Below are 144,179 nucleotides of genomic sequence, written 5' to 3' on the forward strand. Positions count from 1 at the left end.
AACTAATTAAACCTAACTAACCTAAGGACATCACACACATCCATGCCCGAGGCAGGATTCGAACCTGCAACCGTAGCGGTCGCTCGGTTCCAGACTGTATCGCCCAGAACCGCACGGCCACTCCGGTCGGCATTTGTTGTTGTGTTCTTGCGTGTATTCCAGGAGGGGAAACACAAAACTAATCAAATTTTACTTTTCAGAGACTTTGCTTGCTTTTTGATATAACGTATTTATGTAAACCATGAATTCCCCGTCCCCTCCACCCCCCACCCCCGCGCCTCAGCCGCAGATGGCCAATAATATGCATCTACCACAAGCTTTTCAGTTTCAGAACCAACAAATCGCCACCTTACTGACAACGGTACAACAACTAGTGGCTGCATAAGCTGCGTTGGCTGCATAACCACAACCAGCAAACCAACCAAAGTTCGGCCAATTTAAGGAAACAGAGGAGGAATGGATTGAATACTTCACTCAGTTCCAAGCACATTGTCAATTTCATCGTGTTCAAGGTACTGTAAAGTTGCAATACTTCCTTTCGGTTACGGGGTCCCCAGTGTTCAGGTTAATTCAAAAGCTATTCCCAACCGCGCCTCCCGACGAATTCGTCTATAACCTAGTTTCAAATAGTTCTAATGGCTCTAAGCATTATGGGACTTAACATCTGAGGTCATCAGTCCCCTAGACTTAGAACTACTTAAACCTAACTAACTTAAGGACATCACACACATCCATGCCCGAGGCAGGATTCGAACCTGCGACCGTAGCATCAGCGCGGTTCCGGACTGAAGCTTCTAGAACCGCTCGGGCACAGCGGCCGGCTATGACCTAGTAATCGCTCCCTTATCTCAATATTATGACCAGCATGTCCACGTAGCTGCATGTAGGAATCAGTTCATTCGCTTGCAGAAAAAGTAGGAACAGAAGTAGCGCCAGTGATACATAATTAACGGGCTGGACTAGGAAGTGCAAATTAAAGTGTAGTTGTGGTAACTTTTACAGTGATTTAATGATACGTGATACATTAACATTCAATATCTGAGAAACAAGAATACGAAAACAGATCTTAAAGTGCTCTGATACATCACTTTCCCAAGTACTGCAAATGTTAGAGCAATATGATTGGGGTGCCACAGTGGCCGATAAGTTTCCCCAGGACGCGATTTGTCTGGTCGAGTCGCCCCTTGTTCGCGACCGCCCCAAGCAGCCACAACAACGAGCGCGAACACAGCCGTGCGTACAGACACGTAGAGATGTAAACAGGCGTGTGAATGTAGTGAAGTCTTGCCCTAGATGTTTTGCTCACTATAATATACAGGACTTCCCATCACGTAACGCAAGGTGTTACATGTTGAAACGTCCCCTTAGAAAAATTATTACAAGACTGTGCTTAAACTGAAACACAATATTTTTTAGCGCAACGCAATCTGACTTTCAAAAATCCCTACGAAAGAATGGCCCTGACTAACAATAACCTATACGTTTCACAAATCACTTACCTCACAAAAATCTTCGTTACTCAAGCTACTGCAATACAGCGAGCGCCACTACTGCCAGCTAAATAAAAGATTCAAACTACTGAAGGCACTAACTACTGATAGGCATAGTTAGCAAATGAAAGATTTTAATAGAGAACAAACAATGTATTTACCTCACTAGTCATAATATATATAGCAGTTCATGACACCAATTCTTACAAATTTAAAAACTCCGCCATCTCTCTCCCCACGTCCACGACTGCTGGCGGCTCACCTGCAACTGCGCAACGCTACGCGCTGTTAGCATCCAGCTGCCGCTGCCCGACACTACAATGGCAGACAACAATGCAAACTAGCCACAGACTGCGCATAGCACAGCCAGTGATTTTTCATACAGAGCGCTACGTGGCGTTACCAATAAGAAAATGTAAACAGCCTACTTACATAGCCCCCATGCTCCCCAAAAAAAAATTTACAAATTGTTTTGGGCCGTGGCCAATACAGATTTGAAAAATTTTTTCATAATTACAATAATAAAGATATCAAATGCACACACTTATCGATACAATGTTGGTCAAAAGCTAAAATTTTCTCACAGTCCATAAAGACAGTCCTGATCATTCATCAAAGTAAAATTGCAGTGTTTTTCTCAAAGTCTGAGTAGTAAAAGAAAATGCACTTGGAAGTAGTGGATTTCTAAGCAGTCTTGAAGAAGTAGTGTTGTCCTTCCAACGAAAGACAGTGCTGACTCTTGACATGCAGACAGGTAATGGGCCACAACAGAGTCAGTCGACATTGAAGACTATCGGTAGGTAGGTCATCACAGAGCAGACCCACTGTAGTCCTGGTAGAGATTACTATTGGGGTGGGCCACCAGAGGTGCAGACCCACTGCAGTCCTTGTAGAAATAATGGTATTGGTTGATCATCAAAGGTGTAGACCCACTGTAGTCCTTGTAGAGATGGCCAGCAGCCATCTGTTTGACTGTGCAGGCGCACAATCACCATTGAAGAGTCTTGCGGATAATATAGCAAGTCCATAACCACCACTTGTGCACTCAGAAAAATTGTTTTTGAAATGTCCTTAGAACCAGCAATGCTGTTATCCAGTCCCTTACTGAATTATTAACACACGTGCAAACACTATCAGTCCCTACTTCTCACATATTGTCCATATACTATGACCAACAGAAACGTGTGCAGTGAAATGTAATTTACAAGTTACTTAATTTGATGAACTGGTGTCAATTACAATTTTATAACATAAGAATACAGTAACAAAGGTACAAAATATATCTTTAAAGAACATAACAATACAGATAACATTCGCAGTAGTACAGGCTTTACAAAAGAATCGAAATAGCAAATACATCAGTGTTACGAAAATTACGACATAAGCATTAGAAAAAAAACAGAATAAATAATGTGTAAACATCTTTACGAAGTAAATAACATGTTATTAATGCAAATTATATTTGAGGATAACAGTATTCCTCATCATAGTGAATGTAGCTTAGTATTATAAGAGAAAAAATTCTATGAAACAGTACACAGAGACAGGAAGAAAACAAATACACAAGGGTACACAAACACATAGAGGGACAACACAAAGAAAGGACAGGGTTTGTTTTACTGAGCTCAGATACTAAACTAAGGGACGAGGCAATGCAGCAGCACAAAACAATTAACACAAACAGCAATGATAAAAAAATTGGAAATTGGCAAAAAAAGGCAGCAATATTACAACTAATATAAGGCAATGCGCAGCAAACAAGAAAAATAAATCAGTAATAAAATTGGCTTAACCTAGTAATACAAAGTGACATTCAGTAGCACTATGAATGGCAAACAGCCGCAGCAAATGCTATAACTTATACCTAAAAATGACAAAGCTCAAGCAGAAAAAATGTTACACTAAAGACAAGAATGCAGATAAGGACAATGTCTATTCACATCTTAATGTCTCTGCAATTAAAGTGGTGCACCACAAAAACTTATTGTAAAAAAATATTACCATGTACTTGGAAAGACAATTCTGTATGCAATTTCTGTGAAGGGAAATGTCTTTTTGTGCTACTTCGTTTTTTTAAGTACATCATAAAGTTATTATTTACTGGATCTGTAGGCATAAAATATTTATATTAGTACATCCATAAAATTTATTTTAACCAATGCTTCAGTGCAGTTAGAAACTAGATATTAAACAAAATGAGTAAATAAATGCATAAAGCAAGCCACATGGCATTTCTCTCAACTAGCAGGGCAATAGCCATGAAATGTTTCTCGTCGTTTCATTAGGCATTTTAGTAAATATCATAAATTAAGATCTCCACAGTGTAATCATGTTTTCAAGTTTGAGGGTGTCGTATTTACGATGCTTTCTACAAAGGAATCTCAATACCGAGGATAATGACCTCTTTTTTTTTCTCCACCTGTGCCTCTGACAGGCACACACTAATGGCTTTCTTTTGTCAGGTGGTTGTCGCGCAGCTGGGTGCCCACGACACATTACATGCAGGTGGTCACTTAACTGTCTTATCAAAATATTTACGACACCAATTTCCGCTACAGTGGCAGTCTCATATAAAAAAATTCACAGGTCAAGAATTTGCGTTACAAATATGTAGAAACAAAATCCTTTAAATAGAATAGTGTCCAAAAAATTTTCGCCAGCATAGTGATACATTCACGCATATACACTCATTGCATAACTCTTGAAGTACGATTCTCGGTTTCCAACATCCTTTTTCACAAATCAGAGTCCCTAATCACTACTCATTATTTCTTACCTTATCACACATATATAATATTCGTCGACACTTCTTCAATATTTCATCATAACAGATACGTAGCTTAACCAAATAACTCATATAGCATCAGCTTAAACATACCTCAGCAGCATAATTCACATCGTCATCGTAATAATAACATCATAACACCTCAGTCAACTCTCAAAATCGTAGTAGCTTCCTCCAATAATTTGAAAAGCTAAAAAAAAATTCTCTGCTCATGTCAAAAGTGTCATCTACCTCAAACGTACTTTAAAAATCATGATCCGATACCAAATATGTCATTCAAAGCTCTCATAGTATCACAATGGTTCCGAAAAAATATGAACTGTTCACAAAGTACAGACAAAATACAATTTCGTAAGTGTGAAGTTATCCAACGGTGTAATTACGTAAACATCTGTCACTGATGTAGTAAAATAAATCTTTGTCTCTCTCAGTTAAATAACCAGATAGCTGTGTAATTTATGTGTTAGAGAAATATGGTACCGATGTGTAAAGTTGTACAAACAAATACCATATTAGCTAGGGCTCCTTGTGCTTGCCAAACACATGGTACACAAAGTAGGCGTGTACCCCCCTGAGGATTAATGTAATTATATCCTCAGGTGTTACAGATTACAGCAATGGAATGAAATGTATCACGGAAAACTTTCTTTGTAATTCAAATATGTTGAAAAATAAATAGTTTAATGCGTGTCCTGTAGCGCTAAATGTGCGTCTTGCTGTAAGACAATCTCTGTGGAAGTGTCGTAGTTATTGTCCTCCGAAAGCTAAGTTCTGCAGAAGTCAATGTACTTACCTCATGATAAACAAAATTGAAATGCTTTGCGTATAGATATCTTAGTTATTACGCTTATTGCCGTGATGAAGTAAGTACTGTACTGTACGTATTGTTGTGCTACAGAAAAGGCTGTCTCATTGTAGCTATACCACAAACGTTACTACTAAAACATGTTTTACTTTCCAGAAAAATTCAGAAAAACTGTGCAGATATAAAACAGATACACCGCAAAAGCAACATTGTAAATTGTCACTCATTAGTAGCGTCGTGATAAAATCGTGTAGCTGTCACATAAACTAACCACTGTATCATCTGGTATCTCACAGAAAGTACTTTAAATCCAGAATGTATTTTCAAGTAAACCAAAATGTTGCATTAAAATCTCATTAGCAATACTGGTAAATGTTCTAAGTATGTGAGCCTTATAGTCATTACGTAATCGTGCAACTAACAAGCAAGAATGTACACACGAAATAACACAGTGATGTCTGTTCACTATAACAATGCACTCGTAAATACTGTCTAAATATGTTCCGTAGGTTCTAGACTGGATAGTGAACTTCAAAACATTGTTGCATGTTAACAGTTTCTAAGTGTGACAAAGCATACTAGAAATGTGAAGTGAAATGTTTTATGGCAAAGGCAAAGTTAAAAAGCAGATTATCTTTCAATAAATGGTTTTACATGTGAAATGTGGTGTAAACCTTTACTCTTCCTAGTACGCAGAGTTTCAACTTCAACGCAATTATCATGTGGTATACGTCGGATTCTGTAAGGTCCATTGTAAACTAGAAAGAATTTGTGACTCAAGTGTTTCTTCTTATGTGACATTGGATGAGCTTTAATGAGAACTTTCTGACCAATATATAATTTCTTTGCATTTGCTTTACCGTGTAATTTTTTCCTTTTGTCTGCAGCAGAATTTATATTTTTAATAGCCAAATCAATTATGTCTTTGTGTCGAAGTTTACGTGTATTCGGAAAAGGTACAAGCTCTCTGATTCTGTTTGGTGGTTCTTTATTCTTCAGTACAAGAACAGGTGGTAAAGCAGTGGAGTCATGAGGCATTTCATTCAGCACGTTTTGAAATAAGTGTAAATATCTGTCCCAATGCTGATGCTTTCTGTGACAATAAAGTCTGCAAAGCTTATTGATTTCTTTCATAATCCGTTCAGACGGGTTACAATGTGGTGAGTACAATGAAATAAAAACAGATTTGATTTTATGGTTACGAAGCATGCGTGACCAAACAGGAGATCTGAATTGCGGTCCGTTATCTGAAATTACTTTACTAACGTGTTCAACTTCACGTAAGAAATTTCTAACAAAGGTGTTGGATACAGACCGTCCAGTGGCTTTACATAATGGAGTGAAAGAAACAAATTTTGAAGTAAGTTCAACAGCGACTAGAACATACGAAAATCCATTAGATGTTCTGACAAGCGGTCCCAAGAGATCAACAGCAGCAAATTCTTTTAATTTAGAAGGAATGATAGGAAACAATGGAGCACGATGAGAGACAGTAGATGGTTTCGCCTTTTGACAAAGATTACAAATAGACAAGACTCTTCGAATTCTCTTTTCCATATTGTTAAAATAACAAGTCGTTCGAAGAATATGATAACATTTTCGTGGACCAAAATGTGCATAGCTGAAATGAATGTACCAAAGGAGCTTATTAACGAAATCGTCTGGAATGAAAAGTACCCATAGCTTGTCATCAACAGTGCATCGTTTGAACAGTATGTTGTTTCTAACCAGATAATAATGCCGAATCTGTGTGTGTGTCTTTTCATGCCATTTACTTTTGATGTCTTTCCAAATTGGATCTTTATCTTGTTCATGAGCAATGTCCTTTAAAGATGTGGTGATGAAGTTTTCAAAGGCGACTTTCTGGATGTAAAGAATACTGAAATTTCTCTCGAGGTTGCTTTCTGTGTTACTTTTCTCAAGCCCAGCCGGTGCGCGTGACAGTGCGTCCGCAACAATGTTCTCCTTGCCGGGAATGTAGACTATTGTGAAGTGTAATTCTTGCAGAAACAATGCCCAACGTTTTAACCTGTCATGATTTAATTTTGAAGACATAAGAAATTGTAATGCACGATGGTCACTGTATACTTTTACGTGCTTACCATAAAGAAAGAAACGGAATTTGTTAAATGCCCAAACGATAGCTAAAGCTTCTAATTCAGTAACGGAATAATTTTTTTCAGATTTTGTTAGCACTCGGCTAGAAAAAGCAATGGTTTTCTGAACAGTAATGTTATTTTCTGTGGCTTCTTGAAATAAATGGGCACCAAGACCGACTTTAGAAGAATCTGTGCTAAGGCAAAAATCTTGTGAGAGATCTGGATGAGCTAGTATTGGCGCGTTAAGTAACGATTCTTTCAAAGAATTGAATTCCAACTGTGCTTGTTCGTCCCAGTTCCAAATAGTATTTTTTTCCAGTGAGAGAACAAAGTTTTGGTGTAACTAGAATTTGCATATTCAGAAAACGACGGTAAAAATTTACGAGACCTAGAAAACTGCGGACTTGTTTTTTTTGTGGATGGAACTGGAATGGCTCTGATTGCTTCTAACTTTTCAGGATCCGGCTGGATGCCTTCAGAAGAAATAATATGTCCCAAAAACTTCACTTTTGTCCTACCGAATTCAGACTTTTCCAAGTTAACTGTAATTCCAGATTCTGCAAAAATATGTAACACGCTGTTGAGGATGCGATTATGTTGTTCCCATGAGGCTTGTGCTATCAGAATATCATCCACATATAAGGTGATGACGTTTTAAGAGCTCAGCTAACATGGAATTTAGCCCGCGAATGAATGCTGCCGAGGAAATGTTCAAACCAAAAGGAAGTTTCCGAAACTGATAACAAACGCCGAAACAAAGGAAAGCTGTGTATTTTCTACATTCTGGATGAAGTTCGATCTGATAAAATCTGAGATCAATGGAAGACAACACTTTTACACCATTAAAATTTTGAAGAAGTTCTTCCAACGTTTGCGGCCTGTCTGTTTCAGGAATAATGATAGTATTGATTTGTCTCGAATCTAAGACAAGCCTGATCGATCCTTTTTTTCTTCTCAACAACATGTAATGGATTGTTGTATGAGCTTACTGCAGGCTCAATAATGCCGTCGTCAAGCATGGATTGTATTTCTGTTCTAACACGGTCCCTATAATGTGCTGGAATTACGTATGGTCTAACACAAAATTTAGTATGCTCACGAACACGAAATTGGTATTTAAATCCCTTGATTGTTCCTGTTTTGTGAGTAAAAACTGTGGAATGTGCTTGTAAAATCTCAAAAATGTCTTGCCTATCAGTGTCATTACAATTCTCAATTGTTTTGAATTTTATTCTGAATTAACTCATTAGTTTCAATTGTGCCGTCGATATCATCCCTGTCAGTACTTGCAGAGCGACTGTTAGTGTCTAGTTCCGTAGAAAATTCCAAACTGTTGTCTAACAGAAGGTAAAGCCGATTAATTTCCTCGTCATGTTTTGAGAGCCAACCTTCAAATTTCAAAGCTATTGACTTACCTTCTTTCTCTAAACTTATTTCAGCATCGTGAAAGTTTAAGATAGCTTTGTTTTCATTCAAAAAGTCTACTCCCAGTATAATTTCCGTCGACAATAATGGAACAATAAGAAAATTCATAGAGAAGCTGTGGCTTTGACAAAAGAATTCTAAGTTGGTTCGTTGGCGTACATCTACACTTTTTCCAATGACTGCACCTTGTAATTTAATCTTGCATAACGGAAGTGTGGGGCAATCTTTCGATTTGCTGCATTTACTGAAAGCTGTTTCACTAATTACTGAAATGGGACTGCCTGAGTCAAGTACTGCCGTAAATTTTACGTCATTTACTGTAATGTGAATCACAGGATATGCAATGTTGTTATGTTTTACGTCCTGTTCCTGGGGTAAGATGTCCCTAATGTCTTCCATTTTTACGTAATTACTAGCTACAGCAGCTGCGTCGTCAGTTTCATGCGTACGTTTTGTGGCTGCCAGCGGTATGAGTCATTGCCTATTGTGTCTTTGTTGGCGCGAGTCGTTAATGGGATTAGGAGACCTAACTTCTACAAATTCACCTTGTCGAGAGGGCCCTGCTCTGTTTGAATCCCGCCAGTTCTGCTGCAATTCAGGTCTGTCGTTACGATCATATCGTCTGTCGTCATGTCGGTAGATTCCATAGTTTCTTTCTTGTCGGTCACGTGGTGGAGAATTTCTCCCTGAATCGTAACTGCGCGCTAGACCGTTGCGTCTTAAGTTATTCCGTCTCCCTTGATAATAATTATTTTGGTTTCCATATTGTCTGTTTCTCTGATTGTCTCTGTGATAGTCATTACCGCGGAGAGGTGATCTTTCCCTGTAATAATTACTACTCTGCCAACGGTTGTCATACGGGTGGTGTCCGTTTTGGTCACGATTTACGTTGTACGAATAGCCTTGTCGTGTATTATTTCTGTCATCGCGGAATTGTGACAGGTGTGACCTGTAATTGTTGTGTTCCTGTTTTCGCGTTCCGCTATTGTCAGTGTCAATTTCCAGTTCTTGTAACAGTCCCTGAAAAGCTTCAATGTCGTCTTTGCATCGCCCTGCTAAAATAATCTGTCGTAAATGTTCAGGTAATTTTATTAAGCAAATGCGGATGAGTTCTGAGGGGCTGTATGGGTTTGAAAGATACTGATTCTTATGTAACATGTCTTCAAAATATTTGACAAGACTGGAAAATTCAGATTGTTCGAAATGTTTCATCATTATGATGCTATGTTTTACTTGGTCTTGTGTGGCTTGGGACCAATATGCTGAGAGGAAGGCATGGTACAATTCTCCTTCACTGTGGCAATCGTGAATGACCGATCGCATTCTTACAGCTGGTTCATTCTCTAAATAGCCACACATAAATTCTAATCTGTGCTCTAGTGACCAGTTGGGAGGAAAACAATGAAAGAATTGATGGAGCCACGCTTGTGGATGAATGTCGTTGCCAGAATTCTTAAATGTTTTGAATTTACATGTAGTAATGAACAGCTTATAGTCAAAATCATCGTGTCGGCGGGTAGCATATTGGTCATTGTTACGTCGTTTCGGCGGTTCCATCTCAAAATTCGGTGCACCTTGCCAATTTCTTTCACAATTTCCGAAATGCCCTGTGTTATTATTTTGTGCCTTTCCCGTATTTCTAAGTCCCTCTTCACGTGTTGGAGCGCGAGTGCCCTCTGAAATACGTAATTCTTGTATTACCTGTGTCAACTGATCTTGTACTTCCCGGATTTCTCTTTGGTGTTGCGTATTAATTTGATTCTGATTTTGTTTGAATTTCCTAATTTGTTCGAACTCTTCTGTGTCATTAAAGACTACCGGTTTTGTGTCATTCAGATTATCATCTACCTTCGTAGATAAATTAGTGAACTGATCCGAAAGTTTGGCTACTTTATCCGACAGTGAAATTATTTCCTCTGTGTGTCTTTCTGAACCAATTTTCAGAGTATCTACTGTGTCCTTTAAGTTCGCTTGAGTTTTTGCAAGTTGCGTAACCGAATCGGTAGATGCAACTGAGTCAATTTTAGCTTGCAAGGTCTCATGATTTTCATGAACAATAGTTTGCAGTTCTTTTATGGCTGCTTCGTGATTCTGTAATGCATTTTCATGCCGCGAAAAAATAGGTTGGAAATGCTCACAAATTTGTGTTTTTACGTCATTACAGACTTTTTGACATTTCGATTCGATGTTATGTAACTCATTAGTTAAATCTTCACGTGTTTGTTCAAGTGTGGTGTCTAACTTTTGAAGCTTTTGTTCCATTGTGTCTAACTTTTGAAGATTCTGTCCCATTTGTTTCTGATTTTGTTCAAGCGTTGTGTCTAACTTTTGAAGATTTTGTTCCATTGTGTCTAACTTTTGAAGCTTTTGTTGTGTTTGTCTCTGATTTTGTTCCATGGTGTCTAACCTTTGAAGATTTTGTCCCATTTGTTTCTGATTTTGTTCAAGCGTAGTGTCTAACTTTTGTAGCCTTTGTCCCATTTGTTGCATTAACTGTAATAACAGTGCACTGGTGTCTGAAACATGTTCCTCAGTGCTTTTCGGCAGTGCATTTGAACCGGCAATATTCGCATTTTGAAAAGCATAAAATGTGTCTTGATTTATTTGAGAAAACGGTGAGGACGCAAAATCTGAATCTACAGTATTTGCAAGATTGTGTCCTGTCATTTTGGAATCCTGAGGCGAGCTGTTGCCGACCGATCGATCGATAATCCTTCCCTGTTCACAAATTTTTTCACTGCCTACACCATTATTTGCAGCCCACTCCATTTCCCTATGCGCTATTACCAAATTACTTCTTTGAACGTTAGTGAATTCATTACATGGTGACGCTAACACACTGCTTTCGTCTTCACTGTCATTTCTCAGTTTACTTTGGAGCCTAGTGTTACGTTTTTCACACGCCATTATTGTCACAATTTTTCACACGACAACCCAGAAAAACACAATTTGAAGAGCAAAAATAAGAGAACACATTAACATAGCACTGAAAATAATATCTAGTTAATTGTAAGCGCAGCTGCGAAATACTTGGTGCAAATCTACATGCATGCCACAACTGTTTTACTGTACAACAATGAAAGACTGCAACTACAAAGGAAATTCTCTCTATGATTACACGCTAGCAATAAACAAAGGCTACACTAACTACACAAACTACAAGAAAAAATCTGAAGATTCCAGGTTCGAATCCTGGCAGGGTCGCCATATGAAACGTCCCCTTAGAAAAATTATTACAAGACTGTGCTTAAACTGAAACACAATATTTTTTTAGCGCAACGCAATCTGACTTTCAAAAATCCCTACGAAAGAATGGCCCTGACTAACAATAACCTATACGTTTCACAAATCACTTACCTCACAAAAATCTTCGTTACTCAAGCTACTGCAATACAGCGAGCGCCACTACTGCCAGCTAAATAAAAGATTCAAACTACTGAATGCACTAACTACTGATAGGCATAGTTAGCAAATGAAAGATTTTAATAGAGAACAAACAATGTATTTACCTCACTAGTCATAATATATATAGAAGTTCATGACACCAATTCTTACAAATTTAAAAACTCCGCCATCTCTCTCCCCACGTCCACGACTGCTGGCGGCTCACCTCCAACTGCGCAACGCTACGCGCTGTTAGCATCCAGCTGCCGCTGCCCGACACTACAATGGCAGACAACAATGCAAACTAGCCACAGACTGCGCATAGCACAGCCAGTGATTTTTCATACAGAGCGCTACGTGGCGTTACCAGTAAGAAAATGTAAACAGCCAACTTACAATGTGTGGAAAAAAAAGGCCATGTCCAAGCAGTTTGTTTGCAACGGCAGAAAAACGCCGATTTTGCCCGCTCCCAGGAAAAACAGGCTCGTCCACATGCAGCGAACGCTGTGTTTTCAAAACGTGCAACACGTTCTGACAAAAGTAAGATTAAGATTGTGCCTCTTTCTCGCCCTAGTACTGTACAACGACGTTCTACCAAACTCTTTGTCTTATTACGAATTGCCGGGCGTCGTGTTAACCTTCAGTTAGCCACCGGTGCCTCAGTAGCCATGCTTAATCGTGCCACGTACGAACAGACAGGTTAACCACGCCTTTCTAAAACTAGTAAGCTCCTCACTGCTGAGAACGAACAGGAAATTCCAGTGCTTGGACAGTGTAGTTTGCCTTCCACTTACAAATCTCACACTTGGACATTGAATTTTACTGTGTTGATATCAAGGGTCAGTGAGAACATATTCGGGTGAGATGTCTTTGATTTGTTTGGACTTTGCATCCAAGACAATGTACTTTCAGTGTCTCCTTTTGAAATAAAACACAGCGTAGCTAGTTTGCTTAAAGAATTTCCTAAACTATTTTCAGGAGTGAGGAAAGTGAATAACTTTGTAGCGCATGTTACATTGAAATATAATGCACAGCCTACGTTTTTCCGGGCCAGCCCCGTTCCATTTGTTTTAAGAGACAAAGTAGCCAGTGAATCAAAGGAATTGTAAGGTAATGGTGTAATTGCTGCCATTCAAGGCAGTCAATGGGCAAGTCCGCCCGTTTTGTTGCATAAGCCTTCTGATCGCATTCGTATTTGTTCTGACATCAAGTCGACAGTCAACCCACAGAGAGTAGTCGACAATTACCTGCTACCTCATCCTGAGGAACTCTTGGGCAGGCTTGGTGCAGAACGTTACTTTTCTAAGAAATTTGCGTGATGAGATTTTCACTCTGCAGTGGAGTGTGAGCTGATATGAAACTTCCTGGCAGATTAAAACTGTGTGCATCCTGCTGCCATATCGATAAGAAGGTCTCTGAGTTTCTGGAATCTTTTCCCGTGCACTGCAGAAAAATTTGACAGGCCAGGGAAGCAGCCCCCATTTCAAGATTTACACTCGCACGTCTAGGCCTCGTATGTAGAACTCAGCTGTGCACCGGTATTTTTCACGTCGGAATAACCCTGCAGTTCAGCAGGGTGTGATTTTAATTCAACGTGATATTGGAGAATCGCGTGTGTTTATTCCCCAAGTGTTGAAAAATGATGTGTTGCGACTGCTCCACCAGCGAAATTGGGCAATTGTTCGCGCTAAACAATTGGCGCGCCGGCACTGTACTTGGCAGGATATGAACGCCCACATTGAACAGATGACGTAACAGTGTCGCTCATGCGCGGGAAACCAATCCGCTCTGCCACAGACATTCTTAGCTTGGCCTAATATTCAATCCTCATGGCAACGAGTCCACATAGACTTTGCAGAACCATGTTGGAATACTCGTTGGTTCATAGTGGTAGACTATTTTAGCAAATGCCCATTTGCTTTGCCTATAAACTCTGGCGTTGTTTGCATAGAAGGTTTGCCAGAAGTACTTGTGGGCGAGCAACGGACCACAGTTCACTTCGCGTGATTTTTAACAGTTTTGTGAACAAAATGGCATTCGTTATCTAACAAGTGCTCCGTTTCACTCTCTGTCCAACGGAGAAGCAGAACTCTTCGTGCGCACTTTTAAACGATGGCGAAGCTTCGCATCACCCACATACTGGAACAGGCGCTGCAGCTCTTTCTCGCCCCCTATCGCTCCCACCCACGAGACTGACCATCAGCGGCGCAACTTCCCATGGCCGCCGCCATCGGACACTGCTACACCTGCTACTCCAACAGTAGCATCCGGCACCGCCCATGGTCCGCAAGTGTGGTTTTTCGCCGCGCGATCTTTTCAGGGTTTATGGCAACCGTGGGCGCTGGAAAAGAGGCATGATCCAAGAATGCATTGGCTCTTGCTGCCACCAGAACCAAATTCGTGCGTGTCATTTGCCCCGTGGTCCTGCTGCCTTTGTTCCTCCAGATTCACGGGCTCACGGGACCGCCCGCTGGTGCCACCAGGGCACCTCAGGACGAGCGGATGGGCGATGCGCCCTCGCCCTCCCCGACCGATGGACGTGGACCCGTCGTCGCCATCTACATCTACATCTACATGATTACTCTGCAATTCACATTTAAGTGCTAGGCGGAGGGTTCATAGAACCACAATCATACTATCTCTCTATCACTCCACTCCCGAACAGCGCGCGGGAAAAACAAACACCTAAACCTTTCTGTTCGAGCTCTGATTTCTCTTATTTTATTTTGATGATCATTCCTACCTATGTAGGTTGGGCTCAACAACAAAATATTTTCGCATTCGGAAGAGAAAGTTGGTGACTGAAATTTCGTAAATAGATCTCGCCCCGACGAAAAACGTCTTTGCTTTAATGACTTCCATCCCAACTCGCGTATCATATCTGCCACACTCTCTCCCCTATTACGTGAATACAAAACGAGCTGCCCTTTTTTGCACCCTTTCGATGTCCTCCGTCAATCCCACCTTGTAAGGATCCCACACCGCGCAGCAATATTCTAACAGAGGACGAACGAGTGTAGTGTAATCTGTCTCTTTAGTGGACTTGTTGCATCTTCTAAACGCAACCTTTGGGTCGCCTTCCCCACAATATTATCTACGTGGTCTTTCCAACTGAAGTTGTTCGTAATTTTTACAACCAGGTCCTTAGTTGAATTGATAGCCTTGAGAATTGTACTATTTATCGAGTAATCGAATTCCAACGGACTTTTTTTTGGAACTCATGTGGATACACTTTTAGTTATTTAGCGTCAACTGCCACCTGACACACCATACAGCAATCTTTTCTAAATCGCTTTGCAACTGATACTGGCCTTCGGATGACCTTACTAGACGGTAAATTACAGCAACATCTGCGAACAACCTAAGAGAACTGCTCAGATTGTCACCCAGGTCGTTTATATAGATCACCCCAGGACACCCTCAGGCCTGGACCTGTGTCCAGGCAACAGTTTTCCAGCGAATGTCCCTGTTGCCTCAAGCCAGATGGCGGGGTACGGTCGGGAGTGCGGCATTCCGGAGAGGGAGGGGGGGGGGGGAGGAATGTGTTGGCGTAAACTGTCGCCAGCACACTAGTCGGTAAAGATTTAGCGTGAACGCTGATAGTAGGCACTGGATCAAGCGCGCTTGTCACGAGATAGGCCCGAAACACATGGACAAGCAATAGGCCGCCAACGCCCTCTCGAGAGCATGTATTTAGGTCGCCTCAGCTGACAGGAGAACCTCAGTCAATGGCTCAGACTCACTCATCTACTTTGGCGTCTGTTAGTTCACTCGCAGAGTGGGTTTAGTTCATCAGAAGCTATGACAGTACTTAACGACCGGATCAGTGTCTATAGTGGGTCTAGTTTATCTCAACCAGGTTGTATTTTACACCAGTCTGCAAGAGGACCATTACTGATGAGCTTGTACCGTAACACATGCACTCTATCCAGTTAAGTAAATTTTCGGTTCAGCCAATAATAACTGTATTAATCCACATGTGCATCTGTCTTGTAGAAAGAGGGTACCGGCCACCCATAACAACATCCTATCCCTCTACAGATTCTGCTGCCACTGACGTCAGCTTTATTATTTTGTAAGTTCGTAGGCCGAGTGACGTTGAGGAAACCAGTTTGGTTACGTCATGTCCACTTCCACCTTCATTTTTGCAGAGTGTAATGCATATTATATACTATCTAATGTTACACTACTGGTCATTAAAATTGCTACACGACGAAGATGACGTGCTACAGACGCGAAATTTAACCGACAGGAAGAGGATGCTGTGATATGCAAATAATTATCTTTACAGAGTATTCACACAAGGTTGGTGCCAGTGGCGACACCTACAACGTGCTGATATGAGGAAAGTTTCCAACCGATTTCTCATACACAAACAGCAGTTGACCGGCGTTGCCTGGTGAAACGTTGTTGTGATGCCTCGTGTAAGGAGGAGAAATGCGTACCATCACGTTTCCGACTTTGATAAAGGTCGGATTGTAGCCTATCACGATTGCGGTTTATCGTATATCGACATTGCATCTCTCATTGGTCGAGATCCAATGACTGTTAGCAGAATACCGAATCGGTGGCTTCAGGAGGATAATACGGAATGTCGTGCTGGATCCCAACGGCCTCGTATCACTAGCAGTCGAGATGACAGGCATCTTATCCGCATGGCTGTAACGGATCGTGCAACCACGTCTCGATCCCTGAGTCAACACATGGGGTCGTTTGCAAGACAACAACCATCTGTACGAACAGTTCGACGACGTTTGCAGCAGCATGGACTTTCAGCTCGGAGACCATGGCTGCGGTTACCCTTGACGCTGCATCACAGACAAGAGCGCCTGCGACGGTGTACTCAGTGACGAACCTGGGTGCACGAATGGCAAAAGGTCATTTTTTCGGATGAATCCAGGTTCTGTTTACAGCTTCATGATGGTCGCATCCGTGTTTGGCGAAATCGCGATGAACGCACATTGGAAGCGTCTATTCGCATCGCCATACTGGCGTATCACCCGGCGTGATGGTATGGGGTGCCATTGGTTACACGTTTCGGTCACCTCTTGTTCTCATTGACGGCACTTCGAACAGTGGACGCTACATTTCAGATGTGTTACGACCCGTGCTCTTCCCTTCGTTTGATCCCTGTGAAACCCTACATTTCAGCAGGATAATGCACGACCGCATGTTGTAGGTCCTGTAAGGGCCTTTCTGCGTACAGAAAATTTTCGACTGCTGCTCTGGCCAGCACATTTTCCAGATCTCTCACCAACTGAAAACGTCTGTTCAATGGTGGCCGAGCAACTTGCTCGTCACAATATGCCAGTCACTGCTTTTGATGAAGTGTGGTATCGTATTGAAGCTGCATGGTCAAATGCACCTGTACACGCCATCCAAGCTCTGTCTGACTCAATGCCCAGGCATATCAAGGCCGTTATTACGGCCAGAGGTGGTTGTTCTGGGTACTGATTTCTCATGATCTAGGCACCGAAATTGCGTTTAAATGTAATCACGTGTCAGTTCTAGTATAATATATTTGTCCAATGAATACCCGTTTATCATCTGCATTTCTTCTTGGTGTAGCAATTTTAATGGCCAGTAGTGTATTTAATATCTGTATTGTATACATCGGGTGGGGGGGGGGGGGGAGGGGGAGACGAATAACCGAGAAAGTGTAATATCTCGCGTAAAAAAGCTGCTGTGTAGTCAGTACCAGGCAGAGGCAATCAGTGCACATATTGCTGTCAGTGCCGACATTATCCCACGACTTATTCTCGAAAAAATTAATTTGATAAGGAGACTCCCATCTTGTAGTTGGAAAAAAAGGAAGCATTGTTGAAGAACGAAAATATTGTATTAAACGGTTCGAAGATTTTGTAATCACTTTCATATTAGACGTTGTTACGTATTTCGTCGTTTCAACAATAGTAATAACCTATACGATACTGGTGATAATTGGAAACCAAATCCTTATTATTTTAGATAGAAATTCTAATCATTCACTTTACTATTCATGCCACGTGTTTTGACAAATTAATGTGGTATTTCAAATAAAACCCTAATACTCCACGATCAGTCGAAAGATAACGAAACTAAGTTTTCAGCAAGTGATACTAAGCAAAGACACAAAAGCATTATACTATACTCTTATTCACTACAATGGTATTAAAAGCACTTCATTTTTTTTAAGTATTTGTTGTCTTATGAAAAGTAGGACACACTGATGTAACACGTGTGAATGCTAGGAGTGTAACTTACGACGAACAATGAAATTGCATAATAATAATATTTGTTCAATTTGGGAAAAAAGAAATCACCACCTCGCTGGATAAAACATTACGGCGAAAGGTGTCCATTACAATCAATTATCTTCCATATATTCTGTTTCTGCGTAGCGTCGTCTCGCGAGCAGTCTTTGCTATTATATCTGTGGCACATTTATCGACTTCCGTATATTCAAGGTGCTTCGGTCCACAAGTGCATCTCGCTGAGGTCTTTGAGGCGGCAGTGAATTAGGGACGAGTGTGGTCGCACCACGTGGCCTGCTGGCTTGGAAGGACAAGATGGCGTTCTGCTTCTGTCTATTCCGTTGGGTGAGTTCTGGAGTGAAAACGTGTGTTGTCTGTGAATGATCTGGTGTGTACTGACTGAGGCTGCTTTTAAATGTATTGAGAAAGACAGAAAGCGATAAGTAAAAGCAGCTTATAGTTTGAATTCATGAAATATCACTGAGAATCGAATGTAATATTTTCTATACGTAGACTCCAAGATACAAGGTAATGCGTTTCTTTCTTTTTTACGACTTGACGGGCTATATTGGAAGTGTAGTTGCTTAGGCACTTTAACGAATGAGTAGCAGAGTGGTACCTGTGATTACGATCAGTGTGCTTGTGGGTCAGATTGCTCTCTATTTACGTGCTCCGTCTGATTCGTGACCCGATTTAACAAAGCGATGTTTCATTCACCTAATAAGGGGCGTGTGCCTGTATTTTATTCACCAAGTAAGTGGTGTGTCTTAAGTGATTCTTAAATGTACATTGAAGATCTGATTATTGTATGGGTATGCTAGGAGCAGCACGTGTTAAATGTAACTTGAATGGGTGTGATCAACGTAACCTTTTGTATGCTTGAAGTATGATAATAATCTAAGTCGATACAAATCCGTATTACTCATATATTCAGTTAAATGAAATGCAATGTTGTGAGATAAGACATTAGTGACAGTAAGGTACTGTACATATGCCTGTGCAGAAGTGATTAAGCTACATATCTCAATGCTTACTTCAGTCAAGGTTTCACTCAACCTCAATTTGGTCATTAAGAGTATCTGAAATAAGCCATTATTTGCATTAGTAAGTTGTTTTCAGGTCAAGCAAGGAAGTTAAATTATTGTTGGTTGCAATGCCTGTGTTTTTACAGCGTCTTCACAATGTCATTCGCAATTGCAGGCACGTCTGAAGGAATGACGGTGTGAAGATGCAGATACTGTATAAACACAAACACATCAATAATTTATCTGTGCTCCGACGGGCTATGATGATATTTTCTCTCTCCTCGCCCAAGAATGTGCTAGCTAAGTGTTGTGGACTCCGTGACATGTGGGAGTCTGGATCGCTTCTGGAGGCATTCTCGAATAGACAAAGTGGCTAAGGTGACCGCTCACAATAAGCGGGAAACCCAGGTTCGAGGTCCGGTCCGGCACAAATTTTCATGTGTCGCTAATAACTAACGTCAATCCGAATTCCCAAAAAGCATATCCATTTTGGACAATAGGCTCTCTATTGCACCTGATCCATATTAACGACATAGGAGACAATCTGAGTTTGTGTCGTAGATTGTTTGCAGATGACGTTGTCATTTACCGTCTTGTAAAGTCATCAGATGATCAAAACGACTTGCAGAATGATTTAGATAAGATATCTGTATGGTTCGAAAAGTGGCAATTGACCCTGAATAAGGAAAAGCGTGACGTTATTCACATGAGTACTAAAAGAAATCAGCTAAATTTCGATTTCGCGATAAGTCACACAAATCTGAAGGCTGTAAATTCAACTAAATACTTAGGGTTTACAATTACAAATAACCGAAATTGGAACTATCACATAGATAATATTGTGGGTAGAGCAAACCAAAAACTACGATTCATTGGCAGAGAACTTAGGTGCAACATGTCTACTAAAGAGACTGCTTACACCAAGCTTGTCCGCCATATTCTGGAGTATTGCTGTTGCGGTGTGGGATCCGAATCAGGTGGGACTGACGGATGACATCGAAAAAGTACAAAGAAGGGCAGCTCGTTTTGAATTATCGCGAAGTAGGGGGAGAGTGTCAGACTTGATACGTAAATTGGAGTGGCAATCATTAAAACAAAGGCGTTTTTCGTTGCGACGTGATCTTCTCATGAAATTTCAGTCACCAGTTTTCTCTTCCGATTGCGAAAACATTCTGTTGGCCCCCACCTACATAGGGAGAAATGATTATCACAATAAAATAAGAGAAATCAGGGCTCGCACAGAAAAATTTAAGTGCTCGTTTTTCCCGCGTGCCGTTCGAGAGTCGAACGATGGAGAGACAGTTTGAAGGTGGTTCATTGAACCATCTGCCAGGCACTTTATAGTGAATAACAGAGTAATCACGTAGTTATAGATGTAGATGTAGAAGGTAAGTTAGTCTCGAAAGCTTCGTTATTGTGGTATGTGACAGCGTTACATTACTAAGTCACAATCAGTGCTATAATTTTCGTTGCATTAGATATGAATGTCTGTGACGACTCATTACTGAAGGTGGTCAGATTTCGTAATAATATTACTCCCTGTGGGCTTTATTCGCTTTGCACAGATGGTATCTTTAATCAGAGCAATTTCAAGTGGAGCTTTAATGTCCACTGCTGTTAACAAAGTACACATTCAATTTAACGGGCATGGATATTAATCAAAGAAATTACTCGTTGCTACGTGTTATTTGTAACTGAATCTCTCAATTTAATAATCTAATCCTTCATCAAATATTTGGGCTATCCATATAAGGTGGGGGGAGGAGGAGGGGGAGGAGCTGAAAATGTAAATTCAGATGTAATAGATCTTTCGTACTGCAATGCAAAAGTTGCGACAGTGAGAATGTCCAGTCTGAATTCGTATCCGCTTGAGTTACTACTCTGGTAAAGGTCGTAAAACTAATTGGAGTGCTAGATTGTGTAAGCTTTCAGACTGTGAGCAGAAAGTAATTGACAGCTTGAGAAACGAGCGACAGTGGATGGATGCTGCAGTCATGCCGACTCGCAGAGTGGGCAGAGAGCAAAGCCGTGCTGGGAGGGACGCGAATCAAGCGATTAAATGGCCAGAGACAGAGCAGAGCGCGCGCTTCGCGACGGCACTCGCGGCTCAAAGCGGCCGCCGCAGATGAAAGACCACGACGACGATCAGGCGGCGCACAAAGCCAGCCGGCGCAGCACGGCGGGGTACTGCGCAGCAGAGCGCAGGTGCTCCCGCCTATTTCGCCCTCTCAGCTTTGTGCTTTTCCTGAGCTACGATATCTCTCAGATATAACTGCCGCCTTAACTCTCGACAGATCTCGGCAGAAGAATGCCAAAATTATTTCGAGCCAGTCAGGCTGATTCACTACTCCTTGACTTTCGGAAAATACCTCGTACCAGGGCAACACTTACTGATTAATGGATACGGGGTAAGAAGAGGAGGCAGGACGCAGCACGTTATCTTCTATTGAGAGAAGAGTTGTAAATCTACCTCAGGCTGCTGTAGACCATCATAAATAAGAATATTCCACGGTAGTTTTCCTAGTAGCTTTGATCAGTTACAGTCGTACTGCATTACCTGTATGTTAGCTGTGTTGCGTACCTATTGGGCGTTACCTCATAATGATCTTTCTTTACGTCTGGGATCAGTGTCTTACTAGACTCCCCTAAAAATCGAAAGTTGTGAATCATCTAGTAACTGAGTGAGGATATACAAAGGAACGTCTTGTTCTAATAGTTTTCCTCCTGTGTGTCACTTACAACTAAAGCGTATTGCTATCAAAATTGAAATTATCAAAGTTCAGCTCAGGTTTTATTCGGTAATTGTTGATCTGTAATGTGTAAAAGAGTAATGTTACAGTATATGTATATCAAGTATCACTGCAATACTTCGTCGAACTTATATCAAATATTTTTTCTATTATTCGTAAATAACTTTCGTATTTATGAATAACTAGGAAGCTCTGGCCTTTGATCATGACGCAGAATGTTCTACTAGCATAAAAACAACAATAATTATGTACATTTTTTTATCTTTGTGCATTTAAACTGCACGTGCATGAAAATTAATTGCTTTGGTTGGGTAAAAGCGCAGTAGCTACGTGATCAAATAACTTTTATTGCTTGTAGAGTACAATTTATATTCTGTACGGATATAAAATACACAGTGGACTGACACTGACTGATGTCCTGTTCTAATTACGTGCAAAACAAAGAACCACACCAACAAAACAAGAGAGGTAGTCGGCTTCCAATTTCTCTCTTACACATTCATGTAGGTTTCTTTCCATGCCAATGCTACCAGGACTACGAGTAACATACAAAGAAAACGTAAGTAGGAAGAAAATAAGCGAAAGTAACTAATAAAACAAAAGAGATAAATGTATTATGTCGTTTACTGTAAATTTCTTTAATTGCGGATAACTTTGTACTTCTTCGAATTTTACCTACGCTGAGTGGATAACAGCCTGCGCTGCAGCCATCTGTAATCAACTCTCTAGTGTTTAGCGACTCGACAAAAAACATCGCTCCTTCACATTTATTATTACTGATAGCTAATGTATTTATATTGAAACTAAATTACAGCTGAATGTTTACTTACTGGAATGTGTCAGCTTTCCTAATTGGATACATCATTTCGCCCTGAGGGGATTCATTTCTCCTACTTTCCACTCAGAGTGGCATATGAACATGACACGCTCAGGGAATCCTAAATCACCATTCTATGTACTTACTGGAGAAAACGGCATGTCCTGCATCTGCTGGGGACGATGGGACTCATTTGTAGTCTCTCTGATTTTCAGAAGAAGACTGTACACTCAGCGTCCATTATTTCTCCCGTCCCAATCCGGCTGCCATTGATCAAGTGTTCAGTCGCGAAAATCCAACTCTTTACTTATTTTGAACCTGTAGTTCTTTGTCCGTCGTCTATGTTGTCCCGGCGCAATCAATGTGCAAGATATCGCACTATGATGTCAGTGGGACATATTCCCAGAGTGATGAGAAGAGCCTGTGCTAGTGTAGTACTGTATGACCCGTCATCCTTAGGAGAACCCCTCGTTGTGTACGTTTTAGGGTGGCTCTGCGTCGTATCAGGCGAAACCAGTAAGACTAAACACTTCCTGAAAAGCCCACAATTGGTCACTATTGGATTGTGGTACTGTTCAGGACCCTCCACGGGTAAGTTGGCAGCGCCAGCGGTGCCGAGTTTGTGCATGATTGTGGCAGCCTATAGGCAGATCGTATGTACATAAGCCGAGAAGTTTCTTCTCCCGTCGAGGAAAACTCCTGAATACCCGCACAGTGTGAAACATTTCCAGTATTCTCTAGTGGTCAGATTAACTTTTACTATGAATTTAACAAATGTGTTGGTGCCGAACACAACAAAAATACATCGGCCGACTCTGAAAGGATAGGGACTGACAAACCCTAATTGACAACATACTGTTGGACGTAATGCTCTGTTACCTGACCTGACCTTCAGTGCAGTAATCAGTACACTGTGCTCCAAAAACGTGAATTCTGCCTGATTAAGTTTCCAGCCCAACCAGGCTTCGGGAATTTTGATACAACAACAAATAATGGTAAGCTAATTCTGGTACAAGTCTATTGTTGAGGCCCAGTGGTCCCAAAATAAGTAGTTGTACTTTCTTAATTACATAGAAACTATCAAAGATGGCGCTAATCAGAATTCACGGAGCTTGCTGAGATAAGCGTGTGCAGATACCAGTGGTAGAAAGGCCACACACGAAACGTCGTTCACGTAAGAGCTAATGTTGTATAAAAGCGACAGCTCAGCTAATCTACAGGATGTTTATAAATGAATATCGGGGTTTCAACGCTTTATAATATTCATTACATTAAACTTACAGTTGTAAATGATATGTCAAATACAAGAGCAACTCAACAGTTGTGTTTGGACCAGTGCGCATGGGCAGCGCGCATTGTTTCCGCTGCAGTCCGCTAGACAGCGGTAGTAGCGAAGATAGCGACAAGTCAACAGAAAGCGTTTTGTGTTTTGCAGTTTGCAAAGGCCGAATCTGTAGTTACTGTACAATGTGTGTTACAGCTGAAGTTCGGTTGTGATCCTCCAAGTGACAATAACATTCGTAGATGGTATCATCAATTTGAAGGTACTGACTGCCTTTGCAAAGGGAAGAGCACAAGATGACCAGGAATTAGTGAAGAGACTGCTGAGGGATTGAACCTACTGTAACTGGCACTTCTTGCCTTGATACACTAGAGCAATGGCTCTTCCCTCAGTTGGAAGAAGATGAGCCAGAGAACCTCATTTTCCAATAAGATAGCGAAGTACGCGATTGTTTGAAATTCACCGTACCCAAGTGCTGGATAGGCCACAAAAGACCCAATGATGGGGCTTGCTTTGCATGGCCTCCACGTTCACCCAACTTAACGCCATGCGATGTTTTGCTTTGGGGCTTCATCAAGGATTGTATGTACGTGCTTCCGCTACCAGCAGACCTTCCTGAATTAAGAAACCGGATTGAAGCAGCTGTTGCTACAATCACTGAACACACACTTATCAACGTTTGGGAAGAACTCCTCTATAGACTTGATGTGAGATGTGTAATAAATGGTGCTCACGTTGAACATAGTTTGAGTTGCTCTTTCATTTGACATATCATTTATAACTGTAAGCTTAATATAATAAATATCATAAAGCGTTAAAACCGCGATATTCATTTGTAAACACCCTGTATATTGGGTACATGCTCTTGTAGTTGAGACGCTTGGTCTGGCAGACGCTTCAATATAGACGCCACTCCGCGGAATCCCGCTTACAAAGTTTCAAGAACCAGTTCTGAGGAATCTACGCATACACTATCGTCTCTATATATTACCCCCATACGGCTGCCGAAGGCAATATTATACTAATTACACCATTCACAGATGCATTTAAGCAAGCATATCACATGCGAATTGATCAGAAATGAGCTCTGATAATTGATACAATGGGGAGTAACCTGTCCTGAGCAGAACACATCTGTACGTAAGCCTGAGCCTCATTTACAATATATTATTAAAACGGTATCCCGGAACCCGGTACCAGTTGCAGCAACAAAAATTCCATTTTCTATATTTCGCACAGGTATTGACCGAACTTAAAATACTGTCGTAATCTGCACATTAAGAGGTTTAATTTTACTTTAAAAGTTTAATACTTACGACTGGTATTACAGTTTGAAACTGTTTGTTTGTCTTCGACCAGCTTAACTAACGGTGCGCAAATACCCAGACTTCATTCACCCTTTATTTGAGAAGGAGATCACTTAGCAACTTCCAACGAACTTTAAACAAAATTTCAAGCCTTTTACAAAACATTTCCTTGCTAACACCCCCCTCTCTCCCTTCACAAAACGATGAAAAGAGATAAGTTTATCACTTACTACATTTTCGATCTTCATGCAGTCAGATTTCAGCATCAGGCATGATGTTTCAATTTATTACATCTTACTACTAGATCTATTCGCAACACAATTTACAGACAGTATTCACTTATATTACTGAACGTACCTGCAAAGTATGTCATTTTACGATACAATGGTCAGGAGATGTGAATTGAGGTCCCGGTGGAGGTTCGAGTCCACCCTCGGGGATGGGTGTGTGTGTTTGTCCTTAGGATAATTTAGGTTAAGTAGTGCGTAAGCTTAGGGACTGAAGACCTTAGCAGCTAAGTCCCATAAGATTTCACACACACACACAGATATGAACTGATAATCATTTAGATGCCTGACAAACTAGCTTCTACCTGAAATGATGCGCAATAAAACTACAACAGCAGACATGACGTTTTAATATATTACTTCTTTATTAATAACTCTATCCGCAACATACTTTTGATGCAGTATTTACGAAAAAAATGGTTCAAATGGCTCTGAGCACTATGGGACTTAATATCTGAGGTCATCAGTCCCCTAGAACTTAGAACTACTTAAACTTAACTAACCTAAGGACATCACATACATCCATGCCCGTTGCAGGATTCGAACCTGCGGCCGTAGCAATCGCGCAGTTCCGGACTGAAGCGCCTAGAACCGCTCGTCCACCGTGGCCGGCACAGTATTTACGCGTTCCACTGAATGTACCTGCAAAATTATATTACTGTATGACACACAGTTCGGGAGATATGTCATCAATATTGAGATGCGTGAAAAATTAGTTTTTACTTAATTCGGGGCGTAAATTATCCTGTTTATATTCATCCAGTGTTTCATAATGAGAGTACTTAGTGAACTTCCGAGAAGCTGTAAGCACAAGTTCACACCTTTCCTAAATTTCTATTCGCTTATATTTTTAAAGGCAAATATTTAACATATTAACTAATTTGTAAAATAGTCATATGTTTGATGCTGTTTTGTGAATGGGAGTTAAGATCTTTACTTGTACCATTATAGTTGGTGGTGACCTCAGTCTGTCCTCAATATGTTGGTGAATCTACATCTACATCGGTGGCAGGTATAAAACATCATCCAAAATTGTTCTAAATGTTTCAGCCGAAAGTTATTCTCAGTAATTGATTCAAGAGTCTATTCAGTATGTAAATGGTTGCGGTAACATATTAGACATCTTAAAGAAAAACAACGCTGTGATAAGAGAGAGTGTCCTCATGGACACAGGGATTCGTGATTACAAGGTCGTTTTAGTGAGTCTGAACACCGTAAAATCCAAATACACCAAAAATATACGCAAAGTATACCTGTTTCTAAAAAAGCAGGTAAAATTTGCTTGACGCCTTTCTAAAAAAAATTATTCGTTTATTCCAAACTAACTGTGCAAGCGAAGACCGGCTGCGGCTTAAATTCAAGGAAATAATATTAACACCTATTAAGAATTTCGAAGCAAGTAAATTAATAAGAGACGAACAGATCTTTCATGGTGCACGAAACATGTCGGGATACTGTTACAGAAGCAACGAGAGTCAGCAGCTCGTGGTCTAGTGGCTAGCATTGCTGCTATGCATCACGTGGTCACGGGTTCGATTCCCGCCCGAGGACTGGATGTTTCTGTTGTCCTCCTCCTCCTCCTCATTATTCGTGACAGTGGCTAGATTGGACTGTGTAAAAATTGGACAGTGTATCAATTGGGACTTTGTAAGGGCTCTGATAACCGCACAGTTGAGCGCCTCACAAACCAAACAACAACATCATCAGAGGCAATGAGAAAACATTCCAGATTTAAATGTACATAAAATCTTTATGATTGGCGTTATCTCCGCGCGAGAATGTTAAAAAACTCGCTCGACGCGCATGAGCTGTAGCTTACGTAGTTTTTGTAGGCCAATTTGAGGTAGACCACAACTTCCCGCATCGTGTTCGTCTCAACTTGCTACCTCAATATGCTACCTCAAAACAGCCTGCAAAAACTACGTAAGCTACAGCGCCCACGCGTGGAGCGAGTTTTTCAACATTCTCACGCTGTCTTCGCACAAACCATTAGTTCTAGGGAATTAGTTGTAGGAAATTTAATATAGATTAATTTTGTACTGCGATTTCAGTGGAGGTTGCGGTTTTAGAGTTATTCAAGAAAAACGTACAAAAGTAATGTTAAATGTGCTCTATCCCGGAAACCAATAGGAATAGAGCATACGTCCAATGAGGTTTTTTTTCGGAATCGCTAATACTATCACCCCTCAAAACATGTACCTTTCCCTGTATACAGGCAGATAAAAATTTGCCTGACATCTTCCTAGGAAACAGTCTCTATTCCTTCCAAAGTAGCGATCTATATAACTGAGGAGCCATTGCATTCATACTAACAAGCATCTGGCTAGTTTATATGGCTGACTTAAAGTACATAAAGCTGGTATTCCCGTACGCCCAGTGGTGCCACCCTTCGCTGCTCCTTGTCAGTTATTACTGAAGGAACTAGATCACATCATTACAAAGAAAATCAATTTTAATCCTAAGTTTGGCATAAAAAATTCCACAGCTTTCGTGGGCAAAAAATACGCAAATCCCACACATTTCTAAACTAGTATCGTTTGGCCACAAATGTTTCTACTGAGGAATGTGTAAACATATTAACAGATCTTTTGAACAAATCCTGTAGAATAACATGACATAGTCTCTCCAACTGGCCTGTGTGTAAAAGTAAATTGTTTCTAGTTTCAGAACACATATTACAGGCAGTCTAATGACTTAGCTGTAGGTTCTCTTCTCAGTTCGAAAGCTTCTATTCTCTTCTTGTCTAAGCTGTTTATCGTCCACGTTTCACTTCCATACATGACTGCACTCCATACAAATTCTTTGAGAAACGACTTCCTGCACTTGAATCAATACCCGATGTTAGCAAATTTCTCTTCTTAAGAAATGCTTTCCTTGCAATTGCTAGTCTACATTTTATATCCTCTCTACTTCGACCATCATCAGTTATTTTGCTCCCCAAATAGCAAAACTCCTTTACTACTTTAAGTGTCTCATTTCCTAATCTAATTCCCTCAGCATCACCCGACTTAATTCGACTACATTCCAATCTCCTCGTTTTGCTTTTGTTGATGTTCGTCTTCTATCCTCCTTTCAAGACACTGTCCATTCCCTTCAACTGCTCTTCTAAGTCCTTTGCCGTCTCTGACAGAAATACAATGTCATCGGCGAACCTCAAAGTTTTTATTTCTTCTCCCTGGATTTTAATACCTACTCCAAATTTTTCTCATGTTCCCTTTACTGCTTGCTCAATATACATATTGAATAACATCGGAGAGAGGCTACAACCCTGTCTCACTCCCTTCCCAACCACTGCTACCCTTCCATGTCCCTTGACTCTTATAACTGCCATCTGGTTTCTGTACAAATTGTAAATAGCCTTTCGCTCCCTGTATTTTACCCCTGCCACCTTTAGAATTTGAAAGAGAGTATTCCAGTCAACATTGTCAAAAGCTTTCTCTGAGTCTACAAATGCTAGAAACGTAGGTTTGTCATTCCTTAATCTAGCGTCTAAGATAAATCGTAGGGTCAGTATTGCCTCACGTGTTCCAGCATTTCGGCGGAATCCAAACTGAACATCCCCCGAGGTCGGCTTCTACTAGTTTTTCCATTCCTCTGTAAAGAATATGCGTTAGTATTTTGCAGCTGTGACTTCTTAAACTGATAGTTCGGTAATTTTCACATCTGTCAACACCTGCTTTCTTTGCGATTGCAATTAATATATTCTTCTTGAAGTCTGAGGGTATTTTGCCTGTCTCATACATCTTGCTCAACAGATGGTAGAGTTTTGTCAGGACTGGCTCTCCCAAGGCCGTCAATAGTTCTAATGGAATGTTGTCTACCCCGGGGGCCTTGCTTCGACTCAGGTCTTTCAGTGCTCTGTCAAACTCTTCATGCAGTATCGTATCTCCCATGTTATCCTCATCTACATCCTCTTCCATTGTCCTCAAATACATCGCCCTTGTATAGACCCTCTATATCCTTCTTCCACCTTTTTGCTTTTCCTTCTTTGCTTAGAACTGGGTTTCCATATGAGCTCTTGATATTCATACAAGTGTTCTCTTTTCTCCAAAGGCCTCTTTAATTTTCCTGTAGGCAGTATCTATCTTACCCCTAGTGAGATAAGCCTCTACATCCTTACATTTGTCCTCTAGCCATCACTGCTTAGCCTTTTTCACTTCCAGTCGATCTCATTTTTGAGACGTTTGTATTCCTTTTTGCCTGCTTCATTTACTGCATTTTTATATTTTATCCAGTGATCAATTAAATTTAATATTTCTTCTTTTACCCAAGGATTTCTACTAGCCCTCGCCTTTTTACCTACTTGATCATCTGCTGCCTTCACTACTTCATCCCTCAGAGCTACCCGTTCTTCTTCTACTGTATTTCTTTCCCCCATTCCTGTCAATTGTTCCCTTATGCTCTCCCTGAAACTCTGTACAACCTCTGGTTTAGTCAGTTTATCCAGGTCCCATCTCCTTAAATTCCCACCTTTTTGCAGTTTCTTCAGTTTTAATCTACAGTTCATAACCAACAGATTGTGCTCAGAGTCCACATCTGCCCCTGGAAATGTCCTACAGTTAAAAACCTGGTTCCTAAATCTCTGTCTTACCATTATATAATCTATCTGATACCTCCTAGTATCTCCAGGATTCTTCCATGTATACAACCTTCTTTTATGATTCTTGAATCAAGTGTTAACTTTAATTAAGTTATGCTCTGTGCAAAATTCTACCAGACAGCTCCCTCTTTCATTTCTGTCCCCCAATCCATGTTCACCTACTATGTTTCCTTTTCTCCCTTTTCCCCGCGCTCGAATTCCAGTCCCCTGTGACTATTAAATGTTCGTCTCCCTTCACTACCTGAATAATTTCTTTTATCTCATCATACATTTCTTCAATTTCTTCGTCATCTGCAGAGCTAGTTGGCATATAAACTTGTACTACTGTATTAGGCATGGGCTTCGTGTCTATCTTGGCACAATAATACGTTCACTATGCTGTTTGTAGTAGCTTACCCGCACTCCTATTTTTTATTCATTATTAAACCTACTCCTGCATTACCCCTACTTGATTTTGTATTTATAACCTGTACTCACCTGACCAGAAGTCTTGTACCTCCTGCCACCGAACTTCACTAATTCCCACTGTATCTACAGGGTGTTTCAAAAATGACCGGTATATTCGAAACGGCAATACAATCTAAACGAGCAGCGATAGAAATACACCGGTTGTTGCAATATGCTTGGGACAACAGTACATTTTCAGGCAGACAAACTTTCGAAATTACAGTAGTTACAATTGTCAACAACAGATGGCACTGCGGTCTGGAAAACTCTATAGTACGATATTTTCCACATATCCACCATGCGTAGCAATAATATGGCGTAGTCTCAAACCTTTGACAACGTGTCTGGCGGAATGGCTTCACATGCAGATGAGATGTACTGCTTCAGCTGTTCAATTGTTTCTGGATTCTGGCGGTACACCTGGTCTTTCAAGTGTCCTCACAGAAAGAGGTCACAGGGGTTCATGTCTGGCGAATAGGGAGGCCAATCTACGCCGCCTTCTGTATGTTTCGGATAGCCCAAAGCAATCACACGATCATCGAAATATTCATTCAGGAAATTAAAGACGTCAGCCGTGCGATGTGGCCTGGCACCATCTTGCATAAACCACGAGGTGTTCGCAGTGTCGTCTAAGGCAGTTCGTACCGCCGCAAATTCACGAAGAATGTACAGATAGCGTCATGCAGTAATCGTTTCGGATCTGAGAAATGGGCCAATGATTCCTTTGGAAGAAATGGCAGCCCAGACCAGTACTTTTTGAGGATGCAGGGACGATGGGACTGCAACATGGGGCTTTTCGGTTCCCCATATGCGCCAGTTCTGTTTATTGACGAAGCCGTCCAGGTAAAAATAAGCTTCGTCAGTAAACCAAATGCTGCCCACATGCATATCGCCGTCATCAATCCTGTGCACTATATCGTTAGCGAATGTCTCTCGTGCAGCAATGGTAGCGGCGCTGAGGGGTTGCCGCGTTTGAATTTTGTATGGATAGAGGTGTAAACTCAGGCGCATGAGACGATACGTGAACGTTGGCGTCATTTGGACTGCAGCTGCAACACGGCGAACGGAAACCCGAGGCCTCTGTTGGATCACCTGCTGCACTAGCTGCGTGTTGCCCTCTGTGGTTGCCATACGCGGTCGCCCTACCTTTCCAGCACGTTCATCCGTCACGTTCCCAGTCCGTTGAAATTTTTCAAACAGATTCTTTATTGTATCGCTTTTCGGTCCTTTGGTTACATTAAACCTCCGTTGAAAACTTCGTCTTGTTGCAACAACACTGTGTTCTAGGCGGTGGAATTCCAACACCAGAAAAATCCTCTGTTATAAGGAATAAACCATGTTGTCCACAGCACACTTGCACATTGTGAACAGCACACGCTTACAGCAGAAAGACGACGTACAGAATGGCGCACCCACAGACTGCGTTGTCTTCTATGTCTTTCACATCACTTGCAGCGCCATCTGTTGTTGAAAATTGTAACTACTGTAATTTCGAAAGTTTGTCCGCCTGAAAATGTACTGTTGTCCCAAGCATATTGCAACAAACGGTGTATTTCTATCGCTGCTCGTTTAGTTTTTATTGCCGTTTCAAATATACCGGTCATTTTTGAAACAACCTGTAACTTTAACCTATCCATTTCTTTTTTAAATTTTCTAACCTACCTGCCCGATTAAGGGATCTGACATTCCACGCTCCGATCCGTAGAACGCCAGTTTTCTTTCTCCTGATAACGACGTCGTCTTGAGTAGTCCCCGCCCGGAGATCCGAATGGGGGACTATTTTACCTCCGGAATATTTTACCCAAGAGGACGCCATCATCATTTAACCATACAGTAAAGCTGCATGCCCTCGGGAAATACTATGGCTGTAGTTTCCCCTTGCTTTCAGCCGTTTGCAGTTTCAGAACAGCAAGGCCGTTTTGGTTAGTGTTACAAGGCCAGATCAGTCAATCATCCAGACTGTTGCCCCTGCAACTACTGAAATGGCTGCTGCCCCTCTTCAGGAACCACATGTTTGTCTGGCCTCTCAACAAATACCCCTCCGTTGTGGATGCACCTACGGTACCGCTGTCTGTATCGTTGAGGCACGCAAGCCTCCCCACCAACGGCAAGGTCCATGGTTCATGGGGGGGGCTCAGTACTGTATTGTCTTAACTTCTCATGGACAATTTCGAACAAAATTTTCTACAGAAAGATCCACTTCAAAATTAAGTCTTGGTTCAGATATGATGATGATACGGACTGGTACCACCAGACAGTTGGATACTACAACATTTAAACTTCAAACATACCAAAATTCAGTTCAGGATGGAGAGGGAAGGTTATTATATAAATTCCCTGGGCCTTAATACAGATAATAGCACAAAGAGACACTTCTTTAGCCTTTACAGGTAAGTCAAAGCTACAGATACAGAGATCCCTGCAAGCTCCCTGCAGCCACAAACAAGCAGCTTTCCATTCAATGGTGAATCGCCTCATATCTGTTCCTTTATTTGAATCTGCCTTTCAAGAAGTACTACAGCTCTGATTTATAGTGTACTACAAAGAAATAAAATGCCTAAAACTAAACCACCTCTGTATGCTCGCCAACAGAATCAGTAATTACAAAAGCTGGTGCATTAACCCACTTCCCTGCAAAATTTCAAATAACGTCTGTAAAAAGTTGAAGTCTCGCAATTATATACCTACATATGAAAATTCATATCCACTATCAAAGGCATATAGCAACCCTTGACACAGAATGGTATATATAAAAACACATGCAACAACTTTTGGAAAGTATCGGTCAGTCATGCAGATCCGTCACAATCAGGAAATCTGAACATAGGAGTAACTGGAGACTAAAGAAGAAAGATTCAACTGTTGCCGATAATCTGATGCAAAATGTCAAGCCTTACATTCCGGAAAAAGACATAGAAATACTGGAAATAAACAAACATATGACAAAAAATATCTTCTTTGTGCTAAATCATCAGACTCAACTTCCTTTTTCCTCTCTTTTAAAATAAGTTCTAGTCACAAATAATAAATTCGTCATCATTCATCATCATTATCATATAAGACTGATTATGCCTTTCATAGGCCTCTTACAAAATTCCTCCACGATCCCCTATTCAGTGCTAACATTGGTGTCTCTTCTGATGGTAAACCTATCACTTCAAAATCATTCTTAGCCGAAGGTACCTTCTCCTTGGTCTGCCGCGACTCCTCCTACACTCTACTGCTGAACCCATGAGTCTCTTGGGTAACCTTGCTTCTCCCATGCGTGTAACATGACCCTACGATCTAAGCCTGTTCGCCCTGACTGCTACATCTATAGAGTTCATTCCCAGTTTTTCATTGATTTCCTCATTGTGGACACCCTCCTGCCATTGTTCCCATCTACTAGTACGTGCAATCATCCTAGCTACTTTCATATCCGTAACCTCAACCTTGTCGATAATGTAACCTGAATCCATCCAGCTTTCGCCCCCATACAACAAAGTTGGTCGAAAGATTGAACGGTGCACAGATAACTTAGTCTTGGTACTGACTTCCTTCTTGCAGAAGAGAGTACATCGTAGCTGAGCGCTCACTGCATTAGCTTCCAGTTCTTTCACTATGTTGCCATCCTGTGAGAATATGCATCCTAAGTACTTGAAACCGTCTACCTGTTCTAACTTTGTTCCTCCTATTTGGCACTCAATCCGTTTATATTTCTTTCCCATTGACATTACTTTTGTTTTGGAGATGCTAATCTTCATACCATGGTTCTTACATTTCTGATCTAGCTCTGAAATATTACTTTACAAATTTTCAATCAAATCTGCCATCACAACAAAGTCATCCGCATATGCAAAACTGCTTATTTTGTGTTCACATATCTTAATCTCACCAAGCCAGTCTATTGTTTTCAACATATGATCCATAAATAATATGAACAACAGTGGAGACAGGTTGCAGCCTTGTCTTACGTAACCCTGAAACTACTCTGAACCATGAACTCAATTTACTGTCAACTCTAACTGCTGCCTGACTATCCATGTAAAGACCCTTAATTTGTTTGCAAAAGTTTGCCTCCTATTCCATAATCTCGTAGAACAGACAATAACTTCCTCCTAGGAACCCGGTCATATGCCTTTTCTAGATCTATAAAGGATAGACACAATTCCCAGTTCCACTCATAACACTTCTCCATTATTTGCCGTAAGCTAAAGATCTGATCCTGACAACCTCTAAGAGGCCTAAACACACCGATTGTCATGCAATTGGTCCTCAACTAATACTCGCACTTTTCTTTCAACAATACCTGAGAAGATTTTACCCACAACGCTGATGAGATACCTCTGTAGTTGTTACAATCTTTCCTGTTTCCATGTTTAAAGATTGGTGTGATTACTGCTTTTGTCCAGTCTGATGGAACCTGTCCCGACTCCCAGGCCATTTCAATTATCCTGTGTAGCCATTAAAACCTGACATTCCACTGTCTTTGATGAGTTCCGACTTAATTTCATCCACTCCAGCTGTTTTATTGCACTGCGATCTATTGACTATTTTCTCCACTTCCTCAAATGTGATCCTATTTCCATCATCATTCCTATCCCATTCTACCTCGAAATCTGAAACATTACTGATCGTATTTTCACCTACGTTGAGTAACTCTTCAAAATATTCCCTCCATATGCCCAAGGCATCCACTGGATTCACCAGCAGTTTTCCTGACCTGTCCAAAATACTTGTCATTTCCTTCTTACCTCCCTTTCGAAGACTGCTAATTACACTCCAGAATGGTTTTCCAGCAGCTTGACCCATAGTCTCCAACATGTTTCCAAAGTCTTCCCAAGATTTCTTCTTGGATGCTGCAATTATCTGTTTGGCTTTGTTTCTGTCTTCAACATAACTTTCTTTGTCTACCTGAGTTCTAGTATGCAGCCATTTTTGATATGCCTTTTTTTCCTTTTACAGGCTGCCTTGACTGTGTCATTCCACCAAGCTGTTTGCTTCATACTACTTTTACTCACTAGTGTTCCAAGACATTCTTTAGCCACTTCTAGTACTGTGTCCCTGTACCTTGTCCAGTCATTTTTCAATGACTGTAATTGACTACATTCAACTAACTGGTACCTTCCTGAGATCACTGTTATGTACCTGTGCCTGATTTCCTTATCCTGAAGTTTCTCCACTATTATCCTCCTACATATGGACCTGACCTCCTGCACTTTCGACCTCACAATTCCAATTTCACTGCAGATTAAATAATGATCAGTGTCATCAAAGAATCCCCTGAATACACATGTGTCCCTCACAGCTTTCCTGAATTCCTAATGTGTTATTATATAGTCAATGACAGATCTGGTTCCCCTGCCTCCTCAAGTATACCGGTGAATGTTCTTATGTTTAAAAAAGGAGTTTGTGATTATGAAGCCCATACTGGCACAGAAATCCAAGAATTGTTTCCCATTCCTTTTGGCCTCCATATCCTCTCCGAATTTATCCATAACCTTTTCATACCCTTCTGTTCGATTTCCAATCCTGGCATTAAAATCACCCATGAGCAGAACATTGTCCTTGTCCTTTACTCTAACAACTACATCACTGAGTTCCTCATAAAAACTATCCATCTTATCTTGATCTGTCCCTTCACAATGCGAATATACTGACACAATCCTAATTTTCTTGCTAGACACTGTCAAATCTATCCACATCAGTCGCTCGTTTGCATACCTTATTGCAACTGCGCTGGGTTCCATATCGTTCCTGATGTAAAGCTCTACGCCCCATTGTGCTATTCCGCTATTCCTGCTTTGACTCCTGACAGGTAGACCTTGTATTCTCCCACTTCCTCTTCTTTCTCACCCCTTACCCGAATGTCAATAACAGGTAAAACGTCCAACCCCATCTTACTTGCAGCCTCTGCCAGCTCTACCTTCTTCCCAGAGTAGCCCCCATTGATATTATTATCTCATTAATCTCATTACCATTTGTTTGCCAAGTTGTATCTTAGGAGTCCCTGCTTTTTCAGTTAGAGGTGGGACTACGTCGCCTCCAAAGGTCCGAGGCATCATATTTAAAGTACCGGGGAAGCAGGTTGCTAGCCTTACTTGCCTCGAGACCCATTGGGTTTTACTCCTAACGGTTGAGGGACTAACCGGTGGGTTTGGTAGTCTTTGCCGTATGAGCACAAAGGTGACCACGACTCAGAATATGTCCGAGATGCCCAGCCTTATTCGAAAGTAACTGGTATCCCGACTGTCGGGACCACTTACTTGACCACTCATACGTTGCCCGTGGTTCATGAACTAGGACATGACAACAGGAACAATAATAAATTGAAAGTGTAAATTCAGAATTAATTTTCATCAGTTGTCAAATGTGCATCTCCAAAGAAAACATTGTTTCCTGTGTTAATTAATGTAATTAATTCTGTGTTAGAAAAATGTAATAATTTCCTAAGGCAATAACCTAAATGTCATCATTCTTGTAATTTCTGTGTAAATAATATCTGTGTAAGTCGCACGTCATTGTACCTGTGTTTCCGACATTCAATTGTCACCTGAAAATGGCCTAAGTAGTCGAAAGCTGGTTAGTGACCAATTAAAAATAATTTTGGAGGTCATCAGGAAGTGTCTTTTATTTAATGTTACAGTCATGTTCTCCCATGCGCCGACAGGAAATTCGATTAATTTCAATTACCAGTAATTATCAGATATGTCACACTTAGAACTTTGACAGTAAGCTCACTTGTGCTGCCTAGTCAGTTTCAGCTAGCACAGCTGATGGGCATAAATGTGACTTTGTCAAAATCTTTCAAATGGCTCTGAGCACTATGGGACTTAACTTCTGAGGTCATCAGTCCCCTAGACCTAGAACTACTTAAACCTAACTATCCTAAGGACATCACACACATCCATGCCCGAGGCAGGATTCGAACCTGCGACCGCAGCGGTCGCGCGGTTCCAGACTGTAGCGCCTAGAACCGCTCGGCCACACCGGCCGGCGCGACTGTGTTATTTTGCTTTCAGACTAGCATAACCCCTTCATTCCATCTACTTCATGGTCTACAACGTTTATATAAAGTCTATCACTTATCTTATTTCTGATATTCCTCATTACTTTTGGTTTTCTTTGTTGACCTTCAATCGATATTCTGTATTTACAATAAAGTACATGTCATTCAACAGGTCTTGTAATTTTTCTTCACTTTCAGTGAGAACAGCAACGTCATCAGCGAATTTTGTCACTAATATCCTTTCACCCTGAATTTTACTCTCACTCCTGAACCTTTCTCCTATTCTCGTCATTTCTTCTTCCATGAGTAAATTGAAGAGGAGGGACGACAGATTATACCTCCGTCTTACACTCTCTCTAAACCAAGCAATTCGTTCTTGGTCTTCATTTCTTATTTCCTGTAGCGGTTCTTGTACATATTGTGCGAGTGTATTACCCGTCTTTCTACAATTACAATTTTCCTGGGATTTTCCATTATCTTGCACCACTTTACATTGACGAACCCTTTTTATAGATCTACAATCTACTAACGTGTTTGAATTTTCTTAAATCCAGCTTTCGTTATGAGGCGCAATGTCAGAACTGCCTCTGTTGTGCTTTACCTTCTCTAAGGCTAAAACGATCTTCCTCTTATAAATTCTCATCTTTTTTCCATTCTTCCTCTTACTAAACAAAATTATTTTCTAACATTTCTTAATATTGTGCGGACCGCAACGTCGACGACATTGGTGATGAGCAGAGACTCAGGCGATAGAGTTGAAGTGACCAAGCAGCGTGAACGAATCCAGCGACGATGTCATGTTCTGCACATGGTGTGGCCGCCGCGGCTCCGCCGACGACTGTGGCGCCATCTTTAGTGAAAGCCTTAACTGAAGGATCGGTCACTGTTCGATGGAAAGTTCCAATTTGGTAGTTGCTGCATGTCATGTTAGGTACTATCCGAGCAGGACGACAGGAAAGATGTTTACAACAGACTGCTCCATTCATTTTCTCCAAATACACTCCTGGAAATTGAAATAAGAACACCGTGAATTCATTGTCCCAGGAAGAGGAAACTTTATTGACACATTCCTGGGGTCAGATACATCACATGATCACGCTGACAGAACCACACGCACATAGGCACAGGCAACAGAGCATGCACAATGTCGGCACTAGTACAGTGTATATCCACCTTTCGCAGCAATGCAGGCTGCTATTCTCCCATGGAGACGATCGTAGAGATGCTGGATGTAGTCCTGTGGAACGGCTTGCCATGCCATTTCCACCTGGCGCCTCAGTTGGACCAGCGTTCGTGCTAGACGTGCAGACCGCGTAAGACGACGCTTCATCCAGTCCCAAACATGCTCAATGGGGGACAGATCCGGAGATCTTGCTGGCCAGGGTAGTTGACTTACACCTTCTAGAGCACGTTGGGTGGCACGGGATACATGAGGACGTGCATTGTCCTGTTGGAACAGCGAGTTCCCTTGCCGGTCTAGGAATGGTAGAACGATGGGTTCGATGACGGTTTGGATGTACCGTGCACTATTCAGTGTCCCCTCGACGATCACCAGAGGTGTATGGCCAGTGTATGATATCGCTCCCCACACCATGATGTCGGATGTTGGCCCTGTGTGCCTCGGTCGTATGCAGTCCTGATTGTGGCGCTCACCTGCACGGCGCCAAACACGCATACGACCATCATTGGCACCAAGGCAGAAGCGACTCTCATCGCTGAAGACGACACGTCTCCATTCGTCCCTCCATTCACGCCTGTCGCGACACCACTGGAGGCGGGCTGCACGATGTTGGGGCGTGAGCGGAAGACGGCCTAACGGTGTGCGGGACCGTAGCCCAGCTTCATGGAGACGGTTGCGAATGGTCCTCGCCGATACCCCAGGAGCAACAGTGTCCCTAATTTGCTGGGAAGTGGCGGTGCGGTCCCCTACGGCACTGCGTAGGATCCTACGGTCTTGGCGTGTATCCGTGCGTCGCTGCGGTCCGGTCCCAGGTCGACGGGCACGTGCACCTTCCGCCGACCACTGGCGACAACATCGATGTACTGTGGAGACCTCACGCCCCACGTGTTGAGCAATTCGGCGGTACGTCCACCCGACCTCCCGCATGCCCACTATACGCCCTCGCTCAAAGTCCGTCAACTGCACATACGGTTCACGTCCACGCTGTCGCGGCATGCTACCAGTGTTAAAGACTGCGATGGAGCTCCGTATGGCACGGCAAACTGGCTGACACTGACGGCGGCGGTGCACAAATGCTGCGCAGCTAGCGCCATTCGACGGCCAACACCGCGGTTCCTGGTGTGTCCGCTGTGCTGTGCGTGTGATCATTGCTTGTACAGCCCTCTCGCAGTGTCCGGAGCAAGTATGGTGGGTCTGACACACCGGTGTCAATGTGTTCTTTTTTCCATTTCCATGAGTGTACTACGCCTCTTGGTGCTTGTCAAGGAAGATAGACTGCTACCCAACTCCTGGTTGCGTGTATACCCTACACCATTGCCACCAGAAATTACGCTTGCATCACTGGTCCCCAATATTTGTGTGACCATTACCTCTGACGTTAGCTAGTACGCCCCGCCCCTCCCCTCCCCTCCCCTCTTCCCGACACTGTGCCACAATACAATCAATTGCGCCTTGTCCCTTCGCCCCCCCCCCCCCCCTCCTCACAGGCCCCTCGAAGTGGTCTGTCTCCCGCTACTATCATTAGCGCCTAAGAAAACTTTAGAATGTAAAGCAATGAACACTTGCCTTTTTAAAGTAACGTAAGAGAAATGATATATAGTTTTTATAGGTGTTTCGTTAAACTGCAATCCAATGAGACAATTGGTACTACTTATTTCTAACAATCTCTTTTATAAACTGATGACGCAGTTCTCAGTGCATCGAAAGTGCTATCCACTGCTTCTCATCAGAAAATAAAGCTAAGTATAACTACTCACAGTGACGGTAGACTTTCATTAGAAAGCATGCTTCCTCTCCACCACTGTTCTTACTCGCAACACATACTTTACCCACACACTGCCTCCCCACCCCGATTTAAAATCAAGCAAACTAAAATATTGGCACAATATTTACGCCTGTTGTCTGTACATCACTTGACTACTGGTATCGTTATGAATTCGCAAAAACTGGAAGACTTTGGGCTGCCAATGCCTTGCGTTTGACCACTGGCACTAATAATAATAATAATAATAATAATAAATATTATTATTATTATTATTATTATTATTATTATTATTACAATGACACAACGTAGGCTACAGTAGCGTAGTAACAGTTACACAGATACTATTGTGTTGTCAATTCATTTGTTTATTGTGGTGAAGCGAATAATGAAGCAATTTCTGATATGTTGCAGGAGCTACGTGCAATTCGGAGAGCGCATTTTCAGGAGATATTTCAGAATATGTGATAATCTACACGTCTCAGTTCCACTGTCAGAGGTGCATGGTTCAAAGTGTTCACACTCACGTTCAGAAGAAAAACAGAACATCTTCAACGACTAGAGATACGAAGTTAGTTTTCGCAGGACATGTAATGTGGTATGTTCTGCAGAAATGATTAGCATTCCAGTGACTTCGGTTCAACATGTGTCCTGTTGCCTAGTAGGCACAAGGTACGCCATTACCTCTGATAATTTCTTCCAAGCGTGATGGCATCGACGCGTATAAGGCACGAATAGCCATCCATACTGCTCCCAAAGCTCATCTGCGGTGGAATTGAGATACAGCGCTGCCCCCGTCGGTTAGCTATATCCCACACATTTTTGATTGGTGATCAGTCTGGCGATCTGGCGGTCCAGGCCAAAAGGCTGACAACCTGTGACACCAAGAAGGCACGTGTTCATGCAACAATATGTGGTCGTGCGATGTCTTGCTGGAAAATGGCGGCTGGGGTGTTGTACAGAAAGAGTCGCAGAATGTCTTTCAGACGTGTCACACTGGTCACACTGCCCTGGACACTAACCAACTGTGATTTGTGAACGTACCCAGTAGCGCCCCATTCATAAGTCCCTGAGTTGGCGCTGGGTATGTCTTGTGCGAAAGCACTCACTGGGATGCCACTCCGCCTGTCTGCTGGGACCAAAATGTGGCCATCATTTTCAGTCCGAATACTCTATCTGATGCCGTTGCTGTCCCCAGTGATGTCGTTCCATACATAGCTGCCATCTAGCATGTTTCTGCACATTTGTCAAAGGTAGGTGGAGAAGTGGACGACGCACGTAACCCATGCCGTAACAAACGGCGACGGACATTCAACCCTGACAGTGTACGATGTGTTACACGGTTCCACTGCTGTGTCAGAGCCGAGGAGGACGCAGATCTGTCCTGCAATGGCATTTGGATGAGATATCGGTCTCTTCGAGAGCAAATTGGGTGGTGCGACCTTCCATGCTGCATGGGCAGCTCTACGTGTACACGCCATCCAAGCTCTGTTTGACTCAATGCCCAGGCGTACCAAGGCCGTTATTACGGCCAGAGGTGGTTGTTCTGGGTACTGATTTCTCAGGATCTATGCACCCAAATTGGTGAAAATGTAATCACATGTCAGTTCTAGTATAATATATTTGTCCAATAAATACCCTTTTATTATGTGCATTTCTTCTAGGAGTAGCAGTATTAATGGCCAGTAGTGTATTTGAAAAATAATGTAATTATTGTATCTTACATAATCAGCATTTCAGCGTTATAAAGTACTGATAATAGGAATGATCTATTAAAAATGTTTGTTTTTGACTGAAATGCAATTTTGTTTTCACCCGTCAGAAAATTACATTATACCATCAGGGCTCATAGAGACTCAGACTGTAGTTTTTCGCTCGCTCTATCTACGAGTGTAACAGGAAAGCAAATGACTATTGATGGTACAGGGTACCCTCCGCCACGCGCCGTACGGTGGCTTGCGGAGTAACTACGTAGATGTAGAGGTAGGTGTAGATTTAGGATGGGAACCACTGCTCTCAGTTCATTCATCAGAGGCGTAACCACTAAAAAGATACCCAGAAAACAGAGAGACTCATCTGGAACTATGTGACTGCACGACTGTGTCTGTAACCTTGAACTTATTTTGAAATAAAAGTCCCATATAAAATTCGTCAAATAATCTGAACAATTAGAGTGCTTCGTGTCATCGTATTAATTGTCATCCGATTCGAAGTACGTAACGCGGAAGATCCGTAGCAAGGAGCAGGTGAGACGCGTGGCCTGCCCGCGGCTGGCTCATTCCTCTTTGATGAGCGGCCCTCCGCCACAGCAGCCGGCCGCGGGCCGCCGCCTGCTTTCACTGTGGGCCCTCCGCTTTAAGCAGAGCCTGCCGGCTGCTCGCGGACAAGCGCCGCCCCGCTGTATTCTCGCCTCGCACGCTGACGGCGCCTCACGTCCGACACCTCCAAAACTGTTTACTCGCTCCCGCATCATATCTCTCACGGAGGAGCTTCTCAAGTGTGAAGCGCTGCGCCCTAGACGTCGGCGCAGTTGGATCTTCTTTTTCCACTAATATCTGTTACGAAAGGATTCTGTTCTCTTTCGCTACAGCGATACCGAGCGAGTTAGCACACTGGACTCGCATACGGGAGGACGACGGTTCAAACCCGCGTCCGGCCTTCCTGATTGAGGGTTTCCGTGATTTCCCTAAATGACTTCAGGCAGATGCCGGAATGGTTCATTTGAAAGGGCACGGCCGATTACCTTCCCCATCCTTCCCTAATAAGAGCTTATGCTCCGTCTCTAAGGACCTCGTTGTCAAAGGGACGTTAAAGACTGGTCTCCTACTTCTACTCTCCCTCCCACATCAATAGCCTGCAGTCTTCTATTCCTTCTGTTCCTCCACCTAAGGGATTAGGCGCATGTCTGTCACAGCTTCACAATGAAATACGTTATATTTCCGGTGACTTGAATCGTAAGCGCGCAATGAGCGCAACTTCCCATTCCGCGGTATTCCTAAAGAGTAATATGTTGGGCGCTTCTATGAAGTATACTTAGGAAATGAGCATAGCCTACTGCGCATGTTCTCAACGTCAAACCGGGCTAGTCACGTGATTTTGGGACGACGCTGCTCTTCTAGAATTTTCGGTAATAGCGAAACCTGAACCTTACACGCATTCGCCTTGCTTAATTCACGTTTCAGATTCGGCAACAGTTATGGTGTAGTATTGTCGCTGCTAGGATGTAAAGAGAAGCACGTGAGGGGGATTAGTTACTTTTCGTAGGTATGTACAACAAATATATAATTGTAAATGCCATCTTGATATGAAGTATATTACATGTTGAAAAATATCAAGACACGAAATCATAATGTATTGTAGAGCTAATTCCTACCAGAATGAGATTTTCGCTCTGCAGCGGAGTGTACGCTGATACGAAACTTTCTGGCAGATTAAAACTGTGTGCCGGACCGAGACTCGAACTCGGGACCTTTGCCTTTCGCGGGCAATTGCTCTACCATCTGAGCTACCCAAGCACGACTCACACCGCGTCTCACAGCATTACTTCTGCCAGTACCTCGCCTCCTACCTTCCAATGCCAACGAAAGGCAAAGGTCCCGAGTTCGAGTCTCAGTCTGGCACACAGTTTTAATCTGCCAGGAAGTTTCATATCAGCGCACACTCCGCTGCAGAGTGAAAATCTCATTCTGGAAACATCCTCCAGGCTGTGGCTATGCCATGTCACCGCAATATTCTTTCTTTCAGGTGTGCTAGTTCTGCAAGGTTCGCAGGAGAGCTTCTGTAAAGTTCGGAAGATAGGAGACGAGGTACTGGCAGAAGTAAGGCTGTGACGACGGGGCGTGAGTCGTGCTTGGGTAGCTCCGTTGACAGTCCGGCTTTCGCTGCCGTGCAGTGCGGACGTGGTGTTGTTTCCGCCTGCGGAGGGCACGCCCTCGCTGTTGTTTACATTTCAGCAGCCGTCACTTACGTGTCGCTTACGTGCACTAGAACCATGGCGAACCGTTTTAGAAAATCAACATTACGATTCAACTTCTGCAACGACTACGCACGACCAAAGGCCTTGGAAGTAAAACAGTTCCTACGCGACGTTGCTAAGATCCGAGCTTCCGACATCTTGGGCATTCATTTGTCCATATTAAGCAGTACGGTGTACGTCAAAGTCGTCAATGACGCGGTATATGAAAAAATACTTCGTGACACCAACCATGGATTACGCTTTTGCCACGCCGAAGGCAATGTCGGAGCGGTCAATGTCGACCATGCAGGCTTAGGAATGCGCACCATACGAGTTTTAGAGCTCCCGGCGGAAGACGTTATCCCGGCTTTCCGCCCCTATGGCACTGTACACGGCCACACTGCCGAACGCAGGGCGCAATTCCAAACGTACCCCGTTCTAAACGGTATACGGTAGATCACCATCGATCTCCGTCGACACGTGCCATCTTACCTGCAATTTAACGGGTGCCGCGCTGTTGTCATATACGACGGCCAACCCAAGACCTGTTCCCAGTGCTGCAAAGAAGGCCACCTCAGATCTGAGTGCCTTTAGCGCCGAATAACCCCACTACCAGCCGCTACCGTGGCACCTCCGGCTACGACGACAGTTTTACCGATCACCTACGCACCGGCGCTCTCTTCTCCTTCCAGCGGCCGTCACCCGGTGACCCATCCAGCAACTGCTGATACACCGGGGCCGACGCGTCCCGCTCACAGCCTGACGCTACTCCGGCGCCACTACCAGCAGCGACGACTTCCGACCCCCACCCGCCCGATCATATGGACGCCCCTTCATTTGACGTCCCCGCGACGTCCTTCCTCCCAGAAGGACGCGTCTCCCTTCCGTCTTCCGACACAGAGGGACGAACCCGCAAACAACGTTCACCTAAGAGGCGCTAGAGGAGGCGCCGTACGGTCTCGGAACGAGACGGATCACCTCCCCCTGATGCTCCAGAGGCCGTCCGACCAGACGAGGCCTCGGAGAACCTGCACGACGATACGAATGACCACAACATGACACCGACTGTGGCTGCGTCGATACCTACTCTACTGGCTCTCCCAGGTGCTCCTGAACCAATGGACTCCACCGTTGCGCCTGCCGCCGAGACGTCCTCCGCCCCTACGACCGAAGTGGAACGTAAGACCATCACAACGACAGCACCTTCAATGGCGGGGAGTGAGGATGTCGATGAAGACCCGTATCAAACACAGGGGCAGAGTTACCCCAGACGGAAGCCTCGTTACGCTGCTGATAACGCCGTCACGTGGCGCACGGCACGACCCGCCGTTGCCACGCCCCTCTTCATCCTCCGCCGGTGGAGTTCCCCTCCACGGCGGGGTACGGCTCTAAACCTACCGCGTAGCGACGATCAACACTAACACCATTAGCTCACCCTTGAAACTTAAACTGCTGTGAGAGATGATATGCGCGTCGGACGTCGACATCGCACTATTACAGGAAGTCCACTTGGCCACACTTACAGACGTCGCGGGATATAACACTGGGTCGCCGCGTAGCCATCTATGCCCGAGAAGGCAGTCCAGTGACCGATATCACATACCTTCCATCCGCCAGAGACATGGACGTAACCGTCATGGGGACGCGTATTGTCAACATTTACGCTCCGTCAGGCTCCACCCGCAGACGCGACAGGGCACTCCTCTATTCATAAGAAATCGCTCCTTTGTTTCTTGGACGCTGCGACCATTACTTGCTTGGGGCTGATTTCAATTGTGTTTTGCACCTTAAAGATAAAGTGCCCCACCCCGAGATCTGTTGCTCCGCGACACTTGGGAAGTTCGGCACGGCGACGCGCCTGGACATATTTACCAGACGTGTCACTCCGCGAGCCGCCTTGATAGGATTTACGTCTCTCGGGAACTCACACCTGCAGTCCAAAGTGCAGAACTTTGGCCCTTGGCCTTTTCGGAACACTGTGCATACATCTGCAACATGCTCCTCCCCCAGCAAGTGGTCTGGCGTAGACGTGCACCGTGGAAGCTAAACACCTCCCATCTTCATGATCCCGACTGTCTTCAACGTGTTACCGAGACATTGGCCACCTGTGAAAGTCGCTGACCTAAGTACTGCACGACCTTGACCTGATGGCTGGAATGTGCCAAACCTGCCATTCGACGTACTTCGATTCAGTATGGAAAAGAAGTAGCTGCGTGGCGCCGGCACACTACCGACTATTTCTACGCCGTTCTCCGCGACCTGGACGCCCAGCCGACCACCCCCGACACCCAGAGGGAACGCAGCAGGATTAAGGCGCAAATTGTAACGTTGACACGCCGTAGACTTCAGGGGGCTATGGCGCGAACCCGATGTCAAGATTGGGCGGAACAAGAACATCCCATCATGCATCACATCTCCTCTGATAGGAAACATCGACGACAACGTCTCGTCACTGAGATCAACACCTGTCGCGGCCAGCACGTCACTTGCTAGGCCGAAATCGTCAGTGCCTTTGTCGACCACTACCGCACAATGTACCAGGAGCTGACTACCGACAACCACGCTGAGGAGTCTGTGTTACCACACGTAACTCGCACCCTCATCAGAGACGAAGCGGACGAGGTGATGGAGCCAATTACGCGTGACGAAGTCCACGATGCAATCAACAAAGGTGCTCTGAATAAGTCACCTTGTGTCGACGGATTGCCGATAGTTTATCGCGCTTTCCTCGCACTAATGGCTTCACGGTGGACGACGATGTTTCATGAACTGATGACGATGGGGAACGCCGTACTGCCATCCTTTGCCACGGGAATTATTATACCCATCCATAGACTGACACCAGGTGTGACGACAGCACATTACCGTCCCCTGACTCTGCTTACCCCAGACTATAAAATTTTTACACGCCTACTGGCAACGCGATGCCGTAAGGTCCTGCCTAGCATTCTATCCCCGGAACAGACAACTCCGGGCGGCTCAGTTAATATACAAACGGCCACAGGAGAATGTCGCGATTTAATTGCACTGCAGACTCCGCGCCGCAGTGGTTGCCACTGATTTTGACAGCGCATTCGACAAAGTGCGGCATCTTTTTCTGTTCTCAGTGATGAACCGCATGGGTTTTCCACCAGCCTTTATCGACGTCATCCGGCGCCTGTACGGCACCGCCGAATCGCTGATTCAGGTTAACGGCCGTGTGGCGGGACCAGTGGCGGTCCTGCGTTCCGTACGGCAAGGCTGCCCACTTTCGACCCTACTCTATGCCATAAGCCTGGAGCCACTCATCGGGAGCCTGACGAGCCGCCTTTCTGGTCTCACTTTGCGACAGCACAGTTTTCGATGTAGTGCGTATGCGGACGACCTCCTTCTCTTGATCCGCTCACGGAGTTGACATCAACTTATGGAACTGCAGCGGGCAGTAACATGAATGTGCCTAAATCTGCGGTGATGTCCATTGGACGCGACCTCTCACACGACAACTTAGCACCTCTCCCGTGTGTACAAAGACCTTGGTACCATTTTCACCTCCACTGTGCGCCGCTCCGCTGCCATAAATTTTCGGCGTGCACTCCAAACTATCCGCACAACGGTGCGACAAAACCTTCTCCACCGACTTGATTCTTTACAACGTGTCCAATACCTCAATCAACATGTGGGGTCCAGAATGGTCCACATCGCACAGGTCCTCCCGCTGCCATCAACTATTGGACGCAGCCTCCAGGCTGCCTCCGGATACTTTCTTTCGGCCGGTACGCTCTTTAAGGTCCGCTACGACACGCTCACCCTTCCCACGCGAGCGGGAGGCTTCGGCCTTGTCAATGTGTGACTCCTAGCGGCGTCCTTGTACCATCTGACGCACATTTCTGATTTCATCGTCGACTTCAGTTGTGCTCACACACACTTACCGACCACGCGTTCTCCTCGACCTAAAGATTTTTACACCCCACTGCTTCGTTCCATATCTAGCAACAATATCGAACTCAGACATCCGTCCACGCAGTGGCCCACGGTTTGGCGTCATATCTACCAGCCTTTTCTTCCCTCCAGCGTCCGGACAACATGGTACCAAGTCGCAAATGGAAAATTCGCCACAACGTCTTCACGCAATCAGACTAACGGACTCTCCACTTTGTTCCATTAGCCACCTCATAGATGACGATGTCCATCAACTGACTTGTGCTGCCACCAGTGACGTCTGGAAACTTGCCCGACAGTTCGTTGCCTGTTATCTCCGCACGCCGCCGGACTCGATTGACCCATTGACTCTTTTCCATCCTGAGGATACTCACTTCCCCGCCACCAAAAATCATGTGATTGTATGGGTCAAGGGATGGACCTACATGTATAAAATTTCTTTCCAGGATTAACTAATCTCTTTCTTCAGATAAACATGAATGAAGTTAACTTCGTTCTTGCGCAAGTTTGACCACTGTCACTGAATCTTGTCTGAAAAATGGCTGCAAATCAATTTAGGAGTTGCTTCAGTATTTTGGTTGGGCACTAACATTCAACGGTTAGCTTTCAACATCACACCCTATCTTCCATGTGTCTCCCAATTTCCACATTCAGTAGTATTGCAATACTAGTTCAGATAATCTGCCACCTCTACTTGCTCCACAGATTTTCTCATTTTCTTGTATTTTGCTGAGTTTACCGGCTACGAGGAATAGGCATATAGTTATAACAAATCGAAAAAATAAATTTACGCGTTTATTTGTTTGTGTTCATGTACGCGTCTGCAGTTCTGGTATACATTCAATTCCCGCGCCAATCGTAACACGCCACTAGGGGAGCTTGAAACTTTCGCGGGCGTATTTTTTTGTAGCAACTCAGCGAAGATAATTTTTTTCTATCCTATTGTGATCAACTGTCTGTAGTTTTTTGATAATTTTATTTTTGTGATTTAGGACCAAAAACTATGGTGGTATATAATCACCACGGCATCTTTGTGAACTATTAGATCTATGGTGGTAAACAGATTTCCGTCTTCCCTTTTGTGAGAACGTAAAAAATTATTAACAATGTTTCCTCTTTTTATTTCATGTTTTGTTTTACTTTATTTTATAAATCAATATTTAAGGTTTACTTACCACAATGAGAAAGCAATCCTAGAAACGTTATCATGGAATAAAGGTGTGAGCTGCTTCAGGACACACGATAATGTATATTGCAGAAGTGAAGCAATGTGTTCCGACAACAGTAGTGATCGCACAACATACAAATGATTGTGTAGCAGTTTTCAAACACCTGGCACAAGTTCAACCACAAGATGTCAAGCATAGACAGAGGCGGTAAGACGTATTCCCAAAAGCCTTGGGATACCCCTTAGTAAGTGTACTTCCGAAGGACTACAATGACAGATTAATTTTGTGGTAAGTATAATTCCCAAGCCCCTTCCAAAACTACTTTAGTGGTAACCATACTTTCCAAGAATCATTGAAACACCATTGTTTGATGGGGTATATACTTCCCACAGTCCTGAAGGCTATATTTCACAAGAAACAGAAACTACAGCCGGTGTAATGGACTACCACTAAATGTCAGGAGTGTACAGAAGTGGTAACACATATTCTCTCAGAGCCATTTGAACCATTTTTTTATTTATTTTATTTTATTTTATTTTTTGCAAAACTTATGGATGAACTTTCGCATGATGCGTTACAAAAAAATGTTCAAATGTGTGTGAAATCTTATGGGACTTAACTGCTAAGGTCACCAGTCCCTAAGCTTACACACTACTTAACCTAAATTATCCTAAGAATAAACACATACATACACACACACATGCCCGAGGAAGAACTCGAACCTCCGATGGGACCAGCCGCACAGTCCATGACTGCAGCGCCCCAGACCGCTCGGCTAATCCCGCGCGGCGATCCGTTACATCCAAGTAGCATAGATCTATGGAACTTTCACGACACATTCAAGCGCAAAGAATTGCTGCCGCGTAGTATGGGAGGTAACTGAAAGAAAAACACAATGAGACGAAGAGAAACGACACTTCCATTAAAAGAGAATAATTACACAGATGTCACCGCGATTCATGAGGATCTCCTGGAAATTACAAAAGTTGGAACTTGGCTCTTTCGAACGCGTGATTTTTAAGTAAAATAAACAGTAATGCTAACTCTGATTATATAGTTTTATTCTTATGAAATGCATTCGCGAATTGTGAATACGATTCTACAACACCTATACGATTTATTATTAAGATATGAAAATTTGTGTCGCATCAGGACGAATACAGATTTCCCGCTGTGAGCGGTCACCTTAACCTACCTCGAGGACCGACCCCAAACTTCCGTATGTTCTACTTTCTAGGTTGCACAGTGCTCGCATACAAATCGTATGGTTCCCGCAAGGGGTAAGACACTGTTTTGCTCTTAGACTTGCATTGTTTTGGCGTAAAATACTATAGGGCAGTGGCTGTATGCAATGTTCGGAACTGACACTGCTGACTATTGACAGAAATATTAAATTATGAAATACAAATGTGCAACGGAACACGATTTACTAGTAATGTATGAAAATTTGTGCGATACCGGATCTAGAACCCGGATTTCCCACTTTACGCGAGCGCTCACCTTAAGCGCCTTAGCCATCCAGGAAGTCTCCAGGATGGACACAAATCTATGTCCTAGTGTCTCCGTCCCACATCCTCGCATAGAAATCGTACGATTCCCGCACAGGGAATATCGATTTGTTCATCAGATTGCCTTGCTTTGGAATTATATACAGTGGGCACGTTCTACATTTTATAGTGTCTGAATTAAAGCGGGAAATCCGGGTTTGAGACCATAGTCGCACATACTTCATGCGTTACTAGTAAATCGTATAGCTGTTGTAAAACCGTATTCTAAATCTGCGAATGATTTTTATGATTTAATACGGCTATCATTCGTCAGCAGTACCTGGTCCAACAGAGATGCATTCATGTCCGAAGGAAAACTGTATCGAACTATACATATACTGTAAAATGCAGATACTGCCCTACTGTTGTTTTATTGCTTACACTTTTGTCTTTAAGAAATCTTATTTGTGCCAACACTGAATATTCCTTGTAACCACTGCATCAGGTGGAAGGACTCCTTGGAACAAAAACATTGGTCATCGGCGGAAATTCCCGAAGCCCTCCTCTTGGAGTGATACACAATATGACGGATGTTCAAAAGAAATTTTACGAAACAGCACTGTAGGTGTAACTGAAGTTTTTATTCAGGGATAATCGTCAGAGGCCTTAACACAACTAGCCAACCTTTTCACGAGCCGCAGGGTTCCCTGTTTGCAGAAATCCTGTGGCTGTGGCAGGAGCCGAAAGCAGACCAGACACCTGGAAGTCGCAGGGTGACATGTCCCTGCTGCAGCTGCTTTTGCTTGAACTTGGCCATTACACTTTGTGTGAACTTGGCGACGTGTGGACATGTGTTATCGTGGAGCAGGATCACTGCCTCCTCGAGCAGCGCAGGCCGTTTCCACTTAATGGACTTGACGTAGGTTTCGGAGTGTCTCACAGTAAACGTCAGTGTCAACGGGTTTCTCATGCTCGAGAAGTTCTGTGCGCATCAGATCTCGCACGTCGGAAATGACGGCGAGCATCACCTTCCCAACTGAGCAGACAGCTTTGATTTTGTTAGGGGAAGGTGACGACACTACTTTCGCCTCCCTAGGTGTCTCACTACGTTATCCTAAAGTGGCATATGCAAATTTCAGTTTGTTTTATTGTTACGATGTTTCTTAGCATTTCGCTTGAACACTCCTTACAATTCTGTAAGTCATTTTCAATGTATTTTCAATTACCGTATATAGGATAACTGAAAAATATTAAGTCCTTCCAAAATTGTGCCTTTTAAAACATCATCATTTGTAAATGAATGCATGCTCTCGCAGCAACACGAACTGACAAATTTCTCCTCGGCTTCCGGCCGCGCCTTGTGGTTAGAACCCCACAAGCTTTTCACCGAGCTCTCCTCGGCCATTGTCAAGTGGTAAATGACTGCCGCGTCGCCGTGGCCTCGCCGTTATATAGCCGCGCTGCTGGCCTTGACGTCTCTGGAGCTCTCTTCCTCGCCAGCTGTGGCAATGTTTTCATCCCACGTTCGTCGCACCCACTTGAACCTATCGATTGCTGGGTTCCAGGCCGTGGTGAGCTACAAACCGCCGTCTTTGTTGATGGGATTTCCAGATATTTTTATTTCTACCGCTTTTTTGTAACACTTTTCCAAAAGCCCTTCGTCCTCGTAATGACATATGTTTCGTCGAATAGAATCGGTGTCGATTTTCTAACGCGTGTTCTGCCACGGCTGATTTTTCACTATAGCGTAGGTGTGAGCATCTCTCGAGTTCCGTCTGGCGTTGCTCCGAAGTGCTTACTGTTTGGTAGCCACACTGACATGGTATTTTGTACACTCCAGTTGTTCTAAGTCCTACATCGTCCTTCACAGGCCTCATAAACGGTTGAATTTTTGCTGGGGGCCTGAGCTGATGAGAAACCGTTTTCCCGGAGGACTTGTCGGAAGTGGCTTAGTTATAGTGGCAGATTTTCAACGTCTGAGACGGCTTTAGCATGGTGGACGAGGGTGTCCAGAATGCCACTTTTCTACGCCGGATGGTGGTGGCTGAGAAGGTGCAGATACAGATCACTGTGTAGGCCTCCTGTAGATACTAAGGCTGAGGTGTCCATTGGTTTTCCGGCGAACGAGGACGTCAAGGAAAGGCAATGCACCATCTATAATGCCATCGTAAATCTAATGTGGCTGAGAATGCTGTTCAGGGCTTACAAGAATTATCTCTGTTTTTCATTTCAGTGGGGCCATATGATAAAAATTCGTCGACTTAACGACGAAAGAAACTTCGCTTATCTGGAGCCGTGTCCAAAGCGATGTCTTCAAATTGCTTCATAAAAAGGTTGGCTATGGGTGGAGCTAAAGGACTTCCTATCCCCACACAGTCCAACTGGTGTAAATACTGGCCACCGTATTGGAAATAAAATATCAGCAATTGCTTAAACAATCCCAAATAACACTATCGAATAACTGGGAGAGAACATTGAAAGAAGACGAAACTGACCGTTTCGTCGACTTTCCTACTATCGATATACAGCGTATTCCTTTATTCTTATTACAAATTATCTGATAATGATTGAAATACGTAAGTACCTGTAGGCATTTTATTTCTTCAAAATTACGCTTGACTGAGCTGGCAATTTCACTGACGGACAGCAAATTAAAGCGGACCAAAGGGCATCATTAACTTAATGCAGGTTGTACAAGGTGATGATGATACCAGGTGGACAACGTACGCCAAAAGCTGGTGTCTGCACTGGACAGGATGAAGGGACACCCGTCGCGAGTGGACACAATGCCTACAGCAGGTAACGCCGTGGCAATCCGGACAGCTACAGAGGAGTTATTGCAATCCCGCACGAGATGACCGCCGCATCTAGGTTCCTAAAGCATTTTTCTGAGGTGAAGGCGTTGTGAAGTACAGTAAAGATCCCGGAAAGAAGGCATCGATGCAGAGAAGACGGCGCCCGTCTGCCGACAGGAGAGCAATATACCGCTGAACACTGTGCAGGCTCTGTGAAAGTTACTGATGTTTATGGCTCTATGTTCTTGATAGAATGCAGTAGGCGGCGTGTGAGGATTCTGTAAGTGTGAGACTGCAACTTTCTCGTCCCAAAAATAACTGTAGCTTTATAGAGTAGATAGCAATCTTTATAGGAAAAGCCTGCCGGAGTGGCCGAGCGGTTCTAGGCGCTACAGTCTAGAACCGCGAGACCGCTACGGTCGCAAGTTCGAATCCTGCCTCGGGCATGGATGTGTGTGATGTCCTTAGGTTAGTTAGGTTTAAGTAGTTCTAGAGGACTGGTGACCTCAGAAGTTAAGTCCCATAGTGCTCAGAGCCATTTGAACCATTTATAGGAAATTCGTGGCAAACAACATGCTAACGAGCTTCTTTGAGCCACTGACAGGGCGGAGCCAAAACACATTCCTCTCTTTGGCTGTAGACCTTTGGGCGCGAAAATTTGTGAATTTCACTGGTCAGCCCGATCTGACGTAGCAGTTTTGGAAAATTATTGAGAAGTGGGAGGACTCTCCAAGAGAACTGACACTTGCCATTGTATGACTGCTCGTGAGAGATTAGGATTGGGTCTTGATGAAGAGGAAAATGTTACGAGGGATGACGGGGGGCACTATGGTGACACTATGCCCGCTGCTAGTGAGAGGATCACTTCAAATTCTGCTCGCACAATTCAGTGTGAAAAGTAGTCATTTCATTTGCGAGCCCCAACTGGAGCATGATGTAAAGTTTGCATTAGGTAGCTTTTCTGGATTACAGGCATCGTCCTACACAGCGGCCCACAGCAGCACTGGCGGACAACACAACGACGCTGTTAAAAAATTGGTTAATTCTGCAATCGGCTTTGATGCGTATAGCTCCCAATGTACTCAGTAAATGATACAGTGTTAATTGCAATAGGCGAAACGCCCTCTATGTAGTCTTTGACAGGAACATGTGTAAACAGGGAGACGAAATTAGAACTGACCATCTCACCTTGCTCAAGATGCAGATGTTTAATTCCATCGATAAAATCGTTTGTGTTCTTCATCTGATGCAGTAAAAGTGTCTAAATTTGTATGAAATCTTATGGGACTTAACTGCCAAGGTCATCAGTCCCTAAGCTTACACACTACTTAACCTAAATTATGCTAAGGACAAACACACACGGCCATGCCCCAGGGAGGACTCGAACCTCCGCCAGAACCAGCCGCACAGTCCATGACTGCAGCGCCTTTAGACCGCTCGGCTAATCCCGTGCGGCTGTGATGCACACAGCGATCCACAACTGGCGTACGAAGGCTGACCAAATGTTTTGCCAGCCTGTAAGTTGGTCATCCCACAGTGTCCACAATGAGGCGAAAGGAGAACCCGTTTTGTGTTGTTTTTTTCTTTTTTTGAATCATCAGTCTTGTTACTGGTTTTATTCGGCCCGCCACGAATTCGTCTCCCGTGCCAACCTCTTCATCTTAGAGTAGCGCTTGCAACCTCAATTATTTACTGGATGTATTCCAACATCGGTCTTCCCCAACACAGCCTCTAGTACCACGGAAGCCATTCTCTATCTTAACAGATGTCCCTTCTTCTTAACAGCGTTTTCCACAGATTCCTTTCCTCTCTGATTCTGCACAGAACCTTCGCATTCCTTACTTTATCAGTCCACCAAATTTTCAACACCCCTCTGTAGCTCCACATCACTAATGCTTCGATTCTCTTCCGTTCCGGTTTTCCCACAGTCTACGTTTTTTCACTACTATAAAATGATGTGCTCCAAAGGTTCATTCTCAGAAATTTCTTTCCCAAATTAAGGCCTATGGTCGATTCTAGTAGGCTCCTCTTGGTGACGAATGCCAGTGCTAGTCTGCTTTTGATATCCTCCTTGCTCCGTCCGTCATTGGTTAATATGCTGACTAGGTAGCAGAATTGCTTAACTTTATCTACTTCTTAACCATTAATCCTGATGCTAAGTTCCTCACTGTTCTAATTTCTGACACTTCTCATCACTTTCGTCTGTCTTCGATTTACTGTCAATCCATCTTCTGTACTCATTAAACTGTTCACCCCATTCAGCATACCATGTAATTCTTCTTCACTTTCCCTCAGGATAGCGAATCGTGTCACCATGAATTTCAATTCCACTCTTTGAAGCCTTCTTTTATTTTCATCATTGCTTCTTCGATGTACAGATCGAACAGTAGGGGCAAAATACCACATCCCTGCCCTACACCCTTTTTAATCCGAGCAGCTGGTTCTTCATCGTCCACTCTTATTATCCCCTCTTGGTTCATACATATTGTATATTACCAGTCTCTCCCTATAGCTTAGCCCTTTTTTTTTCTCAGAATTTCGAATATCTTGCTCCACTTTACATTGTCGAACCCTTTTTCTAGGTCGACAAATCGGATGAACGTGTCTTTATTTTCCTTTAGTTTTGTTTCCATTATCAGCCGCAACGTCAGATTTTTGGTAGCCCATTAAATGGTAGGTGGCCTCGATGTCTAAAGGAGGAGATTCTTTATAACGGATTCTTCCAATGATGACTCTTTTAGGAGCTCTGATGCCTTCCTTATTCTTCATGAAGTAGGAGTCCAGTGGCAGTTTCCGGCAGGTATACACCTCGACATTCAACTGTATTTTAGCGTCGTAGTCAGCTTTACTCAGAATGACTAATGCATTGCCATTGTCAGCTGGCGGAACCACAAAGAGGGGAGGGGGTTAAAGGGGGGGGGCCTCATTTCGAAGTGTGTGAAGTCCGTTGTGTCCAGCCCTAGTCAGGTTAGATGCCGGTTGTTTGGATTTTGAAATAATCCGACACTTTTCACGACGAAATTCGTCTGCAGTCTCACTAAGCATCTTACGAACTGCAGGTTCAACCCCACTTTTAGTATCACAGGCAGGGATACACCGAGGCGCTGGTGCGAGGTCAATATCTTTCTTTAGTTCCGAAATGGCACCCCATGTGATTGGCGAGGAGGAGAGCACAAGTGAAATCACAGACAGCACCTCATGTCTTGTACTATCATGTGTTTGATATACCGTAACATGTATATAAAATCTATGTGTTGTGTTTTTATATTGCATTTGTAGTCGTCGCTTAAATCGTAACTCAGATGTCTGAATTATCACAGCTAGGCAGACCATTCGTTGTCAACATAAATATATTCTTGGAAAGAACAGCATTTCTGCCGAGCTAGAGACCACAGTGATTGTTTTGAAGATATTTAAGTAACCAGTTTCCTGCCCAGGCCCGATACGAAAACGTAACTGGCAAAGAAAACTAGAGTCCCCAGATTGAATTTTCATTCTGCAGCCGGGTCTCCGGTGGTATCGTACTGACTGATGGATTTGAACTGTGTGCGAGACCGGGAGTCGAACGTAGGAAGTTGGTCTTTGACAGAAAAGTGCTCTACGTGCTGATCACGTCTTATGCTCCCCACCCTTGACAGCTTTATATCCGCCATTTCCTCATCCCGATCCAACACACACTTTTAATATGCCACTAAGTTTCAAAGCAAGAGACGCCTTAAGCTGCTCATTGAATACTTACCAATGGCGGAAACAGAACAAAAGCAGGATCGATTCATGCGTAGCGCCCCCCTCCCACAAAAGCTCGGCGGGCTTTATATCTATGCGAGTGGCACCGCCCACGTGACCCGCGTGTTCCGCCTCTAGCGGCTGTCGCAGCAGCGAAGTGAAGCATCTCTGAGTGACTCAAGATAAGTGCTGCAGTTTGAGATACTAAATTCGGCACAGTCACACTTATTTCTAACTAAATGAGCAGCTTCGGCCGGTACCGGCTGTCCTCAGATCATAAAATACAGCCCGTAATTCAGTCCGGCTACTGTGGGACGAGCTTTACATAGAAGAGTTATTCATTACAGTAACAATGCTAAATGTGTAAATCAGTTACAGCCTACATATCAATGTGATGTCATCTCAGTTGTAATTACATGGAGAATCACGTCTCGTAGACGAGGTATAATAAAAGTGTTTGAAGTGTTACGAACATACGCTCAGGATGTGATTGCAAAAAATTAAAATTTCCATCTTGTTTATGTTATTCTTATCTTTACCGCATCCATAGCAAAAACCACCAATTTCTTTATTTTTCATCAACAGACAGAGCATCGAGAACAACTGAGCCCACGCCGATGAATTAAGTAGCAAAGCAGTGTTTGTACTAGCAGGACGCTAGAAATTTCCGGATGGTTCTTTTTTAATAAAATTTTTTTCGAACTTCCAGCCGCGTTAAGTGGTTAAATTCTCACGAACCTGCGCAGGTGTGTTGTGGCGTAAGAGAAGTGCGACCACTGTGTGACTGTACTTCCTCGTTGGCGAGGTAAATGGGTATTGTTCTTTTTTCTTATGCGTAAGGACTGCGGGCTCTGTGTGTTTGAGCCCGTCTGTCATGGTGGCTTCCACATCCACACTTTTTTTTTTGTTATTTAGGAGCTTCGATGATGGCCCGTGGCACCCAAATCCGGTGCCAACGTTGAGGGGCAACAGATCCGCCGTAGTCCAGATGACGAGTAGTCGGCCGGAGGCCTTCATTGGTATCCAGGAGCTTAGGTGTTGTCTTCCTGACGGCGTCCTGGATGGGGTCTATGTCAAGTTATTGGTGAAGGTCCCTCGTCCGAACCCACCGACGATCTTTGAAAGCAGCTAAAGACAACAATTTTGCAATATCTTGTAATTGTATAATGTTTGTATTGCTTGTGATGTCCAGGAGGAGCAGAGCCATATAACATGAAGGGTACGACCGTTGCTCGGCATAACTTAAGTTTTGTGCTAACAGACATACGAGAGCTGACGAGGAGATGGTACAAGTAGTACGCAACGTTTTAACCTTTTTAGTTCAAATGTGTGTGAAATCTTATGGGATCAGCCGCACAGTCCTTGAGTGCAGCCATTTTAGTGTTGACATGTTCCTTCAAGAGCAATTTTTTATCAATTATGACGTCCAAATAACGGATGTGATCAGTCCATGGGACTGGAACGTTTTTTATAACCAGGCATTCAGGTTGTCGTTTGGTGAACAGAATTGGTCTCCACTTCTCTGAACTATACGATGTGCCTTTACCCATTTGTTCCGTGAAATTCAGCTGCCGCTGTAGGCGCCAAATTGCCGCGCTGATGCGTGGACTACTTGTTCATATCGCGGTGTAATCAGCGAACCACGCCAGGACAACCTGTGGGAGCATCAGCATGCCATTCACGTACAAACTAAAATGGCTGGCGGGAGCAACGACTCTTGTGGTAAGCATTGTTGTTATTGTAGCATACTGGCGCCTTGTACATTCATCTTGACAGAGATGCGCCGTTCTTGGAGAAAACTGTCAACAATCTTGATACAGTAATCCAGTATCAAATCTAAGGCGTTAAGTTTGGCTACCAGTTTGTCCTTCCACACTATGTCGTAGGCTTTTCCGATTCCAGGGAATCGGCTCATGTTGCAAGCTATATAATCCGTACTGCACAGCTGTTGAAGTTCTGTCAATAGTCTTGGCTGAAAGGTAAATTGATCTGATCTAAATACGTCCTGCATGGCGATTGATTGTCGAAATCTTTTTAAAATTATCCTTTCGAGGGCCTTTGACAAAATAGGTGTGCCGATGGTTTATCCGTAGGCTCAAGTCCTTTACTGGGCTGGGAATCGGTAAAATGCGAGCTATTTTCCAAGCTGCTGGGAAGTAGCTCAGTTGGAGGCAACTATTGAAGACCCTCGTAATGAACACCAATGGCTTCTACAGCAGTTATTTGAGTTATTCGTTTGTGATACCATCAGGTCCTGGGGCCGAATGTGATCCGAGATCGCGAATGATTGACTTCCGCTAGTTTTGTTAGGAGATGTCCTCTGTCTGTTGGGTATTAATTTCTACGTCTTCGTCAATGATGTCCGATGCATTTTATATCGTGTAGGTTGAGGCGAAGAGTTCTGCCTGTCCTAGGGGGTCGTAGATGTGACCTGTTGGGTCCTGAACGGATAGGTTGGCTGGTTGTGGGCACAGAAGCCATTTTATCCCCCCCCTCCCCCCCCCCCCCCCCGCCAAGCTTTGCGTTCCACAGCACAATAGTATAGTTTTCTTTAGAGGCGTTTCAGTTCTCGTCGGTCCTCCGGATTCCGTTGCCTTGGCTTGTGCATTTCATTTTTAAGAGCCTACTGGGCGTGAATTTCGATGGTTGTGGATGCTTGGCGAAAGGCTTGGATTATCTTCCCAGCGAGCATAGCAATGAACTCTTCAAGAAGGTTTGTGGAACATGCAACTGAAGTAGAACAAACATTGTTGTTGAGAAGTGCCTTGGTGTGGTTCCAATTGGTGGTCGTTCTTGATGGTGAACGTATTCGACCCATTGCTTTGTTTAGTTTGTCATCACTGGATGAATGTCAGAGGTATAAGTATTTATGATCTTCAGCTGGTGTCGAGTCGAAGGTTTCTAAGCATAGCAGTGTCTAGAACGTCGGATTTGAGGGAATACGGGTGGGGTAGTCTGGACTGAATGTTATGGCATCCAGGTGTTCCTCCAGCTCTTGTAGACTATAACCCCTCGGGTTATTTCTCTAAGAGTTCCACGCGAAATGCTTTGCGTTTAGGTCTCCATATAATAGGATCTTGCCATAGAGATCGAAAATGGAAACCAGATCCTCTTCTTCGAATGTTTGTTGAGAACGAAGGGACGCTGCAACCAAGGTGGTGTTGCCATGATCAGTAGATATTATCACAGCCTTCGCCTCTATTGATGTTAGTTTAGGTAGGACTGTAGGTGAATGTGTGATCTGATGTCAGAGAAAGATAGCCGCGCCACCCTCATGGTCCGTATGATATCCCATCATGTTTTTCAACTTGAATTGTAGGATAGGCCGGAGATGGGTTTCTGTCATAAAAAGTATATCGACCTTGAATCTCGTGGTATAATCCACCACTTGGTATTGTACACACAAAGTGTGAGGTCATCTCTGCATGATTGCTTAGGGCCATTTGTAGAGGCAAAAAGTTTCATGGCGCAGTTGAAGAGAGTGAATAGTTTGGAAAGAATGTCTGCTGCAGCTTTAATCAGCTGAAACGTTTCTTGAATGATGACGAGGATGTTCTTCTGCTGGAGGAACCCCTTGATACTTGTGAATATCTCCTGGAGGCCTGAGACGTGGGAGATGGCATGAGTAGATGTAGGGGCGTCGGTCGGTGGTTCGCTGCGCATTGCAGCTCTTGGGCGTGCAGTGGATGTCGTCATCGTCGGCAGTGTGGGGAATTACCTGGCGGTATTGAGCAGTGTTGGAGCAGAAGTAGTGGCTGATTGCTGATTGCGGAGTCGTGGTAACTGGCCTTGCGCCATGTATGCCCTTGCTGGAAAATAAGGTTTCCTTTCCAAATGGCAGGATCTTCGAATTCACGATTGACGGGTTTTGTTTTCTGGGTTTTAATCTTTCTGGCAGTCCAACGAAAGGCGATGTTCTGTACATTTCACGCATCTTGCTGGAGAGTTGCAGTAATTCGCTGATAGCGTTGACATTGTGGTGGTCCTTCCTTTGGACTATAAGTTTCTGTCACGACCTTGGTGTCCATCAAGTGTTTAATAACTGGATTCAATGGCTGGCCCAGCCGGCAGCATGAAGTAATAAACTGGCTGTAAAATTACACTACTGGCCATTAAAGTTGCTACACCACGAAGATGACGTGCTACAGACGCGAAACTTAACCGACAGGAAAAAGATGCTGTGATACGCAAATGATTAGCTTTTCAGAGCATTCACACAAGGTTGGCGCCGGTGGCGACACCTACAACGTGCTGACATGAGGAAAGTTTCTAACCGATTTCTCATACACAAACAGCAGTTGTCCGGCGTTGCCTGGTGAAACGTTGTTGTGATGCCTCGTGTAAGGAGAAGAAATGCGTACCATTACGTTTCCGACTTTGATAAAGATCGGATTGTAGCCTATCGCGATTGCGGTTTATCGTATCGCGACATTGCTGCTCGCGTTGGTCGAGATCCAATGACTGTTAGCAGAATATGGAGTCTGTGGGTTCAGGAGGGTAATACGGAACAGCGTTCTGGATCCCAACGGCCTCGTATCACTAGCAGTCGAGACGACACGCATCTCATGTGCATGGCTGTAACGGATCGTACAACCACGTCTCGATCCCTGAGTCAACAGATGGGGACATTTGCAAGACAACAACCATCTGCACAAACAGTTCGACGACGTTTGCAGCAGCATGGACTATTAGCTTGGAGACCACGGCTGCGGTTACCCTTGACGCTGCGTCACACACAGGAGCGCCTGCGATGGTGTACTTTACGACGAACCTGGGTGCACGAATGGCAAAACGTCAATTTTTCGGATAAATCCCGGTTCTGTTTACAGCATCGTGATGGTCGCGTCCGTGTCTGGCGACATCGCGGTGAACGCACACTGGAAGCGTGTATTTGTCATTGCCATGCTGGCGTATCATCCGGCGTGATGGTATGGGGTGACAGTGGTTACACGTCTCGGTCACCTCTTGTTCGCATTGACGGGACTTTGAACAGTGGACGTTATATTTTAGATGTGTTACGACCCGTGGCCCTACCCTTCATTCGATCCCTGCGAAACCCTACATTTCAGCAGGATAATGCACGACCGCATGTTGCAGGTCCTGTACGGGCCTTTCTGGATACAGAAAATGTTCGACCGCTGCCCTGGCCAGCATATTCTCCAAATCTCTCGCCGATTGAAAAGTCTGGTCAATGGTAGCCGAGCAACTGGCTCGTCACAATACGCCAGTCAATACTCTTGATGAACTGTGGTATCGCGTTGAAGCTGCATGGGCAGCTGTACCTGTTCACGCCAACCAAGCTGTTTTTTGACACAATACCCAGGCGTATGAAGGCCGTTATTACGGCCAGAGGAGGTTGTTCTGGGTACTGTTTTCTCAGGATCTATGCACCCAAATTGCGTAAAAATGCAATCACATGTCAGTTCTAGTATAATATATTTGTCCAATCAATACCCGTATCTCATCTGCATTTCTTCTTGTTGTAGCAATTTTAATGAACAGTAGTGTAGTTTTGCGGTCTTTTCATTGCGTGATTTGAATTTATGCACCGAAGTGGTCTGAAATCCAATGGCGCAGAGTTCTGTTTTCGATTCCCTCCCCCCTCTCCCCCACACCGCCCCTGGTACTGCAGTTGGTAAATATTTTACTACGAATTTGTCTTCTCCGTAGGTGGGTGGTATGTATAGATCAGACAGTGTTTCGAAATCTAGTTTTATATTTTCGTCGTTATATATGGCTTTAGTTGGGCTGGCCACATGTTTCATCAGATCAGTGTTCAATCATACACTCCTGGAAATTGAAATAAGAACACCGTGAATTCATTGTCCCAGGAAGGGGAAACTTTATTGACACATTCCTGGGGTCAGATACATCACATGATCACACTGACAGAACCACAGGCACATAGATACAGGCAACAGAGCATGCACAATGTCGGCACTAGTACAGTGTATATCCACCTTTCGCAGCAATGCAGGCTGCTATTCCCCCATGGAGACGATCGTAGAGATGCTGGATGTAGTCCTGTGGAACGGCTTGCCATGCCATTTCCACCTGGCGCCTCAGTTGGACCAGCGTTCGTGTTGGACGTGCAGACCGCGTGAGACGACGCTTCATCCAGTCCCAAACATGCTCAATGGGGGACAGATCCGGAGATCTTGCTGGCCAGGGTAGTTGACTTACACCTTCTAGAGCACGTTGGGTGGCACGGGATATATGCGGACGTGCATTGTCCTGTTGGAACAGCAAGTTCCCTTGCCGGTCTAGGAATGGTAGATCGATGGGTTCGATGACGGTTTGGATGTACCATGCACTATTCAGTGTCCCTCGACGATCACCAGAGGTATACGGCCAGTGTAGGAGATCGCTCCCCACACCATGATGCCGGGTGTCGGCCCTGTGTGCCTCAGTCGTATGCAGTCCTGATTGTGGCGCTCACCTGCACGGCGCCAAACACGCATACGACCATCATTGGCACCAAGGCAGAAGCGACTCTCATCGCTGAAGACGACACGTCTCCATTTGTCCCTCCATTCACGCCTGTCGCGACACCACTGGAGGCGGACTGCACGATGTTGGGGCGTGAGCGGAAGACGGCCTAACGGTGTGCGGGACCGTAGCCCAGCTTCATGGAGACGGTTGCGAATGGTCCTTTCCGATACCCCAGGAGCAACAGTGTCCCTAATTTTCTGGGAAGTGGCGGTGCGGTCCCCTACGGCACTGCGTAGGATCCTACGGTCTTGGCGTGCATCCGTGCGTCGCTGCGGTCCGGTCGCAGGTCGACGGGCACGTGCACCTTCCGCCGACCACTGGCGACAACATCGATGTACTGTGAAGACCTCACGCCCCACGTGTTGAGCAATTCGGCGGTACGTCCACCCGGCCTCCCGCATGCCCACTATACGCCCTCGCTCAAAGTCTGTCAACTGCACATACGGTTCACGTCCACGCTGTCGCGGCATGCTACCAGTGTTAAAGACTGCGATGGAGCTCCGTATGCCACGGCAAACTGGCTGACACTGACGGCGGCGGTGCACAAATGCTGCGCAGCTAGCGCCATTCGACGGCCAACACCGCGGTTCCTGGTGTGTCCGCTGTGCCGTGCGTGTGACCATTGCTTGTACAGCCCTCTCGCAGTGTCCGGAGCAAGTATGGTGGGTCTGACACACCGGTGTCAATGTGTTCTTTTTTCCATTTGCAGGAGTGTAGTTATTTTCCCGTATACTGAACAGTAATATGTGGCATTTAAGCCGGTGGCATATTGACGTCCTGTGAATGGCTTGGTGCGATGGTGGGACGTACTTCTTCAGTTCCATGTGCTGATGTGGCATCCATTTGTTCATTCTCTGGTTGGAGAGGGGGGGGAGGGGGATTAATTGGTTCGAAGTCAGGATTGGTAGTTGTCTCTTGGTGACGTTGGTAAGTACTTGAGTTATTTCGTTTTCTTCCGGCTCTTTGCGGCGGACGAGTTGAAAGTCAGCTTCTTCTCCGTGTTTTGGCTGTTGCTAAACATCCGAATCGGATTCTGAGGCCGATTTTGTGCTTTTGCCTCTCCTGAGAAGCTTTCTGTATTACGTTCGGATGTTATCTGACCGCATCTGGTGACCCTGTCTCGTGCCAGTTAATCTCTCCTCCTCCTGTCTTCATCGGTGATCGGCTAATCACAGTCCACTTCTTTGGGTGCGCTGGTGATAGAGACCGGGGTGTACGTTGGTAATGTAACGGTCCTACACGTGGAGCTGTTCCTCGTTCGGAACGTCGACCTTTATGGGCTTACAGCCGCCACCCTCCGTAGTTTATGGTCGTCGTGGCTGACGGTAGCAAGTGAATCCATTGGCGTTAAACTTGCGTAATTGTTGAAATACATCTGTGGTAGTTATACATTGCTGTTCATCGTTTTGGTTATTAGTCGGATTCAGTCAGGATACTGAAGAGAGTAATTCGTAGCCAAGATTTGTGGTTAGGCTAGGCCATTCGTTCCCTTTGGCCAGCTTCGGTTAAGTGATGAATAGCATCGTTGTAACGTTTACTTCCACCTTAAGCGGTCAACGCCGATGGACCACGGCGACAATAAGAAGTTGTATTGTGTTTCCACGGTGGTTGAATACCTAATTGATAAAACAGCTACTACGTTCGTTCCTTAGATAGTTCATGGCGTTTTCTATCGTATTAAAGTGCCGGTAACGACTGCGAATTGTTATCGTTATTTTTCAACTGTGTGCGACATGTTGATTTCCTTGTCTCGTTGTATGGAGCAGTCGTTGTCAGTTATTGCAAGGACTGGCTTCGACAGCAGCTGTACTTGATAATTTTCTTGTCGCTAAGGCGAAATACAAAAGCATGTCCGCCGTAGTAAAGTGTTGGAAACGACCGGTACGGATTAGCTGCTACCGCTCTAGAGATGCTGCATTTGATTCTCCTTGTCTTGTTGTGGTGTGGTGAGGTCAATGTGAAACGTTGCAAGAATTTCCTCCGGCGGCTACGTTGGTGACAAAAGTTTCATTAGTTGCAACGGATTGTTAGGACATGGCCCGTAGTAGTAGGCTCATGGAAAGGATCGTTATTCAGCAGTTATACTATTCTTGGTTGTGGCGATTCTGGATCGTCTGTATAGGGTTGTTGTTATTGATGTAACCCAAAAAGGGGAGGAGTTGGTGGTTTGTGACATAAGTACGCTGGGTGTTTTTTTCCTAAACTGAAGCTTGGACTGTGGATAACTGAGGCGTCCCTGTGTTATGTTGTATGGTCGCAATGTCCTGGCAGTACAGGGCGTTGTACAGCCATTGCTTTTATCATATTGTTCCTCTAAACTGTCTTTAAAGTTTTTATTATAATTGTGTTTCTTGCCCTTTGGGACGACTGTATTGCGGAGTGTGCTCTTGAAGTAGCATGCTTCGCTTCTGTAGAACAGTAAAGTGGTGCACCGCTGCAGTTAGTAAATTTTAAGTAAGAGTGCTTGAGGGCAACTAATGAGCTCAGTACGGTCGCAGAGGATTACTGAACACTGTTTGGGCAGCGCCTTAAGCCGTCGACACACGGACCGTGCTGTCGAACGTTAACGTTGAGTGTGCCGAGTTCACCGTGCTGCTGAACGCTCAGGAACGATGCGACTTGTGCATACGGTGCGTGCGCCCGAACGTGGTATAAGCGATCACAACACAGTCCAGTGGCAGTAGAGGGATGTTTCTATTTCGTAAATCACACTGTTTACTCAAAGGGCGCGCGTAAAATTCCCACATTAGCTCTATTAAAACGCACATTTCCACCATCGTCCACGAAAAGGAAAGTACCATGTCCAATCAATAACGACACAGGCTTATGAAAGTTCCATTACAAACAGTGCGGTACAAATCTGGAACACTTCTCCGCATAAGATAAACATTATTTCATCATTCCTACATTTTAGTAAAACCACAAGGTCAGTCTTACTTGATCACTGTTCCTACGCAGTAGCAGAATCTTTGCAACATGTGAATTGCGAAGCATAAAAGAAAAAGGAGCAAAATATCTTTATACAAGTAGCGCAATCTGTCCTGTAGATTTAGCCAATCGAACAAAATCACCCCTCAAAGAAAGGTGAACCTATATTTACATAATATCAAATATTATAGTATATACTTATATTAAAGTAATAATAAAATATCAGAACCTAATAAAAACGCGAATGTTAGGGAAAAAAATTGGTGAATGTTAAGACGTGAACCACCGCCCCACTAAACAACTCTATACTAGACAATGACGCTACTTATTAGGCTTTTTTTTTCGATATAGTTCGTTACGTTAGGTCTGGGCGGACGTCACAAGACATCTGTTCAAACAGATAGTTGGTTTCTTGACTCAGTTTTTTTTTATTACAGAGAGAACGCAGCTCTCTGACCGAACACGCTGAGCTATGATACGTGCCATGGTAGCCGACGGTGAACATTGAATCGCAGAACAACATGCATAGTTTGTGTGACCTGTGTAATATACATCGTGAAAGTAACAATAAAACATTGGCATCTAATCATAGTATGTTACCCGTGCTTAAAACCTTAATTGTAGATATGTTACTGATTGAAATTTAATTATAAGAAACTGTACCAGGAACAAACGCGTTTTGGGTGGATCTTCAGTGGGTTGCTGCCTTCAGATGCCCTACTCTGATAACACACAAGTTACAATAATTCTTTTGCCACGAATATGATGTTTCTCATTATTTTATTGGAACGAATCACACAGTTAACAACCGGTTTTCCAGTGATTCTCAATTTGCTGGTGCTCATAAATGGCATATATACACATAGGCTTGAAATGAATGCCAATATGGCACCTCATAACTCTGTACTGAATGGAGACGGCGTGCGTGTGACGTAGGTGGCGTTGTGCCATTTCATTGGTCAACTCTCATACGCAAGCTCATCATATCTCACATGCCAGATATTGCTCTGCACGGCCTCATTTGTGTGGCTAAGCCCCGTTAACGTTAAGCTGTCGCATTGCAAATGTCGCCCTGTGAGGCTCTAGCACGGGGTGACAATAGCTTATTGTTTGAGCTCGGCCAGTATTAAGTTTAGTGTAGTAAGTTTTAAGACCCTTGTTGCTAAGCTCTGTTGTTGTTGTTGTGGTCTTCAGTCCTGAGACTGGTTTGATGCAGCTCTCCATGCTACTCTATCCTGTGCAGGCTTCTTCATCTCCCAGTGCCAACTGCAACCTACATCCTTCTGAATCTGCTTAGTGTAATCATCCCTTCTACGCTTCTACGATTTTTACCGTCCACGCTGCCCTCCAATACTAAAATCGGTGATCGCTTGATGCCTCAGAACATATACCACCAACCGATCCCTTCTTCTAGTCAAGTTGTGCCACAAACTCCTCTTCTCCCCAGTTCTATTCAATACCTCCTCATTAGTTATGTGATCTACCCATCTAATCTTCAGCTTTCTTCTGTAGCACCACATTTCGAAAGCTTCTATTCTCTTCTTGTCCAAACTATTTATCGTCCATGTTTCACTTCCATACATGGCTACACTCCATACAAATACTTTCAGAAACGACATCCTGACCCTTAAAGTTATACTCGATGTTAACAAATTTCTCTTCTTCAGAAACGCTTTCCTTGCCAGTCTACATTTTATATTCTCTCTACTTCGACCATCATCAACTCCTTTACTGCTTTAAGTGTCTCATTTCCTAATATAATTCCCTCAGCATCACCCGACTTATTCGTCTACATTCCATTATCTAAGCTCTGTTAGCCTATTCTATTTGAATGTAGTAATCATGTTGTTGAAGAGTATAAAGCTTTTTTTTTGCATAGCAAGTTTTAAAAGCCAGTTGACTTCATTTAGTAATTATGCGCTTGGCCATTATTAAGTTGTAAGAAACGTGTTGCTAAACCCTGACTCGTGCTATTTATGTGTTTGATGGTTGAAACCTTACTTACCTAGTATTGAAGTTGCTTTATGCCCTTTCTCATTCTGTAATATTTATACCTATCGTGGGTCTAAGTAGTTGAGCTTGAGGCATGGGCCACACCCATCAGAGCTAAAAAGGGCTGACAAAAAAATTTAACTCTTCATTGCAAGCATGAGCTGTTAATCCCGCTGCTAAGTTTGAGCTAAGTTACTTCCATAACGAAGGTAGTGGCTGCGGTCTTAGTTTCAGAGATCCTGCTGCAGCCTGTTTCACGTTTGGCCCGGGTTCGAGTGTCACAAACTGATTTTTAGGGAGCTCTTCCTGGGAAGTGGGAAGAGGGGGAGGGGGGGGGGGGGGGGGGGGGGACGGCCAAGATCCACGATCCACAGCTCCATCAGGAACGAGACGCCATTCGCTTCCTGTCATCATACAGCGGGAGAGGAATGTCGAACTTTTTTTATTTATTGAAACCCGTTTAAATAAATTGAAAAGACATTCTATTCTAGCCTGACCGTTAATAATCCAGCCCTCCAATCCTGTGATATCGTGGACATCTTATATAGCTGACACAATTCATGATAGAAATTCTTCACCATCATTCTTCACATGCGTGGGTGTGGTTCGAGGAACCTGTTCCGGTTGCTCGTCCTTACCTCCAACGATCCCTGGACCGACGTATGTCCCTTACCCCCATTGGTACATGTTGCAAAACTTTTTTAGCATATCTATCTTGTTACATTGCTTCCATTTCTGCTTATGCGTCTCAACTTTTTCTGTTATTTCAGTATCTTACATTTTCGTTTCGTATTACGTGTCTAGTGGTAGTGTCTTTGATTAATAAAAGTCCTCGATCCCGGGTTCGAACTCCGCCACCGCTTAAATTTTGAATGTAAGTCCATAGCAATGGTAGATAAAGACTTCAGGCGTAAGAAGTCGCCTTCGTTCAGCCAACGGCGTTGTCAGAGAGGACAGAGAAGTGGACAAAGTTCAGTGCGTTCTCTTGCCCTTTGGGTGGGAAACTGTTCCTAACGGGGAGGAATCAGCAATGGCCAACGACATGGGGATGCAGAAGGCGATAGAAACCACTGCACTGAAGACACATAATGTGTATCCACAGGACATGAGGCCTTTAACTGAAAAAGTGTCATGATGATCTCACCTTTCACAAAAGATTCCGAACTAGTCACCGATTCGGATCTCCAGGAAGGGAGAGCCAAAGGGGAGGTGACCATGAGAAAAAGATCGAATAACGAACGAAAAGATGGTGGCGTGGAATGCCAGAAGCGTGATAGGGCAGGTAGAAAATCTGGAAAGGGAAGTGCTAAGGTTCAGTCTAGATACACTGGGGGGTCAGTAGAGTGAAATGGAAATGAGACAAGGATTTCTGGTCGGACGACCATACGGTAATATCAACAACAGCAGAGAGTGTAACGGGAGTAGGATTCATTATGAATAGGAAGGTAGTGCAGAGTGTGAGTTACGGTGAACACTTCAGTGATAGCGATGTTTTCCTCAGAATCGACAACAAATCAACATTGACAGCGACAGTTCAGGTGTACATGCCGAAGTCGCAAGCCGAAAACGAAGAGATAATTATATAAGGATATTGAACAAGCATTTCAAATCCGTAGAGGGTGCTGAAATTCTAATAGTCATAGGGGAATGGAATGCGGTTGCTGGGGTAGGAGTAGAAGAAAGGGTGACAGGAGAATATGGGCTTGGTACTTAGGAATGAGAGAGGAGAAAGACTGATTGAGCTCTGCAGTAAATATCAGCGAATAATAGGGAATACACTGTTCAAGAATCACAAGAAGAGGTGGTTTACTTGGAAAAGTCCGGGAGATACGGAAGGATTTCAATTAGATTACCTCATTGCCAGGAAGAGATTCCCAAATCAGATTTTGGATTTTAAGGCTTACTCAGGAGCAGATACAGACTCAGATCACAGTTTAGTAGTGATGAAGAGTAGTCTGAAGTTTCAGAGGCTATTCAGAAAGAATCATTGAGCAAAGAAGTGGGATACGTAAGAACTAAGAAATGAAGAGACGCGCTTGAATTTTTCCAAGGCTAGAAATACTGCAATAGTGAATAGCGCAGTAGGTATTTCGTTGAAGAGGAATGGACGTCCCGCAAAATGGAAGTCACTGAAGTTGGATAGAAAAACATAGGTAGGGAGAAGGTAACTGCGAAGCAACGATGCGTGACAGAAGAAATACTTCAGCTGATTGACGAAAGAGGAAAGTATAAAAATGTTCAGGGAAAATCAGGAATACAGAAATACGAGTAATTTAAGAATGAAATAAATAGGAAGTGCATGGAAGCTAAGACGAAATAACTGCATGAATATGTGAAGAAATAGAAAAACAAAAGATTGTCGGAAGGACTGACTCAGCATTTAGACACATCAAAACAGCCATCCGTGAAATTAAAAGATAGGGTGGTAACATTAAGAGTGCAATCGAAATTCCACTGAGAAGTCAAAACAGCCTTCGGTGCAAATAAAAGGAAGGATGGTAACAGGTAAAGGTACCAGAAAGGCAGTTCTGACGCTGCGGTTGATAACAGGTGGAAGACTAAAGTAAATCCAAAACACATCAGAGGATCCGAAAAGCGATTGACAGTGTCAAATGGTGCAAGATATTCGAAATTCTGAAAAAAATATGGATACGCTACAGGGAAAGACGGGTAATATTCCATATGTACAAAAGCGAAGAGGGAACAATAAGAGTGGAAGATTAAAAGCTAAGTGCTTGGATTAGAAAGGGTGTAAGACATGAACGTAGTGCTGCGCCCCTACTGCTCAATTGATACATCGAAGAAGCAATGACGAAAATAATAGAAAGGTTCAGCAGTGGAAACAAAACTCAATGATAAGATTCGACGATGACATTGCTATCCTCAGTGTCAGTGAAGAATTACAGGATCTGCTGAACTGAATGAACGGTCAAATGCCTACAGAATACTGATTGAGGGTACATCGAAGACAGCTGAATGTAAGAAGTAGCAGAACTGTGAACAGCGAGAAACCTAACATCAGGATTGATAATTACGAAATAGATGAAGGACATAAAAATCAGTCTAGTACTGGCAAAGAGGGCATTCCTGGCCAAGAGAGGTCTTCTATAATATCAAACATAGGGCTTAATTTGAGGAAGAAATTTCTGAGAATGTGCGTTTGGAGCACAGCATTGTATGATAGTGAAACATGGACTGTGGGAAAACCAGACCAGTAGATTTTCAAAGCATATGAGATGTGTTACTCAGAAGAATGTTAAAAATCAAGTGGACTGATAAGGTAAGTAATGGAAAACCTCTCCGTAGAGTCAGCTAGGAAAGAAATATATAGAAAACTGACAAGAAGTAGCGACAGGGTGGTAGGATATCTGTTAAGTACAATAACTGAATAATTTTCATAATAGTAGTAGCTACAGAGGGTAAAAACTGTAGAGGAAGACGGAGATTGAAAAATATCCAGGAAATAATTGAGTAGGTAGGTTGCAAGTGCTAATCTCAGATAAAGAGGTTGACACAGGAGAGGAATTCATTGCTGGCCGCATCAAACCAGACAGAAGACTGACGATACAAAAAAAAACTCTTAGTTGATACCCTTTAGCTGATCTGAGAAACTGCATTTGTGAAGTAAGCATTTCTTCACTGTTATCCAAACCTCAGGTCGTTACAGTGGCAATGGAACAGCTGTTGATTTATAGAATTTCAGTTGCGTTTCTTATGTTGCCTTTTTGTTTAATGTTCTTTTTATTGTTTCACAAATACCTTGTAACTTTATGCGGGTCCCGACCGCCGGTAGATGCTGACAGCTATTGTGAGTCACACCGCCGGTTTGCCGGAGTCCGTGGGACTGCAGCTATTCTCCAGCCTGAAGGTAACGGGATGGGTTGCTCTAATTTAGCTAAAGGGTGGTGGCCTGGCGCGACTAGATGATCTACAAAGACGAGTGGTTTTCCGACAGAATGTCTGGTGTTACCTTTGTACCCTTTAAGAAACAAGCGTCTGAAAGTGTCGGCAAGAAGTAGCACTTTACAGATGTACTCAGGGCGGTAGCAGGGTATGGCCTAGCGCAGTGACTACGTTGTGCGATGGAGGCTGACTGGACGAAACATCGGCATGCTAAAATAATGTCGTGAAACTGTGGACAGCTTATGGAACCGAGGAGTCGGTCAGTGATCCTGCTAGGACACAGTAGGATTGTTCGTGCCCTCTGGGGCTGAGGAGATGTGGAGGCGTCATTCGAATGTTGGTATTCAGGGACCAGAAAGGCTGTTTTCGTGAATGAATGGTTTAGAAATTGTTCGGAAGTGCGTTCCCTCCCACGCATGTGGGAAACATTTTAATGTATTGTTGGTTTTAGAGGTGGCTGTTGATGTCAGTGAGCGAACAGGGACTGTTAATAAGAGCCCCAAATAGAATGTGGAGAAACTGGCTAGCTGGGAGCGTTGCATAACGAAGCGGGCTTGACGAGGATTATTAGAAGAAGAATAAATTGAGTTTTTCTCCAACATAAGTTTGAAGTGTGGAGTTCTCGTGTATGCCCTTACCCCTCTTGACGTTAGTGTTCCTGTGTTGCTTACAGAACATATGGGAGAAACCAACTGGTGACTATATGGAGACTAATAGTGGTGTTTGTTGTTAAATACAGCGTCAGAACTCTGGAGATTTTGGAGATAGCCAGATGGCTTCAAGGGTCTAAATAGTGGTACAGAGGATGTGACTGTTGTAAGCCTGTCTCATGGATCTAAGCGAGCCTGGCGACCCTTATTTGGCTTTATAGCGTAGGTGTAGGAGAGCCTAGAAATAATTCAGGTCCGCGACGAAGTCTGCGGAGCAATACGTTGCGTGATTTGCCTCGCGCACAGCACGGCGCTAAGACTTCGTGGACTCTGGCCGCGGCCGCGACAGAACACCAGATGCTGGAGGAGCTCCAAGATAACAGACTTCGCAGAACGTTTCCACTTTGCTGCTTCATTCTTTATACCTTTATCATATTCAAAAGAAATGTCGCAGTTCAGGTACTTACAATGACCTACTTGTTCTATGATTTTATTTTTCTGTGCCTGTTGTTTCCCACGGAATACAATTACTTTTGTCTTTTCTGTACATATTTTGAAATTGTCATTTTGTTCAATTTGGTTACATTGTAAAATATTTCTTGGCTATTATAGTCTGGTCGTCAGCATATATTAACTTATTTACATAATTGCTCTTTTCTACTTTTATTTCTATGTTATTTTTGTGTCCTCATTTTTTTTTCGTTGTGTCATTTATATATACCAAATTGAATAAGATTTGAGGAAGTCTACTATCTTATTTAATCCCGTGGTCAGCTAAAATCCAATTCTTACTTGTTTTGTTCCTCGTTTTTATTACAAATTTTGTTCCATTGATAAGCTTCTTACGGCCCATATCAGGTGTCCTGGAATTCTATTTTCTTGTAAAATTTACAAGAGTTTGGTCTGCTTAACCTCTCAGACGGCTTGACATACTCGATGAAACCTATTCTCATTGTCAACTTCTCTTCTTTTATTTATCAATACCTTCCAAGTATCCATTGTTGTCTGTCCAGATCTAAATCCACTCAGGTCTTCACTAAAAATTCTTTCGACTATTTTTCTTAAGTTAGAGTTAAATTTTTTGCATATGCATAATATCCAGCTGTTATAACACTTATTCCCCTATTATTACTACAGTCTTTTCGATCTCTTCTTTTAAAAACTGAGTCTACAACAGCTGTTCACTAGATTTCCGGTATTCTCGCTTTCTACGAGCATAAATCTAGGAAGTGTAAAAATCTAAATTTGGGGAGAATCACGCCATGTTTTAATAGATCGATGTTAATGCCATCTATACCAGTTGCCTTTTTGTTTCTCGTAGTTTTGAAACGCTTCCTAATTCTGCTAATGTCAGTACATCCAGCCCTCTTCCACCCTTCCACATTTCTTTTTGTTCCATTAAGTTTTGGTCATACCACAGATTTTCATAACGTTCTTCCCATAGTGTTTCGTTGATTGTGTTAGCGGATCCTTTCTTGTTTACTTAAATGTTTGACCGCTTTATACGCAATTATTTGATGTTCATGAATTCCTAGGTTACTTACATATCTGTCCCAGCTTGCTTTGTGTGCTATTTTAAATTCTCGTTTAGCAGGTGTTCTTTTTCAATTACTTTCTCCTTTCAGTTCTGGCGTTTTTCTTTGCAGATATTTTAGATAAGCTCCTTTTTTCTCTCTTTGTCTAATTCTTCTTTCCATATCCGTAATCCCTTCTTAGTATATCTTTTAAAAAATCTTGTCCTCAGTGCTTCAAAAGCTACCTTCTGAGCACCGCTACTTTTATTCTTCTATTTTTCATTAATTACTTCAGTGATGGATTTCATTAGTATTTGTTCATTTAATCTCCTTTCGTATAAGTTTTGCATCCTTTTATCTGGTAATACGTGTACTTTGAATGTTGTTTATTTCTGTGATTGTTATTGCTCCCTTTGACCGCGAGCTGCCATGTGTACTTGTGAATATCTTTTCTTTTTAAATAAAAAAGAGTTATTTCAAGTTACTGAAATTGTGAATCGTCTTAATTCTTTCTCTTTTTAATTCAAATATATTTCTTTTGGGTGCCAATTACGTTAGTTATAGGTTCCCTACTCTTGCGTTAAAATCCCCCAGTAAAAAAATTAAGTCACTTTTATTTTGCTTGTGTATTTCATTTTGCAAAATAGAATAAAACTCTTTTGTTTCCTCTTTCTTTCCTTCTTCTGGTATAGATATTTCTACTACTGTCACGTTAATCTTACAGTCATTACTCGTTCATTACTAAAGGTATGTGAGTCTATTACGGATGCCCATATTTTGCTCACAAGTAAGCCACTACTGCTTGAGCTTTGAACTCTGATGTCTTCTGTACTCCGCTGTGAAACATCGTTAATCATCTTTAGTTCTTTCAAATTTTTCTTTGTTTCCGTTGTAGCTAATATATCTACTTTCATGTCTTTCATTACTTGAACTAATTCAGTTTCTTTGTTGGTGAGTCTTGTGTGCTGCAGTAGGCATAATGTTTATCCGTTCAGTTATTTATTTGTTGAAGCTTGTAAAATGGTGTTTTTTTCTTTTTTTACTAGTAGAGGTTACTGGCCTATAGCTAAGCATCTTCCCCTGTAGGACAGGGAACTGTGATTTCGAGTGTTCTTCCCCTAAAGAGGCTACCTGCACTACGGTTGACGAAGCTTCTCTATCCCCTAGTATTGTACAACCAAGTTTGGAATTTACTATGATTTACAAAGACGAAGACAATGTTCATAAAACTAGGGCTGACGTTTGTAAACTCTGCAGATTAAAGTTTCTTCAAGTGAATCAGTTGTTATTTTATTTTCATTCACGTTATTTCTGTCACCTCTGTTGTATATGGTATTCGTTCCACATTCACATAATATTAGTGCATTCGTCGTATATCTAGTATTTAATTACAGTAAATCTCAATTTATGAAAGTTAGCTGTCTTTTTGTCTTTCAGTGTTGAAAATCCCGTTGCCCGTAAGATTCACGGTACAAATCCTGAACTTTTCGTCATGGAGAACATTCCTTCACTTGATCCTAAGAACAACTGCACAGTGGCGCCTGATATATGTTTCGTCTTCTTCCTCGAAAAGTGTGGCGTTGAAATTTTTAACGCTGCTAATTTTTCAGATAAGAAAGTCAGAAATTAAAAAAATTCGGCTATATAAAAAACTTGCTCTCAGCTTAATTTCTGAGGAATTTCAGAGATCCTCTCTGCTATATAAGATATTGCACTTACCAGTCCAAGTATGTTGAATATGATCGTAAACAGTACACAAAAAATGTTAAATCCACTGTTCTTCCTTCGAAGTATTAATACAGGAACTTTATACTGCAATCAGTACAAACTCGGTAAAGATTTCAAGAGTTTTCTGAAAAGTCATGGTATTGGTGCGTTTCGTTGCTCAAACCGTTCACGATTTCGTACATCATAACTCTGCCCATCTCTCGTTTCGTATGATTTTAATGTTTCGTCAAATTCACATAAGAATTTAAGTCTAGGACCGCAGAGAGGGATTTTTGATTGGCAGTTTTATTTTGAAGTTGGAATTAACTACGCAAATCTCCCCCGCGCAACAGTTGTGGTCTTTCTTATATATTAGCGGAAACACAAAACAGATGAGAAATATGTTGAGATGAATTGCAATATGACAGCTTTGGCGACGACTCCAATGACCTCGTTCTCAATGTGTCATTAAAACGTTCTTCCTTAGTTTATTACACCGCATTAAGCTGTATACGGACGGGGGTAAACCCCTTCCTGCAATTGTAAATTTCAATTGACTGTTACAACATTAACTTTCTCGTTAAAATACGAGCCACGTGCTCACATATGTCACTGAAACCTAACGATAGATGGTACCTCTACTGCGCTATGTGTCGTAACGAATAAATCTTTTTCCAGTTATAATTGCGGCTAGAATAGTGCCTTCTGGTCATTGGGATGTGGTAGATTTGTAGGTGTTAATGTAGACGTTTTATTTATGACTCGTAATTCCTCCTGGCTTTCACGAACTTTGGGAATATGTGTAGTATTGGCGGTGCGGTTGACTTCCGGTTCTACTATTTAACTTCTGCAGTTGGTGTTAAATATGAAGGGTTAACCAAACCTCGACCGACAAAGTACTTTGACATAACGGACCCGTGGTCTTCAGTGGCTCCTTACTGAGTGATTCCGTTCCGTTTGGTATCTTACACCCAGTTGAAATTGGAAATTTGTGGTAAGATCCTAAGGGACCAAACTGCTGAGGTCATCGGGCCTAAGCTTACACACTACTTAATCTACCTTACTCTAACTTACGCCAAGGATAACACACACACCCATGCCCGAGGGAGGACTCGTATCACCGACGGGGAGGAAGTCGCGCGAACCGTGACAAGGCGCCTTAAACGACGCGGCTACAACGCGCTTACTCCCAGTTGTCAATGTATTTGTATCGCGCAGAAATTACCTGTACAATAGTCCGAATATAGACAGTATGGGCTGCCTGTGTTATTTTGAAACAAACGTGTTCAAATGAGTCACAGTGCTTGATGTTGACAACAGTAATGCTCACACTGCTTGTTGCCCACAAAGCCTATATTCAGTCTGCTCGGCTCTCTCTCTGGTTTGTTTCTTCGGTAACGATAGCTGTAAATCAACAGTGAAACACAGTATTATGGGTAGGATTGCTGAACAAGAACTATTCGATGTTCACCTCGCGTGTGGGTTCACTGAATGCAATGAAAGAGCGGAACAACGACGCTACACACAGAGCTGTTCCCGCAGCGACGCAACCACATCACAGTGTGTTTGTAACTGTTTACAGGGTGTTCCATTTATCTTGACCACCCTAAATAACTGTCTGTCCAGATGCAAATTACAAAATGTTACAAGCAAAAGTTCTTTGGCCGTCAGGGGGACATCAATCATCATGATTGCCTTCGTTGTAGCGTTGTTTTTTACAAAGATATGAACAGTGGTATTACTTTTTTAAATGGAACCCTGTATTTTTTATTCGGTAATTCATTTCCTCTTCTAAAGACTTATTCAAGAATGTATCACAGTGTACCATTCACTGAAACACAATGTTATTAATTACATATCACAACACTAACATTGACGCTCCCAGGTCCAGAAAGCTCTATGCAACAGAAACTGCAGATCAATTTGCCATTTTCATTGCGAAATTTCCGGCTTATTCATGTCTGGGGTAATAATAAAGGGCTGATTGCCTGGGTTGTCTGCTAGCGTAGTGAAAGGTGTTTGCTGCTGCAAGCGAGATCTGGTTTGTGTTCGGTTCTAATCTCGATGGAGGCAGATAGACTACCAGTAACGAAGATATTTTTGCGCCCCCCAATGTGTTTTACTGCTATCTTTATTCTATACCGGCGCCCTGTGGATGTCAATATGAAACTTGTAGAATTTCATACTTGTTACAGCCTACTTTTTCCGCTTCTGTCACTTACTGAATTGACTTAAGTGTGGCACTGAATGATTTTTAACTGAATTTCGTTATGAATCTTCACGCATTGCTAAATTTGCACACTTTCGTGATACGTCAGCAACGGAAATCCAGTATGAATGGTCTGAATGTTGACACAGACCGTTTAGAGGCCAAATGCGCATAATATTTTGATAATTCGTAACGATCTGGGGTAGTTTGTCTTACCAAAGCAGTTATGTTGTCTCGAATAAGCTGAAATTGATTTTTGTTAGTACAGTTCATACTAATTAGCGTTTCTGCTTTCATTTATATCTTAAATTGCCATGTCGTGTTTAACACACTAATCAGCATTAATATAGTCTTACACACGATCGAAAACAGTCTGACAAAGTTCGGATGGTTTGTCAATTTCACGCCTGCGCATGGTATGTTGGTACCACTTCGTCGCCTTGCCTGTTATGCTGTCTAGCAGACTTTAAAGCTATGCGAATCAGCATATCGAAAAGGCGAGGGGTCTCGCTCGTTTTGTCCACGACTGTACACCTACATCGAGAATTGCGTGGGAATGATTTCCAGAATCGTGTACACTTCTGTCAGTGGGCACAGCAGCAAATCATCGCCAAACCGAACTTCTTTTCCAATGTTCCATTTACCGATGGATGTTCCTTCTCAAACAAAGGACTGGTAAATACAAGGAACATGCATTATTGGTCCAGTGACAACCCACGATGGCTTAGAGAGGTGGAACATCAGCGTCAATGGAGACTTAGCGTCTGGTGTGGGTGCTTGGTACTGCAATTATTTTCCCTTATTTCATCTATAGTATACTAAACGGCAGAGCGTATGCCGACTTCCTCAGACGAATCCTTCCTTCTCTTCTGGATGAAATGCTGCTAAGAACCATAATGCTTATTATGTTATATCGACACGATGCATGTCCAGCACATAATGCACAGCGTACACCTCGTGTTCTGAACTGAAGGTATCCTGCCAGATGGGTTGGTCGAGGAGGAACAGTTACTTGGCCTGCTCGGTCTTCTGATTTAAATCCTCTGGGCTTTTTCTTTGGGGATGCATTAAAGACGTTGTCTGTCGCGATATTCCAACAACTCCAGAGGACATGCAGGAGCGTATCGTGCTTGCTTGTAATTCTCTTCGGCAGGCAACACTGGAAGCAGTAAATAATTCTTTCATTCAACGAGTGCACCAGTGTATCGTTGTCCAGGGTCACCACTTTGAATGTTCTACTCCTGAGCAATGGCACAGGAGAGTCAAAGTCAATTTTGTGTTATGTTTTCACTTTATTTGCATTTGTTTTCAGACAACTCCAGCAAGTGGACGAGTTTGTGATCGAGAGCTCAAAGTCATTGTTGTGTTATGTAATTAATAACGTTGTGTTTCAGTGAATGGTACATTGTGATACATTTTTGAATAGGTCTTTAGGAGAGGAAATGAATTACCGAATAAAAAATACAGGGTGACATAGAAAACACTCATACCGCTTTTCGTATCTTTGTAAAAAAACAAAGCTACAACGAAGGCAATCATACTGATTAATGTTCCCCTGACGGCTAAAGAACATTTGCTTGAAACATTTTGTAATTTGCATCTGGTCAAACAGGTAATTAGGGTGATCAAGATAAATGGGACACCCTGTATAGCTGCATACTAGAAAATGGATCCTTCAGTGTTAAAATGTAACGTACCGTAAAAGGTATACCGGAACACTCGATTTGGAAGAGATTTTGTCATTGTGACATTTGTTCCACAAGAAGCCGGCGCATTAAACGAGCTCTGAACACAAAAATCTTTTTAAGGCCTGTTGCTTACTGACTTCCGATGTTGTGTTTAGCATTTTGGTAATTGTTTATTTTATGCTCTTTCATTCTTGTGAAGATAATTTTACATAAACGTATGTCATTATAGTAACAAATCGAATAAATCGCCTTATTATACTATAACGATCCATCGAAGACCACGGATCCTTATCCCAAAAAACTCAGAATATATCCCTGAGTCACCTTCGAAGTTTTTCCCGCAAAGTTCAGGTTCACTTAGTATTGGCGAATCTGTATTTCTTACTGCTGTTATTCTAGCGTTTTTGTTGTACTAACAAGTTGAGTGTGGCCTGCCTTCATTTGGTTAATGCCCATTGCCAAGTTTGTGACCTGGATTTTGTTAATAAATCTTCAGATCCACACTAAAAATGACACATACCCGAGTGTACCAACAAGTAAGTCGTAAACTTTTACTTGTGGGACATCCACAACAGTTCTGCACCACGTTCGTGGTAAAATCATCCTCCACATTTGCAAAACACTTTTTTGAACGAAGCCGCACACAGAAATCGCTACACATTCCTACGGTTCCAGTGCCTTCGCCCCACCATCGCGTGTATCTGAAAGCTGAAGTAAAACAACATTTATAACCTACACTATGAATCAATTAGGAAATTTAAAAAAAATTGAATTTGACGTTTAAAAAATGGAAAACAGATTAACGGAGTGAACAATGGACAACCTAGCAGTAGTGGGACGCCCTAACAACTAATAGGCAAACATCTACCGCAGGTGGGCCATCAAATAACATCCCAAATTGTGGCTGCAAAGAACTCCAACTTTCAATTGTGGCGTGGGAAAACTCCTCTTGTCACAAAATTGCCACCAGGAATGTATGCAGTCTATAACAATAAAGCCACCTTAGGACATTAAAGGGAAGCTACGCGCTTAACCAAAGTGAACTAAATAGCAATCCTGCACTGCAGAATGCGCAAATTAGCTTACGGGCTAATGACGAACCACGCGAAAACGCCTACATTCGAGGCCAGCACTCACCAAGCGATGTTACAGCGCACTTATGGGACCCGTGCGACCACAATAAGCGGACTGAGCAATGACGTCGCCGGTCATTTTCATGGCAAGGCGGACACTGTCCCATTCTTCGTTGGTGAGGGCTGTATCTAACCAGCACAGCATCAGCGTCCTATGTATTTCCTTACTTGCGGAAACTCAACTGCAAACGTAGGCTGGCAGAAATTAGCCGTAACCGTTTTAAATGAACCGCCACAGTTTTCTCCTGGAACATTTTCAGGATACTTTCGAAGGCGTGCGTCATATCCGCTTCGGCCTTACTGGGTGCAGATACAACCTACAATCACACTATAATATTTACGATTTTTGTTCCATGAGTCCATAGTGAGGAGATCCTCAAGTATTTAGAACACTGCATGAAACAAGAATACATAATACGTACTTACAAAAAAGGAAATATGATAAATGTTTCTTCCACACATTCTAAGTAAAATGGTCCTCATGGATACGGAATAACTCAAAAAATATTTAACACATTTTCGTTTAAGGATAATAACAAACTCGACACGAAACATGTAAATGTATAACACTCTGGAATATTTTTAATATTTGTTAGGTTAATAATGTGTCCATACATCATTAAACAGAAAATCGCTTTCCAGCAGATATTTACATCGTTCACATTACTGCACTTAAGAATGTGCAGGATTCAGATTTCCCTAAAGACACTGGATCTGCTATATTTAAACTAAACCAGTCATAGCAGTCTCCGAAAGGAGGATGCTAAATTCACTGTAAACTTATTTGCTTACGAAATAACGTAATTGAATATTTTTGATGGCGCTTTCTCTAAATACAAAACAAAATTTAAAACTCATATAGAACGCGAGTCAGCACTGTGACTGACGATTTCATCCAGTTGCTGTCTGTTCTGGGTGAAAATTAACTCTGTAAGCAGTGTCACCCTCGAATGACACACCAAATTCAAAAACTACTCTATGAGTAACTAAAGAATTATACACACCGACATCCACTTCGCTTACGGCGCCACATTTCTCAGAACCCAAGAGCCCTCTACAATCCCACGTACACCAATCGATATACGTTGCTATAAACATACGTTGCAGTCAACCGTGTTCACATGTTCCTAAGTTGATACGGGCGTATTGACCGGATCTGTCAATCGGCCGTGTCGTTGTATCGATGCGGCTAAAGTTAGAGGTCGAACTCGTTCCGAGGACAGAAAAAACCATGTTCCCGTGCGTGACAGTGTGCTGTGGGCCGTCAACGGGAGACGTTCCCTGTAAGAGGTTTGACGGAATCACGTGCGGAGGACGCGGCAGTCGGTATTCGGCAGTGGTTTTCATGTGCCAGAGAGCGGCGTAAACAGGTCAGTGAGGCGTCTCTGTCCGAATGGGAGTGAGCCACGAGGGTTTGAGATGCTACTGTGCTCCACTTCGATCCATCACGTTAAGTGCCTGTCGAAACTTTTGTTTGCTCGTGCTTTGAGAAGTGTGGCGGGCTCTGTCTTTCATGCTCCGGTGTGGATTAACTTTTTTTTTTTTCTCTTATCTGTTGTAGAAGCAGGAAGGTTTGTACATAAGCAAAGAAACGTCCTGAGTGAGGTGCTTGTTTAACGTTAGCAGCTGATGGCTTGCGCTTACCTACGACCGGTTTCTACGCTGACTGCAAAAGGCGCTGGTAAACGTTTGCAATGGAATGGGTACCGTCTCAAGTTACTGTAAGTGATCATGTATTCTTGCCTCACCATTTCCAAGAGTAAAGTTGTGGATTGTTCTCTTGGATGACAAGTATGTAAAGCCCAAACTTAAGCGGTTAAATTTTTAAAAGGCACAAACTGTTGCCATGTTGCTTAATCGGATTGTTCAGCTCCAACTTATTGAGCTCCAACTGAAAAAGCATTATCTTTAACGACAAAAAATCAAAGCACCCACTTAAGTGCTAAATTTTAAAGGAACCAACAGTTGTGTTCCTCGAAGTGGCTGTTGATTTCATGCTAAAATTATCTTTATTCTTCTTACTTATGTAATAGCTCTTAAGGAAAATTGGCCTATTAAACTTTTGTTCAAATTGGCTGGTGTCCGAGTTTGAATAACCACATTGTGCCATAGATTTGGGCTGCTTTGGAGAAAATTTCAAGGAGGGCTAGTGTGCGAAGTTTAAGTCATTTACAGACCATTTCTAACATTATTTGTTTTGTAATTAGTCTTGGTTCAGTGTTGGTAATGTGTCTTGTAATTTTAAAATTATTTCATTTTGGAAAAATTGCTAAATTTAATATTTAAATTTTAGATCGTTAATTCCCAATTACTAGTGTCGTGTTCATGCAATTTTGGAGTAAGAAATTTTATTCGCTGTAAACAAATTGTCTTTAAACTTACTGTGCTTTACTAAATAGACTAGTGCCCATGTTTGAAGGCCACAGATTTTTCTCAGTTAAATAACAAATTTTAAAGGGCGTTATGCAACCATTGTAGTGTATACTTATTACCTAGTTGCGTGCACTAATGACTGTTGGTTTGGTCTTAGGTTGAAGATTATACAGCAGGAGGCCACTTCACAAATCTCAAGCTGTACTTTAGGTCAAGTTATCATTGTGCTTTATTACCTTCTTTCTTTTTTAAATGTGTGTGACTAGTGCCTCGATGTAATTAAAGAAATCTTCCTAGTTTTGTTAAGAACCTTCTGAGTTGCTAAGTGCCGCCGGTCAGTAATGTTAAGTGTTTTTTTTTTATTTGAGTAAAACAAGTCAGGATTTGGTATCTCGTTATAAATAATCCTTTTAAATACTCTAAGTACCAATATATGTTTCTTAATTGATGTCAATAAACGATTTCTGAATCTATCGATCAGAGGCTTTCCACTCAAGGATCACTGTATCCAAACTATACCGCTCTAAGCGTTGTAAAAGTGTCATTAGCTCCAAAGTGATTCCATCTATCTTCACCGATCCCGATCCTCGCTCCCCCCCCCCCCCCCCCCCTTCCTGAAGAGCATCTTCTGTTCTGATGAAAATAGACCGAAATGGTGAGGAAAAATGTACCACTAATAGTCAATGTGAATAGAGTATACACTGTCCTAATAACAAATGAGTGGAAATCCGCATAATTATAAATATTGAAGTTAGATAATTAGTCGAATGTTATTAATTAAAATTTAATTTTAATCAAAATGAAATTACCTAGAGAAATAAGACGATCAGCAGTCCTAAAGTGGACAATTTATTATTGAAATAAATTGGATTAGATTGAATTTCAGGTTACATTAGTATCATGTATATGGGAGACAGTGGTCACTACTATACACATTAGCTAATTAATATAGCCAAATGATCACAAAAATTAGTCAAATCAAAGTACATAACCAAACTTAATAAATCTTTAAAATCAAAACTCAATGAATTATTGCATTATGTAACATGGTAATAATTATGTAGCAACTTAACACTACTATAATCTTTAGTGTTACTTATTTTTACTAACCAACATTTCCAAATTCGTTATCAAAATTTTAATAATTTCATATGAATGACATCAAGAAGACGACTTCAGTCATTCATGAAATACGAAAGCCAGCATACTGATACACAAATTTACTAAAACATGTAAAGGTGACTAATATATTAGAATAAAACTTAAAACATGCTGTCTTTTGCCAGAGTTAATGATTTTGCTACAGAATTCTAGTTTCAAAAGTTACCTTAGATTGTTGTAGTACAAAAGTTACAAATGACTTTGATCAACCAACAAGACATGGTCTTTCAGTTCAAGAGAAAAATTTAGATTTACTCTCTGGCAGAGTTATTATTTTCATATTGGAATATTTGTTTCATTCTTCAAGTGATTCTTGTTATTTAGGATAATAGGATATAGACTTTGCTTATGGTAATGACGAGTTTGCCTAGTAACAACTATAGAATTTCACGAGTTAATATATTGTTCAAATAAAACTCTAAGACACTGACAAATGTTTTACAGAACCGGGTGTCTGAAATGTTCCTACTTGCTATGAAGCTGCTTGAGAGACAAAAAGTTTGATGGCAACAATAATGTTAACCAAGCCTCATTTTCCTGTTGTAGACAATTTTATGGGTGCTTCTGCCTTTATAATTCGCTTGAAGCCTCTTCATAAATTAACATTGTACTGTGACTCACAGGAATTGCATTGGCTCTCACAGACACACGGGACTATTAAGCATTATATACGTTATTCATGAAATACATATATGCATTGCCCCTATCTAACTTCATTACCATCAAAGATGTGAGATGAAAATATACCAATAGAAACATATTAATACTGTCATATGTGGTGAATTCCTGTTTTCGATTTTGTGTGTAAAATACGTTTCCTAACTTCAATCATAACACAAACGTTTAGTTAGAGAGTTTTGCTAAAGAGACCAAATGGAGATGAACTCAGTACATCTTCTGCAATAAAACAAATAAAATTGTAATTCATTTATTCTCGCCATTTTGTGGCGTCTTTTTTGTCTGGCTGTTGTAGAGTAAGCACACATGTTTCTATGTACACTATCCGCAGATAAAAGATTAGTTTCTTTAAATGTGTAAGTAAGTATCAGACCTGATCATTCCACATGATAATAACCATGACTCTGTATGAATATTTTCATCTTTCTTTTCAGAGGCCGTAAAGAAAGTATTGGTGACGAATTGTTCGAGGGTAGAAGACAGTCCCTGATCTCTTGACAGATGTCCTATCATCCTGTCCCTTCTGCTTGTCAGTGTTTTCCACAAATTCCTTTCCTCTCCGATTCTACACAGAACCTCCTCATTACTTACCTTATCAATCCACTTAATTTTCAACATTCATCTGTAGCACCAAATAACACAAATACTTCGATTCTCTTCTGTTCCGCTTTTCCCAGAGCCCATGTTTCACTACTATATAATGTTGTGCTCCCAATGTGTATTCTCAGAAGTTTCTTCCTCAAATTAAGACCTATGTTTGATACTAATAGACTTCTCTTGACCAAGAATGCTCTTTTTACCATTGCTAGTCTGACTTTTCTGTCTTTGCTATGTCCGTCATTGGTTATTTTGCTGCCTAGGTAGCAGAATTCCTTAAGTTCATCTGCTTCGTGCCAAAGAATACCGATGTTACGTTTCTCACCGTTCTCATTTCTGCTGCTTCTCATTACTTTCGTCTTTCTTTGATTTACTCTCAATCCATTTTACTTACTCATTAGACTCTCCATTCCATTCAGTAGATCATGTGATTCTTCTTCACTTTCACTCAGGATAGCAATGTCATCAGCGAATGGTATCATTGATACCATTTCATCTTGAATTTTAATTTCACTCCTGAACTTTTATTTCCATTATTGCTTCTTCGATGTACATATTGAATGGTAGGAGCGAAAGGCTACATCCCTGTCTTACATCCTTTTTAATCCGAGCAGTCGGTTCTTCGTCGTCCACCCTTATTATTCCCTCTTGGCTGTTGTACCTTACCCCTATTTTTCTCCAAATTTCTAACATCTTGCACCATTTTACATTGTCGCACGGTTTTTCTAAGTTGAAAACTCTTATGAACGTGTCTTGATTGTTTTTAGTCTCGTTTCCATTATCAACCGCAACGTCATAATTGCTTTTCTGGTGTCTTTACCTTTCCTAAAGCCAAACTGATTGTCATGTAACACATCCTCAATTTTCTTTTCCATTCTTTTCGTTACCTGTTCAATGTTTCTAAGCAAAACTATCCTGAGATCGATTTGCCGATCATTTCCTTTCATTCGCTCCGTGTATTTTTCACGTAAGAGTCATGTTAGGTTGATCGTTCAATTATCTTCCAACTATAACGTCGGCAGTCGCTTCAAAGGCTTGATGTGTCGTGCCTCACGATATTAACAGGCGGGAATCTAATAATTACCTGAATCTTTAATTTTGACGGTAACCATTAGTTTCATTTATGTATATTTTTTGCTCAGGTTTTCAGCCATAATGCCAGAGCCACACACACATACTCCATTACACCTTCTTTTATTGTCCGCCTCCTTAGCTGACTGGTCAGCATGTCTGGTTGTCATGCGGTGGAGCACGTTTCGATTCCCGGTCGACTCGACGATTTTCCCCACTTGGCGACTGGGTGTTGTGCTGTCCTCCTCATCATTTCATCTTCATAGACACGCAAGTCTCCCAGTGAGGCGTCAACTGAAAATAATTGAAACGGCGGCCGCACTTCTCCAGGTGGGGACTCCCAGCCATTAATGCCGAACGAAAATTTCTATTTTTCCCTCTTTTACTTGTAGCGATTTTACGTCCATCTTCATTCACCACTCTCTTCCGATTCTCTATTCTCCCTTCGTAAGCCAAAGATCGTACCCGTCCATTCAGACTATATCGGTGACTACACAAAGCTACACTCCTGGAAATTGAAATAAGAACACCGTGACAATTTGTCCATTTTATTTGGACTGTTGAGCTCCGTGGCCGTGGATAATAGTATTTCACTGAAAAAATACGGCAACCAGCCACTTTTTAATGCGTTTTTTATTTACGCCAATATGCATTTCGGGTTTGCACCCATCTTCAGCTGGCAAATTACATGGATCTTCAGTTACTACAGTAGTACAATCTCGACAGCAGTTTGGATGCTGCAGCAAGCCTGTGCAAAGCAACGACTCCAATCAGTTACTTCAATTTCGCGAGTTTAAAGTCACACACTATCAGCTGTTCATTTTACTTACTTTCTCCTCTCCTTCTTTTTTCCTGGCTTTTCTTCTTTTTTGCAACGACACAAACACTTTTTATCACGTATTTTGCACAGGCACACTGCGTTATCCGCCATGTTGTCGACTGACAATTTTGTTTACATACAAATGGTTTATCTATGGACAGAGTTATATTTTTACGAAAGTTTTGAGGTTCTAAGATAAGCTATTGTTTTCTAAATATTGACTTGGCTGATAGAAGTAGTCTAACATAACACATTTATACAAATCAGTAATTCATACATTTACAATATAACAAAGATATAATTAAGATATTAGAATTAAGATTTTTATGTTTTTTACATGCATTTGCTGGGTTTATAACAGATTATGTTGTTTGTTGATTGTGCTTAGTAAGTGGTTTGATAAGTAGAGTGTGGAAGTTTTTAGAAATATTCGGTTTGGCAGCTCTGTTTGGTCGTTAAGTATGTCAGAAGGGGATGCATGTTTATGTGAATAAATTTCGATTTCTTCTAGGAGGTTCATTCTTTTTCCTTTGTTGGCTAAGTGGAGAACTTGTAGGTTATGGGATATGTCTGTTACTTGATGTTCTTCTGCTACATGTTGGGCGAATGTGGATTTATGTAAGTTTTTTAAACGAAGAGCATCCATGTGTTCTCGAAACCGTATGCTGAAGTTTCTCCCTGTTTGACCTATGTATGTTTTTGGACATGAGTTGCAGTTAAGTTTGTATATTCCTGATTGATTGTACGGTTTGGTATTATTTTTAATGTTATGGATAGCTTTGTCCTTTATTTTGTTATTTGTATAGTAGCTGATTTTTATATCTGTTCCTCGGAACAAGTTTGCTATTTTATATGACAGCTTTCCTACAAATGGCAAGCTTACATATTTTTCTTTGGCCTGTGTTGTGGTATTCTTTAATGTAGTTTTGTTGTTGTGTTTGTTTATGTGGGGATTTATCTTATAGTTTAGTTCATCTATTAATTTTGGATTGTAACCATTATTGTAAGCAATTGCTTTGATGGTGTTTAGTTCTTCTATTTGGTCAGCTGGTTGTAGTGGTATTTTGTGCATTCTGTTTAGCATTGCTCTGTATGAAGCCGTCTTATGTTGATCTGGGTGGCAGGATGACTTATTAATTGTGTTATCTGTGTATGTTGGTTTCCTGTATACTTGAAATTTGTGTTTGTTGTTGGAGCTACTTATGCAGAGATCCAGAAAATTTAAACCTACTTCTGTTTGGTGTTCTACAGTGAAGATGATGTTCTGATGCATTTTATTCATTTCTTTTGCAAGGTTATCAATTTCTTCTGCTGTGCCATCAAATAAGACTATTATATCATCAACATACCTTCTGTAATAAATTATCTTGTTTACCATCTGGGGGTTTTCTTTAAAAAATTTACATTCTAAGTTATTGATGAAAATATCTGCTAGCAAACTGGCAAGGCAGCTACCCATAGCCAGGCCCTCTTTCTGCTGGTACATTTTGTTATTAAAAGAAAAATAGTTGTGTGATAGTACTAGTGTTAATAGATCAATGAATTCATATATTTCTGGTAATGCCAAATTTTTATGTTCAAGTAAATTGTTTTTAATTATTTCTATTGTTTCTTTGACGGGTATGTTTGTGTAGAGGTTTGTGATGTCAAGTGATGCAAACCTAGCAGTATTAGGAATCTGAATTTCCTTTAGACAATTAATAAGTTCATAACTGTTATTAATTGTCTAAAGGAAATTCTTGCGTTGACTATACCACCACTCTGAAACTCACTTAAATCTTGATAACCTGCCAGTGTACCAGCAGTAACCGATCTAACAACTGCGCCAGACGCTTGTTGTCTTATAAAGGCATTGCCGACCGTAGCGTCGTATTCTGCCTGTTTACATATCTCTGTACTTGAATACGCATGCCTACACCAGTTTCTTTGGCGCATCAGTGTATTTGACAAAGAAACAACGAAAAGGTTTACATTAGCGAAAAAACATAGCATTGAGTAATAGAAAACAATAACACATCATAGTTCGGTTGACTTACTGTTTTGTGGTCTTACAGCTCCTCCATTTCACTTTCCCCATACTGACGCCAGCCTTCAATCCAAGCTATAGGTCTACTAGAATCACTGCTCATCTGACTTCTCTGAAACTCACAGTTACTACTGATTTTGATATGTAATTTTTGTTACTCCTTTAGAACTCTCCCACTACTAGAAAATGGTCATACCAACCGAAAACTAACTTCTATGATCTGTAAAATAAGAACTTTAATACATCATGTTGTATATCAATATGATGTCCTTTATCAAAATTTTATGAGATATTTTATTTTAAAGTACTTACAAAATCACAAAATTTTCCAATAAACGACGCCGTCCCCATCGTATATGAAGTCATCTTCAGTCTTTTGGCATCTCAAGTTTCCAAACAAGTCGTGTGCAAACTCATATTTTTTACTGTAACCACCCAGTATACAAAATGTGGTGCTAAGTGAAAAATATTTTGTCAACTGTGAGTACTCCTCGGAGTAAGGCTGTTCCCGCTCATGTGCCCACCTGGGAGCAGCCAGATGACCAAACGGATGACGTGTGGTCAGTCTTGCAGTCGGAGCGTGGAGTACGCGTTCATACGCCAAGTAGTTATTTACGCGCCGAATGTGTGCAATACGTCCATCTGGCTAGCGGGTAGCCTGCACTGCCTGCGCTTGTCCGCGAACACGGTACGGCGCAGCACGAGCGCCCTTGGCTCACGGGGCAGCATTGGAACAGCTTCTTACGGCCTTTACCTACGTAGTCTGTCACGTTTTCTTATATCATTTACCCACCATCAGTTAGATCGTCGTCTTATTCTTATCGTATATCTCGGAATCCAACAAATAGCTCTATTTACCACCCATTCCCCTGCTATATGACCTGCTCAGGTCCACTTCGTTTTCATTACAGTCTTGATTACATTATCGATTCCTGTACGTTCTCTGACTGATATTTTTGTCTTCCTGTGCCTCCTAATAATACCAAACATGCATCCTTTCCTTGTTCGCTGACCAACGCTCAATTTAAGAATGTTTATCACTTTGAATTTCGACGTCTCACTGCTCTAAAACTGAACACCAATGTAAACTATTCTCTTCAGAAACAAAGGAAACATTGTTCTGAATACTTTATTTAATTTACCAAAAGAACTCCAGCCCGTTTTACACGCTAGATTATTTATTTTTCTGTCCATACAGTCCCTGTGTTCAACTTCTAAAAATATGAAATTTCATCTACTGGCTTTGTGGCTTTGTTGTTAGTAAGTATCATCTTCTTTTATATGTGTTCATTGCACATTGCTTTAGTCTTATTGTAATTCCAGAAGGGATTTTCACTCCACAGCAGAACGTGCGCTAATTTGAAACTTGGTGGCAGATTAAAACTGTGTGGCGGACTGCGGCTTTTCGCGAGCAAGTGTTCTGTCGACTGAGCTACCCAAAGGATGAGTCGCGACCGGCCCCCACAGTCTCTCCTCCGCTAGTTACTTTATCCTATCTTTAATTGGTCTGGCACACAGGTTTAAGCTGCCAGAAAGTTTCAAACCAGCGCGAGCACCGCTGAAGAGCTAAACTTCGCTCGGGAAACAACCTACAGAAACAACGCATAAGCTGTAGCTAAGCCAATACTTCACGGTGTTCTTTCTCCCAGGCGTGCTACTCTCGCAAAGTACGCAGGAGAACGTCTGAGGGGTTTGGGAAGGTAGGACACAAGGGACACTTCGGGGCTGTGGGTGCGGATCATGATAATGAATGATAATCAACAATTGGGCTAACCCTGCCCTGTGAGTTTAGGACTACGAAAGTGGGAGACGAATATGGTGACTTAGATAGTCTAATCATGCCACCCCCTCCACTGTCACCTTTAACTGTTTTTTTGTGCTATGTAGACAGCCAATATGGGGGATGTCTCACCAGAGGATGTCTCACCAGAAAGACATCACTCAATTCTGTTTTGTACTCACCCCTCTTTACCGGGCCTAAGTGTTTACTAAGAAATTTCGGACATAACTGCTACAACTGCTCCTGCCGTTCATGGCTTAAATAGTTCAGTTCGAAGACGAGCCGGTACTGTTAACCATCATGTGTGCACAAACTTGTACAACATGTTAATAAAATTTAAGACGAAACGCGGCTCAAAATTAAAAACAAAATTCTTGTCACATCTGTTAGGGGCTAATTCCACACTGTAAACGAAATCTACGCCACAACAACTCTGACGGATGATCCTTCTATCATCTTGACCTGAAAGCGCCACGTAAATGTGGTTTTGCATACCCTTATGCCCAACTCGCCACTAAAAACATTACCTTTAAACTGGCTCCCTTGTCCACTTCATTCCTCCTGAAAAGGATCTAGACTTACAAAAGTCTTTTCCTATTCTAAAGTTCCTTACTAATCAACATTGAGGAACTGTCCCTATTCAGCAGAGCACGAAAAGTTTCCCCATTAATCTCTGTATGTACAAAAGGAACACAATCAATAAAATTCTTCTAGGTTTAAGGCCGCATTGTCAACTGTAAAATTCCGACGTTTCGGCGACTGTTGCAAGTTGCCTTCCTCAGGGTGTACTGCTAATAGCAGTTCGCCACAAATATCTTATCACAGCCTGAGATTGGTCACAGCGCCATCCTTCTCAGACATCACCTACTAGAATATTTGTACTTGCCAGGATGCTTTCTGACCAAATGACCCAGACAGTTAAATCTATAAAATCTTATTTCTTCCACCTTATATCCTCTAACTGAATACTGTTTACCCTTCTCCCATACCAGACCTATGCTATTTTCCTCAGCTTCCCTAACTGCCTCGACCTGCAGTAAAGCCTACTCCAACTGCTCAAAATTCCTTGGTTTGGTCCTAAAACATGATTCTCCCCCTGTCATCAGAACGCATATCTTCTGAGATGTTATGAACAATCTCGTCAGAAGAAGTGAGATGCACACATCGAGCGCTTCTTTTCATCTACTAACATAATCTTCTAGAGGCTAATTACAGTATTATACCCCAAAGTATAAGATACCGACGAGCTCATGGTGTGTTATACTAGAGAGATTCTGGCTGCAGATAAGTTCACAAACTTGTAAAAATAGTAACTAACATTCTCTCAATGGGTTCCTGTAACAGCTGTTCTGAGCAGAAGGCATTGGCACCAAAAACTGATAGAACTGAAAAACCTTAAATCCCAACACCTCTTCCTGCTCCAATAAATCTAAAAGGAAATGTAATGTATGTTCAATATCTTTGCTACTTTTAACTGATTGGAAGCCATCTTCGTATATGACCACATGGTCTCTTGAAAAGAAACGCTGTATAAATGCTCTCAGTTTAATTATGGAAATGTGTGTGTGTATACATATAAAAATATATGTATCGATTGTTAATCATTGCAAGCCAAACACATGAAGAACGCGTAGTTAATGTTACAGAAACTAAATGGCGTCTATGTCACTATAAAACGAAAACTTTGTTCACAAAGTACTCATGAAACGGGAAAAATTGCTAGGCATCTATGTATGAATGAAGAACGTGCAGATAAAGAATCCTGTCCCACAGTAATGTAAACTGGATGTCCCATAGTATCACTCATAATGGGTCAATACAGGCGTGAATACCTCGTACAATATGGGACGCCAAACTGCACACTGCAGCATGTATTGCCTTATTACACGTTACTCATGACCAGAGAGTGCAGATCGAAATTCTCATTATAAGATTTCGTATACAGACCAAACTTGAAATCATCAACCAACTTATTCCTCTCTCGATATACCGCAGAGTAACCACGAATCCGCCTTGCATCAAACACACCACGGAACAACGTTGGACACAGCCTTTTTTTTCCACATACAAACTCGGACCACGCTACTCCCACACCGGTCACTTCAAATTCCAATTGGCGAGCCATACTGCTTACCAAAGATCGTCATAACGACAAACCACCGCAACTGAACAACAATTAATTACATCACAGCTACCGAGCCTAGAGTACATATATGTATGGAGTGAGCATTCGGATGCACAGAACGAGAATTCTGTCCGAAACGTCTGCAGCAGCTCAAGTTACGTGATTTCTGGACAGCGCATTTTAGCCCGTATAGCGCCTAGCGTATTTTGAGCGTTATTACTTCGCTGCTACAGAGGCATGACATTCAGAAGTACCATAAAACTTTGTAAATGTGCTTTACAGACGTCTTAACAATTTGATACCAGGAACAGAAGTTGGCTTAAAGATGTGAAGAGCGATAGTATTGTGTTTTTTTTTTGGTCACACTACGACATCTCAACTTCCACTTTATTTACGTTTTTTCGTTAACAGGGTAGGAATTGACGCCCAACAATACTTTTCACGCTTTCTATTCTATTACTTTACAATGATACTGTAGACGGCGCCGAAGTGTAACGAAAAAAAACACACATTTGGAACTACGAAATTGCTACAGTACTGATATGAGATAAGCGATTTGCACCACCTAATTGTCCATCATTATTTTCAGTTGTTCTTTATTTACCCTTCCGCTCTTTAAAGACAAGTAAAACATATAACCTTTTGTGCCATCTTATCAGAAAAGTAAAACCATACACTAAGTAAGAAAAAATAAAGAATACGAGATCAATGCTCAAATTTTGGAGTAATATAAAAGAAGTGTCAGCCAACAATACTTCTTTAACGTTAACTATTGCCCTAATTATATTGTCGAGTCTGTTCTGAGTTACAATGTCGCTGTATAGTAAACTGTCTCATTCAGAAATACTGAGATACACACAAAGGTTTGAGAACCTGCATGAATCGGAGGAAATTGATCAGACTGTCATGTATGAATTTCACGTGCATATGAATTTAGCACCTAATGTATACACATTGACTGACAGTTTACTCAAACACACTAGCAAATTTATTTATAACTTCTCTCGTAAACACATGGCCACAAAATCGCAGAAACTGGCTCTGCAATAAAAGACTTCATAATACCGTGTCTCGATATTTTTCAGCATATAATGTGTCACATATCAGTATGACATTTACAGTTATATATTTGTTGTACATACCTATGAAAAGTAACTGGTCGTCTTTTCATATATTTCTCTTTATATCTGCAGCAACGACAATACTGCACCATAGCTATTACTAAAACTCAAACTTGCAGAAACTTATACAAAAGAAAGCGAATAGGCGTAATACTCGATTAATGCTATTACCGCAAATTGTAGAAAATCAGTGTCGTCCTAAAATCATGTTGCCAGCCCGGTTTGATGCCGAGAACATGTGCAGAAGGCTATGCTCACTACATGGCTAACTATTACCATAGCAGAACTGCTCATGCTTTAGCAGATGCGTAAAACATGAGAAATTTTGTCAGTTGACAAATATAACATCCAACTTCAAAACTTTACGATGTGCTATTCGAGAGCGGAACTGTAGAGAAATAGTCTCAGAGTGGTTCTGTCAACTCTCTGACAAACTGCAAAGAATCATATAGATGTAAATGTATACAAGCGAACGCCAGTTTTCTGCCGTCATCTTCTCCACTCCTAGTTTTTGATTTGTCTCCAAAGCCCTCAAAGTGCACGGGATGTCAGACCGTGATCTCCTTTTTTCCTTGTACCCATACAAAGAAATAGTGTGTTCCACGTGGCCTTTTATTGGAATACGTGCATTTTATAACACACACGTACGCCAACACATTTGAAGTACATAGTAACACATTCACAAGAAGTCACCACTAAAAATGTGCCAGCGGAAACATTCTACAATACCATATCCATCTATTATCTTATCTGCAATGTAAAGACAACTTCCACCTACGTTAATGAAAATTTGCGCAGTTAGATATGAACTCTTCTCTGAGAGGGCTGACGCAGCCTTAACGTTGTCCCGCCATCGGTGTGGAGCCTTTATGAGTTATCTTTAAGAGTAAATTGTGCTTTCGCTCAGGGTCACAGAAAAATAGTTGTATTTTCCTGATACTTGAGATACTCGCCCTTAGGAAAGCTCTGTCCCACAGTACATTAGTTCTGTATTACTCCCAGATCCTTCCTTGCAACACTATCCGTTTGTCTCATCAAATCACTAGTGCGTGCATTCCCGGAATTCTCCCTCATTCAGCAACAAGGCAGATGTATCAACAAACGAGGCCTGATATGATATTCAAGGAAGGAAATTCGTGAGAACTGCTACAGTTTAACATCTCTGCGACAGCGAATTCGTGAGGAAGGGAGCTCGAAACGCAGACTGAATGGACGAGGGTACGGTCCAAGAGTGTTTCATTTCGTGAGCGAGACCAGATTGAGCGGATGAAACGGAGACTCTTCAGAGGCGTCTTTCGATTACACGGACGGCAGCGGACTAGGATCGCAGCGCCTTTCAGTGAAGACTGACGTCAGAGGGGCTTTCGTCGAAAGCACCGCACGTCGGGCACGGCGGAACACAATACGACTACGGGAGGGCGCGCCTCCGAGCTCCCCCGTCTCGTCCCAACCGGTCCTGCTGGCTCTGAGCATTTTCGCTTTGCGCTCAGAGGCGCCAACTGCAGCTGTCTTCATTGTGTTCTGAGCGCTGCGGTGTTCGAGCGTACAATCTCGTCACTTATGTAGCAAGAACGGGAAGCTTCTTCCGTCGAAAACTGCCATAACGAGAATGCTGTTGTGTCGAAATAATTCTTACAATAAAGTAAACATAGCAGTTACCCACTGTCAATAATTTTATTTATTGGGAACAAATGTCGACGTTATCGGTTTTCATCCTCAGACGGCTATTACCATTAAAACTGCAATGTGCTTTAAAGATGATTTTCACTCATTTTGCCGATGTGTCTTACAGAAAATGGATCTAACAATGAATTATAATAAAGTTAGGAACTTGTTAGTAACTTAGCTCTTATGTTAGATAATTGCTTAACTTTCTAACATAAGAACTAAGTTACAGTCAACAACGCAATAAGAAGGGGGAAGAGTTTTCGATGTGAGTAACACGAAGGTAATTTATTTTTTAATCACTTTTGAATACACCGTGGGAGCAGAAAGTGATCAATGTTATTACTAATAGTTACTATTAAAATCCGTCTTGATCACATATTTATTTATTCTGGTAACCGGTTTCGACCACGCCTGTGGTCATCTTGAGATAGAAATGCTGTATGAGCAGGAACCTCCTTTTGGTGCTAAATCACTGTTAATATTTTTATTTACCACAAGAAGGAGGTTTCTGCTCATACAGCATTTCTGTCTCAAGATGACCACAGACGTGATCGAAACCGGTTATCAGAATAAATAAATTTGTAATCAAGACGGAATTTAATAGTAACTATTATTAAATTCAGATTTTATCTTAGGAAGTTTGTTGTTATTACGAGAGGGAGCATTCAATATTAAATGTAAAACATTCCTTTTCCCGGCCAGTTTCGGCTGGAAAAATGCCGAAATTGCTGTGGGACATCGTGAAATATTTCCGCTTCAGCCCCTATGATTCCATGAATTTCCGATAGGTGGTGGAGCTACACGAGGCCTTCAAAATAACGTCTGTAGTGGTAGTCCATTCCCAGCACAGTGCTGTCACCGTGTTTCTTTTTGCGGGAAACCAGAGCATCGTAGATATTCATAGACGGTTGCAGAATATCTACGGAGACTTGGCAGTGAACAAAATCAAGGTGAGTATTTGAGGGAGACGTCTGTTATCATCGCAACAAGGTTGCTCAAACTTGTCCGATCTCCCGCATGCCAGCCGGTGGCACACAGCTGTGATTCCTGCAATGTTGGCCGGCCGTGGTGGCCGAGCCGTTCTAGGCGCTATAGTCTGGAACCGCGCGACCGCTACGGTCGCAGGTTCGAATCCTGCCTCGGGCATGGATGTCTGTGATGTCCTTAGGTTAGTTAGGTTTAAGTAGTTCTAAGTTCTAGGGGAATGATGACCTCAGAAGTTACGTCCCATAGTGCTCAGAGCCATTTGAACCAACCTGCAATGTTGGACCGTGCGGACAGACTCATTAGAGGGAATAGATGGACCACAAAGAAACACCTCGCCGCGCAGCTGGACGTCTGTCTTGGTAGTAATGACACACTCGTCCATCAGTTACGAAGCGCATAGTGATAATTATTTGTCTAACATCGAAACGAAACATGGGTTTATCATTTCGAACTGGAAACAAACGGCAATCCATAAATTGGCATCATACCACCTCACCTCCGAAGAAAGAGTTGAAAGCTGCAGCCTCAGCCAGTAAGGTCATGGGGACGGTCTTCTCGGAATCTAATGCGGTTACACTGTTTGATGCCCTTCCTCAGGGTACAACAATCAACTCTGAAGTGTATTGTGCTACCCTCAGGAAATTGAAGAAACGACTACAGCGTGGTCGTCAGCACAAAAATCCAAACTAATTTCTTCTCCATGACAATGCAATGTTTCACACAAGTCTGGACACAAGAGAAGAGCTCACAAAACTTCATTGGAATGTTCTTCGTCATCCACCCAATAGCCCGGGTTCTGTAACTTCCGACTTCCATCTGATTGTCCCAATGAATGATTCATTCCACGCAAAGCAGTAGGTGGATGACGGTTATTGATGCACCAACACGTTGACTCCGACGTCGACCAGTAGAGTGCTACCGTGCGGGCACACAGGCTCCCCCAGTAAAATGACGCAAGGCCGCCGCATTTGAACAGAGATTATATTGAAAATTGTGGTTTCATAGCCCAAAGAGTCGGGCATAATATGGCACATTGGAATCTTGAGTAAAATCAACCTGCTTCCAGAAAAAAAGTGTTGCATTCATTATTGAACGCCCCTCCATTGGTAAATCTATTTAAAATAGAATAATCATTATTCTTACAGTGCTTATGATTCTAGGGCACCTTTCATCTTAAGGAACTTCCTCTACAATAAGTAAACTTCAGACGTAAAGTATAATATAATTTTAAGCGTGGGCAGCCGTTTGAAGATGAATCGGTCAGTTCAAAACCGGAAACGGCGTTTTCTGCTAGTGCTGTATAGGATTACTCACAGTGGCTTGACGTTTCTAATTTACTGTTAGAATTCGTGTAGCAACATTGGGACGAAAAACTGTGACAGGGGACTTGTATTTGACGGTGGGGAAAAAATAAAATGAAAAATAGATGGAGAATGTTGTATCTCGGGTGGTCACAACAGTAGTTCACAGATTAGGAAGCAGGAGACAGACCAGGGTAGCTGGGCACACTATACTTATCAATAGACAGTGCTACAGTAATTAAATAATCAAACACACCTACTTATCTTTTGAGAAAAAAGCATTTACAGTCTCTGAATAAAGTCTTTTTTCAACTCATCACTGAGCTATATTTCTATCTCACTGGTTCTCGAAGACCTAACTATTATGATGTAGGCAGCCGTTGTCCCATGGAGCTGGGTTGTCGAACTGACAAACTGCCCCCAAGCACTGTCGTCGTCGTCCTTTATGCCAGCACCAGAGAGGGCTCTGGTGTCGTGTAGTCTTCCCAAAGAGTGGATGTCCAACGCCTGATTTACTTACACTGCACTGCTGGGTGGCGCCACAGATCCATGCGTTCACGCTGGCGGGTTTTTGATGGCCAGTGTATGAGTGTCGTCTTACGAATACACCGCATCCCTTCATAACCTCTGTACGTCGTCGAGCCCAGACGACTACTGTAACGACGGTGGAGAGGTGGGCAGGATGTGTCAGGCAGCGGATGGACGTGGGCGGTAGCTGCGGTGGACGCCGCGCCCCCATCAGCGGCTGACATACGCCCTGAGCTTGGCTGGTGACATCTATTTGGAACTCGACCGTAGGTCGCAGCCCTACATCCTGATAAGGCCCATCCATTGTCGCCGGCGAAGCCAGTATGATGACAGGAGTGCTAGCTGCGTCAGTGGGAGTCACCTGTGTTGGCTCACAGCCCGGCGATGGAGGCAAAGACAAAGGTGTCTGTTTTGCATCTGAGTTCAGCGCCATGGAGCTGAAGATGACGAAGGTGGAGGACGCAGCAAACGTGATGGCGAGGGCGACATTAGTCACATGGGTACTGGGTCTGAAAGCAAAGATCCTGTGGCTGTATCAGTTATGTCATCTGGGCTCAGTTGGTTGTGATGGCATCTGAGCACACCGGTAGGACCCTCCAAGTCTGAGGCAGCAGACGATGTCCCCCCCCCCCCCCCCCCCTCTCTCTCAGTGACGATTTCCACGGAAGCACCTGAAATAAACAGAGACACTTGCAGGATACACAGCTGCAGGAACCAGTGTAGGTTCTGCCAGGTGTGGAGGGTGCAGCAGCTGGACCAAGGTGTGGTGGCAGCAGCCATGCAGCAAACTCCGCAGAAGACAGTTCGTTACTTGGATGGAATAGGAACGAAGATAAAAACTAGAGCAGAGCCTGGTCGCACATGTTGGTAATGCACAGGTTTCTCACTTGTTGCTTGAAGGTGTGGACAAATCATTCACCTACCCCATTCCACTGGGGGGGGCGGGGGGCGGAATGGCTGAATGGCGTAATTGTTATGTGGTGGATGCCTGAGTTTGCATTAAACTGCTGGAACTCGACAGGCCATTGCAGCAACCCTTCTAAACAAAAATAGATAAGGCGCGGATAGTGGAATGAGCCATGGTGGACGGCATTGGCACTGTAAATGCAAATTTACCAAAGGGATCCCTGATGATGAGTCAATGTCTATTCCAAAAGAGGCCTACAGAATCAAAACCTAACCTTTGCCACATTGCCCAAGGTCTACAGCAGTGAAGAACTTTTGAGGTGGCGCAGATGAGGCACTGTGCAGTCAATTGTTTAATTTGTTGATCCAAGTCATGTCAGTCACGCCAGGTGTTATGACTACGTGCTAACTGCTTCATGTGAACAACGCCCCAGTGCCCCTGATGGAGAAGATGGAGCACTGGCTGCTGCAGAACAAAAGGAACAACACATGCAAAAAAAACACAAAATCACATCCTGGTGGACCGTTAAATCGTGAAGACGAACAAAGTAGTGGCGAACCAAAGAGTTTTCGATTTGGCTTGCTGAACGTGGCCAACATTGTGAGTGAAATGTAACAAAATGGGCAAAGAATGGTCAGAGGGCGTGTAACGAGCAATTTGATGATAATCAGGAGGGAAGTCCTGCACTGTGCCTGAATCTCGAATATCCAAGAAACGACAAGACGCAACTGAAATACCAAAATCAGAATCAGAGCTGAGAGGAATACGAGAGAGATGACATGTTTACCCGTGGGTCAATACAAAATTTCATATTGATTATTAGATGAAAAAAGAGTAAACAAGGTTTGCAATGTCTTGTGGTTTGTCACAGGATGAATTGAGGACCAAAGAAGTATTGGTGGAAATTTTGTTACACCACACACAATGGTAAGGGTCTACTTTCCAATTTGAGAGTAGTTATGATGAGCGTCTGTCAACAGGTTGGAAGAAAAGGCAATCTGACGGTTGTGAGAACAATTGCTGTGGGACAAAATGGTTCCAGGGCCTTGAAAAGATGCATCAACAGCTAAAACAACAGGCCTTGTTGGGTCAAAATGTGCAAATAATGACCATCAAGCCAAGCATCTTTTAGCTTTTGAATGGCGTCCTGACAATCCTGTGACCAAACAAAAAGAATGTTCCTGTGGTAGAGCCAATGCTAGGAGGCCGTGATTTGAGCAGCACTCGAAATGAAGCGGATATAATACATTAATTCACCCAGCACAGGCTGCAACTGCTGCACATTGCATGAGGGTGAAAGTTCTCGAATGGCCAGAAAATATGGTTGGGGGGAGGAGGGGGGGGGGGATGAACATCGTGCGAATTGATGACATGACCAAGATACTTCAAATCATACTGAAAGATTACACATTTGTCCTTATCATACTTCAACCCTGTGTCAGACAACACCTGGAAGACGGCTCTAAGCTTCTACAAATACACCAGGCGTGCGACGTGACCCAGTAGTTGTAAGGTGTCAAACAAATAACACACCTTACATAATTTCTGAAACAATGCCAGTTAAATCGATATGGCACACGATATAGTTACATAAAAATGTACGAATTTTATTGACAGACAAAGAAAATAAACAAACTGACATTTCTTCAATACAAACGACTTAGGCTCACACCAGAAATTATATGCAAGTAATTTCCCAGACCCAAGCTACAAGATGCAGTTCTGAGGGGAGGAGAATTTTTATGACGGAATGTCGATGCCGCGTTCGGTTGAAACTTTCACGGCGGGTCACCTAGCAGACATGTAGGCCATCAGCAAAAGCAGCCCTTGTCCCTGCTTTTAATGACGACCCTTTGGAAAGCCTTTCTACAGGGACATGGCGGGAGATGCCAAATAAACGTCCAGGGAAACCCAACTCAAAACATTGGTGACTCACTTTAGCTACCTGTGTTAAACTCGCATGAAAGGAAAAGCTGCTTATCTCAGTATTAAGTAGCTAACTCAGCCAACAGTCGAGTGTTTGAGCAAGGCGACTTGCGCTACACTAAGACGATTGCGAGAATCTTTATGTGAACATTTGTCAACAGGCTTGTCTTAACTCATAAGGAGTTAAACTGCAGTCTCCCGGAAAGGAGAACCGCTCCAAGCCCTAACAGCTAATGCTTTCGAGCGATTTGAGGGCAACGACGTACGCAGTATTCCAGCCAAACAGAGTGTAGCATTCCAATTAACTTATCAAGGGAACAACTAGGAGTCTCGGCTTCACTGAAGACGTAAGAAATGAATCAGACTGGCAGTTAACAGTCGAGAGAGATTTAGAATAGATTCTCAGGTTCACAGTTCAAGCCGACAGCCGCCACTGCCACCGCCGATGCCAGGTTAACATGCGTGCTCTCGCTACCCCAGCAAGTGATATTCAATTGACACTAAGAACTGCGGTCGTCTCTGTCTCTCCTAATTTTTGTACATTCAACCATTACCTGTCGTTAAACATATTCACGATTGTCGGGCTTAACTGAAGCAGAAACTCGGTTTATCTGATCTAACGAAAATAACTGTTTAGCCACTATATAGTCCTTTATACCCTTACGTTGTGGTATTGTTTTAGCTGTGTACTTCTTTTTGATCGCTCTTCACCAACACCCCTTCAATTTTGGGTATTTTCATTGTGCATTTTAGCGTAATTGGTATCTCTGGCCCCAATTTTATTTAATTTGTTTGCATTTTTATCGACCCCCAGACAAGGTCATCAATCATCTTGCCATTAAAGAACCTTATAATAGTTAGGAATTTCACTTCACAGTTGTGAACACCAAGTATCAATATTTTACTGTACTGTGCATGTTTTTGCTAATATTGCTATTGTAAGTAGGCTGTTTAGGTTTTTTATTGGTAACGCCGCCGCCACGTAGCTCTCTGTATGAAAATCACTGGCTGTGCCGTGTGCAGTCTGTGGCTGGTTGGCATTGTAATACTCGCCATTGTAGTGTTGGGCAGCGGCAGCTGGATGCCATCAGCGCGTAGCGTTGGGCAGTTGGAGGTGAGCCGTCAGCAGTGGTGGACATGGGGAGAGAGAATGGCGGAGTTTTGAAATTTGTAAGAATTGGTGTCATGAACTGATATATATATTATGACTATTAAGGTAAATACAATGTTTGTTCTCTATTAAAATCTTTCATTTGCTAACTGTGCCTCAGTAGTTAGTGACTTCCGTAGTTTGAATCTTTTAGTTAGCTGGCGGTAGTGGCGCTCGCTGTATTGCAGTAGTTCGAGTAACGAAGATTTTTGTGAGGTAAGTGATTTGTGAAACATATAGGTTAATGTTAGTCAGGGCCATTCTTTCGTAGGGATTTTTCGAAGTCAGATTGCGTTGCGCTAAAAATATTGTGAGTCAGTTTAAGCACATTCGTGTATAATTGTTCAAAGAGGACGTTTCACATAGACCAGTCTTGTATAATTTTTCTAAGGGGACGTTTCATATGTCGACCCTTAGCCACGGATACCTCACTGGAATCTTCTGATTTTTTCTTGTAGTTTGTGTAGTTAGTGTAGCCTTTGTTTATTGCTAGCGCGTAATTGTACAGATAATTTCCTCTGTAGTTGTAGTTTTTCATTGTTGTACATTAAAACAGTTGTGGCATGCATGTAGGTTAGCACCAAGTGTTTTGCAGCTGCGCTTGCAATTAACTAGATATTTTCAGTGCTACATTAATATGTTCTCTTATTTTTGCTCTTCAAATTGTGTTTTTCCGTGTTGTCGTGTGAAATATTGTGACAATAATGGCGTGTGAAAAACGTAATACTAGGCTCCAAAGTAAACTGAGAAATGACAGTGAAGACGAAAGCAGTGTGTTAGCGCCACCATGTACTGAATTAACTAATGTTCAAAGTAGTAATTTGGTAATTGTGCATAGGGAAATGGAGCGGGCTGCAAATAATGGTGTAGGCAGTGAAACAATTAGTGAACAGGAAAGCATTATCGATCGATCGGTCGGTCGGCAACAGCTCGCCTCAGGATTCCGAAATGACAGGACACAATCTTGCAAATACTGTAGATTCAGGTTTTGCGTCCTCACCGTTTTCTCAAATAAGTCAAGACACATTTTCTGTTTTTCAAACTGCGAATATTGCCGGTTCAAATGCATTGCCGAATAGCACTGAGGAACATGTTTCAGACACCAGTGCACTGTTATTACAATTAATGCAACAAATGGGACAAAAACTTCAAAAGTTAGACACAATGGAACAAAATCTGAGACAAACACAGCAAAAGTTAGACGCAATGGAGCAAAAGCTTCAAACGCTAGACTCAGTGGAACATACGCTTGAACAAACACGTGAAGATTTAACTACTGAATTACATAAAATCGAATCGAAATGTCAACAAGTCTGTAATGACGTAAAAATACAAATTTGTGAACATTTCCAATCTATTTTTTCACAGCATGAAAATGCATTACAGAATCACGAAGCAGCCATAAAAGAACTGCGAACAATTGTTCATGAAAATCATGAGACCTTGCAAGCTAAAATTGACTCAGTTGCATCTACTGATTCGGTTACGCAACTTGCAAAAACTCAAGAAAACTTAAAGGACACAGTAGATACTCTGACAATTGGTTCAGAAAGACATATGGAGGACATTAGTTCATTATCAGAGAAAGTAGTTGAACTTTCGGATCAGCTAAATAATTTATCTACGAAGGTAGATGATAATCTGAATGACACAAAACCGGTAGTCTTTAATGACACATAAGAGTTCGAACAAATTAGGAAATTCAAACAAAATCAAAATCAAATTAATACGCAACACCAAAGAGAAATCCGGGAAGTACAAGATCAGCTGACACAGGTAATACAAGAATTACGTATTTCAGAGGACTCTCGCACACCAATACGGGAAGAGTGACATAAAAATACGGAACTGACACAAAATAATAACACAGGGCACTTTGGAGATTATGAAAGAAATTGGCAAAGTACACCGAATTTTGAGATGGAACCGCCGAAACGACGTAACAATGACCGACATGCGACCCGCCGACACGAAGATTTTGACTATAGGCTGTTCATTACTACACGTAAATTCAAAACATTTAAGAATTCTGGCAACGACATTCATCCACAAGCGTGGCTTCATCAATTCTCTCATTGTTTCCTCCCCCCCCCCCCCCAACTGGTCATTAGAGCACAGATTACAATTTATGTGTGGCTATTTAGAGAATGAACCAGCTGTAAGAATGCGATCGGTCATTCACGATTGCCACAGTGAAGGAGAATTTTACCATGCCTTCCTCTCAGCATATTGGTCTCAAGCCACACAAGACCGAGTAAAACATGGCATCATAATGATGAAAAATTTCGAACAATCTGAATTTTCAAGTCTTGTGAAATATTTTGAAGACATGTTACATAAGAATCAATATCTTTCAAACCCATACAGCCCGTCAGAGCTCATCCGCATTTGCTTAATCAAATTGCCTGAACATTTACGGCATATTATTTTGGCAGGCCGTTGCAAAGACGACATTGAAGCTTTTCAGGGACTCTTACAAGAATTAGAAAGTGACATTGACAATTGCGGAACGCGAAAACAGGAACACAACAGTTACAGGTCACATCCGTTGCAATTCCGCTATGACAGAAATAATACACGACAAGGCTATTCGTACAACGTAAATCGTGACCAATACAGACACCACCCGTATGACTACCGTTGGCAGAGTAGTAATACTTACAGGGAAAGATCCCCTCTCCGCAGTAGTGACTATCACAGAGACAATCAGAGAAACAGACAATATGGGAACCAAAATAATTATTATCAAGGGAGACAGAATAACTTAAGACGCAACGGTCTAGCGCGCAGTTACGATTCAGAGAGAAATTCTCCACCACGTGACCGACAAGAAAGAAACTATGGAATCTACCGACATGACGACAGACGATATGATCGTAACGACAGACCTGAATTGCAGCAGAACTGGCGGGATTCAAACAGAGCAGGGCCCTCTCGACAAGGTGAATCTGTAGAAGTTAGGTCCCCAAATCCCAATAACGACGCTCGCCAACAAAGACACAATAGGCAATGACTCATACCGCTGGCACCCACAAAACGTACTTATGAAACTGACGACGCAGCTGCCGTAGCCAGTAATTACGTTAAAATGGAAGACATTAGGGACATCTTACTCATGGAACACGACGTAAAACATAACAACATTGCATATCCTGTGATTCACATTACTGTAAATGACGTAAAATTTACGGCAGTACTTGACTCAGGCAGTCCCATTTCAGTAATTAGTGAAACAGCTTTTAGCAAATGCAACAAATCGAACGATTGCCCCACACTTCCGTTACGCAAGATTAAATTACAAGGTGCAGTCATTGGAAAAAGTGTAGATGTACGCCAACAAACCAACTTAGAATTCTTTTGTCAAAGCCACAGCTTCTCTATGAACTTTCTTATTGTTCCATTATTGTCGACGGAAGTTATACTGGGAGTAGACTTTTTGAATGAATACAAAGCAATCTTAAACTTTCACGGTGCTGAAATAAGTTTAGAGAAAGAAGATAAGTCAATAGCTTTGAAATTTGAAGATTGGCTCTCAAACCATGACGAGGAAATTAATCGGCTTTACCTTCTGTTAGACAACAGTTTGGAATTTTCTACGGAACTAGGCACTAACAGTCGCTCTGCAAGTACTGACAGGGATGATATCGACGGCACAATTGAAACTAATGAGTTAATTCAGAATAAAATTCAAACAATTGAGAATTGTAATGACACTGATAGGAAGGACCTTTTTGAGATTTTACAAGCACATTCCACAGTTTTTACTCACAAAACAGGAACAATCGAGGGATTTCAATACCAATTTCGTGTTCGTGAGCATACTAAATTTTGTGTTAGACCATACGTAATTCCAGCACATTATAGGGACCGTGTTAGAAGAGAAATACAATCTATGCTTGACGAGGGCATTATTGAGCCTGCAGTAAGCTCATATAACAATCCATTACATGTTGTTGAGAAGAAAATTGGATCGATCAGGCTTGTCTTAGATTCGAGACAAATCAATACTATCATTATTCCTGAAACAGACAGGCCGCAAACGTTGGAAGAACTTCTTCAAAATTTTAATGGTGTAAAAGTGTTGTCTTCCATTGATCTCAGATCCAGCTTTTATCAGATCGAACTTCATCCAGAATGTAGAAAATACACAGCTTTCCTTTGTTTCGGCGTTTGTTATAAGTTTCGGAAACTTCCTTTTGGTTTGAACATTTCCTCGGCAGCATTCATTCACGGGCTAAATTCCATATTACCTGAGCTCTTAAAACGTCACATCACCTTATATGTGGACGATATTCTGATAGCACAAGCCTCATGGGAACAACATAATCGCCTCCTCAACATCGTGTTACATATTTTTGCAGAATCTGGAATTACAGTTAACTTGGAAAAGTCTGAATTCGGTAGGACAAAAGTGAAGTTTTTGGGACATATTATTTCTTCTGAAGGCATTCAGCCGGATCCTGAAAAGTTAGAAGCAATCAGAGCCATTCCAGTTCCATCCACAAAAAAACCTAAACAGCCTACTTACACTATGTCATGAATTCATACTTAGAGTAAAAAATGCCTTAGTAACGAAAGATATAAGATTTTCATATTTGGTAACACACAGCTACGCCTGAACCCGTACACTAATTTATGTTAGGGATAACGTTTCCTTTACAGGGAGTGTAGTGGAACCGACATTGAGATCATTGTCTGACAACATCATTGTCCATACTGCTGCACTCTTCTGAACTCTGCATGCATGAGATGGTATCTTTCAACCTTTCAGGCCGTAGGCTCAACACCAAATTCCTAAAACACTCAAAGAGCGTCCTTGCACAACTGTGGTAGGAAGATAGATCAGAACCAGTCTCACATGTTAGACAGTATCATCGATATAATTGGAACAAGATGGAACTGTTGTTGTCAGCTGGTGCAAATAGTGCTGGAAAATGGTAGGTGTCGAAGCTCTGCTAAAAGGCAAACACAAAAACTTAAAGAAGCCAAGACGAGCGATGACAACAATGGTTTGTTGAGAATAGTCAATTTTGCGATAAAATGGCTGAATTTTAGGTGGTAGACTGTAAATCTACTTATGAGATATTTTCGCTCCTACTTGTTACGACTGTGCGTTAAGTGAAATTTGCAAATAAGCGCCGCGCAAATCAGTCTGTAAAAGAAGCATCTGGCCCCCACCATGTCCATCAGTTCTTCCGAGCGCAGCAACGGAAAAATGTCGATCACCATTCGGGGACTCGCCGTCGACTTAAATCAGCACATGAAGGAAGTCTGCCTGAAGGTTTCTTTAAAATTACACTGGGTTATGTCCATTGGCTGGCAGCATCCACAGCAATAACACCACTGTCCTGCAATATTTGTAGTTCTCGAGCAACCTGTTTGTGGACTTTATGTGGAAGAGGACGAGCTTTGCAAAAGTGCGCGCGCCCATTATTTTCCATCACAATGTGCACGATAAAATTGCTCGCTTTTCCTAGTCCGTCAGAAAACTATGATTGAAAGTCTCCATAATGTTTGTTCACACTGTCACTAGGTGCAAAAGAACTGACAGAAAACACATTGTTCTGAGTGCAAACAAATCAAGAGAATCAAATGTCACTTGAACGGAGAATGGTAAATCTCTCTGTCTTGGTTAGTTGCTAACGAGCGATGTTTGTTGAGCGGAAACTATCGCCGGTAGCGATCGATACATAGTATTCATAGTATAGTGGAGAAAGTGTACAAGCTGTGACAAACCTGGCACAGGACGCGCTATGGCCGATTGCGGAAAGCCGGCCGGTGTGGCCGTGCGGTTCTAGGCGCTTCAGTCTGGAATCACGTGACCGCTACTGTCGCAGGTTCGAACCCTGCCTCGGGCATGGTTGTGTGTGGTGTCCTTAGGTTAGTTAGGTTTAAGTAGTTCTAAGTTCTAGGGGACTGATGACCACAGATGTTAAGTCCCATAGTGCTCAGAGCCATTTGAGCCATTTTTTTGAGATTGTGGAAAATTGGGCGTAGTCCTGTTAAACAAGCAACATTAGTACTAACAAAACAAGAGAAACACAAACGCAAATCAATACCAGCTCCGTGATCTGCAACAAAAATGTTCACAAGCAAGCCCAGGTGCGTGTGCTCAGATCCAAAAACAACACGTAAATTTATCGATGATTTCGCAGGAGTTGCAGCAGTAGACCTCGTCGTCAACTTCTGTTGTATCTCGGCTGGTCACAACAGTAATTCGTAGACTAGGACGCATAAGACGGGCCAGGGTAGCTGGACAGACAACAGAATACCAGTAGACAGTGCTGTAATTGAATAATCAAACATATTTATTTATCTTTTGAGAAAAAAATATTTCCAGTCTCTGAATAAAGTCTTTTGTCAACTCATCAGTAAACTATATTTCTAGCTGCACGGGTTCTCGCAGACTTAACTAATTAATACGTCAGCAGCCGCTATCCCGTGGAGCTGAGCTCTCGAACTGAGGAGACGATCTGCGCTGACGAACTGGGCCCCTAGTAGTGTCGTCGGCGTGCTTTATGTCGTGTAGTCTTCCCGGAGAGTGGAGGTGCAGCGCCTGATTTGCATATACTGTCACGCTGGCGCCACACCTCGAGTTCCGCAGATACTGACGTTCGCGCTGGCGCGTTTTTGACGGCCAGCACACAAGTAGTGTATTGCGGTGACATCAAAGAGAAACTGGATTATGGAGAAAGAACCAAAGAGGAAGCCGCCCGGTAGAATCTTGCACAGACAACGATGTAATAACAATTCTAAATATTTGATTTAAGAATCGTGAGAGAAGTTTGTGTATGTAGGAAGATCACGCAGATAATGGAAGGTTTACATAAAGCTAGACATATAAACCAGATTTTAAAAATCAAAACATTCCCAGGAGCCAATATGGACGCCACAGTTAATTGGTTATGAAACGCTGACTAAAGATGAGCAAAATTTCAAGAAAGTAGAAAACTAAGAAGATAGAACAGATTGTTGTGAATTTCAAACGGAGAATTATGCAGTGACCAACTGAAACAGGAAAAAGGAATACAGGAGAAGAAGAGGCGATAGCTTTGAAAGATGAAATAGTGAAGAAACCAGCGGAAAAACTAAGCAAAAGGACCCGGCGCAAAGTAACTTCTTGGTTAACCAAGTCGATATTTAATTTGATTGATTAAAAGAGAGACCATAAAAGTACAGCATATGAGACAGGTATAATAAAATCATATAGAACAACTAGAAAAGAAATGTATAACTCTCGAGGCATACCTGACAATAGAGAAAATATTTGCCACTTATAGAAAAATTAATGAAACCTCTGTCAGTTCTGGCTCATAGCAGTTCAAGCATCACTTTTGCTCCCGAAGGCTAAAACAATTAATGTACCAGGGGATCTTCATGGACACTCATTTAATATGATTTGTGGTACCTTTTCTATGATATTCTACACAGTTCAAGTTCTACACTCCGCTGCAACACTTCTTCCCGCATCTATTGTCACATGAAGACTGCCTAGCTTTTGCACAACAAAAAAACATAGTTCTGCTTCCAAACACTACTGTCTGAAATCGATAGATTAAATTAGATCACACGTTTCTCAAGGATCAACGGTAATTACTACATTACCACAAAGATTATTTTTAAATTGGTTGCATTACGTTTTCCACCAGTTAACCTGTGTTTGATGACAAAATTTTGACAGTCTTTACCACAGAGGAGTAGCTTTACAAGACTGAAAAACCATTCACTAAACATGCTTACCATACGGACAACATTTCAGAAGTTTTCTGTACAATCCGTTTAAAGACTGTCTGCCCTTGAAAGCTCAGATACCTTTTCAACATTATCAGCCTCAATCATACTTTCATTTATACCCATTTATTACATTGCTTTCGGAGCTCTTCATGCTGTAGATCAAATGTACCAGTAAGTTCTGATCGAAGATTATCAAGTGCATCACGTAATTTACTGTAGCCCTCCTGCATATCTCTTTTAAGTTCCTGATGAGTTTTCCCAGTTTTCTGGTGGGAATTTTCAAGCCATTGTTAACAATACTCGTTCTTGTTTTCTCGGTAACTGCCGGTTTTGAACTATGCATTGTTGAAATTAAATCACAAATACCACTATCTTCTGTTACACAATTCGCGTAATTATTCTAACACTATCGGTACTGTTGTACTCTGTATCATCCATTTCAGTAACGTTCAAGATAATCACTGTTCGCAGTAATTGCAATCAATAGATGTTTAAAAGTTCCTTCGCGAATTAAATATTGTTAGTACAGTTCACAGTTTCTTTCCTATTCATCCCTAAACAACGTTGCACCCTGAGCTACACAAAGAATAACTTTTCTAAATACAGTTATGCACACAGTTAAAATCAAGACATGACCTCAGTACAGCAACTGAAGACAAAAACTTTGAAATATCAGATACCGAATTAACAGGGCTTGGTATCACCAAGAAATTAATTATTTTGGGTGTGTATAGATCTCCCAGTGGTAGTGTGGACACTTTTTTCAATAATTTAGGAGACGTTCTAGATAAAGTCTCAAGTACAAAGGTCAACATAATGCTGTGTAGGGACATTAACATCAACAGTAATATCGTAAATGAATCCAGCAGCACCCTCACACATCCTTCAAAGTTTTGTCATATCCCTATTGGTCAATAGTGCAACAAGGGCTACTACAATGACTGCGTCAGTAATTGACCATGTGGCCGCAAATATGGACAGGGAAAAATGTGATGTAATTGTAAAAGATCTCGGACACTCAGAGCATCTCTGGCGAACAACAACAGTAAAATCAGGCATCGAATCATTCCCTAAACAACAAGCCTACAAACGACATCTATCACAAATAAAAATAAAATATTTTTCAAAGGAACTAGCAAAACCAAGCTGGGATGAAGTGTATAAGGAAACCAATGTGAATATGAAATTCTCTAAGTTCTCCACATTATTTTAATTATACTTTGAAAAGGCATTTCCAAAAGTATACTTGTCTGTATCAACATCTCACAAAAATAGATGGATAACAGCAGGTATTAAGAAGTCCTCCCAAACACTTAAATACCTCAATTCCATGAAAAAGAGTCGCAATGATCCAGAATTCTTAAACTTCTATCATTGTTGTTGTTGTTGTCTTCAGTCCTGAGACTGGTTTGATGCAGCTCTCCATGCTACTCTATCCTGCGCAAGCTGCTTCATCTCCCAGTACCTACTGCAACCTACATCCTTCTGAATCTGCTTAGTGTACTCATCTCTCGGTCTCCCTCTACGATTTTTACCCTCCACGCTGCCCTCCAATGCTAAATTTGTGATCCCTTGATGCCTCAAAACATGTCCTACCAACCGATCCCTTCTTCTAGTCAAGTTGTGCCACAAACTTCTCTTTTCCCCAATCCTATTCAATACCTCCTCATTAGATACGTGATCTATCCACCTTATCTTCAGTATTCTTCTGTAGCACCACATTTCGAAAGCTTCTATTCTCTTCTTGTCCAAACTAGTTATCGTCCATGTTTCACTTCCATACATGGCTACACTCCAAACAAATACTTTCAGAAACGACTTCCTGATACATAAATCTATATTCGATGTTAACAAATTTCTCTTCTTCAGAAACGCTTTCCTTGCCATTGCCAGTCTACATTTTATATCCTCTCTACTTCGACCATCATCAGTTATTTTACTTCCTAAATAGCAAAACTCCTTTACTACTTTAAGTGTCTCATTTCCTAATCTAATTTCCTCAGCATCACCCGATTTAATTTGACTACATTCCATTATCCTCGTTTTGCGTTTGTTAATGTTCATCTTATATCCTCCTTTCAAGACACTGTCCATTCCGTTCAACTGCTCTTCCAAGTCCTTTGCCGTCTCTGACAGAATTACAATGTCATCGGCGAACCTCAAAGTTTTTACTTCGTCTCCATGAATTTTAATACCTACTCCAAATTTTTCTTTTGTTTCCTTTACTGCTTGCTCAATATACAGATTGAATAACATCGGGGAGAGGCTACAACCCTGTCTCACTCCTTTCCCAACCACTGCTTCCCTTTCATGCCCCTCGACTCTTATTACTGCCATCTGGTTTCTGTACAAATTATAAATAGCCTTTCGCTCCCTGTATTTTACCCCTGCCACCTTTAGAATTTGAAAAAGAGTATTCCAGTCAACATTGTCAAAAGCTTTCTCTAAGTCTACAAATGCTAGAAACGTAGGTTTGCCTTTTCTTAATCTTTCTTCTAAGATAAGTCGTAAGGTCAGTATTGCCTCACGTGTTCCAACATTTCGACGGAATCCAAACTGATCCTCCCCGAGGTCTGCATCTACCAGTTTTTCCATTCGTCTGTAAAGAATTCGCGTTAGTATTTTGCAGCCGTGGCTTATTAAACTGATAGTTCGGTAATTTTCACATCTGTCAGCACCTGCTTTCTTTGGGATTGGAATTATTATATTCTTCTTGAAGTCTGAGGGTATTTCGCCTGTCTGATACATCTTGCTCACCAGCTGGTAGAGTTTTGTCATGACTGGCTCTCCCAAGGCCGTCAGTAGTTCTAATGGAATGTTGTCTACTCCGGGGGCCTTGTTTCGACTCAGGTCTTTCAGTGCTCTGTCAAACTCTTCACGCAGTATCGTATCTCCCATTTCGTCTTCATCTACATCCTCTTCTATTTCCATAATATTGTCCTCAAGTACATCGACCTTGTATAAACCTTCTATATACTCCTTCCACCTTTCTGCCTTCCCTTCTTTGCTTAGAACTGGGCTGCCATCTGAGCTCTTGATATTCATACACGTGGTTCTCTTCTCTCCAAAGGTCTCTTTAATTTTCCTGTAGGCAGTATCTATCTTACCCCTAGTGAGATAAGCTTCTACATCCTTACATTTGTCCTCTAGCCATCCCTGTTTAGCCATTTTGCACTTCCTGTCGATCTCATTTTTCAGACGTTTGTATTCCTTTTTGCCTGCTTCATTTCCTGCATTTTTATATTTTCTCCTTTCATCAATTAAATTCAATATTTCTTCTGTTACCCAAGGATTTTTAGCAGCCCTCGTCTTTGTACCTACTTTATCCTCTGCTGCCTTCACTACTACATCCCTCAGAGCTACCCATTCTTCTTCTACTGTACTTCTTTCCCCTATTCCTGTCAATTGTTCCCTTATGCTCTCTCTGAAACTCTGTACAACCTCTGGTTCTTTCAGTTTATCCAGGTCCCATCTCCTTAATTTCCCACATTTTTGCAGTTTCTTCAGTTTTAATCTACAGGTCATAACCAATAGATTGTGGTCAGAGTCCACATCTGCCCCTGGAAATGTCTTACAACTTAAAACCTGGTTCCTAAATCTCTGTCTTACCATTATATAATCTATCTGATACCTTTTAATATCTCCAGGGTTCTTCCACGTATACAACCTTCTTTCATGATTCTTAAACCAAGTGTTAGCTATGATTAAGTTGTGCTCCGTGCAAAATTCTACTAGGCGGCTTCCTCTTTCATTTCTTAGCCCCAATCCATATTCACCTACTATGTTTCCTTCTCTCCCTTTTCCTACACTCGAATTCCAGTCACCCATTACTATTAAATTTTCGTCTCCCTTCACTATCTGAATAATTTCTTTTATTTCATCGTACATTTCTTCAATTTCTTCATCATCTGCAGAGCTAGTTGGCATATAAACTTGTACTACTGTAGTAGGTGTGGGCTTCGTATCTATCTTGGCCACAATAATGCGTTCACTATGCTGTTTGTAGTAGCTTACCCGCATTCCTATTTTCCTATTCATTATTAAACCTACTCCTGCATTACCCCTATTTGATTTTGTGTTTATAACCCTGTAGTCACCTGACCAGAAGTCTTGTTCCTCCTGCCACCGAACTTCACTAATTCCCACTATATCTAACTTTAACCTATCCATTTCCCTTTTTAAATTTTCTAACCTACCTGCCCGATTAAGGGATCTGACATTCCACGCTCCGATCCGTAGAACGCCAGTTTTCTTTCTCCTGATAACGACATCCTCCTGAGTAGTCCCCGCCCGGAGATCCGAATGGGGGACTATTTTACCTCCGGAATATTTTACCCAAGAGGATGCCATCATCATTTAATCATACAGTAAAGCTGCATGTCCTCGGGAAAAATTACGGCTGTAGTTTCCCCTTGCTTTCAGCCGTTCGCAGTACCATTACAGCAAGGCCGTTTTGGTTAATATTGCAAGGCCAGATCAGTCAATCATCCAGACTGTTGCCCCTGCAACTACTGAAAAGGCTGCTGCCCCTCTTCAGGAACCACACGTTTGTCTGGCCTCTCAACAGATACCCCTCCGTTGTGGTTGCACCTACGGTACGGCCATCTGTATCGCTGAGGCACGCAAGCCTCCCCACCAACGGCAAGGTCCATGGTTCATGGGGGGAAGACTTCTATCATAGATACAAAATATTTATAGAAAGGTGCTGACTGCATCAAAAAAGTTATTTAAGGACAAAACAGAATGTAACGCACAGAATAAAAGCAAAGCAGTCTGGAATGTTCTAAAAAACGAAACGGGGAGAGGCAAACAAACCCTAAGGAAGGGGGATAGGGTAATAAATGATCCACAACACTTAGCATACTACGTAAATGAGCATATTTCAAGTATTGCAGAGAAGTTACAGCAAAAATTCCCCAAAACAAGTATAACACCTGTAAATAATGTTTCATTAAATACAATGATGTTACTTCCAACCACAGAGAATGAAATCGATAACACTGTTCGAAAGTTAAAAAATAAAAAGTCAATAGGCTTAGATGAAGTACCAACGTGTGTACAGAAACAATGCATAGAGATTATACAAGGCCCCTTAACAAATATAATAAATGAATCCTTCACATCAGGGACATTTCCAGAGCAGTTAAAACAGTCAAGAGTTGTACCTTTGATTAAGAAACGAAATGCAGGAAACATTGAAAATTACGAGGCCATTGCCCTGCTGTCACCATTGTCAAAAATAATAGAAGCAATTATGAAAGACAGATTAATTAATTACCTAAATAAAGACAATCTTTTAAGTGAATCACAGTTTGGTTTCCAAAGGGGCAAAAATATGGAGTCAGCCACAATAGAATTCACAAAGGTTGTACTTGATGCTCTTAACAAAGATGAATGTGTAACAGATATATTTTTGAATCTTTCGAAGGCCACAGTTGGCCACAAGATTATATTAAATACATTAGAAGCATTAGGAATAAGAGGGGTAACTAATGATAGGTTTCGATCATAGTTAGCAGATAGGGTACAAAGAGCAAAGATACAATAATATAGGGGTTCTACAAGGTAGCATATTAGGACCAGTACTATTCCTGATATATATAAATGACTTTCGCAATAGTGTTACTCATGGTGAAAAAATTCTCTTTGCTGATGACAGCAATATTATATTCACTGAGAAAACAAGAGAACTCCTTGCTGAGAAAGAAAATGAAGCTCTCAAGGAAGCAATAAAGTGACATTGAACATAAAGAAAACTAATTCCACGAATTTCAGTTTGAAGAGGAAAAATGACAATATTAAATTAAATGTATTCGTTTTGTATTATCACGTAATAGGAGAGAGAGTGTGGCAGATATGATACGCGAGTTGGGATGAAAGTCATTAAAGCAAACACGTTTTCACGCGGCGAGATCTATTTACGAAATTTCACTCACCAACTTTCTCTTCCGAATGCGAAAATATTTTATTGAGCCCAACCTACATAGGTAGGAATTATCATCAAAATAAAATAAGAGAAATCAGAGCTCGAACAGAAAGGTTTAGGTGTTCGTTTTTCCCGCGCGCTGTTCAGGTGTGGAATGGTAGAGAGATAGTATGATTGTGGTTCGATGAACCCTCTGCCAAGCAGTTAAATGTCAATTGCAGAGTAGTCATGTAGATGTAGATGTAGATGACACCTCTATAGACTGTGTAAATGCAAAATTTGTAGGAATGAATATTGATTCTCAGTTGAAGTGGTGTGAACACACAAAGGTACTTCAAACAGAATATCATCAGCATGTTATGCCCTTAGAATCCTATCATCAGTGTGTAACATGCTGTATCTTTTAGTTACATACTATTCATATGTACACTCAGTTCTTAGCTATGGCATTCTTTTTTGGGGAACATATGCACAAAATACGAACACAATTTTTAAACTCCAGAAAAGAACCGTAAGAATCATAACCAAAAATGTTAGTCGAGCTCATTGTAAAGATCTGTTCAAAAGACTTGGAATTTTAATTGCTTCATGTGAATACATCTATCAATCACTTGTACACATCAGAAATAACATTGGTAATTACAGCACAAACAGTTCTGCCCATGACCATGGAACAAGAGCTAGACTCAACTTACATTTGGCACGAAAAAATAAACATATAACTCAAAACAGCATTTTCTACCAAGGAATAAATTCCAAAAATACACATATTTAAAAAGGCAGCTAAAAGTACCTGTTATGTAATACATTTTATGCATTGAAGGATTACTTAGATAAAACAGACTAGTGGTTTGGTAAAAAAAAGTTATACAAGTAAATAATAATAATTATTATAAAACATCCAACAGTTTCCATAACACCTTCACACTAAATGTTTTCCTTCTTTTTCCCTTTTCTAGGAAAACTTACCCGCAAGGTAAGCTCTTCCTCTTTCTGAGCTCAACATCTCACTCATTATAGAGGGATGCTGACTCAGTTTTTCAGGATAGCAAATGGGAAGTTGTGGTACAGAAAATAGACCAGAAATCACCAGTGTGTTTGTGTGTGTGTGTGTGTGTGTGTGTGTGTGTGTGTGTGTGTGTAGTGAGTGAAGTGTTATGAAACAATGTGTGTATGGTGTGTGCAGTGACTGATGGTGAGATATGAGTGAACAGTGTGGCAATACATTATTTAATAAGATATTTGTAAAAAAAGTATTGTATACCAGGAGTAAATCTAATGATTGTCTCTAACTAGAAGTCTGTAAATGTATGTGTATACGAATTAGCTGATTTTAAATTGGTCTAAACTTGTAAATACTTTGACATGTCCTATATCCTTGTAAAAAAGGATCTACGGATGAATAAAGCCACTACTACTACTATTGCTCGCTGCGCTGCTACACCGACTTCAGGTCCTGGAGCTGCACATCAGCTTATGTAACGGTAAATCCTTCGTTACAACTAGAATAATTATTTCTTCTGATTATTTTGGTGATGATACCCCACTTCCTGTCTGGTAAACTTTGTTGGGGATACCACCGTTAACCACAGAGGAGAGAGCGGATAGGTGGAAAGAGTACATTGAAGGCTGAAACACCCCCGTTTAAATTCCTTCATTGGGTTTTATGTAATTTACCGAAGCCACCAAACAGTTAATTATTATGATTATATGACAGTGTGCTTAATGGATGGAAGGCTATCGGTTTTTCAGCTGTGGTTTCGGGGATATTTCAACCGAGTGCGGCTGTTTTGCAACTGAATAGTGGAATGATTGAAAGTTTGTCTATTATTAAGGACTGCAAAGGTTGCGCTGTACAAACTGTATTGTATTTTCTACGAACACACAAATTCTGAGGCAGTTGCTACCTTCGCCTTACACATCTAATTACGGTTATATCTCTTATTGGTTGCTGATTTTCAGAACTTCGTCACACGCAATGCTGATGGTAAACATTCACAACAATCCTCACTGCAATCCATGGTTGTTGCTGGCCGACGCGTTTGACGCGAAACACGTAATTCGGCACTTGTCACTCTCTGTTTCATATCACTCGCGAATCGGTATTAGTGAGGGTCAACCCCACGACGATCAGGGGGACGTGCTCACTCGTCATACTCCGGTGAATTTTAGCTTTTACAACTCACTCGACCACCGTTCTTGCCCGTCTTATCCGCACACTGTTCGCTCGACACTTTCTAGTACTACCACTCGACACTCGTCTCACTGCCTTCTGCAGCGCCTGACAATCGACTCCTGTCTACTATCGACCTGGGCGTCGGATACTAGCATCTATGTTTATGGGACCACGGATCCCTTACAAGGCCTCTATGAGGGAAAGGACTTGGCTGATAACGTGATACAAAAAGAAATTGGAGTCCGTAAGGAAGACGTTGGAAATCCAGAATTAGAGTCAGAATTTACAAGAGCCCTGGAAGGCTTGAAATCAAATAAGGTGGAAGGGATAGATAATATTCCGTCGGAATACCCAATATCGCTGGGGGAAGTGGCAACCAACGACTACTTGAGTTGGTGTGTAGAATAAATGAGAATGGCGTCGTATCACCAGACTTTCGGAGAAAAACATAATCGAAACGATTCCGAAGACATCAAGTGCCGATAGTGCGAGAACTATCGCACATTGAGCTTAATAGCTTATGCATCCAAGTTACTGCCAAGAATAACCATGCAGAATAATGGCAAAAGTTGAGTATCTGTTAGGTAACAATCAGTTTGATTTTAGGAAAGTTAAAGGCGCCAGTGATGAGGTTCTAAAGTTGCGTTTATTAATGGAAGCAAGACTGAAGAAAAATCAATACGCAATCATAGGATCTGACGTCCTAGAAAAAGCGTTCGATACTATAAAATAGGACAAAATGTTCGAAATTCTGAGAAAAATAGGAACAGGCTGTAGGTAAACATGAGTAATACACAGTATGTACAGGGTGTTTCAAAAATGACCGGTATATTTGAAACGGCAATAAAAAGTAAACGAGCACCGATAGATATACCCCGTTTGTTGCAATATGCTTGGGACAAAAGTACATTTTCAGGCGGACAAACTTTCGAAATTACAGTAGTTACAATTTTCAACAACAGACGGCGCTGCAAGTGATGTGAAAGATATAGAAGACAACACAGTCTGTGGGTGTGCCATTCTGTACGTCGTCTTTCTGCTGTAAGCGTGTGCTATTCACAACGTGCAAGTGTGCTGTGGACAACATGGTTTATTCCTCAGAACAGAGGATTTTTCTGGTGTTGGAATTCCACAGCCTAGAACACAGTGTTGTTGCAACAAGACGAAGTTTTCAACGGAGGTTTAATGTAACCAAAGGACCGAAAAGCGATACAATAAAGGATCTGTTTGAAAAATTTCAACGGACTGGGAACGTGACGGATGAACGTGCTGGAAAGGTAGGGCGACCGCGTACGGCAACCACAGAGGGCAACGCGCAGCTAGTGCAGCAGGTGATCCAATAGCGGCCTCGGGTTTCCGTTCGCCATGTTGCAACTGCGGTCCAAATGACGCCAACGTCCACATATCGTCTCATGCGCCAGAGTTTACACCTCTATCCATACAAAATTCAAACGCGGCAACCCCTCACCGCTGCTACCATTGCTGCACAAGAGACATTCGCTAACGATATAGTGCACAGGATTGATGACGGCGATATGCATGTGGGCAGCATTTGGTTTACTGACGAAGCTTATTTTTACCTGGACGGCTTCGTCAATAAACAGAACTGGCGCATATGGGGAACCGAAAAGCCCCATGTTGCAGTCCCATCGTCCCTGTATCCTCAAAAAGTACTGGTCTGGGCCGCCATTTCTTCCAAAGGAATCATTGGCCCACTTTTCAGATCCGAAACGATTACTGCATGACGCTATCTGGACATTCTTCGTGAATTTGCGGCGGTACAAACTGCCGTAGACGACACTGCGAACACCTCGTGGTTTATGCAAGATGGTGCCCGGCCACATCGCACGGCCGACGTCTTTAATTTCCTTAATGAATATTTCGATGATCGTGTGATTGCTTTGGGCTGTCCGAAACATACGGAGGCGGCGTGGATTGGCCTCCCTATTCGCCAGACATGAACCCCTGTGACTTATTTCTGTGGGGACACTTGAAAGACCAGGTGTACCGCCAGAATCCAGAAACAATTGAACAGCTGAAGCAGTACATCTCATCTGCATGTGAAGCCATTCCGCCAGACACGTTGTCAACGGTTTCGGGTAATTTCATTGAGAGACTACGCCATATTATTGTTACGCATGGTGGATATGTGGAAAATATCGTACTATAGAGTTTCCCAGACCGCAGCGCCATCTGTTGTTGACAATTGTAACTACTGTAATTTCGAAAGTTTGTCTGCCTGAAAATGTACTGTTGTCCCAAACATATTGCAACAAACGGTGTATTTCTATCGCTGCTCGTTTAGTTTGTATTGCCGTTTCAAATATACCGGTCATTTTTGAAACACCCTGTAAAAGAGCCAAGAAGGAACGATAAGATTTCATGACGAAGAACGAAGTGTTTGGATTAAAAAGGGTATAAGACAGGACGCAGGCTTTCGCCCCAATTGTTCAACCTATTCATCGAAGAAGCAATGACGGAAATAAAAGAAAGGCTCAAGAATGGGATTAAAATCCAGGATGAAAGATCATCAGTGATAAGTTCCGTTGATGACATTGGTATCGTCAGTGAAAGCGAAAACCAATTGCAGGAGCTGTTGAATCGAATGGACAGACTAATTAGTGTAGAATATGGATTAAGAGTAAACCAGAAAAAGACTAAAGTAATGAGAAGCAACAGAAATGAGAGTAGCGAAAAATTTAACATCATAATCGTTGATCACAAGTAGATGGAATTAAGGAATTGGAAGTACAGCAAAATAACCCATGACGGACGAAGCAAGGAGGACATAAAACGCATACTAACATAGGCGAAGAGGGCGTCCGTACCAAGAGAAGTCTACTGGTATCAAACGTTTGTCTTAATCTGAGGAAGAAATTTCTGAGGCTGTACGTTTGGGCCACAGTACTGTATGGTAGTAAATCATAGAGAGTGTGAAAACAGGAAGAGAGGAGAATCGAAGCATTTGAGACGTGGTGCCAAAGAACAATGCTGAAATTTAGTTGGAGTGATAATACAAAGAGAGAGGCGGCTCTCTGCAGAAGCGCCGAAGAAAGGAACTTACGGGAAACTCTGTCAAGAAGAAGGGCCAAAACGACAGGACTTCTGTTAAGACATCAAGGTATAATCCCCATGCTATTAAGGGGAGCTGTGGGGGAAAACAGAGAGTAGAATACATCCAGCTTATAATTCAAGTCTTTGGATGCAAATGCTTCTCAGGGATAAAAACACTGGCGCGAGAAAAGAGTAAACCAGAAAGCAGTCAGAAGCGTGATGACTCAACAGAAAAAGAAAGAAAAGTAGAAGAAAATCTTTGTTGACTACTAAACACTGGCAGTATGAATAAGGGTTCATCCACTACAAAATTACGTCACTCAGTTCAATCTGAACGCTATTTATTAGTATTAATCAATTTTCTATCGTACAAACATTTAAAAATAAACATTCATTGCTAATACTGCTTGCCACTAAATCAACCACGTAAATCGTCTTTCCACGTGGCTCGCCGCAATCAGGAGCCAAGTGTCCTTTGTTTGCCGAGCCTGCTACTAAGCACGGTTGACTTTAGCGGTTATGTTACGTAAAAGTATTCAAGGCTGCTGTACCCATACAAAGCGCACTCATAATTGCACTGAGGTGACAGAAGGTATGTGGTTCCTCCTAACATCATGTCGGACCACCTTTTACCCAGCATAGTGCAGCAACTGGACGAGGCACGGACTCAACAAGTCACTGGAAGTCCTCTGCAGAAATATTGAGCCATGCTACCTCCATCACTGTGGAAGTGTTGCCGGTGCAGGATTTTGTGCACGAACTGTCCTCTCGGTTATGTCCCATAAATGTTCGATGGGATTCATGTCCGGGGATCTGGGTGCCCAAATCATTCACCTGAACTGTACAGAATGTTCTTCAATTCAGCTGAGAACAACTGCGGCCCGGTGACACGTGCATTGTCAGTCGTTAAAATTCCATCGTTGCTTGGGGACATGAAGTCTATGGATATCTGTAAATGATCTCCAAGCAGCCAACATAACCATTCCCAGTGAACGATGGGTTCTGTTGGACCAGAGGACCCAGCCCATTCCATGTAAGCGCAGCCCACAACATTATGGAGCCACCATCAGTTCGCACAGTGCCTTGTTGACAACTTGGTTCCATGGATTCCTGGGGTTTACGCCATCTTGTCACGAGTCCAGGAGAGGCGCTGAAGGCGATGTCGCTCTTCAGTTGTCATGGGCCATTAACGCCACGTTTCGCCGCACTAACCTAACCGACACGTTCGTCCTACGATCCACAAAGATTTCCGCGGTTATTTCAGGCAGCTGCCTGTTAGTACGCACAACCCTACGCAAACGCCGTTGCTTTTGGTCCTTAAGAAAAGACTATTGGCCACTGAATTGTCCGTGTTCAGAGGTAGGGCCTGAAATTTGCTATTCTCGACGCACTGTTGACGCTATGGATTTCAGAATACTAAATTCCCCAACAATTTCCGAAATGGAGTGACCCATGCGTCTAGCTTCAACTACCATTCCGCGTTGAAAGTCTGTTAGTGACCCCTTTTCACATCATTCACCTGAATAAGATGACAGCTCCGCAAATGCACTGCCTTTTTATACGCTGTGTACGCAACGTTATCGCCTTCTCTATACGTGCATATCGCTGTTCCATGACTTTTTTCACGTCAGTGTATGTCTTCGTGTGTGTTTCTTCTTTTTGATGAGTACATGGAGTTATATTTTGGAACTTATGTGTGTGTTTGTTTAAACTGTATATTACGGTGTTATTCTGAGTCAGTGAAGTGCAGAGTACTAAAAGTTGAACATGTAGAAGAACGTTAGGAAATGAAGTAGGAAAAAAAATGGTGAGTAATAACAGTAATCTGAAGTACGATTATTGTTAATGAATGTAAGAAAGACGCAATTTACAGTAACCACTAAAAGACACGTTAAAACAAAGCGAAACGCGTTGGTCTGAATAAGTCTTATTACAATGGCGCAAAATGGAAAATATTCTGCATAACTTGTAAAAGTTCGACTGTGGAATAGGCGACCAAAAACAACAAAGACGGCATTTGTACACTTGTATCTACGACTTGCGTGGTAGATTGCTGAAAAGAATTCGCAGTGTGTAGCTAAGATGATTTTTTCGGTTATCGAATATGTGAATTCACATATTAATTTGGACAGTTCAGAACCACTGATACACGTATCTAAAAACGTAGACACCACCCACAGATTAGGCTTTAGCCCTGTTCTAGCTGCAGAATTCAAGGCAGTACAAGCAGAAATCTATGATCGTGGGACATGTGCCCAGCGTGTTGCCAATTACTCCAGCCGTTTTTGCCAGCAGATAATCCAGACGGCGCCGCTGCTTCTCTGTTTAGAGAGCTCCCCATTTTGCTTCACAAAGCTCAGTGGACCCTGTTACAAACCTCCCAAACTCAGGAAAAAAATCTGAGGAGATACAGGGAATCAAAGCCACTTCCTTCTGTAAATAACTTTTTTTCTTCTTGACCTTTCTGCTGTGGAGGTAGCCTGATACAGGTACCTGTGATCTATGTTTATCTAAAATACAATCAAAAAGCAATACGACATAAAAAAGGAATTCAACAGTCACAAGAATACTAGTGATCTTATCAGATTCATGCGGTGATAAGATCTTATGTGTGGTCAACTAAGAATCGTGAGACCAAATGAGAGACTGCGAAATAAAGTAAGTAGCAAACTTAAGAGCAAGAGGCGGAAAAAGCGTCAAATCAAAATTCTTGCACCAGGCTGGAGGTTTAGACGACATCTGTAGTACATGTATTTTCTCCCAACCGTGAAAAAACTAGAAAAGTGAACAATCAGTGTATTGACAATTATACAGATGTCACGGTTGTACCGATATGACGTGGACATTCTAAAGGATAGCAGCACATTTCCAGTTGGTTAAGAGTCCTGTTCCATTCACAAACATACGGCTACTTACAACATTAGGGACTTTGCCCATATAGTAATACTAGCATTAAGTGCCAGCCCAGCAAGCAATATTACGACCATTATGTCCCAGAAGATGAAATTATTTGCTGTACACTAGTTTTGTTATATTCTGACATTACACATCCCTCTCGATGCTTCTGAAAAACTAAAATAAAATGTTACATCCATTCTGTTGTGAAGACACGTAGCCACGGTAATGTAGACTACGATACAGTAACTCGTCAAACTTATAACAGGACCATCTGCGGAAGTTTCTGTTGCACACAACTTTCCCGCTTTGCTTAGGAATATTCCGGGCGGATTACACAATTTAAGTTTTCCTAGTAGGTTGAGGAGAATAATGCTCTCGGTTCCATCACTAGGCAAGAAAAACTTATAATGAAGCTCTGGCCTAGGAAAAAGAGGGGGGGGGGGGGGGAGGGGGGTTCCTCGCCGTCTTTCCTTTCCGTTCTGCCGTTATGTTATAATGGCGCATAGGCAGTTGACACAAACGTACAGATACGAAACCTTATCCTTATATCTCACCATGAATAACAGTCTTCGCAGATGTTCGACTCGTCACCAACGAATTAGCGTTTCAAAGCTACACGGTGCATTAGATGCTTTCCATTACTGCATACATCAAAAGACGTGGTGTCGCTTCTTTTAATACTTATGCTGAAACTAACAGCAAATGAATATCTTATTCTTTTGTAGGACAGCCACCACTTTCACAGATGTCTACGCTTTTCCAGCTATGCTCCCATAGCTCCTTCTTATCTTCTACTCAATTACTGCATTTAACGTCCACGTTAACCTGCCGTTGTTTTCCAGTCTAAAGATCTGCCTGCTGTTGTTCCAGTGAACCTTCCTTTCCCAAGTAAACCATTCTAGGCAATCTAGTTTCTGTTTCGTATACCTGACTCACATCGTAAGTTTATTCCATAGACCTCTTTCCTCAACTGTGGTTCTTTATTTGTCCATTTAATCTTGGACGTGTACCATACGTCAAATGCTTTACGACTTTCTACTTCTCAACTTCTCCTTTCGCCTAAATTTCACTTCCTCACAATCCTGTGCTCCAGAAAATCCCTCAAAAGCTACAGGTTCGACTACATGCGAGTCAGTGAGCATTTATGTGGAGTTGCTTCACCGAGACTATTAACTCCCATGAGCCCGAACTGCTTTTCGTCTAGTATCCCTTCCGGTTTCGTTTGTGTCAGTTTGTTAAGAAACATCGGACAGTTACTTACTTGACTGAAAATCTGATGATGAGTGCGCGATTTGGTAGATTTTGGATGTCATCCTACTAGCTTCTATACCTTCCGCTGGCATCATTAATTCTTCAGTTGTATCATTGAGTCTTCCTAAGGCTTTTGCATTCATGTTAGACATTAACCACTTAAATTGATGATCTATTTCTTCCTTGTCGCCGGCAAATGTTTCCGAACGGTTCTAGGCGCTTCAGTCTGGAACCGCGCTGCTGCTACGGTCGCAGATTCGAATCCTGCCTCGAGCATGGATGCGTCTGATGTCCTTAGGTTAGTTAAGTTTAAGTAGGTCTAAGTCTAGGGGACTGATGACCTCAGATGTTAAGTCCCATAGTGCTTAGAGCCATTTGAAACATTTTTAAAAAAATTTTCTTTGTCAACCACCTCCTCTCCTTCTATCTAGTTGCCTAATAGTTCTTACAATCTGTCCATGCGCTTCTGCCCGTCGTGTATATTTTCTTCTGCACAGGTTTCTAACCCGTATTTCTTAGGTTAATCTCTTGATGTTTCCTTACCCAAAATTTCGTTTTATTCTTCCTGTAACACACGCCAGTTTCTCAACGACAATATATTTTTTGACATCTTATCTGTTTCTGTGATCCTTTCTGATTTGCTTATATCAGTTTCATGTCCTACCAACCGATCCCTTCTTCTGGTCAAGTTGTGCCACAAACTTCTCTTCTCCCCAATCCGATTCAATACTTCCTCATTAGTTATGTGATCTACCCATCTAATCTTCAGCATTCTTCTGTAGCACCACATTTCGAAAGCTTCTATTCTCTTCTTGTCCAAACTATTTATCGTCCACGATTCACTTCCATACATGGCTACACTCCATACAAATGCTTTCAGAAATGACTTCCTGACACTTAAATCTAAACTCGATGTTAATAAATTTCTCTTCTACAGAAACGCTTTCCTTGCTATTGCCAGTCTACATTTTATATCCTCTCTACTTCGACCATCATCAGTTATTTTGCTCCCCAAATAGCAAAACTCCTTTACTACTTTAAGTGTCTCATTTCCTAACCTAATTCCCTCAGCATCACCTGACTTAATTCGACTACATTCCATTATCCTCATTTTGCTTTTGTTGATGTTCATCTTATATCCTCCTTTCAAGACACTATCCATTCCGTTCAACTGCTCTTCCAAGTCCTTTGCTGTCTCTGACATAATTACAATGTCATCGGCGAACCTCAAAGTTTTTATTTCTTCTCCATGGATTTTAATACCTACTCCGAATTTTTCTTTTGTTTCCTTTACTGCTTGCTCAATATACAGATTGAATAACAGCGGGGAGCGACTACAACTCTGTCTCACTCCCTTCCCAACCACTGCCTCCCTTTCATGTCCCTCGACTCTAATAACTGCCATCTGGTTTCTGTACAAATTGTAAATAGCCTTTCGCTCCCTGTATTTTACCCCTGCCACCTTCAGAATTTGGAAGAGGGTGTTCCAGTCAACATTGTCAAAAGCTTTCTCTGAGTCTACAAATGCTAGAAACGTAAGTTTGTCCTTCCTTAAGATAAATCGTAGGGTTAGTATTGCCTCACGTGTTCCAGCATTTCTACGGAATCCAAACTGATCTTCCACGAGGTCGGCTTCTACTAGTTTTTCCATTCGTCTGTAAAGAATTCGCGTTAGTATTTTGCAGCTGTGACTTATTAAACTTGTAGTTCGGTAACTTTCACACCTGTCAACACCTGCTTTCTTTGGGATTGGAATTATTATATTCTTCTTGAAGTCTAATGGTATTTCGCCTGTGTCATACATCTTGCTCACCAGATTGTAGAGTTTTGTCAGGACTGGCTCTCCCAAGTAGTTCCAATGGAATGTTGTCTACGCCGGGGGCCTAGTTTCGACTCAGGTCTTTCAGTGTTCTGTCAAACTCTCCACGCAGTATTGTATCTCCCATTTCATTTTCATCTACATCCTCTTCCACTTCCAAAATATTGTCCTCAAGTACATCGCCCTTGTATAGTCCCCCTATATACTCCTTCCACCTTTCTGCTTTCCCTTCTTTGCTTAGAACTGGATTTCCATCTGAGCTCTTGAGGTTCATACAAGTGTTTCTCTTATCTCCAAAGGTCTCTTTCATTTTCATGTAGGCAGTACCTATATTCCCCCTACTTAGATAAGCCTCTATATCCTTACATTTGTCCTCTAGCCATCCCTGCTTAGCCATTTTGCATTACCTGTCGATCTCATTTTTGAAACGTCTGTATTCCTTTTTGCCTGCTTCATTTACTGCATTTTTATATTTTCTCCTTTCATCAATTAAATTCAATATTTCTTCTGTTACTCAAGGATTTCTACTAGCCCTCAGCCTTTTACCTACTTCATCCTCTACTGCCTTCACTACTTCATCCCTCAAAGCTACCCATTCTTCTTCTACCGTATTTCTTTCCCCCATTCCTGTCAATTGTGCCCTTATGCTCTCCCTGAAACTCTGTACAACCTCTGGTTCTTTTAGTTTATCCAGGTCCCATCTCCTTAAATTCCCACCTTTTTGCTATTTCTTCAGTTTTAATCTACAGGTCATAACCAACAGATTGTGGTCAGAGTCCACATATGCCCCTGGAAATGACTTACAATTTAAAACCTGGTTCCTAAATCTCTGTCTTACCATTATATAATCTATCTGAAACCTGTTAGTATCTCCAGGCTTCTTCCATGTATACAGCCTTCTTTTATGATTCTTGAACCAAGTGTTAGCTATGATTAAGTTGTGCTCTGTGCAAAATTCTACCAGGCGGCTTCCTCTTTCATTTCTTTGCCCCAGTCCATATTCGCCTACTACGTTTCCTTCTCTCCCTTTTCCTACTACCGATTTCCAGTCACCCATGACAATTAAATTTTCGCCACCCTTCATTATCTGAATAATATATTTTATTTGATCATACATTTCTTCAATTTCTTCGTCATCTGCAGAGATAGTTGGCATATAAACTTGTACTACTGTAGTAGGTGTGGGCTTCGTATCTACCTTGGCCACAATAATGCGTTCACTGTGCTGTTTGTAGTAGCTTACCCGCAATCCTATTTTTTTATTCATTATTAAACCTACTCCTGAATTACCCCTATTTGATTTTGTGTTTATAACCCTGTAGTCACCTGACCAGAAGTCTTGTTCCTCCTGCCACCGAACTTCACTAATTTCCACTCTATCTAACTTTAACCTATCCATTTCCCTTTTCAAATTTTCTAACCTACCTGCCCGATTAAGGGATCTGACATTCCACGCTCCGATCCGTAGAACGCCAGTTTTCTGTCTCCTAATAACGACATCCTCTTGAGTAGCCCCCGCCCGGAGATCCGAATGGGGGACTATTTTACCCAAGAGGACGCCATCATCATTTAATCGTACAGTAAAGCTGCATGCTCTCGGGAAAAATTACGGCCGTAGTTTCCCTTTGCTTTCAATAGTTCGCAGTACCAGCACAGCAAGGCCGTTTCGGTTAGTGTTACAAGGCCAGATCAGTGAATCATCCAGACTGTTGCCCCTGCAACTACTGAAAAGGCTTCTGCCCCTCATCAGGAACCACACGTTTGTCTGGCCTGTATCGCTGAGGCACGCAAGCCTCCCCACCAACGGCAGGGCCATGGTTCATGTGGGGATGAAGTAGTATCTGTAAAAAAATTAATTATATCGTGTAAAGAAAACTCATCTTAAACTGGTACGTTCCACATCATTACGAAATATCGTATTCATAATCTATGGGATGCGAATTAATGTCTCAAGTAGTGCTGGAGGGAACTGACATCATGAATCCTGCAGGCCTGTCCATAAAGCCGAAAGTGTACGGGGGGATGGACATTTCTTCTGAACAGCACGATGCAAGGCACCACAGACATGCTCAATAATGTTCATGTCTGGGGAGATTTCGGCCAGCGGTAGTGTTTAAACTCAGAAGAGTTTTCCTGGAGCCACTCTGTAGTAATTCTGGACGTGTGGGATGTCGCATTGTCTTGCTGGAATTGCCCAAGTCCGTCGGAATGGACTGCAGGTGACCGGACAGGATGATTACGTACGTGTCACCTGCCAGAGTCGTATCTAGACGTATCAGGGGTCCCATATCACTCCTCCACACGCCCCACGCTGTTACAGAGCCTCCACTAGCTTGAAGAGTCCCCTCCTGACATCCAGGGACCACGGATTTATGAGGTTGTCTCCATACCCGTACACGCCCATTCGGTCGATACAATCTGAAACGAGACTCGTCCGACCAGGCAACATGTTTCCAGTCATCAACAATCCAATGTCTGTCTTGACGGGCCCAGGCGAGGCGTAGAGCTTTGTGTCGTGCAGTCATCAAGGGTACACGAGTGGGCCTTCGTCTCCTAAAATCGATATCGATGATGTTTCACTGAATGGTTCGAACGCTGACATTTGTTGATGGCCCAGCATTGAAAACTGCAGCAATTTGTGGAAGGGTTGCACTTCTGTCACGTGGAACGATTTTCTTCAGTCGCCGTTGGTCCCGTTCTTGCAGGATCTTTTTCCGACTGCAGCGATGTCGGAGATTTGATGTTTTACCGGATACCTCATATTCACGGTACACTCGTGAAATGGTCGTACGGGAAAAATCGCCACTTCATCGCTACATCGGAAATGCTGCGTCCCATCGCTCTTACGCCGACTATAACAGCACGTTCAATCCCACTTAAATCTTGATAACCTGCCATTGTAGCGGCAGTAACCCGTCCAACAACTGCGCGTGACACTTGTTGTGTTATATAAGCCTTGCCGACCGCAGCGCCTTATTCTGCCTGTTTCTATATCTCCATATTTGAATATGCATGCCTATACCAGTGCATGTCTTCCATGTTATTCAAGCTGCAGGCAGAGCAGTCAGCAAAGGAAACTAAGAACAAATTTGGAAAACCAATTAAAATTCCGGGAAAAGGAAAAAGTTAAAGGTTTTGCCATGATATGAGAATTTTCTGATAGTCGACAAAGGACTTGAAAGATCAATTGAAGGAAATCAATACTGTCTTGAGAAGTGGGAGAGATAATATTAGGAAGACGCTGGAAGGAGGCGAGTTTTCTTACTTGAGTAGCAAAATAACAGAAAAAAGCAAAGGAGGTATAAATTGCAGACTGGGAAGAGCAAGCAAAGTTTTCTTTGAAAAGCTAAGTTTCTTCACTTCGAACATTAAATTGTTCAGAATTCTTCTTGTATGGTCTGTAGAATAGCTTTACATCAAAGCGAAACGTGGACTCTAAACAATGCAGACAAGACGGGAATAATGAGCGGACGCTACAACGTGGTATCCTCAGGCTGGAGTAGGTGGGATGTCTCGAACTATGGTTGCGTTAACTGCTGGTCGGACCTTTACTACCTCGTCTATTGCTAACCTCGGCAGTCAACTGCGGTAGCCATTAACGAATGCTTTGCGTACTCCCGTTTGTTTTACGCTGTGCGTTGCTCATTGTTTTCTTTGCTTATTTTGAAATGAGTAAAGAGGCTGCTCTAGTTCCAGCACGGAGATCGAATGCGACTCCTACGATCCCGAGGAAAGGAAGCGCAAATCTTGGTTGTACGAGATGGAGCCAGCGCTTGTTTCCCCATGACTGTATACGTTCCCGTTTATTTACGCTCGCTACCGACTGCAACGTTAAAATATCTGCAATGTAAAAGCTTTTAAAATGTAACACTACAGAAAAATGCTGGAAGTCTGATCGGTAGACCAATGAACTAATAGAGAGGTACGGAATGTAACCGAGAAGAGAAGAGCTTCGTTGCACAACATGTCTAAAACAACGGTTAAGTTGTGTAATGTAAGCCAAAATGGACCCAAGTCTGCTTGAATTCACAGTCAGGGAAAGAAAGAGGAAATCACCAGACCAGATAATAATCCTTTAGGGACCTTCCAGAGCACCACTGTAGGTACTGTTCTAAGGGACCTGATAGACTTGCTGGTGCCCTGTTTGTCGGTGGTAATAGAACAGGGGTGACCGCTGCAGGAACCTGAGAAATCGACGATTCCGTACGACACGTTGTTTCAGATACTGGTAAATTAAATGTTACTGAAGATTATTCGGGACTGCTTTTAGAAAGGAACATTCTCGGCAGTTAAGTGTGTGTCTTTTACCTGGGATAACTGCAATGAAAGTTGCTAAAAATTATTGTATTGGTGAGATGCAGACTTCAAGCTGTCCAATCAGAAGTGTAGGTAGTACCTGTTCTGGTGTAACCACAATCGCCGGAACGGAAGACCAGAGACGGCAGTGAAACGACGTCGGCCAATGGTGTGGACCGCACCACAATAGGAGCGCCCCCAAGCCGTTCCTGCCAGCCTCGGCCGCTCAGACCGGTCAGTGTAAGGACATTAGTGGACAGTGTTAGTGCTGCGATATCAGTATGTAGAGATCTATATCCATTGCTTGTTTGGACTTCGTCTATAATCAAGAACATAACTGTGACACCTTTGTAAATAAAAGTTAAATATTGTCAATTTGCTTTATAGAAATATACCTACTAATGTTATTTGCTGGAATTGTTGTATAGCATTCCGAGAACACAGCATCCCTTAGGCACCCTCTATATGCGAAGAGTGGGCAAGACCCAACAACTAGCTGCGAGAATCGTCCGAATCCAGTGTCTGATGGCCACAGTACTTTTTTGATGAGCTGGCGACTTAATTCTCTCTTGTCTTTACTTTGCAGAACAGTTTCTTGTCATTTTTGCTAATTTGTGTTTTCAGGTAGGCATTGAAGAAAATTTCTTTGATTGCCTCGTTATTTAGATTTATTGCCTTGTCTATTGGTTGCATTTGTGTCTTCCAACATGACCCCACCCTCCTCAACCTCTCCCGCCCACTGCTCAGGCGCCACAGCCGCAAGCGCTAGATGCCACACAACTAATGCAGATGTTTCGGTTTCAGACGCAGCAAATTTCTGCCCTGCTCAACACCGTGCAGCATCTACTGGCCAACAGTGCGCGCCCGACATAACAAGCACCGCCTACTACACCTGCTATACCACCTTTTTTGACAGTTTCGTGAACTAGAAGAAGAATGACTCGAGTTGTTATCTCAGTTTGAATCGCATCTTCTCACTCACAATGTACCAGGTGCTGTGAAACTTCCATGTCTATTATCCACAGTAGAAAGTGCAGTGTTCCGCGTCATTCAAAAACTTTTTCATACCCCCACTCAGAGTGAACTGTCGTACCACCAAGTTGTACAGCCTCTAACTAACTATTATGACGAACAAGTGAATGTGGTAGCAGCTAGGTATCAATTCTTTCATTGGAAAAAGAACGGTCAGATCAAACTTATCCTGAGTGGGTAACAGATTTGCAAGGTATGACAGGGAAATGAAAATTCAAATGTGCTTGCGTTGCTTTGCATTCAGATGTTATGTTGTGTGATGCGTACAGCGTACCTGATGTCAAACTCAGAGAACAAATTTTGAAACAATCTGATCCATCATTTCAGCAAGTAGTGCAAATATTAGATCAGTATGATTCTGGTGCCTTGTTGGCTCGTACATATGAGCAGCCAGCTTTTTGTCAGGTTGAGTCCCTTATTTGCGATCGCCCCGTTCCACACCTGCGGCGTGCGCTAACAACGCCGAGTAAATAACCTTCCGCGCCGCCTAAGCAGTTCACTACACAGGTGGCTACACCCCGTTTTCAAGAAGGGACGTCGAACAGATGTGCAGAACTATAGGCCTATATCTCTAACGTCGATCAGTTGTAGAATTTTGGAACACGTATTATGTTCGAGTATAATGACTTTTCTGGAGACTAGAAATCTACTCTGTAGGAATCAGCATGGGTTTCGAAAAAGACGGTCGTGTGAAACCCAGCTCGCGCTATTCGTCCACGAGACTCAGAGGGCCTTAGACACGGGTTCACAGGTAGATGCCGTGTTTCTTGACTTTCGCAAGGCGTTTGACACAGTTCCCCACAGTCGTTTAATGGACAAAGTAAGAGCATACGGACTATCACACCAATTGTGTGATTGGATTGAGGAGTTCCTAGATAACAGAACGCAGCATGTCATTCTCAATGGAGAGAAGTCTTCCGAAGTAACAGTGATTTCAGGTGTGCCGCAGGGGAGTGTCATAGGACCGTTGCTATTCACAATATGCATAAATGACCTGGTGGATGACATCGGAAGTTCACTGAGGCTTTTTGCAGATGATGCTGTGGTGTATCGAGAGGTTGCGACAATGAAAAATTCAACTGAAATGCAAGAGGATCTGCAGCGAATTGACGCATGGTGCACGGAATGGCAATTGAATCTCGATGTAGACAAGTGTAATGTGCTGCGAATACATAGAAAAATAGATCCCTTATCATTTAACTATAAAATAGCAGGTCAGCAACTGGAAGCAGTTAATTTCATAAATTATCTGGGAGTACACATTAGGAGTGATTTAAAATGGAATGATCATATAAACGTGATCGTCGGTAAAGCAGATGCCAGACTGAGATTCATTGGAAGAATCCTAAGGAAATGCAATCCGAAAACAAAGGAAGTAGGTTACAGTACGCTTGTTCGCCCACTGCTTGAATACTGCTCAACAGTGTGGGATCCGTACCAGATAGGGTTGATGGAAGAGATAGAGAAGATCCAACGGAGAGCAGCGCGCTTCGTTACAAGATCATTTAGTAATCACGAAAGCGTTACGGAGATGATAGATAAACTCCAGTGGAAGACTGCAGGAGAGACGCTCAGTAGCTCGGTACGGGCTTTTGTGAAAATTTCGAGAACATACCTTCACCGAATAGTCAAGCAGTATATTGCTCCCTCCTACGTATATCTCGCGAAGAGACCATGAGGATAAAATCAGAGAGATTAGAGCCCACACAGAAGCATACCGACAATCCTTCTTTCCACGAGCAATACGAGACTGGAATAGAAAGGAGAACCGATAGAGGTACTCAGGGTACCCTCCGCCACACACCGTCAGGTGGCTTGCGGAGTATGGATGTAGATGTAGATGTAGAACAGAATTAAGTATTGCCCTAGGTGTTATTCACAGCACAAACGCCAAGACTGCTCCCCCTGACAAACTCAGAGTTACACCACGGGTAGGAAAGGACATGTGCAACCCATATGTTTGCAACGGAATACTCATGATAATTGGGCCCACTCAACAAAAATCTAGTCACAACGCCTATCTCATTAATGCAGTATATTCCAAGTCTGCAACAGACGTTAACAAGCTTCGCAAGCGTGTAGTTTCATCAGTGATACGCCAGTCAAACAAAAGTTTTGTTCATTCACTTCTTTGTGGGAAACGTGGGAAATTTCAGTTGGACACGGGTGCCTCTGTCTCATTGCTAAATCGTCACACATATGAACTGTTAGGCTCCCCACGCCTGTCTAAAACTAGCACGCAACTGACGGCTTATAATGCATAAGACATTCCCATTCTCGGAACACGTACTTTGTCTGCTAGACATCGCTCGCATACGAGAAAAGTGACTTCTACAGTGCCAAAATCATTCAATTGTGAGAACATACTTGAACTTGATTCGTTTGATTTGTTTGGCTTTAAGAATCATCACATTGCGTTGTCAGTGTTGACAGTGTAGCTAGCTTGCTAAAAGAACTCCCGGAACTCTTTTCTGAAGGTTTACGTGAAGCTAAAAATTTTGTTGCAAGCTGTAAGATAATGCTCAGCCGATATTATGTCGGGTCAAAAGTGTTCCCATTGCATTACAGGACAAAGCGGCTGCTGATCTTAAAGAACTGCGAGATAGCGGAGTTATTGGCCCATATCAGCTAGTCAATGGGTAAGTCCACTGGTTATGCTCCCCATACCTTTAGGTCGCATTCGCCCTGGGTTGACTTTAAGTCTACAGTCAACCCACAAACAGTCATTGATTGCTGTCCATTGCCACGCCCCGAGGATGTCATGGACAACCTAGGAGCTGGACGCTACTTCTCTAAAACTGATTTGCGCGACGCATATCTTCAAATACCGCTCGATGAATAATCTCAACAAAGTCTGCAGTAAATTCTCATTTGGGATTGTCTAAATATATGGATTTGCCTTTTGGAGTGCACCCGCCATTTTTCAATGGTATTTTGAATAGCTGACTGAGCAAGTATCAAACTGTTCAAACTATTTGGACGATATTGACGTAGCAGGCTGTACACCTGAAGAACATATTGCAAAATTACGTACTTTGTTTCGTGTGTTGTCTACTGCAGGACTAAAGTGTAGACTGGACAAATGTCATTTTTTGAACCTGAGTTGCAATACCTTGGTCATGTCACAGACAGTCAAGGTGTACATCGTCTCCAGTCAAATTGTTTGCCATACGCTATAGGCCATTTCCTCGCACTGTCACAGAATTGCAGTCAGTTTTAGGGAAAGTGAACGTTTATATTCGGTTCATACCGAATGCTGCACAAATCGAAGCTCCATTGCATCGCTTGTGTCACCAGAATGTCCCCTTTGTTTGGACAGATGAGTGCCAAATAACTTCTCTGAAACTTACAGATGCATTGCTCAGTGGTCGCTGCTTAGTTGTCTTTGATCCTGAAAAAGCAGTTGTACTGCAAGTTGACGCTTCCTCATAAGGAATCGGAGCTGTGCTTTCGCACAGTATTGGTGATAAAGACAGACCTACTGCTTCCGCATTGAAATTGTCATCCAAAGCTCAGTGTAGCTATCCACAAATTGAAAACGAGGCATTAGCTGTAGTGTATGGTGTCACCACATTTCACCACTATTTTGTATGGCAGAAAATTCTAGTTGGTAATGGATCACAAGCTTTTGCAGTCCTTGTTTCATCTGACGAAGCCGGTTCCTGTACGAAGTGCCCAAAAATTGCAAAGATAGGCTTTGTTGTTGTCTCAATACCAGTACGGTATTGTATATCGTCCGCCAGCTCAGCATGGTAATGAGGACGCACTTTCGCGTCTTCCGATTGTCCCTGATACAGACTTTGACGCTTCTGTTGCATCTTGTTGTCACATCGATGCTCAGGATTCTGAATTGCTTCAATCAGGTACGTTGAACTATAGGAAAATTGCACAGGCCACGGAAGATGAATCAGATTTGAATATTTTGCTGACATACATTCGCACATCTTGGTCTCACTCAATGAATTGCATAAAGAACTTCGTAGTGCGACGATACTTTGAACGTCGGCATAGCCTCGCTGTACAGAAATGTGTGATTCTTGTTCAAAATGACAGTGGATAGTCATGTGTGTTGACCCCAAAAGCTTTGCAAAAAGAATTGTTGCAGTTGCCGGCCGCGGTGGCTGTGCGGTTCTAGGCGCTTTAGTCCGGAATCGCGGGACTGCTACGGTCGCAGATTCGAATCCTGCCTCGGGCATGTCCAATAGTGCTCAGAGCCTTTCTTTTTCTTTTTGCAGTTATTTCACCGAGGACACTGAGGGATTGTTCGTACGAAACAGTTAGCTCGTCTACACTGTACTTGGTAGGGTATGGACGCCCAAACATAACAGGTGACGTCGCAGTGTCAAGCATGTGCGGACAACCAGTCCGCTCCACCACAAAAATTCTCTGCTTGGCCTAAGTCGCAATCGCCATGGCAACGTGTGCACATAGACTTTGCAGAATTTTTTTGGAGCTTTCGGTGGTTGATTCATATAGCACGTTTCCTTTTGCTGTGCCCATGACCTCGACACGTCAGGTAAGAAAATTCAGGTGTTGTCATCGATTTTTTGCCTCGAAGGTTTACCTGAAGTAATAGTGTCACACAACGGACATCAGTTTATGACAAATGAAAATGAAACATTCTGTGAACGTAATGGCATAAAGCATCTAACTAGTGCACCGTTCTATCCACAGTCAAACGGGGAAGCGGACCGTTTTATAAGAACATTCAAGCAGCAGATAGCCAAATTTCACTCCGCACACACCAGGGATCAAGCATCGCAACTGTTTCTCGCTTCGTATCGTTCGCACTCACGAGATAGACCATCGCCGGCGGAATTGCTTCACGGCCGCCGCCATCGGACACTGCTCCACCTGCTCCACCCTCCTCAGCATCCGGTGCCGAAGGACGGCCGCAAGTATCGCTTCGCGCCGCATGATATTGTCTTTTACCGGGTTTTTTTAGCGGCAGCAGACGGGGGACGCGATGCGAGATCGTCCGTCGACTTGGCGCTTGCTTGTATCTTATTTCAGGTCTAAATGGTTTGCAGCGCCACCATCAAAATCTCTGTCATGTACACGATGATCCTTCAGTCTCTCTTCCCCCAGATTCACGGATCCAGAGGACAGCGCGGCCACAGCAGTCGCCAGATGGTGTCTTCACGTCACCGCAGGACGACATCACGGAGACAGAGCCTTCGCCTCTTCCGCCTTCTCTCGTCCTGCCGCCGGAGCTGGATCCACCCACAATGCAGTAGTCGCCGGCTTCTTCATTTGGTTCATGGCAGCAAGAGGTGGATGCGTGCCCTTCTGGTCGTTTCCTGTGGGACGTTCCCGCCAGAGCGCAGGCGGAATGGTGGTGTACGGCCGGATGCTTGGCGTCCCCAGCAGCCACAGCTTCCGGCCCGACGTTGCGCCCACACTCCCGCATACCCCGCCGTGGTCGCACTCCATACACGACTACAGTCCGTCGCTTTGGGGGAAAGGAATGTTCTGGCGTAACCACAAGCACCGGAACGAAGAATGGAATACCAGAGAAGGCGGTGAAATGACGTCGGCCAATGATGGGCGGAATAGGACCGCACCACGACAGAAGCGCCCTCAAGTCAAAGCGCCGCTCCTGCCAGCCTCGGCCGGACAAATCGGCTCAGTACACGGACATTAGTGGACAGTGTTATTTCGGAAATATCAGATTGTAGTGATCCATATCCATTTCTTGTTTGGACTTTGTCTATAGCAAAGAATATTTCTGAAACTTCCTGGCAGAGTAAAACTGTGTACCGGACCGAGACTCGAGCTCGGGACCTTTGCCTTTCGCGGGCAAGTGCTCTACCAACTGAGATACCCAAGCACGACTCACGCCCCGTCCTCACAGCTTTACTTCCGCCAGTACCTCGCCTCCTACCTTCCGATCTTTACAGAAGCTCTCCTGCGAACCTTGCAGATCTAGCACTCCTGAAAGAAAGGATATTGCGGAGACATGGCTTAGCCACAGCCTGGGGGATGTTTCCAGAATGAGATTTTCACTCTGCAGCGGAGTGTGCGCTGGTATGAAACTTCCTGGTAGAATAAAACTGTGTCCCGGACCGACACTCGAACTCGGGACCTTTGCCTTTCGCGGGCAAGTGCTCTACCATACTGGCGGACGTAAAGCTGTGAAAACGGGGCGTGAGTCGTGCTTGGGTAGCTCAGTTGGCGAAAGCCAAAGGTCCCGAGTTCGAGTCTCGATCCGGCACACAGTTTTAATCTGCCAGCAAGTTTCATATCAGCACACTCTCCGCTGCAGAGTGTAAATCTCATTCTGGAAGTATATTACTGTTTGCATGTCATTTGTGACACCTCTGTAAATACAAGTTAAGTATTGTCAATTGGCTTTATAGAAATGAAACTAATGATGTTATTTGCATGAATTGTTGTGTAACATTCCGATAACGCAGCATCCCTTAAGCACCCTCTGTACGAGATGTGGGGGCAAGACGCAATAGTACCATAGGAAAATTTACAGGGCATTGAGTGAGAACGTTTCACTGCTAGTCTTGTGCTTCTAAGGGACAAAATGGCTCTGAGCACTATGGGACTTAACTTCTGAGGTCATCAGTCCCCTAGAACTTAGAACTACTTAAAGCTAACAGACCTAAGGACATCACACACATCCATGCCCGAAGCAAGATTCGAACCTGCGACCGTAGCAGTCGCGCGGCTCCAGACTGAAGCGCCTAGAACTGCTCGGCCACACCGGCCGGCTTCTAAGTGACAGCTATCGTTACTAGAAAATAAACCGGGTATAATTATTAACGCAATGGGCATATTATAGTTTCCTTTTTTGTTTGAAGTGTGTGATCGGAGAATATTAAGTGTAGAAGAATAATTCTGTAAATTTTAACGGTAGTTAATTTAACAGTGGCCCAAAATACGAGAGTTATTCAATAAGTAACACAGCACATTCTTTTCTGAAAGCATGTTGTTTTTATTCAGGATTCCAATGCACAGTATTATTGCCGAATCTTTTGGTTACAAAACCCTGTTTCAACATAATTTCCGTTCAATGTGACAGCCTTGTGCCACCTTACGGGGAGGGCTGTAAGCCCAAATGGTAAAAGTCTGCAGCTGGATGTCGGAGCCAAAGTTTTGCTACATCAATGACCTCCCCATCATCCATGTTCTGCTTCCCGCAGAGCGCTTTCTTCATTGAGCCAACAAACAGACGGAAGTCAGAACAGCGTGCACATATCTTTGAGTACGCCAATTGGTGGACGAGTGTGGCAGTGCTACGAACAGAGACGTCAAGTTGTGCACCGATTTTTTTGCTTGAGATCCGTTGGGCACCTGGAATAACAGGTTCCAACATTGTGGGAGTCACAGCTGAGTGCGGCCGGCCAGCAAGCGAGAGATCAGACAGATTTGGGCTACCTTTTTGCCATGATTATAGACGCCTCACCCAACGACTTAACATGTTCTTGTTCAGTGCCAGTTCCTCGTAGACATTCTGTGAGCATCTACAAACATCTGCGATGCTCTCGTTTTCTGCCAAAAGAAAACAATGACAGCTCTCTGCTTAGAACGGATCTGCATTACAGAAGTCATTTTGAAGGCTACGTATTACGCCGACACCAATAGAAAATTCATGAAACTATGGAAGCTGAAGGAGGAATAATCCACGATGTCCCACAAAAAATTAGCATTTTTTTCAACCGAAATTGGCTGAGAAAAAAATGCGTTCCATTACTTATTGAAAGCTCCTCGTAAATATATTTTATGGATATCTAAATACACTCTAAGCCAAAAAAAGACTACGTTCCACGAAATACTTGTCCGAATGGGACGGAAATCGATAGGTGTGATAACATGTACAGACAAAAAATGATTACACTTTATGAAAAAATTGGTTGAGTTTTTCAAGAGAAACCGCTTCATAAATTGACAAAATCAATACTGCGCTGTTCCAACAAATGGTTCAAGTGGCTCTGAGCACTATGGGACTCAACTTCTGAGGTCATTAGTCCCCTAGAACTTCGAACTAGTTAAACCTAACTAACCTAAGGACATCACACACATCCATGCCCGAGCCAGGATTCGAACCTGCTCCGTAGCGGTCTCGCGGTTCCAGGCTGCAGCGCCTAGAACCGCGCGCTGTTCCACCTCTGGCTCTTATGCAAGCAGTTATTCTGCTGGGCATTCATTGATAGAATTGTTGGATGACCTCCTGAGCGTTATCGTGCCAAATTCTGTACAACTGGCGTGTTAGATCTTCAAAATCCCTAGCTGGTTGCTAGGCCCTGCCCATAATGATCCAAACTTTCTCAGTTGCGGAGAGATCTGGTGACGTTGCTGGCCAAGATGGGGTTCGGCAAACACGAAGACAAACAGCAGAAACTCTCACCATGTGCGGGCGCGCATTATCTTGCTGAAATGTAAACTCTGTATTGCTTGCCACGAAGGGCAATAGAACCGGGTGCAGAATGTCGTTGACGTACCGCTAAGGGTGCCTCGGATTATAACCAAAGAAGTCCTGTTATGAAAAGAAATGGCACCCCAGACCATCACTTCTGCGTAGTTGTCTGGCTTATGGCGAGAAACGGTCAGGTTGGTGTCCCACCGCTTTCCGGCGCCTCTCCAGATACGTCTTCGTCTCGGAATCTCATTCTCTGGAATAGAATTGTCTTCAGAGATGAGTCTCGCATCGAACTGAGCTTCGATGACCAGCAAAGGCGTGTCTAGAGGTGCCCCGAACAGCGGTACTACGAGGGTTGAATGAAAAGTAATGCCTTCACCTTCGTTAATTGGCTTTGGATTGGAATATTTTAATAAATCAATCGCAAAAATAATAATTATAATTTAATTTTTAATTATCAATATTCACTTCCCACATAATCACCAGCCAATTGGATACATTTCTGCCAACGATGAACAAGTCTGCAACCGCGCTGCTGTTACGATCGCAGGTTCGAATCCTGCCTCGGGCATGGATGTGTGTGATGTCCTTAGGTGAGTTGGGTTCAAGTAGTTCTAAGTCTAGGGGACTGTTGACCTCAGATGTTAAGTCCCATAGTGCTTACAGCCATTTGAACCATTTTTTGATGACCATGTTTTCTGAAGCCTTCATGGAAGAAGTCGACACTCTGTCTACGCAACTACAGTCTTATAGTTGTCTCAACGTCTTCATCACAAACACAATTGAATGGAGAAAGGCGTCACCTTCGTTTTCGTAGGGTTCCATACTTTACACTGTAACAGCACAACCATTCACTACTAAGGCTTCCCGCCAACTGGAGCTTTAGAGAAGAGTCTACGGAATGAGCCAGTACCTGCCGCATAAGAATTCTGCCAACTGTTGAAGAGTTACGAAGGTGGAGGCACTACTTTTCAGTCAACCCTCGTAGACGGAGCCGTAGAAGGGAGAAAAAAAAAATGCGCATGAATCAAGTCTCAAGAATCATGATAGAAAAGGCTCAAAGGTGAATATTATAATACACTTACGAAATAAATGATAACGTTGAGTTTAGACCGGGATGAAGAGTTGGGATAAGAGAGTTAGATGCGGCGGTTCGCATCAGATCGGTCATAAGGGTGATGACAAATGACATCCTCCAATTCTCAAAAATCAGTTAAAGAATTAAAACAAAGGACTCACGGCAACATGGTGGTAGGGGTTCCTTCTTGTAGACAGTAACAGCCAGCATGCATTCGATTATTTAAAAGATAAGATTTGAATAAGCGGAATAATGTACGTTCTTGACTTATACAAATATCTCACATTCGCAGCTTTAAGAACTCGTTGAAATCGCTACACGTCTTCTAAAGCACAGTCACGCGTCCGCCCCTCAGAGCACTCTTAAGTAATTTCTGTACAGACAGCTGCTTCT

General features: G+C 42.5%; 1 long non-coding RNA gene across 1 annotated transcript; it reads left to right on the plus strand.

Annotated features, from left to right (window-relative positions):
* The first annotated feature begins 18,476 nt into the window (after nt 1-18,476).
* On the plus strand, nt 18,477-84,777 carry LOC126336330 (uncharacterized). Its single transcript, XR_007564947.1, has 3 exons — nt 18,477-18,566; nt 83,494-83,653; nt 84,463-84,777. It is a non-coding gene; the product is annotated as an uncharacterized LOC126336330 (long non-coding RNA).
* Nucleotides 84,778-144,179: the final 59,402 nt, after the last annotated feature.

This window comes from Schistocerca gregaria, chromosome 2, assembly GCF_023897955.1.
Source record: "Schistocerca gregaria isolate iqSchGreg1 chromosome 2, iqSchGreg1.2, whole genome shotgun sequence".
In the NCBI taxonomy this organism is placed as follows: Eukaryota; Metazoa; Arthropoda; class Insecta; order Orthoptera; family Acrididae; genus Schistocerca; species Schistocerca gregaria.